This window comes from Pelecanus crispus, chromosome Z, assembly GCF_030463565.1.
Source record: "Pelecanus crispus isolate bPelCri1 chromosome Z, bPelCri1.pri, whole genome shotgun sequence".
Lineage (NCBI taxonomy): Eukaryota > Metazoa > Chordata > Aves > Pelecaniformes > Pelecanidae > Pelecanus > Pelecanus crispus.
Window position 1 is genome coordinate 43,427,200 of NC_134676.1, and position 144,179 is coordinate 43,571,378.

Here is a 144,179-nt window from a genome sequence, read left to right on the forward strand (position 1 = left end):
TTCAGCACAAGTCCAAAACATAGCCCCATACTAGCTACTATGAAGAAAATTAACTCTACCCCAGCCAAAACCAGCACAAAGTGGAATAATGAAGACAAGGAAGACAGTCTCTCTTCTCTCAAAGAGTCCTAGAGAGAAAGAACAGCCCACAAATCATTCTGCCCTTTATTTCTGCCTGTCAGGACAGTGCACAGCAATCTGGACTGCATAGCCAAAGGAGAAGAGGCAGCAGTCCTTATTCTGACTGGATTAAAAAAAAAAAAAGTCATAATGAGAATAGTCAGGCACTGAAACGTGTTGTCCAGAAAACCTGTGGTATCTCCATTCTTGGAGTTATGCAAAACTCAGCTGGACACATCCTAATCAACCCAACTTTGAACCTGGCCCTGTCTGAGCCGATGTTGCGCAAGAAATACAGATATCCCTTCTGACCTAAGTTTTATTCAATTCAAATTCAGACAGACAGACTGCCTGAGAGTTTCCAAGCTAAATCAGTAACTTTGGTAAGAACTGGCTTTGTGGGAAAAGAAGCTAGCAGGAGGTCAGAAGCCTGTATGACAAACATCAATGTAAGGATTATGTTTCCTCCTTGGTTTTACTGAAGTGGTCATGAATGGAGACTAGGAAGCAAGAACAAGAAGATACGAAGCTAGAGGCCTACAATAAATAAATGTGGTAGTTTCATGTGACAAATACAAAAGAAGTAGCTGAAAAATAACTAAGTTTTAGCAAAGGTTGGCATAGATGTATAATTGAGACCTATGGTGGATGTGCATGTGTCATACTCCTGTGGGAGAGCAAGTAGGTCTACTACCCTAAGAGAAACGCTTTTTTTCCACTTGGTTGTTGGTTTTGGTTTGGTTTTTTTTTTACCCAATAGATTTCCCGCTGGATGCCTGAAATGGTAGTTATAAGACCACCTCCCTCCACCCGCAGCAGGAAATCAAGCACATATTGATTGCACAACATGACATTCATTGCAAAGCTAACAGAAATAACAAAACAGCTCCTTCTTCCAGTACAACAAGATACTAAACACTGTAGCCTCCTAAGCTGCCAAAGCCCAACAGATTGGGATTTAATACCATTTCTAACTAGTTTCATCTAAAGACATCAGTCCTGATTTACCAATTCATGCAGAATAGTCCATCAGCCCAACCCACTCATCACACTGGCTCCTCAGGACTGTATAAGAGAGAAATGCATATTTTGCTTGTGTGCAATCCCAAGACAAACAAAAATCAAGGGGAAAAAAGAGCAGAAGAGTTACAGATGTTAGGCAGGCCTTTCAAATCCTCCCCATCTCTGATTAGAGACATTCAAAAAGGAAATGCTTCCTTTAAAAAGCTCAAAACTGCAACAGAAAATAAATCAGTGAAAGTAAGATCAAATTTAAGTTCTTCTTCTAGAAGGGGAAACTTGATTGCTGTGGGATACTCAGACAATTGCTCAGAGCTGAAGCTGTTCTTATTGTTTAATTTCTGTTTTCTTTCATTTCGCTTTTGTAACATGAGTTTCTTCACACTGGTGTAGCAGCAAGCTACCTCCCAAGGAGCTGGAGAGACAGTCAAATAACTGGCAATGTTTTACTTTTGATTGAACGTCTTGCTTGAGGCATATTTTCAGGCTCTGGATGAAAGCATAGGAAATTGCTATGATAAGCCTCAGACTTTAAAGTAGTAGTGTAGTGGGAAAGACACTTTGCTATAGCACATATTGTGGAACATTTCAAATCAACACAGCAGAACACTATTCTGTTCCTGACAGAAGAAGATTCTGTCACTATATATGAGATTAACAGAACCCACACAAATATAAACCCCACTTTTAAAGATTTCTATAGTACCAGCCCTAGAAAAGCAACAGTGATTTTGAATGATACCTGCAATTTTCTGTACTATTTGCCAGTTTGCGAAGATTAGAGAACAAAGAATTTTCAGTAGGATTGCCAAAGGATTTTTTTTTTTTTTTTTTTTTTTTTGAGGTAAATGCCACGCAATGGTCAGCACTTTGTGACACTGGCCTGTATTAGTTCTAAAATAGGAGCTATTAATGCCACATTATAGTTGCTGCAAAAGGCAGAGGCTTCACCTAGGCAAATACCTCATCTGTTTCCTGCCCTATATCCAGGTTCCAAAGTCTCCAGCATGACTGATCAACAGTTAATCATCAACATGTTTGCACTGGGAATTTTCAGTCTTTTCTCGATACTGAGTTCCTTAACAGGAAGGTGAAATTCCGTACAAGCAAGATGTTTTCCTGGGAACAGAGAGGTAGACCTCTGATGGTACCTATATATAGCCTTATATTAATTAGAACAATTCCAAGCAAGCTGGCACAAACCAGAACGTTGAGGCCTGTGCCAAAAGCACATTACACTTTAACCACAGTGGTTAGCCATCACCTGGTTGGATAAGACCATTTCTCAGGAACTTATCAAACATGCAGATAAACATTTGCTTGGATATTTGCTCTTCCACTGCCTTCTTTCCTGAGGGTACTCAGAAAAAATCAGAACAACCAACAGCATGTCCTGGCTTCGCTGTATTTGGTTCAATAACACAAATGTAATATTCCACCCAGATCTCTTCAATCAGGTATGAAGTCTTGGCTTACCTTTCTGGTGTTATATCTTCATTGCTGCTCAAGTGTGCTATTTCTAACGTATCTCCATTTCCTCTGTAAATGGAAAAGTCTTCCCTGCTGGCAGAAAAATAATGTTCCTTTCCAATCCAATCCACAGTCACCTTCCTTTCCAGTAAACAAGCCCCTGATAAAGCAGTTCTTCGCCCTGGCTGGAGAGAGGCAGCAGAGCCAGGGTGTGCAATTCCTTCCCCTCAGGTGCTTCAAATCTGCTGCAGAGCAGCTTGCTGCAGGGAGGTGAGGGAGATGACAAGTTTGCTGTTAATTTAGTGGACACCCCACAAGTGGAAGCAGCCACAACAAGCCAAACACTTGATGCCACCCCACAAACCACTTTCCTTCCAGGTCTTTTTCTTCACTTGCCCCTGGACCACCTTGGACAAGCCTGGACCCCAAACACCACTTAGTGATAAGGCTGTAAATTATTTATTCGTAAATTTGTTACCTTACCCTCATCCACAAGAAATGTATTTATACTGCATCTTTTGACCCCAATTTCCCACTGCCCACACCCTCCTCCCCTAAATTTCCCCCAGCAACCCTTCTCCCAGCAGGCCCCAAATGCCAGTCCCCTTCCCTCAGCTCCCCATCCCTCAGCTCCTTGCCCAGCACCCCAACCCCTTCCCCAGTAGCACTGGGGCTGGCTGGGCAAGCTGGAGGCCATACTATACCCCACCACCTTGTGTGCACGCCTTTGGTACCCCCTCCTCATTACTGGGGGTCCACCTGAACATGGCGCCTGGGTCACTCCAAACCCTTGCTGGCCCTGTCCTTGAGGCCACACACTTTACCAGCCTCTCCCACCTCATGGCCAAGCACTAATGAATAAAACCAGGTCAAAAGGGAGGCTTTGCTTTTCATCCCCCTCTCCCCCCTGCCATTTCAGTGTGCCCCCTACCCCATCCTGGTACTGAAAGCCTTAAGAAGAGCTGTGGTCATGCTACATGCCTGCTTAGTGCCTTTTTATAAGCAGAAAGTGAAACCTTTTATTAGAGTATAAAGAAAAGCCTTGGGATATTTCATAGAAAAATAAGCTCTTTGGCTAACTGGACCAAGCACTATAGGACTTTGTCTCACAGTGTTGGGTTCTTAAGAGCAAATGGTGGGGACTGGGTTGGTTTACTCTCAGCTGGAGTATCAGAAAGGTATGGTGCAGGAGAAAGGATATTTTGGTAGAGCCCAGGAAATGCTCAGATCAACTATTTCATAAAAATTAAACATCCAGTGGAAGCCATTGATAGAGAACTTGGTAAAAAAATTGTGAATTGTTTCAATGAATGACCTTGAACATGGTTCTGGGTACAATGAACTATTCATAGTTAAAAATTTTTTGCTGGAGCTAGGAAAAATGACACCAGCAAAACATTTGATATTCAATAGGATACTGCTGTAAATTAGAAGCATTTTATGACATTTGGAATATTAGAAATTCAAACAAAGACAGGCAAAATAAGTTGTATTTTCCTACTGTGGCAAGTGAGAAGTGTTACACAGGAAAGCATCATTAAAAAAAAAAAAGTCAGGCTGATTAAAGAACTCAGATTTTGTTTTTCTGATACGTTATTTGCTGTATTTATGCAATATGAAAAACATGGCCTGACCAAACTCAGACTGACCAGAGCTTAGATTGACAACAAACTCTTTTTGAACCAATTACAGAAAAAGAAAGCAAGCACAGCTTAGTGTCCTGTCTTTTGCTGGAGATCATAAGCTGTTACAGGATGAAGGGTGCTACTTATGGCTTGCACATCTTTTCCAGTCATTAAGTGTTGGCTAAGAACTGGTTTGTCTGAGTTGTTTTTTCCCCACCAACCCTCTCTTAAACCAGCCAACTATCCAGAGCAGTATTTGGTGCACTCCAAATCCCTCACAGCCCAGTCTGAATTTTTGTTCTTTCCGTAACAAAGCAAGAGCTTGCAATTTTGAATTTATGACAAGAAGCTTCTACTTTTTGGACAAGAATGATTTGTTACCTCCTTGCTCTGTGCAGAATAATGGGCTTGGCCTCATTAAAACCAGAGTAGGCATGCAGGTAACAGTGTTCAAAATCCCATCAGGCAGGAGAAATGAATTTCTGGATACTGTATCACTCAATTTGTTTTGTTTGTTTATTACAAGAGAAGGCAAATTCAGTGATTAGCCAGGGCAGATTTTACATGTCCTCTAAACAGGGCAGATTTTGTGTGTCCCTTAAATGTTCTTTGCTCATTCCAATGTAGGTATTGCACTATACAAAAAAGCCATGTTTGTTACTAAATGGCAAGGTTTATTTTGAGAATGCAGTTAGTATGTAATACCTTGGAAGATGAACAGCTATTGTAAATACAGAATAAAGGCTCAAGCACCATAGCTCTTCTGTTCCTGTATTTGTGTTTTACAAGAAAAGACACACAGCACTAAACTGCATAACTTCCATAAAAGGTGCTATAACTAATTTAGAAAGACAATGCCTCAACAAATTAGCATTTCAGATCAACATATGTGTGCATGCATGATCATAAGAATTCAAAATAGGGGCCCAGAGAGCCCTGTAACATGAGGTGCTCTTGATCCCCTTCAGCTGTGCTTTGAACTACAAAGCAGTACCTGTTTTGTCATGCTGCCCTATGCTCAGCTCCTCTGCCTCAGCTCCATAAGGCAGGCCACTAATTTTCTCTAATTGGTTCTGTGACTGTTAGTAAGCCTTGTCAGCTCATTTACATCAGTGGACACTAATACAATAGGAAATGAACATATTGATTTCACTCAGATCCCTGGGCAGCCGCCAGTTACCAACAGATCTCAGCTGAGTTTGAAAACAGCAATGCTCTTGATTGCAAAATTACTTTTTCCCTGCTGCTGCCCTCCCCACGCTCACTTTGATCAATACATCATTCTGATTCACACACACATCTTCCTCAGGAGGCTTTGAGCCAACTAACTACAATTGCAAGCTCAAAGAAAATGTTGGTATTTATTTTTTATGTTGCAAACTAATTCTACATATCCCTTCTCGCAGGATTCATGGAAAAGTCGACTCTTTTATTGAAAGGCCCTATAAAACTGAGGTAAAGTACAAGATTAGAAAGGTAGCTCTAGTAGAAATGACAGAGGATGAAACTTACTGCATATCACACCATAAAGAACACATGGGAATTTGTTTAAACAACACAGAGGTGAGTTTCCTAGCGTTGAGGATTTTAATGCTAAAATCTATCAGAACTAATGTGTGTCCCATGACTTTTACACTCAGCAGTTAAAGCATAAATCAGCTCCATTTCACTGTAACTGCTCCAAAAAGCAAATGTTTATTATGGATATACACACAGAATGAAATAGCCAAAAAGTTGTTCTTACTCTGACCAAGCCTATACCAAACAGAGGCAACTACCAGTATTTTTGAGGTTAGCTTCATAAATTATCTTTCAGTTCTGTCACTAAACCATTGAATTTCATATGTACTAATATAATTTAAATACATGGTGGCTTTTGCCCATCTGTACAATGAAATTTCTGGATAAGGCTCTAACATCTCATCTCCCACCTTCCAATAGGGAGGAGTGGGGGGCAGCAAAACCTATCACTAATGCTTAAGCTTCCTGGAGCAGGCTGGCTACAAGCATAGAGAGGATAATAATTTGTACCCTCCTTCAACCACACATAATACAGTCTTTATTCAGCAAATAGCAAAGTCATTTCACACCATGCCAAAGGTCAGCTTTTGCTGTATTAATAGCTGCTCTGGAAGGATCAGTGTTGTGCTATCCTGCATTTTTTCCAGGGCCTGGAGATGCAATTTCCTACAATCTGCAGGCAATTTCCCACCAATTTTCTTGGGGAGCTAATAGGCTGTGACAGGAGATGGAGCTAGCAAGCAGCAGGCAGCTTCAGAAAAGACAAATTGCATCTTTGCCACCTAACTGGGCAATCTAGAAAGACAGAGTTTATAGCTTTGTAGTGTTATTGGGCCCCATGCTAACAGCAAATCATTCAAGCTGCTATCTGAATTTCATATTCCTTTCCTTCTGAATTTGTTATCACCACATATCACTCTGTAGCACTTTTTCTACAAATGACAGTTAAACACAGATCATGTATGATTACTAGTTTAACTGCCTTTTAACTAAACAAGCCTTGCTAAATGCTATTCACACTCAGAGAAATACACAGTCTCACTGTCAAACACAGTGATATTTTTGATTATGATCATACTTGTCAAGGTATAAAGCAGATGCCTACAGAAAAGGATTGATTTGTAAGCTAAATTCAAATTAATCGCACAGTGCAAACTATGGGAACATTTAAAAAGCCACTACAGTGAGCACTCCTATTAGGTTAGAAAGTCTCACTGATTGTATATACTACAAAATGAAAGGATAAAAAAAAAAAGCCAAATATAACCAGTAAGTTCTCCCTCTACTCTAGCAGTGCTTAAAACCTAAAAAGTTAAACTGAACGGTCTACGATCAGTTCAAAACCATCCTTACAACCATTTACCTTAAAGATTTAAAATTATTTAAAGTTAGTAGAACTAGTAAAGCTCTAAGAATGTATCACCATATCCACTCTAATAGAAATGAAACGGATTTAAAGCTGCTAACCCTCACCTAAGATATAAAAAAAATTAATGAATTAAAGAAAATGATTCAAAGGCACATAACACTAGCAACTATTGCAAGTTATATCTGTCACTGTACTTCCCCCTACTATTACAGCAAACCCAGGGGATAAATACTGTAAACACATTCTATTACAGAACCCTGTATATCTGTATGTTTTTCTTCAAAATATAGAAGAACAAGTTTCTGAAGGCATGGAGATTATTAAAAACAATGAACAATATTAATGAAATTATTATAATTAGCAAAATGTGAAAGGTTAATACTCCCCCCCCCCCCCCAAGAATAAATTAGGTAGAGTAAAAACAATCCCATCTAAATTATTGCTGTCCACTGGGAGACAAAATTAGTACTGAGATGTATAAAATTTTACTATAATTCAACCCTAAGGATTTTTTTTTAATTACTTAAGTAATGAAAAAATGTAAAATTACAGTGAACAAAGTGTTGAAATATTCTAACATGCATTTTGAAACTCTCACATTTAAACCACTTGTCATTAATATCCCCATTTCATATTTGTGGTTTTTAATAAGTTACAGCTAGATAAAATACTGAAGAACCAGGCAGAATTATAAATAGCGTACCAGGTCAATAACTTGCACTCAACAAAGAAGAATGTCTACCTAAACAAATAAAAAAGCTATGAAAACCATTCAAGAACCAGAAGTACTTCCTTAAACAGATTCACTGATAAAACCACAAGAGTATCAGGACTTGAGAATCTTGAATGTAACAAATGAAAATTAGTGATTTCTCTATACAAGTCTATAAAGTTCTTGAAGTACACATTAAAAAATTCAATTTTACCATAGATTAGCGAATATTCACTCAACTGCTGTCAGAAATACACATCTCACATAATTAACAATCAGAAAGACAGAGAAAGGTAGAAGCTTTACGTATGTATAACTCATTAAAACATCTCTAGAGGACTAATACATATTCAGGAGGAAACAAAGGGGACCACAGTAGTAAACTGGTCCCTATATGAAAAACAAACTTATTCCAGGAAGTAAATTTAATGTGGCCACAAAAGTTGAATCACTTCAAAATTTTGTTGCATGCGTGGCATGCTAAGCAAATACCAAACTGACATTAAGGTCATTTACATACTTAACAGCAGTGTTTGTCTGATTCATCAACAATCAAAAATATTTTGTATATGCAAAGCCATCAGATTGTATATTTACTTGAAACCCAAGAAAATACTCAGGTCCAACTGCAAAAAAAACCCAATAGCTCATTATTTTTTAAGAATAAAGGGAAGCTTCATTGCTCTCCAAAATATCTTGCTACAGCAAACCACAAAACAAGAGTTATTAGCTTATCATAATTGCAGACAATTTTTTAAAGTAATGGGGTAATCCACTGTGGATTGCTTTAAGGAAGTGGGACAAAGACTGTGAAATGAACAGATGGGTTTTATTTTAAACAAATTAGGCTCACTATCGGGAAAGTAACAAGTGATTTCTAAGTTTCCAAATTCTATGGGTTAACTTCCATTTATGACCCCTTCATTCTGCTTGTTAACTTTTTTAAACTGCCATTAAAATCAGTCCTTGAAGGAAAACCAGTATTTTTTATTTGCAGTTACAAGCTAGCATCTCCACTTTCTATGCTAATGACAGAGTATACAAAAGGGATAATGACAACAATACGTTTGACTACTTAATCTCTAAACTATGCATTATCTTTGCCTCTAACTCATTCTTGGCAGGCAACAGAGCTAGAAATGAGGTTCAAGAGATACTACTATACCTTTGTACTGTGAACATAGCAAAGGCAATCCTTGCCAAGCTCTACACAATAGCAACTGTATAGTGCTCCTTGCAGCATCTCTTCTATGAATCAACATAACCTTACTGTGGGCAAACTCATGCTAAATTTTTGGAGAGGAAAGATCTCAAAATTTAAGTTTTACCTCACAAGCCACCACAGAATTTTTCTATGGTGAGTCAACTACATAGACCAGCAATTCTACAAACAATGAGAGGATGAGTATGGAACAGTGACGTTATCTTATCTCTGGGTGCTTGCTTTACTTAAGGGAAATTATTACAACATACACTGGCAGTTATTATCTATGCAGCTATCCACTAAAAGATTCAATCAATTTTCAATTCAATTCAATTTTCCTGTAGTCTACATATCACCAACAGACATGTTCACAACAAAATTCTTAGTAAATGCATGAGCTAGAAAGGGCACAGCCTGTTGTTCAGCTTCTAGGATCCAACTGTGGGACCTGGCAATAAGTAATATGGGGGAAGCCCTCCCCAGAAAACCTCTGCTCAGATTTGAAAAGGATAACTAACATTGGTCCCCACACCACCATTGTTTGGTATTCAGTTTTCTGAGAATAGCTCTTCAGTTCCAAGAAAACACAAATCCAGCGCTCTCAAGAATGAATACAAAATAGAAGCAGGTTCTTTTGTTTTGAGATATAGCACCTTTAAGAATATTCTGTCCTCTGAAAAAATTTATTCATTCTTATTTCTCTTCATGTTTTCTTGTTGTATTCATACTTGTTTTTAAAGTATATAAGAAAAAAATGAAATAAATCAACACAAAAAAGAAAAAAAAACCCCACACCCATATGCTTAAAGTGTGTTCAAAGCACAGTTTTGCTGGTTTAGAAAATGTTTGAGTGTTTGAGCTCTCCTATATAGTTGAACAGAGATTCTGAGTGAACTTGTCAGAAATGTCAGTAAGCTAGACCCATAGGGCAGATTTTAAAGCACCCAGTTCCTACATGTCTGGTTTCCCTAGCAAAATCTACCACACTGCACTAAGCACTTAAGCTGCAATGGGACATCTGGGAGCATGTTGCTGAAAATGGGATTATCAATTGCTGGAAAGCTGATCTTGAGCTACAAAAATATTAGGTAATGGGAAATGTTGAGAACTGGCTGTGATTTAACTCTCTTTCCTCTTAGGATTAGATGACTGCTTATGGATGTCAAAGAAATGCCCACTTCCAGTTCCAATGCACAGCTCAGGTGTCCTTGAATTACTATGCAGAAACATCTGAACAACTTCACAGAGAAATAGAAGTCAGTGAAATTGCATACTGGAATCTCATTCTAGGCGAATTTTGTAGATTACACGTTAGACTACCACTAAAATGTATGTGTGTGTATATTCCCATTCTCTCTCATTCCTCCATTTATTCCCAGCCATGAACTCTTTCTTTCATTCTGCCGTTGATCGGGTCCTACTCTGAGCTGCTTCACCTTTCCCATTCCGTAAAAGATATCTCTCTGGCAGGACACCATGACTCAGGTCTTGTATAGACCTACATTCTCACATTCTTTCTATGCACTTGTGGTAGGGGGGAAAAAAGAAAATCCTTCAAAGAGACAGCACAGTTGGACCCAGTCAGCTTCTCCAGTAAAGTGGCTTAAGGGGTAAACACTTTCAGTAGTGCCAAATCTGGATTCAGTACTCTTCCTTAGCCTGAAAACATTAAAATCCACCTTTCTTAATCACTAGAATGGTGGAACTTCCCCATTGACTCAAAATTGCACCAATATAATAGAAAATATGAAGGACTACTCTAACTAGATTACATGATCCCACAGGGCTTATAAGTGGGGCAGTCTTTCCACAGAAAAAAAACCAAACCCAAACAGAAACAAACCAAACAAATACACACACAAAAAACCCCCATCAATTTGTCAATCTGCGTTTAAGTTACTTAAGTGACTTAGACACTTCTTAAAATTCTACCTACATCACTAATGCAAAGATGTGACAGAAAAATTATGGTCAATTATTTAAATCATTTATACACAAAAATATGCATGTGACTATATGATAGATTCTACTTTGATGTTTATATTAAAAAATAACACTATTATTTTAACAATATATGAACTTCTATTCATTTGGTGGTCCCTCTTCCCTTTAAAGGAACAAAAGCTTTTGAAATGCCAAACAAATTTAAAAGAATTAATGCGAATGAAAATTCTCTCTCAAGGACCAGAGGCTTATGGGTTGATGTGGGGAACTATCTTTACTTGGAACTATAATCAAAAAGAGGTACTCCAACACACTGACAAATGCATTGTGTGGAATAATGTCACGATTTTCTGCACAATTGATTTATAAAAGGTTATGCCTAGTGCACATATACAAAATATACATACTAGCACTGGCAAAGGATTTTGTTCAGTTGAATTGATATTACCACAAATCTCCTCTTCATCAGTTATTGTTTGTACTGACATCCAACATGTCATTTGTAAGGACTCCCTGCTTCTATCTGGCACTAGCGTTTGCCAGAGTGGCATTCAGACATCTCTGAATACTGAGGGCCACCCAGCAAACAAAGACTGTCCCAGAAAGGGGCTAATCAAAGGAATCTTTTAGGATTGTAAATAAATTGACAAAAAAATATTAATTACCTACACCACAGTTACTGCTGTACCTCTTTTTCCATGTGTTTTCCAAGTGCCTTTTCTGTTACTGCTGGTCTGGGTTGGTCTGTTTCTTCACTCAATATGCAATTATTTCCACCCAGTACTTTACGCAGGGCTATAAGAACTTACAGAAGTTTTAAGCTCTAGAAATTTTAAATCTTGTAGGTAATAGCGTAGACAAATATGCCAAGATTTCACCAAATGTATCTCTTCATTAAAAATAACATCTGCTGGTGGAATAGGCTTTACTATTTGACAAATGGAAAAAAAAGTTTCACAAACCCTAAGTGAAACCTGAAACAAAAAATTGAGAGGACTACTGTATGATGCATCCCCAAGTTTTCAGACCCAAGTCTTAAAGTAGGTCTGATTGGGGAAAAAAAAGAAGTAATTTCTTAATTACAACCAAGAAACATATGGTACATATGATTAAATTCATTCACATGTGTAAATAACATCCAATTCCATAACTGCTCTGACTCACTGTGTGTTCTAGAAGCTAACAAGAAAAGGCAAGGTATTTCATGATTTTCCTGACACTATGATTTTGAACCTCCTGATTGCCAAGAATGTGGTCTTACTAACAACCACTATGTCGCAATTTAGAGCGGATCCATTATATACATGTGTATATTTTTTTAAAAGTTACATGAATGTTAGAATACTTGCATTCTTGGTTCCTCTGATATCAACTTTTAACACAGACAAAAGAACACTAAAGTAAAAGCCAAGGTTATAGAAGTTTGGAAGAAATCAAAATTTTCCTAACTACTGCAAATTTGGCAGTGCTGCTCAAAAAAGTCAATAATCATTGGTAGAGTCAACATTCGGAAAAACTTCAATATGACACCAGGGTCAGCATAAAAATCAAGTAACCTAGTACATACTCTTTTTTGAAGTTTCCCTTTTTAAAATGGCATAGCATTTCAAAGAAATAATCATATTTGCTACATGAAAATACTGTGAAAAGCCTGGTGATTCTGCTTTTTGCCTTGCTATGTGTGAAAGGAACATGACCATCACCTAAGCTGGTCTGTCATTTTCATACAGACAGATATTCACAACACAGCAATAGACAAAGATATATATGCATATGGATAGAACACTCATTTTAAATGTCTAGGAAACCAGATTATCCTGAATGGTTAACATTTTACATCCCAAATGCAAAGTTAATGTATTAAGGCTATTACAATTCCACATGCTATAAAATGGTTTCAGTAGAATGGTCATGTAAATTGAAAAGAAAACAGATGTCTCTTCAGACTGGAAATTGAGAGAAAATTTGCCTCCAGATGAGAAATTCCTTACCCAGTCAATGCATCTGTCAGTCAAACTTGTTTCTTCCTAGTTATGTGTCTTTCAAAGAGCAGGGATACAAGTCATTGTCAAATGCTAGCAAAATGAGAAAGCAGCTCTTCACAGACGAGTCTTAACCTGTCTGCCAGTTTGTGTAATCTGGATTATTTGTTTGAAGATATCCTTCTGTTCATCTGTACTCTCCATTAGCAACAGAAATTCTAATTAAATTAATCTAGGAAAGGTATGGCCCTCACTGGTGCAGTAGCTAGGTTTGTCTAGCACACAGTGGCAGAACTCGTTAACCTGAAAAAACATAGAATAAAATGTACACATTCTCTCCTCATCCATTTCTCTTGAGTACACCAAGAAAACTTAATCTGAAGATGCACAGCTTTGGTAACTGGCTGCTTAGGATGGCTATTCACAGATGTCACAGACTGATCTGACAGTGGAAAGGACTCAGATTGCTCAGTATGAATACATAGAGCCTATAGGCCTGCGTAAAATGGGACACTCAGGAAAATTAATTCTAATTAATCTGTACAGTGGATTAGTTAAAAATCAAAATATTCCTTTGTCAATATTCTCACAAGAAATTAAGAAGCGAGTTCAACTTAGTTTAGGTTAAGTCACTTCACTTGCAGCCCTGCAAGTATTTAACATTGTTTAAGTGATCCCCTGTAAAACTCACACTTTTGGTAATTTAATTAAATTTACCTGAGTATCTAAGTAGAGACAAGACATTAAAAAGGAAATGGTCATTAACTACCACTTCTCTGTCAAATACAAAGGATGCAACTTATCTAGCTCTGTTTAATCATAGACACCCTCAGTTAATGAATAAAGGCTCTGATATACTTAGTTGAAATGTAGTCTCGCAAGAATTCTGTTCAGCGGGGGAAGAAAAGAAAGGGAAGTCACCTCTTCTTCTAGAGTAACAACCAAATGAATTATGATCAGGCACATATTACTGTATCTGCCAAAAAACATATACATGGGACATCAGAATAAACTTAAACTGCACAACTTTATGAAATGTTCAATTTTTATATTTACACTATAATTAGTACAAAATTGCTTTTTAAGTTTTCTGTAGCACAAGACAGTATCTACTAGACTTGATACCCTAATATGTCAAAACAACTACTTCGAAGTATGATAAAGGAATCTAGGAAGAGTTATAAAGAATAAGACACCATTTTCAAACTATACATAGTGTTTGCTTTTGCTTCTAAAAAGGTACTTATATCCCCAAAAGGTTTTTACTTTTAAATAAGCAGGGCGGGCAGGGAAGGGGCAGGGGGGGAAGACTGGTTGTTGGTACTAAAGCCTTTACTGTAATAAACTAAATATATTTACAATTTATACAAATGTTTGACCTTCAACAAAAATACAAAAACATATCACAAGATGCAAAACCAGGAAACAAGTTCATCTGAGACACCACTGCTCTACACAGGACAGAATGCAACTTGAACTGCAAGGAACAGAAAGGTATTTATCCCCCATATTTAGGCAATGAGAACAATGTGCATGAGGTCACAAAGAAAGAAAAAAAATAAAAGGCTCCAACATTCTTCAGTAGACTCGGCTTTTAAAAACTATGTCAAAAACCTAGGCTACATCTGTCCATCTTGCCTCTGTGTTCGGTTTGGTCCACGTAGCCAATATTTAGTTGCTGGATGTTGCCTTCTATTTTGAAAAATCGGAGTAGTTTCATGGCAAGGTCTGGAACCTCAATACTTTTTGTTCCTTTTTAAAAGGCAAAACCCTTCTACTTCTACAATTAAGAACAATTTTGGCCCAGTTCAACTTCTAAAAGTTATATCCCCATCATATTTTTCAGTAGATAACTTCATAGACTGTAGCCTTTTTGTCTCCAGAGCCAGTGACTATGTACTTATCATCCACAGAGATGTCACAGCTAAGCACTGATGAAGATTCTTTGGACTAGAAGAAAAATAGAAATATATTACATCATTTAAAAAAAAAGTCTGTCACCCTCATCTCAGCATCCCATTTTGGGTAGATCACATAGGTGAAGATATTTGAGTCCACTCTTGGGACTCTGGGTGTTCTATTTTTTCTTTAAAAGCATCATTATCCTCACCTGGAAGATACTGGCTCCATAAGGAGTTCTCCATGCATTAAGAAGGTTATCTTTCCCAGTACTCACAAACCATTTACCTACAATATAAAACAGAAGGAGTGTGAAAACATATGAAAAAGACATCTGATGGATTTTGGGTTTTCAACTCACATCTATGAAATCTGTTAACTAATTACTATTATAAAAGCTCTCACCACTAATCAACATAGTCCTTTTGCTTACAATCAATGTGGACACATGCTTTTGCAGTGTGTTACATACTAGGAAATCCTTAGACTCTGCAAGCAGAAATAGCTTTTCACATACAAACCAAGCCTCACAGGAGCCTTTAGACAAATGCATGGTTGTTTGTAGATAAGTACGTTTGAATTCATAAAGCAGAGATATTTATTCATAACTTAAGAAATGTGAGATACTAAGCAAGTTTTGATTATCATATGTGCTATGACTATGTAATAACTAATCAGCAAAACATGAATTAGAGCCCTGACCTCCAGTTCTGTGTTCAGGGCAACTTACCACAGTAAGCAAACTTGAGTGATAATACACAACTCTCATGAAGGTGCAGCTGATATTTGTCTGGTTTATTTACATGTAGCACTTCTACATTGCTGCTCTCCATTCCCACAGCTAGCCATTCACCAGTAGGACAATAACCAAGGGAAAATATCTGAAAATTAAACCACATTTACACTTTTTTTTTTTTTTTTTGTACAGTGGTTAAATCAATTGGGAGAGGGAGGGAAAGAGAAGGGCCAAAGAAAATTTACGTAGTTCAATAGCAAGACTGCTGTTCAAAATTCAAGTGACTAAATAACCCCTGTTCTTACCTATTAACTTAGAAAAATAGGAAAAGAGAGTAGTGTCAGGCTATCATCTTATTCTGGAAGCTAATCATATGAAAGCTCAAAAATATTGTGTTGTGAGCAGCCAAAAAGGGAAAGAGGAAATAATCTGCCAGTGGCACTGGGCTCAGTCTCAGCTTTCATACTAAATGTTTCCCTCCCACCACACTCTCCCCACCAAGCTGTAGGAAAATCCAGTTACCTGTGATGTGAAGTCATGCTGTTGTAGCTGTCTCCCCTCTCTTAAGTCCCAGGATCTGACAGTGTTATCCAAACCTCCTGTCCAGAGTTTGGTACCATCATTAGAAATGTCAATACAGCTGGCTCCATCTGTGTGGCCCTGGAATTGCCTGATAAAACAAACCAGATTGAATAATGATTTCCTGCCAGAGCTCAAGGTAAACACTGTCGTGGTGTTAGTTTTGGACTCTGTATGTGCGTGTCATCTCTTCTGTGTCTGCTGATGGGCAAAAATCAGCCCCTCCCTCTTACTGAGCATGAAATACAACAGTATTACAAAAACATTTTCCAGGTGCTAGAGAAATTAATTGCATCATGGCTAGCTAAACAAAGTCAAATATTTCCTATCAGGTTATGAAAAGCAAAAACAAAGCTTGTGAGAACATTAAAGTACAGTGACTACAGTTAAAAGCACTAAGGACAACTCAGATTAAAACAAGTGCTGAGGGAACAGAACTCCTCCAGTTTCAGAAAACAGCTTCTGTATTTTTCTTTGGCTGCAAGTCAAGACGATAAATAATAAGCAGAGATATTAATAGGAAGGGATCCAGATAGAGATCCAGACAGTTAAACACAAGCATTGCTGAGTCAGCAAAGTTGCATTCTCTGTGTCAGGAGATCACAAAAATCTAAGCAGTGCCGTTTGTTTTAAAATCTTCTCTTTAGTAATTCTCAGCTTTGAACAACCAGAAGGTCAGCTCAGGTTTTCCTTAATCCTTTGGCAAAAGCCTTCTGAGACTCCTGCATTTTTCACCAGCAATTAGCTTTAGGAAAGTCCTATGCCTCAATGTGAAAGGTGGAGGGCAGGGGGGAAAAGACAACTAGCTTGGGAATGAAGGGTATGAATCACTAAGAGCTGCCACAGAAAGGTCATGTGGCACATTTTGTTTTGTAGCTTTGGTCTCAAAATTCCACATGTTATCAATTAGCAAGATCAGCCAGCAAGTGGTGGAAACACCTACAGCAAACATTCAAAAGGCAGGACAGGCATAGATGGAGAGAGTGCACCTTTACGGAGACTAAGCATGTATAGGGCAAACTGAAGATTTTACGTAACTAAAATCTTCTTTGTTGACCTGGAAGTTCAACAGAAAGTAAAATTTGCCTGCACATTAATATAACTCTCTGCACATAAGTTTAGGCTAATTACTGATATACAGGAAATTTAATTGAAACACAGCAGACTAAGCAGATTCTTCAGTGTTTGTGTTTGGAACTTTTAAAATATGATGGCCTTTCCCAATTTGGGCTCTCTCTTCTCAATATTGTAAACCACAACTACTTTGGTAAGCATAAACCAAAATTTAATTTCTAGGAAACCACACCGCTAGTTGCTAAGAGCCATTTCACACATGTCCCTATCTTTCTTTCTCTGTCATAGCACTAATGCTGAATATTAACCTGCCACTTTAATCTTCTAATATATTTATTAATCAAAGGTCTAACAAAAGATGTCAAAAGTAACTACATGGCAACCCCTTCATTATAGTTTTTGCAACCCATTCTAAAAGCTTTAGAAATCAAATTCCCCCCAAATACCTTTCTCTAGTGAATGACCAAACATCAGTCCTTTACACTTTCCTGAAGAACTGAGGGGATCCACACTCTCAACAGCTTTTGTAACATTAATTTTATTACTTATCATCACTAAATAAGAACTGAAAATTCTCTTTACTACTTAACAAGGCTTAAGACAAAGAACAAACCTCAAAGAGTTCCCTAAAAGGCATGTTCAGTCTACATCAATCACACACTAGCAAAATGCTGCCTGTAGAAACCTGCAGACAAATCCCGACTAACTGAAACCAACAGGAACTTTCACACTGACTGCAGCAGGTGATGGACCAACCACATCTTCCAAGACTAGGTTGAAGCTACCAAAACTAGTTTCTGCCCAAATCGGGTGCAAACTGCATTCTTTGGATAAGAAATACTATTTACTTTGCTGTCTTGAACCACTCTTCAGGGAGATAAATATCTATGTAGCCATCCAAAGAGTAACTTCTATTAAAGTTTTCTGTAAACAAGTAATGACTCACCTGACCAATGTCTGATTGTGCAGATCCCACACTGCGATGTTCCCATCACTGCAGCAGGAAAAGCACACCTTGGAATCAGGGCTGATAGCCAGAGCATAGCAGGCAGGGGCTGAGGATGTCAGCTCTGCTTTTATACGAGGAGTTGGTGCTGCCAAGTCCCATATGGATAATGTGCTGGCTTCCCCGCCAACTATTAGGGTGCATCCATCAGGCAGCAATTTACAAGAGCGGATGTAGTTATCTCTGTTCTGTACAACACAAATCACCTCAGTTATGTTAATACATGTCTGCCAATAATGACCACTAATATGATTCTGATGGCATCCAAGTTTTAAACAATATGCTATTTTTTTCCATTACCAAAGTACTGAAGAGGAACCAGCAGATCATAAAAGGTTTGTAACGCCTACTTCTCATCACTAACCAGAGGCTGCAGCTGCAGAAATTAAACTGCAGACTCCTGTTGCCACAGTCTACTCTGTTTTAAACCTGATGAATGGCAAGTCTTCCATCTGATTACACAAAAAACAGAGCCAAAGTAAGCCTGCGTTTCTGCAAGTGCAGTCCATCAGCTAAGGTCACCAACAATAGAAATATTAAAGCAAATGACCTTTCATTTGGCATTTAGGCAACTCTACATGAAAATGCAGTTCAAATCTCATGCCTCTCAGGCTTCAGAGTTTTCTTTCAAATATTATTTTGCATTCACCATTTTAAAGTTAAAATACTAAGTATTGCCATACTCAACCTGGATTTATGTTGGTCCTTTGTTCAACATGATTCTTACCGTACTTATATATTTTAGTTTCACATTTTTGATACTATTGCTGATTGAGAGGTACTACAGGAGATTTAGAGGTGGAAAATGTTTTAACCTTCACTTATTACAAGTTTGACTCCTTAAGTGTATTGGATGTCCATTTCTCTGTAACAGCTGCCAAATGAACATGTTAACAATTCTTTAGGAAATGGGGGGTTAAGATCTGTAACTCAAAACTTAGAAAAAAACACTGCAGGAAGTAGTCAACAGCATTCCTACTACAACTTCTTTTTTTTTTTATTCACTGCAAAGAAGCAGTAAGTAGTACAGTATAAATGTTGGCTTAGTTAGTCAGCCATTACTGCTCAATAACTAAAATGAAAGCAGCTAGGACTGTGCATCCAGACACATACCTGCCACAGAAAAGAATACATATTCAACCATACTTTTACTACTAGACAGCTAACATAAGGGTAGCAGTAAATAAGGGGTAAAGGCTAAAAAAAAAAAAACAACCCAAAAAAACCCCACTACATTTAGCTGGATCAACACTGAAGCTAGAATTTTCATTCAGAATATATTTTACTGTGCTTTACGACATTAAGTCTTCTCAGTCAATATTTCACAAATGTCTATGCTGCTTCTAATATGAGAAGCATCTTTTATCGAGCTGTTAACTTTTCTGAGTTAGCTTTTCAGCTACCTGTACTACTGCACTCAGTCCCTTCTGTAGCTGCAGATGTGAAAACAACCAACCAAAATGTGTAACTTGTCGAGCACCAACAAAAGCATCACAAGACTTAAAGTGACCTTGGTACCTTGTCACATTATTTCATTATGTGGTTGCTACCCTCTCACAAAAAAAAAGATGTTGTCACTCCTGGTGTGAGTGAAACACCTAGGAAAGTTCTCTGCAGCCCTGCATAAGCCAGGCTACATTCCATTTAAACTCATGCACAAAAAATCATCAGCATCACTAGAAGGAAAAAGAAACCCTTACTGACAATGTTTATCCCTGAACAAACCAGCACTCTTCTCTGTACCTCCACCTGTTACATGTTAAAAAAAAAAAAAAAGACAGCTAAATACATAAAGCAGGAAACAGGACTGCCTGCTATTTCCTTGTAATATGAACAAAATCCAGACAAGGACAGCTATTTCCTTATTGAGTCTCCAAGGAGAAGCTACCCTTGTGCACAAGTTCCTGTCCACCTACCAGGCAGTCCAGCTGAGAGACAGGGCTCTTGTTGCCAGGCTGGCTGATGTCCCAGACTTTGACGCACCCCTTCCCACCCGTGTACACGTGTCTCGTGGGGTTGCTGATGGTAACTGCACACACAACTTCCCCGTGGTTCAGAGTGTTGATCTGACGGGCATGGCGAGGGATTCCTGGACCAATGAGGGCATCAGGAGGGAAAGGAACCGGCTGCATCTGACCATCTGCAGTAACATGAAAGGAGTAGGCTCTTTCGGGGAAGGGAAAGAAGAGAGAAGACAAAAAAAAAAAAAAATCAGCCAGTTCCAGTGCTATAATGCAATAAAAACACAGTATTTTTTATTTGATTTCTTTGCCAGTCTTTTTCTCATCAAAATCAGAGCTACAGTGCCAAGTAATACAGGCACATGAAACCTCAGAGGGAGGCAAGGATTCACAATAGGTATTTCCAGCTTGCCTCACCTAAAGTATTCATGCAGTGGGGGAAGCATGTTAAATTCTACCCTTAACTCTACGGGCCAAGGCGATGGCTGCTATTCCTCAGCCACCTGGATAATCAAAAGATCTTTCAGCCCCTGGTTTCTAGCCAGCAGTTCCAAGTCTCAGCACCACAAGTCCAGCAGCAGCAATCCCTCACCAGGCACTACTCTTTCAGCCTTCTTCCACGAGGCTTGCACCTGTTGCCTTGCAGTAGCACTAGACAAGGTTCAACTTTTGCTCCGTTTCTGAACATCATCTTTAACATCAGCACCAGCTGTGCTCACATGCCTCTCTTTCCAGCTGGTAACTAGTGCTTTAAACAGAAAATAGAAACATGCAGAGTGGTTGCACACACCTTTCATCAGAAAGCTGATACCATCTTCTCATAATTATGTTTTCTTGAACAACTATTTTGGAAAAGCTGAAAGGCTCAGTTTCCCAGGCAGTTTTGGCACTTCTGTGACACCTTTTATTTGTATTCAGTGCATGATTTCAAGTATATGGAAACTGAGGGTTGAGGAAGTGAAGCCAGCACTGAATAAAAACACTCCTCCTTGGGGAAAGTACACAAAATTATTTCTTCGTGTGCACTGTAATGTTAAAGTCAGCTCCACTCAAGGATCAGGGCACAAATAGCAGCTAATAAAGGTTTCAGGTGCAGGGGGATTTGTTTGTTTGTTTTAAATAATAATGAAAATACTACTGTAAAAGGCTGCTTTTTGTTATACTGGTGAGCACCTTTTTTGCCTTTTCTCTTTTAAGCGTATCCATAGCTCATGGTTTTGATGCTGCTGTTACATTAACAGCATTCTTCAAGAGGCCAAAGTGGATAAAAAATGGTGAGATACGAGTACCTTTTTTTTTTTTTTTACTAATGAGCTACCGTCTCCCTAGTGATACCTTTATATTTCTAATATATTTTTGTGTTCAGAATTGCCCTTTCTTTTCCTAATGTACCTTCTTCCTCATAAATCTTCAGCCACTGTAGCTGAAGTATTAGTATTGCATCCCTCTTCCAAGGATCCAACAATACATAATTCAATTTAATCTTCTGTTCTGAGCTCTGAGCTAGTATTTTCAAAGTATTTTATTGCATGTTTCCAAGTATTGCACAGTTGGAAAGGAAAGAACAAGCAAGATGCCTGGATCTGTAACAGACATCACAAAGCAACTGAACATGCCCAGGAGCAGAGAAGAAAATAGTCCTTTAAAAAAGAATGAGAAGTGGAGAGGTGAAAGAACTCTACAGTTCTTTCATATGGAAGGAAGGTAACAGTGGAAACAGTCACCCCATGCAATATCACAACTTTCTCAGAAGGGAAGGGTAAAACTGGTTAACAGTAACTGCTATTAAACAAAGTAGTAGTTAATTGTGTATATATGTGCAATTCCTGTACCTCATTCATGTTTCATGGTTGGACACGCGAGTTGAAAGCCTGCTCAGAGAATACACAGAAATGGAGGATAAGCAAGTGCAAAAGATGACAACTCTTTTGTCATGGAAATGCCAGGAATGGGAAATGCAAGATAAGAAAGGAAGTGCAAAGCTCACTGTCTTACATATATACAATAAGCACGGTATATCAAATGTATTCCCATGGGACCCTTTCTCTTTTTTTGTATGAAGAATTACAGCAATGATAAAGGCTTAACTAGAAATCTGTATCATTTCTGTGAAGAGGAGTAGACACACGACTGTCCCAAAGTAGTTATTCACTACACAAATGAGACACAGGATGGGAGAGGAAGAAGAAGAGGAGTGGCAACAAGACTGCTTGAGGCTGAACAACTGCTCAGGTTCAGGTACAGAATCCAACTAAAGAGTCATAGCACTGAAGAAGCTGAAAAGTTGGGCCCCATCCTGGGCTCCAGATCAAAGTCAGTTGCAGCACATTTGTTAGCAGTAAGAGTACACAGAACTGCACAACTTTGAAGTCTCAGCCTGCCCTTGTTTTTATCATGGACAGAAGAAAAACAATTAAGCAAGTATTAAGCAATTTTTTCCAGCATGTTTAAGATGAATAATCCACTTGTACATGATTTTTTTTTTTTTAATGGAAGGTTACAGCATAAATGTTCTGTTCAATTCAAAATACCTAAATAATTGGTGTTTTGAAATGCTTTTGTGCATACACACAGCTTCTTGGTTCTTGCTGAGATAGGGTAAGAGGAAGACAATAGGAATATTTTTCAAGTGTTTCATGCATACTGTAGAATTATGATGACTCTTCTGCTCTGAAATGCCAGAAACTTATCCAGTGTACTTTTAATCATGTAGAATTTTACCGGGATTCCCATGTTTAAAGTGCAGCTATATAGAACATAAGAGTAGTCTCTCTTTTTTTATCATGAGCAGGCATTTGCTTCGAAGACTGGTTGGTCAGAACTCAGGCTAACAAAAAGACCAGTGATAGTTTTGAACAAGCCAAGACAGCTTTTTCTACAAGTGCAAGTTACCAGCAATCCACTGTGTAAAGAAATGAACACACGTTGACCATTCCCTGTGCCCCTGCAAAAACAAGCACGCACAAGAGCAAATTTTCCTGTTTGCCTGAAGGTGTGTGGCATGTCATGCTAATATCACCACTGTCACCATACCTACATGGTCTAGTAACTTGTATCTACTAGGTCTTATGGTATAACTTTTCATTACACATGTCTTTTAGTTTGAAAAAACTTTTATCATTTGCAAGATTTCCTTACCTAGGGATTGTCAAGCTTCTGTCTCCAGAAGAACACAAGTACTGGAGACAGCAGACAACAACTATTTGCAGCTCAACTGCTGTTGTCCTTGGCTACCTCTCCATCAGGTCACCATGATAGAGGGCCTACTCTGCTACTTCTGGAGAGGACTGTACTTCCAGTGCTACACCTACAAAGCTGTAAGTATACTTACATACGACTGAGAAATGACTCAATTTTTAATGCACTAGATATACTCACAGGCCTGAATTCTCAAAACTGACAAATATTTTGGTTGTCCAACCTTAAAAGAGTCAACAGTAAAATCTGGTAAATTCCTGAATTCTCTAAAGCTCAAGGTATTTCTTGACAGGCAACCCTTGCCCACCCATCTTTCTCCTCAACAAACTGCTATTGATACCTGAATTCCACAACACTGCAAAAGTGTAACATGCATTTTTGTCCTTTTACTATAATCTTTTAGAACTGACAGTGTACGCCAGAAACTGCTGTTCAGCCTCATGATGACCAGAGATTTCTGTCTCACTCACAGCATTCTGCCTCTATGAAATGACTGGGTTCCATGATTATCCATTTTTGGTCTAATGACTGTTAGCATTAAGACAGCCCTTCCTCATGTTGGGCTAATAACTAAAGCAAATGAAGAAGAAGCTCTTATACAATGCAATTACAATTAACATAAAACAAGCTAAGTACAGATCAATTAATATGTAAATATACCATTTTCATTAATTGTATATTAGGAAAAGAACAGTTACAAGACAAACCTGCATGCCTTTTCTTTAGGAAGGAGTTCTGAGAAACAGTATATTGTCACTTATGATTATATTCTTTCTGAACAGCAGAAATAGTCTTCTGATCTATTGCAGCCAAAGACTTCATATTTATATTGATATAATGCATCCAAGTCCTGCCTACTTAAAGTATCATGCCTTAAAAGGCGGGCGGGCGGGGGGGGGAGCTTCCACTTCATCCCTCCAATTCAAACAGAATTCCTTTAACTAGCACAAAAATACCCCAACTGCAAAACACAAAACCAGACAGTTCCTTCTACTGATGCGTGCATTTTACTTTCAGCTCTTCTTTGTACTCCAGCTTATTTTTAGTTGTAGTTACCACAGCAAACAGTGAGTATGGTGTTTCATTATATAGGACAAAATGCCAAGAAATAAGGATAAAGGTATTTGTACAGAAATAACAAAATCTTTAACTCCATACATGTAATCAAATAATTCTGTCCAGAGATACAAGGGGGAAAAAACCAAACCTGTTATTCTAGCATATAATAAAATTAGCCTTCCTTTAAAATATTCCTCATTGTACATTCACTGAACAAGTATGAAAATCAGAATTGAAATATTTTTATTTTTTGCCTTGAGCAATTCCAGAACAGTATACTATTCCTTTCCAAAAACACAAAGAAAAGTCAACTTATAACTAGAAGTTGAAAGAATTAACATTTACCACACAAAATTTCCCTTTCCTACTAAAATGAGAAATGTGTATTTTCAGCTCTTTCTGGTGTCTAACACCTTGTGCTTCAATTAAAACCACATTTGAAAAAAATACTGAGAAATACATTTGTCCTCAATGCTACCATTAATTCACAATTTTAGACACCAGGGAAGCAATACTGTGGACATAAATCTTACCACTGAGCTTGAAAATCTGTGTTCAGTGCACAATCCAGCTATTAGAAGGTGCAGTTCACATCAAGGAGAAATCCACAAGAACATTAATTTGGCAACTACAGAAAACTAAAAGCTAAGTAAGTACCTCGCTAGCAAGGCTATGCAAAGCAAAAAATATGATTACAGCAACACACCAAGAACTTATAGTCCAGGGCATAGTTAAATGTATAAAAATGACAGAGTGCAAGACTCAGACACCACATGTCCATGTCCAAAACTAGTACTAATTTCCCTCCCCCAACCTAAGACAGAGATAATTATTAATTAGGTGATGGCTCAAGGCAATCTGGAAGAAAAAAACATGCTGCCCCTCCTCCCCCCAAAACACCCACCAAACCAAAAGAGCTGCTAAGAAAAAAATAATCTACTGATGGGAATCAACTCTGAAACCAAGAATATGAAAACTTATTTTATGGATATTCATACACACATAAAGATACCAAGTTCTTGTTCATAAAATTAATTACTGAACTACAAACAGCTGAAGAGAGAAAACAACTAGTATGAGATCACATGTGTGCACACCAAAATACCACAGTAATATGAAAAATCTGAAAAGCCTCATAGGACATAATTTAAAAAAAAAAAAAAACAAAACAAAACAAAAAAAACCCAAACAAACAAAAAAACCCACCAAACCACAAAACCTGGTACCAAATGCAAAGACTAACTCATTTGTATAATTAAGAAATTGCTGAAGACACTTTGACTTTCTAGATTGCTACCCAATTTTCCGAATACATCTGTACCCACTGCTAACAAGGTTAGACTCTGCAAAGAGCAAAACTGAAAGATTCACATTCAGGAACATAAAAAGATGGTAGTAAAGACCTACATTTAATCAAGTTACAAAGCAAGGCAAGTAAAACACAAGCTTTCCAGACAACAGTCCCTTGATAAAAGCAGAAAGACAAGTAGGAGTTGGTTCTTAAGAGGCTACTGATTTTTCTAGCAAGCTAGTCATTAACAGATCTCAGAATACACAGGGGTTAAAAAAACCTGGGTGCTATCAGAAATGTCATTCCTATGGAAAGAAAAGAACTTAATTTTCTCTTGGAAGCAGGGCTGGGTGAAAAAAACAGTCCCAGTATAACCATTGTTAAAGTGAGCATACACATATGGCTGGGGATTCAATAGTTCAATCTGAAAATTCTCTGTACCACTTGCAACCAAGACTTAGACTAAAACTCCATATCTCATAAAACAAATTCAATGTGGCATCTTAATTACACTCCAGGAAAAGGCAGATTTTGAAAATAAACCAGGAGTACTCCACTAGTTTCCATGATTATATAACCTGTGTACTTTGTACAGAAAATATAGGAGACTTGCCTAATGTAGGTAAGAGATACTGAAAGGTGCTGCAGGTAGCAGACAGCATCAAGCTAGCTCTAGCCAATCAAGACTAAAACAAGTGATCATTCTAAAGCTGTGAATGGAAAGATAACAGATCAGTTTATGGAATTTTAGGTTTGCCTCACTTAGAATAACGATAAGCAAAGAAGTCACCTTAGAGGAAATGACTGACTCAGCCCAAGTAACATGACCACAAAAAAAAATTACAGAACACATCAAATCGAGTGGAGAGTAGGGAGTATGTATCAAAGTAGGCGATCTACAAAGCAATGTGAATAAAGTGCTGAAAACACTAAATAAAGATATTTAAAAAAAAAAAACCCAAACCTGACAAAAACCACACAGACTGCAATTTAGCTATGAAATACCAGGATACAAAGTATAGCAGCATACACACACTGCTTTTGTGCCTTGAATAGTGCAACAACTACAACTCAGCCACAGAAAATTTCTGACTGAACAAAAATAGGTTTTCATATCTTGTAATATAAAATATTGCCAGGCATTACTAATGGAATAAGTCATTGAAAGCTTATGGATATACCTGTTTAAAAGTAAAAACTTACAGCCACTGGTTTATGTGATGTCCAAAAATATTTTCTGTAAGTGTGCCAGGTTCTAGTAAAGTCAGCAAGAATGAGTCTGACCCTTAATAAAAGAATGTTTTGAGAACAAAGCTTGTTCCTTACTGTACTAAATTTAAATACACCACCATCTGATAGATAACACCAACTCACTGAGCCCTCACTTCAGTAATCTTGTCAACATACCACCAACTTTTCTTTAAGTAAATCCAAGATTCAACAGGTTTCTCACACTGCCACCAGACAGCCAAGTGTGTGGGTCAGAAGCACGGTGGGTAACAACAAAAACATTCAGGATGGCTCTCCTAATCTAAGTCTGCTGTTTTCCTACTGCTATGGAAAAAGAGTGGAAAAGACACTTTTTTGCCTGTAATCTGGTGTGCTTTTAAGGATGTTTGCATGACTGACATTACAACGTATCACCAGCTATTAACAGGAATTCAAAATGAAGGCAAACAGAAATGTGTATGTAACTTTCACACTGTCTTATAACTTAGACAGTATCCTAAAAGTAAGAGTTTCTGATTTTTCCCTGAAGCTGCAAAAGGAAAAATTAAGCCATGATAGATTGGTAAAGAAGACAGTACGTAACATGAACACCCAGCACAGAAGTGCGAAGCGTTACGTGAGTTTCAAAATTATGTAAGTACCTAGACAGACAGAAACTACTCTAACTGCAACTTTCTTTTGAAAGAGAAGACAGAACTGAATGCCAAGTGTGAAGGGATGAAGAACAGGTTCTAACAAAGTGTTGAAAAACCTGTTATAATTCTCGCTGCCCCACTCTCTCCAAGAAAACAGATTAGTCAAATTTGCAGTCTATGCTCTGTTTGTATCTGCATAAACTAGTTGTCCAGAAATACATAAAAAATAATGACATTTTAAAGAGATTATACATGCCCATGACTCTACTGCACATGGATAAGCTCAATCTCAACAGTCTACCAAAGCCAAATTACTGAAAAATTTGATGTATGCTGTTTTGGTGAATTTATTTCATTGTAACATCAATAAGCCACAGCATCACAGAACTATTTTATTTAACCACCTCTTCATCAATAATTAAAACTTTTAGATAAAAAGAACCTGTTGTGAAAGTTATCCTACATCTATGCACCACCTGGTGCACAACTGTTTCATCATCTTTTTGCTCTCCAGCTGCACATTTACACAAACGTTTTAAAGAGCTTTCTCCATTAAGCAAGGTGTGCATCAGTTGCTAAAGTAACTGCTTCCAGTACCCACTGTGATCAACAGTTGCAGACTCTAGTGCCTGATAAAACACATGCCAGACAAGGAGTCTGTGAGTTTGCACTACTCATTTATGCCCAGTAAAGTACAAAGTTTAGTTTCAGTATATTTTTATCTTACACGTTTTACCATTGTCTACCAGTTTGTAGTCCCCTTAACTTTGCCCAGAAAGGAGGAAATAAAAAACCTTAAAGTATACCTTCAACAGCTTTTCCTTGGAAATAGGTATATGCACACCTGTTTTGGGATGTGACAACTACCATTTGAGAATTTATATGCTGCCCCTCTTACTAGGAGAAGTCTAAAACAATCCCTTGGGAACAACCAGACACTACCCCCTTTGGAATTCTTGTTCACTGACACCAGATAACTTTACTCTCTCTAGATATTGCAGATGTTATCAAAATGTTAAAAGTTACTTACGGTTTTCCCCCAGGAATCCCTGCTAGATTTGGAGGGATTCCAGGTACTCTCATGTGAGGAGGAGGATCAAACCCAACCTGGCAATGAAAAATAAATTAATCTCACATTTGCAATTTCTCATTCAGCAAGCCCCTTTTCTTCACCTCCAAGATATACATTTAACCAAAATGTGGCTTCTACCCACAGTACTAGCTAGGTGCATGTCCCTTCATAGCAGGGGAAAACCAAGACACTTTCCATAGGCACGCTTCTGCTAGAAGTGTTCATATATGAATAAAAAAAACCAATAACACATATCATGCATTCACATGACTGAGTGTAACACAAATACCCTCATGTTAGCACAGAGCTAGCCCTGGAATTAGAGTCCTTGATGTGTCAGCATGTAGCCATGCCAGCGCTCTGTAGCTCTGTGACAGCTAGTGCATACCCATGGAGGCACAGCGTGGTGCTGGAAAGCAGCTTCAGGCCCCAGCTAGAAGCCCTGCATGGCTCCACACTGCACTGTGTGGGCACATCAGCCGAGAGATCTCTCACAGAGCTACACTGCAGAGTGCAGACAAGTTTGTCTACAGCTTAAATAGACTATACTCTCTTTACATACTGCAATTCCACTAAACTTTTATATCCTGAATAAATATGTACATCAAATAATCCAAACAGAAATTCTGGACCAAAGAGACTTAGTTTTCCTTCTGAACACTGTACCCAAGTTAAAATTCTTATTGCTTTAAGGAGCGCATATGCTATTTAGAATTTCCACATTTTCACATAAAAGCCCTGTTTACCAGTTTGAAAAAAGTAGCCATATCTACAACAATGAGAAGATGACAAGCTTAAGTCCAATCTTGCAAATTTACAAGTAGGTAAGTTTGTCTATGCATAAAGCTGACATCAAGCTCATGTTTGCAGAAACAGGCCTGGAGGTTATTCTGCTCAACAGCAGCTGTAACTACTATACTCCATTTTACTTACTACACTCACAACAGCAACTATTCTTAACACACCTTATCACAGAGCTCCATGATATGTACTGATCAACTTCTCATGTTGATTTCCACAAAAAACAAAATACAAAGACAGAGACATTGATAAAAAGACTTCTACATGCTTCAAGATTAATTTGGTATATCTGTATGGAACACAAATCTGGTTCAGCAAGAGAAAAGCAGATGACCACAGCACTAATTAAATACTTTGTGGCTACCAAAACTACCTTTTAATTTGAAGCATAAAATAATTTTTTGGCATTTATTAATCAGCCAAAGCACTGATGAAGGCGAAGAAAAAAGGAAACATACATAAATACACTGAGATTCTTTGTTTTCAAGGTGCAAATTTGTTTCTTCAGCCACGCAGCAAAGTGGAACACACAGCGAAGCTGTCAAGCCTTAGGCACTGCTATAACTTGGGAATTCGACTGCTAAATGAAGCATGTAGCTCTTCTCAGTGAACCGCAACTCACATGACTGAGATTGTATGCAACGTATGGCCTACCATAGGAGATCTTCCATAGGCAACCACAGCAGCTGCAGCAGCAGCAGCACTCATCTGGGGTGACATATTGTGCAGACTGGCATAGGCTGCCCCTGGACTGGTTAACTCTCCATTCATGCCAGCATGAGGTACCATTCCAAATGGAGCAGGGTACGGTCCTGGTACTGCCAGCGGTGTCCGCAAACCTGCAGCTACGGAATAATGAAATCAAGTTGTTTTATTTATATATTTCTGCATACATGGAAGAAAACAGCCCTTTTTTTCCCCCATAATACCTCACCTTCCCCTCTTACATACACACACTGCCAAGAAACATTGCCATAATCTATCAGTACCACCACTTCTTTTCACCCAGTGCAAATATCTACTGAAGTCTGAACTTGCTGATTATTTCTAACAATCTCTTCTAGCATTACCTATTTCCATTTCTGTAATATTTCCCTGTTTACATTAATCTCTCCTTTGCCAAATTAAGCAGTAAAGCTGACAGACATGGTTTACACAGTTCATGGCTGAAGTAACTGTGCTGTACCAGCCTGAATAGCAAAAGTAAACTTCCCCCTGCATTTGTCAAGATTTACACTGCAGCAAATATTAGTAGACTCAGACAAAGAGCTAGAGAACAGATTGCATTCAGAATAAGTACCAGAAACTTCTGAGAAGTCTTTTTATATTGCATTCAGTCTCTGGATTATTTGCAAAAAAGATAAAGACAAAAGTAAACAAAGAAGGATAACAGATAGAAAGATATTCAAACTCCTGATAATCCAAACATCTGCTTCTCATCAAGCCCTCTCTTGATATCAAGAGCAAAGCAATACATTTAGTTAACATTCACACAGAACTACATGCGTAAAAAAAAGATTAATTTTGGAACCATAAAAACACGTGAGGTAATGCATTACCAGCTTGGTTAACCAGAGGGTCCATTGTTGGAGGCTTGCCAAGGCCTGGACGAAGTCCTGGAGTTGCACTAGTGCCTGGGGTTGGCACATCACTTCGAGGAGTTGGTGTGCTGGATTTCAGAACAGGCGTGCTGGCTTTTTCATGCTGGTATCATTAAACAAATTAAATGAGTATTATTTTTAATCCAGGCCATATTATACAATTTATCACAACAGCAGCTGGGATGCTGGGCACCTACTACCTAGTCCCTCAGCCAATTTTCATAAATCCATGCAATGCTGACAACATTAACTTGTGAGAGAGAAATGCTGACCTTTTTGATTGCTGCCAAAATTAAAATAAGAAAAGAAACATAGAAAGTTATTTTTCCTTCTTCCATTGGCATGAATAAAAAAATGCCTGAGCTAATTTTTTTTTCAGGACAATAGAGCATGCATCACCAAATTATTTTAGCTTGAAATCATTACTGTCTCAATTATTATTGGACACAGCAAATCTAAGTACAAAAACAAAATACCACCGTAGTTGATAGTATCAAATTGTGACACAAAAGCTACAGAGAATCTGATCAAATTATTAGTGATACTGCAGGCAAAGTTTTCAAAGACTAACAGCTTATTTAGAAGAGTTTAACAAAAGCCTGGAGAACTTCTTAGTGTCTATATACAGACTATGTTAAACCATAAACTATTGCTCAAGAAAAAATAAACAATGCTTAAGCAACTCTTGTACTTTGTAATAAATTTGCAACTCATTTGACAAAAATGTAGGAAATACAAAAAAGTCAAAATGAAGCAGAAAATATTGCTGAGGAGGAAAGCTTGTAATACTATAAAGGTCTGGAAAACAGTAGTCTATTTCTGCTTCTTATGTTTAAAGCCATGTACTTTCTGTCACAAGTAGTTGAGGAGAATGGAGAGTTAAGACTTTACAAAAAAGAACATTTATCGGGACAACAGACTGCTACCCACCAGACTCATTTCTTTGGATTTGAGGGAAGTGGAACTTCCTGAAGAGGCCGTAGATGCTGGACTGCTAGAGGCGTCTTTCTTCAGCAGGCGGGTTTTATCTATACCGTTTTCACGTGGTGAATGAGTGGGACTTGCCCTTGGGGAAGAAGGATCCTGAAACAATTGGAAGGGAAGAACAGCACAGAACTGTGTCACCGGTTGGTACACAAACAACACTAAGAAGTCTATAGGGAAAAAAAAAACTAGAAGAATTTAAGCAGTAGCTTCAAATGACAAGACATTTTGTTATCCCTATAGAAAAAAAGCTGAAACCCCTTTATCAATTTAGAGACATAGGTAAGTTCATATAGTAAGCAATCTGGTTTTATGTTACACTACATGTAATCATAAACTGTTTCCAAGCACAGAGCTTGCAATCTAAGTATACCTAACTACAAGCTAAGGCAAGTGTGCACAACACATAAGAGCAAGAAAGACCAGCAGTATGTAACTGCAGTTAAGTTTACACTGTTTTTCCCATGTACATTCTCCACACACTGCTAGTGACAACAAATATTTCAATGATCTCTTTTCGGCCATACAAACCTTGCTCCTCTCTATCTTCAGAAGAAGAAATAAAGAGGCATGCTTTATATGCCATAATATCTGTCACTTCTTTCCAAATACCATCTCCAATCACCTTGCTACTTAAATGTACAGGAAAAACTGAAATCGCCTCTCAGGTGATTATCTATCCCTCTTCCAGTGGAACTTTCTGCATTTACTTTAACCTGAAATAGCCAGCCCAGCAAGCTACAATGCCATCAGAGCTCTACAGGTTCTCCATGCTCCTTTGGCTCTTGAGAATAGCAGCAGGAAGGAAGCAGTTCTCACAAGAGAGCACTAAGTCTACTGATTGATTATTGGGCAGTTTCATTGTAAGTAGGGCTTCTAAAAGGATTACTAAAATCCCTAGTTGGACACCCAGTTTTCTACTTGGCTGACATCATTTGGGCACTTAGAGCTGCTGAAGACACTTCTTCTCTGTCAGCTTTTCTCCCTGTCCTTTTCACAGAGCAGAACCACCTTGCTATCATATTCCGGCTTCCTAAATCTCATTGTTGTATGAAATAAAAGATCAAGAAAAGGGAAGGCCCATCCCTTCACCTTGATGCCACTGCCAAATCTCTGCGCTGGAGAAAAAAGTGGCTACAACCTCTGGCAAATTTTATGAACTGACTTCTTTCTGACTTCAGCTGATTTCATTCTAAAAAACCAAACATTTCTGGAAAATGCTATCTTTAACGTACTAGTAATTAAATGACTAGTAATTAAAATACTAGTAATTTTTAAGGTACCAAACTGTTTTTAATAATACTCCTACTATTAAATACAAGGTTAGGTATTGTCTTCCTTTTTCATTTGAAGATAGTAGTTTGAAAACCTCAGCCCTCCACCTGCATCTCACCACAACTCTCTCCACAACAGAGCAGCTGTGAAGCATCAGAACATAACTGCAGAGGGAACAGACCTGGGCAGAGCAGCAGAAGGAAAAGCCAACAGGACAACCAGATAAAGCTCAGAGGGAGACATAGTAACTGCAGTACTAACAAAAAGAAGTTGTGAATATTTTAACATATCCACACAGAGGATTCTTTTTCTTCTAACATCTAAATGCACTTTTCCTTTAACCTTTGGGCAAATGTCAAGACTACAAAAATGAAAAAAGTTACCTCATTGGATACATCTACAACCAAGTTATCGTCACTCTTGTCCCCATCACTGTCCTATTAAAAATAAATAAATATAGTGTTCATTTCAATTAGTACATTAAAAGCCCAGAAAGAAAGACTACACATCTACTCAGACATTTTTTGTTTTTCCTAAACAAAAAGCAAACAACCTTTCATTAACTTATTAGCAGTAGGGAGACAATGAAAACAGAAATAACACCTTATTTCTGCTTCAATAGTAAAACCCAAATAAGGTGGAACTAGTTGAAACGTGGTGGTCTCACCATCGGTGCAAGATGGTCCAAACCCCCTCCTTATTACCATCATAAACAGTGTTATCACTGCTCCTAAAAGAGAAACTCATTCTGTTCATATGCTAATCTTATGGAAATTACTGCTCATGCATACCTAAAAAAACCAACAGATCTCAGAAAACTGGAGCTTTTTGGCATTTGTTTGATGAATCAACTTCCTCAAAGTGATAGGACAATTTTTCACCTTTTCCAGAAAGGCAAGTTTTGAAATTGAAAGTTCTGGGGAAGAAAAAGCTTCAGAAATGCCAAGGCATTTCACCATTTCTGCCTAAAACAACCAAAATACTTCCACATTCCTAAATGGAAATGTTTTATTGTGGCTTGCCAAGCTGCATTTTGACTGTTTCACATAAACCTGTGTTCACCTGTGCTGCTCTAGTGCCTCACGATAGCTGTTACTCAAGTTCCTCCTGGTCCTTATCTCCAAAATGGGCTGGGATGCCCCAGTAGACACATTCTATGATACACGGTGGTCTAGTGATCTCCACAGTGCACCAAGTGACTGACAGAACTACAAATTTTCATGTGGACAAGTTTGACATTTCCAACAACAATACTTGTAGTTTAAAAGTTTCTAGGCAAACAAATCAGACATAGAAGATTGCTCAAACTGTCCCCTATCTCTTGCTTTCAAAGTGTCTGGGCTATCACACTTCACACTGGCGGACAGAAAGTAAAACACCAGTTCCTTCCTCTCACTTCAGACCATAAATTAAAAAAAAAAAACAAAAAAACACAACCCCCCCCAAAAACCCAACCAAAACCCAAAAAACCCCAACAGGTAGTTTCAACCCTTCCCTTCTGCTTTAGCAGCTGAATATCGGTCCAAGAAATACCACAAACATACTGGGGACCCAAGAGTGCCACTGAAGACAGAATGGTGGCTCTATTTGCCACTCAGGAAGCTGTCCAACCAAAGGGTGCAAAAGGAAAAGGAACAGGAAAGCTTTAGCCCTGGTTATCTGCCACCTCTTGAAAAGTATGAAGAACCCAGAAGGCAAGAATAGTTTAGAACACATTTGAGCATGTGGGAGCACAGTAGGGGGGACACTTGTTCACCAGAAATACTGCCCTTGAGGAGGGCAAAAATAGCTGCCAAGCAATGATTAAGTGCACTCCACTGACTTTGTCATACTGAGAAATAGAAATTTACTGGGACTATCAAAGGCATCTCCTATAGGTATTGTTGATATCAGAAGATTTTCCTCACTAATAAACCCACAGGTTGAAACTATACGGCTCCTAACATGAAAATTAGTCACAAGTCAAAAAGGAAAAAAAAAAAAGAAGAAAATTGCATTTTGTATCTTATTTCCAAAAGCAACAACTCCTACAACTCGTTTATCTCCATTCTGACAAAAGCAGTACTTCCTTGTCCCTATACGGGCCTATCTAAAATGAGCTCAAAATCAGCAGCTCTGTGTTTGCAGAATTGGGAAACCTTTAGAAAGATCTTCTTCCAGATTAGAATAAATCTGGAACTTTCAAATATCATTGTTTTGCTCAATTCTTTATTTTGATGCTGCCTTTATCTGTAAAATCCATTTCAAGTTAACAGCAAACAGAACCACACACTTAAAATGTGGATTAAAACAAACTGCCTCAACAGTGCAATAATACCCTTTCCATTTCTTTCCAGCAGAAATACAAGTAAAACAAGCAAGTTAAGCTTTTTCTTTTTTTTTTCTTTTTTATCAAATGTAGCTTAAGAATGCTTAATCTTCAAATATTTAAAATGAAAAATGCCCATAGAATAGCAAACCCTCAAAGTTGAGGGAGTAACATGGGGAAGTTTGTGAAATCCTTCTGTAATCAAGATTATTAGAAAGTGGTGGAAATACAACTTGCAAAATCTAACAGTACAATACCACCACAATGTGCAGAAAGGGGAAAGTAACCCCATCTACTGTCAGTAGCTCCAGGGATATCCAACAGCTGCTCAGAGATACTCTGGGTCCAAGTGGAATTACCCTATCAAATACTGAGGAAATAAAGTGGCACCTGATTTTCTCTTGGGTTTCAGTGACCAGGAAGTAATTAGTGATTGCAATCATATAAACTAGACAGTTTGCCACATTATTACTATGTCAAAGAGTAATATCTTCTGTTAGATTTAAGTTCTGCTTTTCAGTACTCTTCCATATCAGTCCTAGTTTCTAATGCCTGTTCAAGTATCATCCTGTGATTTGGCTGAGCACTTAGACTTGAAGTTGAAAGCCTATGTGAACCTCTTGAGATTCATGTATGCCACACTGTTGTACTGAAGTGGCTTCGAAAGCAAGCAACAAGCAAGCTAGTCAAAAATGCAGAACACCGTGAACGTTTTATATTTCAAACTGCTTCCTGCTGAAACTGCCATATTGACCAAAAGCAAACGTTAGTAAGCTGGTACAGCCTCATAACATATGCACTTTGCAACAGTAATTATTATTATTACTCAACGTAGTAATACCTAGTATCAGAAAAACATACTAACACCCCCCCCCCCCCCCAATCAACAAAATCCTCTATTTCAAACAAACCTGCAGGTTTTAGAGCAGTCTAGAAAGGACCTCTTGCTTGAACTCTGAGCAAGTTCCTGAACACTTGTGAATCCCAAACAGCTACTCCTGGCTCGTTATTCCCTTTTGAGGAGTATTACTTGACAATAGCCCAAACTATTGAGTCCCTACTCTTCCCACAATATGAATGGTCTCTCTGGCACATACATTCATGTACTACATCAGCCATAGGAAACACATTGCCTCGTTCTTCACAGCTCTTTACTCCTCATACAAGAACAGTATGTGCAAATAAATTAATCATTTCTTTGATACAGATTTGCTTACATAGTGGCTGGAATCCTTATCATCCACCTTTCTCTTTTTGATGTCATTGGTATATTCAGGGCCATTCCTGCGTTTATCTGTGCTTCGCAGACTGTCTGGGACCAACAGAGAATTACTCTGTAAAGACAAAAAACAAGGTCAATCAAAAATTCCTTTCAAGATTCCTTCATATATGCTTAAAAACTCAAATTGGATGTGATAGATGCTTTAGAAATGTGATACCGACATAGTCTTTCATTCCATTTAATTCAACTCAAAGTCCTCCAGGCAAACATGTACAGCTTCATGCATTCTAAGAAGCTTGGCTTTTCATTGTTCAACTTATCAAAAGTTTAGTTCACTTGTCAGTCACCATCTATTTAACTAATTAATTCAACTGAATTTATTCAGGAGAAGCAGGCTTGCTGTTTATTCATGAGCAGGTAACAATGATTTTTTAATTTATTTTTTTAATATACAGATCGCATATAATAAGAGACTTACTAAATACAATCTGATTGATTGCTCACTTCTAGATCATCATAAATAGATGAGGCTTTGGTATGTCTACACCTGCAGGCATGGATAGATATACGGCAACTTGCCTTTAATTCTTAAAATAACAAATATTTACCAAATAAGGTTATGCAGTAATCATTTGCTAGCTGCAGTAAACTCCAATTGGATGCCTTCAACAAATGTATTGCAAACAAAGATCAAATATTTTTACTTCCAGCATAACATTCACTACTAGTGTGAAATTAAGGCTAAAGTGTTGTTTAATCAGATTTGATCTGAAAAACTGAGGCCAACGCACACACACAAAAGACAAAAGCCAAGACTAATCTTTTCCTCCAACTACACGGACTGCTTTCATTCATGCTAAGTTATGCTAAGTACAAACTGTTGACCCAAAGAGAAAGGCATTTTAGACATTTTTCAGTCACATGACAGCTTGACATGCCTGCGATTCCCATCTCCATCTCTGTTCCAGCTACAGCATTAAAACGTGTTACAATGAGTTCTTTTAAGTGCAGGATTAGCATATGCAAGAGGGCAATTTGTTCAGTGATGTGTTAATGCTGTGAACAATACTGAATGAGTTGAGAAAAAAATCTCCTTTCACAAAGACCTGGTAAGCCTAGTCCCTAAAAGCCAAGTACGTGCTTACATAAATAAATATATGCTCACATAAATATCTAAGTAAAGGCGTATTTACATGCATACACGTATCTCTCACAAGAGAAAAGCCTAATACCGACATATTTAAGTGGAAGCCCTCGAAGGAAATACTTAGATTTACCCAAGAACCAGAGATACTTACTCATAACTTATCATAAACATACACTAATAGCTGATGAACTATGCACAGAATGGCTTCCCCTTTAAAACCTGAGGACACCACGGTAGTTTTGCTCAGGCATTAATGTCCCAAGGAGAAGGAAAACAAAACAGGGTACATAAGGCAATCTGAATCCTTTTTCCTACTTCAGAAGCTGCATTTTAAAGCCAACTCTAAGCTCTTTTATTCATGACTATTCAAGCTAAACAAATGCCAAGGAGCTTACATAAAGCATATAGGAGGGTCTAATGAAATTCGGTATAAAGCAGCTCAAAAATAATGTCTTTACTGCAATGTTTTGTGGCTAGAAAGTGGACTTGTTGGATCACTGAACTAATTGCCTTGACAAATACAGTCTGAATTTAACCTCTCATCTCCTCCCAGATGCACACAAACCCAGGGATTCACTAGTCTGAAAAACATTAAAAGCCATCTTCAACATTTTAATATTGAATCCAATCCATCATGTCTGTAGCAGTAGAAACATCTTAAGAAGCAAGCTGTCAATTCAAACTTGACCACAGATTTGAGTACTGCAAATGTCTCTTCTTAAGGAGGGAAGTCTTTTAGTCAAGAGATACTTCCCTTCACCAAAATCCTTAAAAAAACCCAACCCACTAGTTTACTACTGAAGAGCTTAGAATAAAACAATGAAGGCAAAGGTAGTAAAGTGAATAAACTCAGTTTCTCATTTTAAATTGCCAAAATTAAGCATGAGTAATGGAAAGGTGGCAAAGGGGCAGCAGGTGGGAAAAATGTAGCAACCTGCTATTTGAAGTTGCCATACAGAAGTGTAGGGAACAGCTTGCAAATTTTGGCATCAAATGTGTGTAACTACAACAGCTGATATTTTCTTCTGGTTTAATGTAAAGTCTACCTAGACAATGCTGACAATATTCTGTACAGCTTGTCTTGTAGAATTTCAATACAGGTATACCTAGCTCCCACTGTGTCCTAAATGCCAAACAAAGATTACTGGATTTTATTTTTCCTCAAAAGACTGATGGCTTACTTATCACATATAATTATAACAATAATCTACAGTCCTCACAAGCTTATTCTGCAAAACATCTCCGCTCTGGTCATATTTACACTGCCTTTCTCTTAACTTACCACATTCATTTAAAGCACTGTTCTCTCGAATCAGAGCATCCATGCTAGAAGCTGTTGTAGAGCAGCTTATTTCACAATAGCTATACTGGCAGTTGCAAGTAAGATCGTACTGTTACTCTGGCAAAATTTACCAGTAAACTCAATAATTAAAAAGTTACTGTTTTGTTTCCTTTAGGAGTACAAGGAAGTTCTAACTGTGACTAAAATCAGGTAAAGTATAACTTGCTGCTGTAACCTACTACCATAATTCAAACACCAATTCTGTAAGATTTCATTCAACAATATGAAAATATGCATCTTTTTAAGTAGTGCATATGGTAGATCCAGAACAATAAATTAACAAAGAAAATAAATGAAAATACAAACAAGAACTGGGGAAGAGATGAACATATAAGCCTTGGGCTACTGACGTCTCTTACCACCGTAATGTTAAGGTTCAGGGAAGAGTGAGGACAGCTTAGTAAAAGCCACCTGTCCTCGTTTCAGCTCTGATAGAGTTATATTTGATACATGTTTACTATCAAGCTTAGGGCCAGCTAGGAGCCAGCAGCAACAGCTTCACAATGATAAGAGTTCTCCTTACCTTCTCTTAAAAAAAAAAAAACACAAAACTTGTTTAGCTCTTCTACCAGGCCTACTAACATCTGACTTATTTTCAAAAGTAGGACAAGCATTTTTCTTATAGCTATAGTATTTGTATAATTTTTTAAATAATACTACAGAAGTTTTCAGGTGGGACTGATCTTCAATAATAATCAGTTTGTACAAAAAGGGTAAAAAGATATATACGTGCATAGTCGATTTCCTAAAGAGAAACTGCATGACACCAGTATTCGTTTTGTCTTAATTCCAACAGACTAGACCCATGACTGAGGATAACCCTTGCTTTCATACTAGGAGTTCAACATCTGTAAATCATGAATCTCAGACCACAATAAATGGTCGAAATCAATTTTATGTAAGTGTTTTCCTTTTCTTCTGAGAATTCAAAATTTATTCACATGAATCCCTTTTCTTCAAATAAGTCCTGAAAGACAGAGAAAAGCCTAATGTAGCACCACTTGCTGTCAGAGTTACCAGACTGCGTAAGGGCCGTATAACGGGCAACTTGGGATCCTAAAGCAACTTTGCTGCCAGAAAAGTTGAACACTGAAATCACCAGCAGCAAATATGAAACGAAAACCTAGTCATGATGCACAGAAGAAAGGCAGGCTCCCTATTAGGAATATAATGCACATTATTCAAATGCACTTCTTTGACTGCCATGCCATTCCCCATAGGAACTACTTCCAAACCACAAGTATATGTGCCAGAGGTACAGGCTGAGAGCCCACAGTATCTCATTTAGCTGCAGTTATAATACAGCACAGACAACTCACTAGAACATACAGAACTGACAATCAAATTTATGCTGATCATTACAGCAATTAAGTAACTGCATTTACATCACATCCATGCTTATGGTTCAACTACACCTGGTCCCCATTAAGATCTCCTCTACTGCTGGGCTCCTTATCCCTCCCACTCCCTTTTCCCCCAAAGACACACAAGACACTTGCTCTGTGCTCAGCCATTCACTGACTCGCTGTACATCCAAACCAACTGCACCCACCTGCCATTACGGCCAGTTAATACAGCTGCCAACTTGCACTTGCCTGTATCACCAAGCAGGGCTGCTCTGTTTATTTAACTACTGCACTGGACCCGTGCTGCTGCACCACACACAAGTGCTATCTACAGATATCCATATGTAGATGGGAACAAATGCAGTCCCTTGTTGAGCAGGCAAAACAAGATCAAGTCTAACATCTGCAACCAAAGCATCACTTGCTCAGCAGTCCCACTGCTCATTGTCCGGACTCACTGATAGGAATATAGCGGACACTGGAAGAGGGACTAGCACTTAACTACCCCCTAGCAAGGCACAAGAAGATTGCACTCAAAGTTATTCAACTCAAGAATCATTAACTTCCATTTGTTGAATATGCTTCTTGCAAACACACGTCAACAGCCCAAAAGATGACTTACAAAGTCAGTAGGTTTCGTTTTAAATTACCAGTGATGGAAAGCTACTGACTTCACCTTCTTTACACCCACCATGTTATGTTATATTTAGACTAGTATGTTCATATTAGGAACAAGGATATCTAAAAGCCTAAATAGATTGGAATCACTCTCTACATTGATTCAATAATCGGGAGACATTAACAGAGAATAAGGCTTCTGTTGATTTCAGTATTTTCTAGCTAATGTTTGTCTGAATCAGGGTATCCATAAAAATTTATACCAGACCACCCCAATCCTCTTGTCCTTCGTCATCAGCCTCATGCTGCTTTGCATCAGCTACAAACTAAACTGCAACACAGCATCCCACAGCTCTTCTGTGTGAGCAACTCCTGCTGAAACTAATTTGCAGTTTGCATCCATAAAGACTGTAAGATTTGACTTACTTTTAAGCTGACAGATCCAATAAAAATACAAGATAGAACTGATTAAAGTAATTCAAGTTTTGTGATTACAAGCTATATAATAGAAAATAATACTTTCTTCACAAAGGCCAAGAAGCATACATGTGCTACACTGAAGAGTATCCTGCATTTTCATGTAACTCCTTTTATGACCTCTCCCTCAATTTAAAAGAATTAAAACACAAAACAAAACCAGCTTGCATATAATACCAACCAAAAAGTAGCATTCAATTGTGAATGCCCCTTTCCTCCAAGACTGGGAGGGGAAGACTAGGACAGAGAGCTAAGGACACAGAATATTTTTCTGCTGCAAGAAAAGAGCATTGGCTTTACAAAACAATAGCAACATTTAAGCTTAACAATGAAGGCAAGAAAATTTCTTAGAAAATTTATGAGTACTTCCTAAGTCTTAGAAAACAAGCTCAACATTTTTCATGAGGACAAAAGATAAACACCAACCTTAATGTAAATCTCAAGCACATAATGAAGTCAGATTTCACTGTCTACAAATTATTATTATTATTTTGTGATTCTATTACTGATACAATAGAGCACTTCAGAACATCTGCATTTCTATGCTGTCCAAACAGGATACTAGAACAGTGGGAAGACAAGTGATAAATGAACACCTAAGATGAGTTTGAAAAACATTGCCAGTATGTTCCCTAGAGAAAAAAATGTGGACATCAACATACTTTCATATTGATGTCTCCCAAAACTTTATTAAGCTTCAGTTGCAAAACTTGCTTACTTTGCCTGGCTTCATTAGCTGCAGCCAGACTGTGTCACAATAGTAGGGATGCCTGCATTCACACAATAACATGACCCAGTTTTGAACAGTTAGAGCTACATCAGCCAAAACCCACCTGCCATTATCCATGTAGTCCTATAATTTAACTTTGACCAAATAATTTTAGCAGTTCATGTATGAAGTATACTATTATTACTAACTTAAATATTACATACTTCACAAACAGGCATTTACAAAAACTTCCTTTTATTTTACATCCTGGAACTTTTAAGTAATATAAAGAAGAAAAGGGCAGCCCTTGACATTTAGATATTGCAAAAGCAGGTAAAGTGGACACTGATCACAATCAAGAATAATGAAATCACTACATCTTTAATTCCATTATAAATACATGAATCTCACTGCATTATGAAGGGTTTCTAAACATACAGTACCTAAAAGTTCGTGACTGCTTATTTGCCTGAGTCTTTAAAAAATAAAGCCAGATCTCATTTTAACATGAATATGCTCAAATAATATGTCAGAATATGCTTTAACACAACGTTATGTCAAAAAACCTCCATGTAAAACCAAATAGACAGGCGCTAAATTGTAATCTTTCAACCTTGCACATTTAAAGCTGTCAGCTTCTACTGATGATGCTGGAAGGTCACACTAGACATATTTGATAGAAATCACACTGTAGAACTGCACAGTAATACCAAATATCATGGTTAATTTAGGTAACTAACAGACAGCATGGTAGGTTTTGGTGTCTTGGATGATGAAAGCAAGCCTTTGTCAGGATTTCTGGCAGCACCATTACACTTAAAATGTTAATCTGAAAATCAAATTGATCTTATCTTGGTGACCCAGATGTTATAAAGTAATTTCCAAATTAAGGCCTACTGCTCAGTTGGAACCACATGTAATAATTAAACAGACCTGCTGGTATGCCTTGTGTACTTGTGACCAATTTTATACTATTCTTAAAAATAAATTTTAAATTAAGAAGAAATCCAAGAGAATTAGAGAAGTTCAAAAAGCAAATCATTCTCAGCTGATCATTTTAGCCACAGATCTGAACTCAACTATCACTTGAATTATGATTCTTTTATTGAAAATATCATTTACTGTTAAGCCAAGATTCTAATGCAACACTGTATTTAAACAATTTTAAGTTCAAGTTTAAGTCACCTGTATTCAGCAATTAAAGTTTAATTTAATTATGAAGTCCTATTCTCCACAGGGACCAAAAAGTAACTATGGCCACCACAGAGTAGTAACCTGAACTCAGTATATCCATACAGCAAGGTTCTTTTATGAAATAAAGCCTCAGATTGTTTAAAGGTTACTTAGTGGTAAATCCAGCATGAAAAAGCCTACTACAGACAATAATCAAGCAATCATGAGTTACACATACGGAGACATAAGTAACTGCAGCGGCAATTTTATGTACTTTAATTAAATAAAATTTACATGCATAGTAAACTAAGCAAGTGATATTGCAAATCTCCCACAACACAAAAGGCGGGTTTAATTTTTGACAGTTCTTCCATAGGCAGGGACTATTCTCAGCTACAACATGAATTCAGAGTCCAAATTTCGCAACACTGTGAAGCATCTGATTTTAAACTCAAAAACCCTTTAGTAAGGTACAAGATAGACAGGGCAGGGGAGGATGGGAAGAGAGCAAGGACAGGAAACGTAACCAGAGCAAAACACGAAGCCATCTTTCCCACACATGCATACGGACACGGACACAGACACACACTGCAAACCTCCTTCCTTAGCTCTTACGAAACGTTGTTGAGAATCCTGCACTTGACTAACATCAAAGAAATATATTCCACTCAACAAAATATGTCCTTAAAGTCTGAGGCTTCAGGAAAACTCAGATTAAAGCTATTTCCAGTTACACTGTCATGAATAACATCAAGCAAGCTGAAATGAATACTTCTTGCTTAGTAATCTAGAAACAAAAAAGACTGCCCCAAAAAGATATGCAGGTAGTTTCCAGTAAATAATTGTCAAGCCCTAGTATAATTAAAAAAAAAGGCAGCAATAAAAATCAGAAGTTTAGTACTGTAAAGATATCTGTCAGATAACTTCTCCTAGTTCCTGCCTTTTCTAATTGAGAAAAAGAAATAAAATAGAGCCCAAATTCACCTATGACATCAACAAGCAGAATTAGCTTTGTTACTTGAAATGATGTGAAAGTTGCACATGCCCATCTCCAACAGATTAATATAGCAATATCACTCAAAACACAACAGTATAAAAAGTTGTAACAAAGTAGTTCTTTGGCTGGTTTTCGGATAAGCTTGTCTTAGATCAATTCTATTACAGCTTACGTCTAAAGGGAAAAAAAGTATTGCTATGGAAGTTATACCTCAAGCACAAATTAAGCAGTGAAGATATTAGTACGGCTTAAACAGATTCAGTTAAAGAAAATCCTAGGGCCAAACACCACCATGACACATGAATTTTAAATTTCTCACCTATTCTGCAACTCTAATTCCTGAAAATCCTACAGGAAAAATATTAACTCTGACTCATAATGTTTAGTTTGCAGTGAACATTCTCCTTGATTTGCAGCTTCCTCCCTACCCCCAATAAGCAAAATAAAGTTCAAGCTTCCCCAAAGTCATTCTGCTCAGAAACAAACCTGTCCTCCAAACAAATGACTTGGTGTTCCGCATAAACCAAGACATAACTTAACAGAAAACACATACGCCTGGTATAATGAAACTGACTAAAAGGAAGACAAAACAGACAAACAGTGCAAGGTCTGATTATTATATTATGTAGAAGTGAAAACATTAGCAGGAATGTTGGTACTTACTGTGCCCGGCTCTCTGTCTGCTCCCGCAGTAACCAAGAAATGCAGACATGCCCGTTCAGACACAGAGGCAAGAACAGAAATAAAAAAGGGGGGAAAAAAATTAGAACACAAGCCGCGAACAGTTTTAAAATGGCTTTTATTTATATAAGTCATTGCACATTCCTAATACAGTGATTTCCTGAAAATTACAGTATTTTGTAAACATGATTTACAGTTTAACCATACACAAAGCCTAGTTTTATTTCATGACAGAATAAATTATTTTCTTTTCAAAATTAGTCAAGTGCAATTTTGCCCAATATTTAATTGTGAACTAGAATTTAAGCCTATGAAACTAAAGTAACAGATGCAATTATCTAAATCTTTTGTTGAACACATTCACTTCAAAATTTAACTTCTTGTTCCCCCTACCTACCCACCCACCCATTTAACAACATTACTTTCTTTGAAAAAATTACCCATTATGCAGGTTAACAGTTTTCCACGATATGGTGCAGGCCACTGGTTTTACAACTAAGCATTTACCAGGATGTCAAAATGCCCTGCAAACTATAGAGCAGGTGACACCTAGCGATCCCCTTTTAAAATACTGAAAAATTCCAAGCTGAATTATGCTTCAGTGGTATATATGCAGACATTTTTAAGTTTGCCAACAGTTTTTTCTCATTCTATATAACTTGAATTCTTTAGAGTTGCACATAATTTGCAGCAATGCGCAAATTTGACAATGTCCTAATCAGGCCTGCCATGCCTCTCACCTCTGTGGTGTTCTGCATCGTGATGCTTCTTGTCATCTTTTATTGCCAAGTGAGACTGCCCACCCAAAGCACTAGAAAGGGCAAGAAGGCCAGCACTGCTTCCAAGTGGAGGGATTCCTGGAGGCTGAAGTCCTGACGGATGTGGTGTTAGAGGCACTGGAGGTCCATGGCCATGGGAGAGATGTTGAGCCTGCAATTGCTGCTGCTGTTCCCAGCAGTATCGTCGTCCCCAGAAGAACAACGTATAGCACATAGTTTGGGAAGGAGAAGGGAAAAGTTTGGTTAATTATTGAGAATCAACAGTAGATTTTTTTCATTTGTTTGTTTTAAATCTAGCCTCTCCTCTTTGTCCCACCGCACTATACATACTGCATTATATCATGCTGTCTGTGGACAGCTCTGCTCATGTCCCATAAACCAAAAAAGGCTATCTGGATACTTGTTCTACAGCCCAAGGAATAGGTTCAGCTACTGCAGGTTGTTTTGGGCAGCTACTGCCTGCCACAGTGTCACCAGTGGCAAACAAACAGCAGCAGCAGAAGGCCCAAATACCTCTCCCTTTCTATAGAAAGGAATATCACTGCTCTGGTGGGAAAAAAGTTTCACTGGCAAGGCTGATTTAAACTCACCCCCATCTCTCCCCCCAGTTTGGAAACAGTAAGTAGGTTTCTATTTTGAATATTAAAAAACCTAAAACACACTGCTCAACTTCATATTTAGTGTAGTTAAACTTATATTTTATTCTAGCCAAACTTTTTTTGGAAAAAAAAAAATATTCATGAACTAACACTGTGTTCAGGAACCAACTTTGAGCTTAAAATCCAGGTATCCCAGATAGCATCAATAAGAACATGGAATTCCCAACAAGAAATATAGTATTAATGAATTCAAATCCCTCTATCTATTTCAAAAGGAGCTTGCAAGATCAGTATCATAATGAGTGAACATACAGCCCTGTAACCAATACGGCAAAATAACCCGTAAGCAATTTTAGAAACAGAGTCCTTACAATGGAATGACTTCCCCATAGTTTAAATACTAAGGTATTTTCTAGTTAAAGCTGTTAGGGTTTTATCAATATTTTCCAAGTTCAGCTAACCATTTAATTTGTCCAAAATGCTCATCACAGATTTATTTAAAAAATTAATCTTTAGCTTAGTCATAGCTTCCCTTTAGCCTGCTACAGGTAAACTGATTTTCTGCCTCTTTCCTGCTTCCTATGAAGCACAAAGAATATGAACAGAAGACAGAACAAACCTCTCCACCTTGGCCACGCTCCGCCATCCCTCCACTGAAGGTAGAGACCATGAAAAAAGCTAGAGTGCCACCCAATTCATGGGATCAAAGAGAAGACAGACAAGGAAATGTCTGAACAGGATGAGCTCAGCTAGAAATGAAAGTTTGACCTGGTGAATGCTAGTGGTCCTGTAGGAGCAGGCAAAATTGTTACAGTACTACTGACAGCTACCGAAATCATACCTAGATTAAAGCTCAGAATATTTCACAAGGTACTCCAAAGTAACTCAACTCAAACTAATCCAAAAATATTTTATCTGCTTCCATAGCCGAGCCCAGAGAGTAGTGGTGAATGGAGTTAAGTCCAGCTGGCAGCCGGTCACGAGCGGTGTTCCCCAGGGCTCTGTTTTGGGGCCAGCCTTGTTCAATATTTTTATCAACGATCCGGATGAGGGGATTGAGTGTGCCCTCAGTAAGTTTGCAGACGACACCAAACTGGGTGGGAGGGTCAATCTGCTCAAGGGTAGGATGGCCCTGCAGAGGGACTTGGACAGGCTGGATCGATGGGCCAAGGCCAACTGTATGAGGTTCAACAAGGCCAAGTGTCGGGTCCTGCACTTCGGTCACAACAACGCCATGCAACGCTACAGGCTTGGGGAAGAGTGGCTGGAAAGCTGCCTGGCCGAAAAGGACCTGGGGGTGTTGGTAGACATCTGGCTGAACATGAGGCAGCAGTGTGCCCAGGTGGCCAAGAAGGCCAAGAGCATCCTGGCTTGGATCAGGAATGCTGTGGCCAGCAGGAGCAGGGAGGTGATTGTTCCCCTGTACTCAGTGCTGGTGAGGCCGCACCTGGAATATTGTGTCCAGTTTTGGGCCCCTCAATACAAGAAAGACACTGAGGTGCTGGAGCGTGTCCAGAGAAGGGCAACAAAGCTGGTGAAGGGTCTGGAGCACAGGCCTTATGAGGAGCGGCTGAGGGAACTGGGGTTGTTTAGCCTAGAGAAGAGGAGGCTGAGGGGAGACCTTATCGCTCTCTACAACTGCCTGAGAGGAGGTTGTAGTGAGGTGGGTGTTGGTCTCTTCTCCCAAGTGGATAACAATAGAACACGAGGAAATGGGCTCAAGTTGCACCAGGGGAGGTTTAGATTGGATATTAGGAAAAAATTCTTCATGGAAAGAGTGGTGAAGAATTGGAACAGGCTGCCCAGAGAGGTGGTGGAGTCACCATCCCTGGAAGTGTTCAGAAAAGGGGTAGACATAGCACTTGGGGACATGGTTTAGTGGGCATGGTGGTGTTGGGTTGATGATTGGAATGATGATCTTAGAGGTCCTTCCCAACCTTAATGATTTCTAGTTTTTACTTTCATTATAAATGATCCAGCCACCAAGCCATGAGGCATAGGGTTGCTACTCTACGCTTAATTGGTTCAGTGGTGGACTTGGTAATGTTAGGTTAATGGTTGGACTGGATGATCTTAAAGGTCTTTTCCAACTTAAATGATTCTATGATTCCGTAGGTCCCAAGACTCTTCAAGACAAACTGTCAACAATACCTGTATAACATCTACTAGCATATGAATGACTTAATGTATTACTATTTAGATAAAAGTGTAGGGGCACGGTAGTTATTCCTCATAACTCCATCCCAAGACATGCCTTGAGCTGTTTATAAATTTATGTAGACACAAAGGACTGACAGCAAAGAACTCTGGACTGGACCTGCTGATCTTTTTCACTTTTCTGCTGTCCAAACTGCAATGCAGCCATCACTTACTTATTTCTGATATACAAGACAAATCTTAAAATTTACCACAATCCCTTTAGTCAATTCTATAAAGCCACAAGTTTACCAAATCTTTCTCACACCATTTATCAGGAATTTCTTTTCACATGCTGCATAAAAAGCCCCACTAATCTTCACTGTAATACATACATCTGATTACTATCCTTGCCAACTTTTCAGTATGTTTAAAAAGCAAGGTAAGAGAGACATAGTTCTTATTCTTCTATTTTAATGTGTTTACAGCAACCCAAAAAGTAACATTTTGAAGGAAGCACTAAGAATTATTTTTATTTGAAGTAGTCAAAACAGTAGACCACCTTCTACAAAATCAAGCACTTATTGCTGATGAAACTTCATTTAACTGAAGAGGTATCAGTAAAGAGCACCGTGAAGTCTGACAGGACTGCAGGGTTTTATTTGGTTTTTGACCCAGCCTCTAAAGAACAAAGTTCTCACAGACCTTATCAAGACATTAGAGATGGTATCTTAATTATTCCCTTCCTCATTGACCATTTAAGCCAGGTCAGTCATCTGTACTCTAGCCATGAGACAACATGCATCAGCAGTTCTGTACTGCATTCATGGCATTGGTCTTACTTGTCCCCAGCTGCACTATCACACTGGATCACCTAGCTGTGGTGTGCAATTGGCTAAGAACAAAAAGTGATTTATCTCTTCCAAATTGGTTTAATGGAGAAAATCCTCTTCCCTTCTTCAACAGTGAGCTCAAATTAGCTTCTTTTGCTGTGTGGGTATGGGAAGGTCAAAACAGGGAAATGAAGTTAAATTGCTTCTATTCCTCTCCCTATCCCTTCAGGAAGCCTGTGAAGATTCCCTTTGTTCATGCCTCTCTTGCTTGGTTTAACTGGCAAACAAGTTAACCCATGTGATTTCAGGAAGCATAGCTTAACGTCTTAGAAATCAAACTGTTAGGGACATGTTACCTACAGTTTCCCTGGCTCTGCTTTGCAGCCTACATACAGAATATTTCAAAAGTCCCAGAAATGAGGAACGGATCAATCCCCTCTAACAGGTTCTGAAGCTGAAAGCATGTGACAAGAAGGGCTGTGTCGTTTCTCTGGTGGGACTGCACACGAATGGTGGGGAGCAATGCCCACTGTAAGGTGTGGAATGGAATAGAGAGCTGTAAGTGGAAATGCATCACTCTGCATAACATCTTAGCAGCTTTGCAAAATGGTTGCTGAGGGTAGCAGAGGAAAATGGTACCCAAAGATGCTTAAATATCCAACTATGTTAAACAGACTTAAGACTGAAAACCTGATCATGGTCTCTTAAGCCAACAAAGGTATATTGTGATTTAGTGTTTATTATCTGAGGCTCACTACTGTTTAAGACTGAAGTATATTGATTTATTGTTTCTATATTACCTATTCATAATAAGTTTCAAGTTCTGGAAAGGATCATCTTTATATGTTAGGGAGAAGTTCATACTCATTTGAAAAACTTGAGTTGTTAAAAGTATATTGTATTCTCCTTCTAGAAGGGGAAAAGGGAATACGTACTGCACACAAAGGAAGAAACTAAAGACCAGGGAGATGGATAACAGCAGCACTCACCAGATGTATTTAGTAACTAGGCATTTGCCATAGCAGATCCTAGAAACAATTATGTTATGCATATAATCACTTCCCTGTCACTTCAAAGACACTAATGCCTGCTCTGTCACCTTTTAAGAGCTTAGCAGCAGTGAGATATAAAACCGAGTAAGTTGGCAGCAGTATCATGGTCTACTAGGCATGTTCATTAGCAGTTAATTAAAAACTAGACACCTGCCATAAGAAATGTGTTCAAAAAACGGATGAGTAACAGGTCTGTCTTACTACCAATTATCATCATTACTTGCAGAGCAAGGGCTGTGTCCACTTTCAGAGGGAAGTGGGAAGGTACAGTGCAATGATGCATACAGAAGTGACTGCACTGAGATAATTAGCCATAGCAGCGATTTTAAAAGCATCAGTAGTTCACCCACCATTTTGTTGCAAAAACAGAAGTTCTTCATATTTGCCAAGGGAGAAAAGGAATGGCAAGTTCAGCTTACTGTACTGTTTAGATGTAGGTTTTATTGCCTTGAATTTTTTTCCCAGTATCATCCTAACCAGACCGAAAAGACCCAAATGTTGACATATCAAAAACACAGCACTTGCTTCTCTGAGCAAACGCGTCCCAACATTTTTAAAGGCAGTACACTTTTTCACCTCCAACATCCTAGGCAAGTTCCAGCTATAAAGAGCTCTTTACCTAGGACTTAAAATTTGGAATTAATTTTCAATCTCTGCCAGAGACTTCCAGAGACAGAGTTAGTAAGTCTTTGTGAAACAGACCTCCTATAAATAAACAATGACACATCTCCTTTAGGCTCCTTGCTTACCAAGATAAGCTCCCACAATCCCACTTTCCACCTTGAAGTAACTCCGTTGAGGTCACAAACATCTATGGCTTACTTAAAAAATCTAGTTTTGAATTCCTAGCGTTAAACAGTTAGAGGATTCTTGTGTTCTTAAAGAGATGTGTGATGTACTATTCTGTATCTATTGAAAAGCACTGAATTAAAAATTCAGACATGATTGTACATGAGCAATGGAGAAAAAGGTTATACCTGGTCCCAAACTACAATACCTGTCTTCTCTTGTGCCCTTCTAAATAAACACCTGAGAGTAGAAAAAGTTTTCAAAAACCTTATCGGCACTAGCACCAGTAATACTATCAACAGATTCCCCCAAGCTCCATAGAGGTGTTCTGAAAAAATATTTGGCAAGCACAAAAGTCATTTAGAAACCTACAATGTAAAGGGCACCACTTCATGTCAACTTCTGTAAAACTGAAGAAATGTGATTTTGTTAAACTCAAGCAGGCAGAAAGACATCAGAGAAAAACATGTATTACTGTGTTCAATTTCATTGCCATATTCTCTCCCTTCCCAAAGGGAAATCTTCAGGTTTTTTATTTGCTTGCTTAAGTAGCAGATGGACCTGAGAGCCTGTATCAAATGTCTATGGCCAATGAACACATGAGGGCTAATGTCTGAGCACATACAGCTAGCCAATTAAGCAATAATCTTCTCGCTGACTGTTTGACTTCTTAAAATCAACATTGCAAATGTAACCTTCCAAAAAAGGAAACAACTCAAGATTATGCTCCTGTGAGATCCAGTCTTCTCCCTCATTCTAAAAAAACCCACCTGCACACACCACCCATGCTACCAACAGTCAAATCTAGCAGGAGGAAACTCATTAGACAGTCTAAGCCATTACTTAATACCTACATTTAAGTTTCTGTAGGTACTTTCAGAAGAGTACTTCAGCTACAGGGAAGAACATATCACAGGATGACAGACAACCTCCCTTAAGAATATATCCACGTTCTTGTATAATGGAGTGACTGTATCAGTGGACAAGGGAAGAGCTATAGATATCATCTACCTAGACTTCTGGAAGGCCTTTGATACAGTCCCTCACAACATTCTTGCCACTCAATTGGAGAGATACACGATTGATGGATGGATTGTAGACGGATGAGGACCTGGTTGGATGACCACATCCAAAAAGTCAGTGAGACTCAGTCCAAAGAGTCAATGGCTCAACATCCCTGTGGATGCCAGTAACTAGTGGTGTCCCTCAAGGGTCCATAATGGGAACAACACTATTCAATATCTTCATCAACTCCACAGCTAATGGGATTGAGTGCACCCTCAGCAAGTTTGCAGATGACAGCAAGCTGAGTGGTGCAGCTGATTCGCTAGAGGGAAGGGACACCATGCAGAGGGACCTTGACAGGCTTGAGGAGTGGGTGCATGCAAACCTCATGAGGTTCAACAAGCCAAGTAGAAGGTCCTGCACCTGGGTCAGGGCAATCCCCAGTATCAGTACAGTCTGGGGCATGAACGAATTGAGAGCAGCCCTGCAGAAAAGTACTTGGGATACTGGTGGATAAAAAATTGGACATGCACCAGCAATGTGCACTTGCAACCCAGAAAGCCCATCACATCCTGGGCTATATCAAAAGCAGCTATATCAAAAGCAGCATGGCCAGCAGGTTGAGGGAGGTGATTCTGCCCTTCTACTCCACTGTCGTGATACGTCCACTTGGAGTACTGCAACCAGTTCCAGGGTCCACAGTGCAAGAAAGACATAGACCTGTTAAAGCACGTCCAGAGGAGGGCTGGAACACCTCTCCTATGACAAAAGGCCGAGACAATTGGGGTTGTTCAGCCTGGAGAAGAGAAGGCTCCGGGAAAACCTTACTGTGGCCTTGCAATACATAAAGTGGGCCTATAAGATAAAGACTTTTTCCCAGAGCCTGTAGCGACAAGAGAAGGGGCAACAGTTTTAAACTGAAAGAGGGTAGCTTTGGATTCGATATAAGGTAAATTTTTTTTACAATGTGGGTGGTGAGACACTGGAACAGGTTGCCCAGAGAAGTTGTGGATGCCCCATCCCTGGAAGTGTTCAACATCAGGCTGGACAGGGCTTTGCGCAACCTTAGCTAGTGAAAGATGTCCCTGCCCATGGCAGGGGCATTGGACTTGATCTTTGAAGGTCTCTTCCAGTCCAATTTATTCCAATTCCAGTCCAATTCCATCCATTCTATGATAGGTAAACAGACTGATATATGAGCTACCCAATAGGGATCCCTTACTGCTCCATTTTCTAACTTTGCTTCAGCAGCAGAAGCTGTGTTTCCTCTTCACTGCTTTTGGATGTTTCAGTTTCCTTCATAATACCACCATTAGACTAACTAATCACAAAGTGTGTTAGCAGTCTCTGCAAGACACTTCCTTCTGACCTATTTGAACCCTAATCTTCAGTACCATAGCAGCAATCTGCAAAACTAAGCTCAGAGTTTGCTTTCTTTTGCCAATGACACAAAACTGGGAGGAGTGGCTGACACACCAGATACATTCACAGGGACCTTAACAGGCTGGGAAAATAGACTGACAAGAATCTCATGAAGTTCAACAAGGGGAATTGCAAAGTTCTGCACCAGGAGGAACAATCTGATGCACCACTACATGCTGTGGACTGCCCAGCTGGAAAGCAGCTTTTCAGAAAAGGACCTGGGAGTCCTGGCAGACACCAAGTTGAACATGAGCCAGCAATGTGCCCTTGTGGCATAGCAGATGAATGGCATCCTGGGCTGCATTAGACAAAGTATTGCCAGCAGGTCAAGGAAGATGATCCTTCCCCTCTACTCATCACTGTTGAGGGCACACCTGGAATGCTGAGTCCAGTTCTGGGCTTCCCAGTACAAGAGAGACATGGACATAGTGGAGAGCATCCAACAACGGGCCTAGAGAAAACTAAACAGTCCGAGCTCTCTCAGCCTGTCCTCATATGCAAGATGCTCCAGTCCCCTAATCATCTTTGTGGTCCGTCGCTGGATGGCCCAACAACAGGGCAAGAGGCAATGGGCACAAACTGAAACATGGGAGGTTCCTCCTGAACATCAGAAAACACTTTTTTTACTGTGATGGTGACTGAACACTGGGACAGGTTGCCCAGGGTGGTTGTGGAGTCTCCACCCTTAGAGATACTCAAAAGCCATACAGACATGGTCCTGCACAACTGGCTCTAGGTAGTCCTGCTTGAGCAGGGCGGGTGGACCAGATGACCTCCAGAGATCCCTTAACCTCAGGCATTCTGTGATTCTTCAGTTCTTATTGCTTACTGTTTTCTCCCTGTCTACATGTCTTAGAAAAATGAGAGTCAGCTACTACTATCATTGCTTAATTTTCTACTTAATTCCTTTGAAACTTCTGTGTTTATTTTGGTTCATTTGGTTTCCTTACTTCCTCTTCTTCTAAATGCTCAGATTTTATTCTGACAGATCAGAAGCTACACTGTACTACAGTAAACAAACTTGAAAGTGCCCACCACTGCATCTCTAGCTAGTGAGCCGAGAATGGAGCCTTTGTAGTTTTATAGAAGTTATTTGAAAACTATCCATTATGTGAACAAGCCACAGCACCTTGGGTGCAGGAAGAGAATGTCCCTTCAGAACAAAGGAACAGGGTCTTCAGCAAGCCTCTTCCATCTATAAACCATGTGAAATGTCATTGTACTACAGAGATTTAAGTCCACAGAAGGACAGTATTGGCAAAAGCTATCCAAAGCCATATATTTCATATATATAAAATTTCTGTGGCAGTGGCATGATTATTTAAAGACCCAACTGTCTCATGGGAAAAAATCCTGTTACTTTTTAATGCTTTGTTACAGAAGATGCATAGGATAGTGTCTTTGGGTCTTACCATTTATTTTCCATTCCCACAAAAAAACTAAAAAAAAAAAAAACCACCACAAAACTCAACCTTTTTACTGTGTAGAGAATTGATGTGAGAAAGAAGATGAAAAAGTTACCTTAAGTTTGTCTTTGTTATTATTTTCTACTACAGGACTCTGCTTTAAAACTAACACTAGATTTCTGAACAGAAGGCTCTTCGAAGTTTTTAACAGTTCCTGTTTACACTTGTTCAAACAACACAAACCACACTAATAAGTCTCAATTGCACATGAGGTTTTCTTGAAGCAGTAAGGGGTTGCATAAATTGCCTCACATATACGAGAAAAATGATGCTATACTGGGATAAAGGCAGCTTCCCCCTCTACACACTCCCCAAGCAGTCCTTTTCTCACAAATTAACTTCATCTCTAAGGTAACTGAAATAAGGCTGAGAAGTTGTATTTCACTGCTCTGCTGATACAGCAACTGTAAGAACACTAACAAACTAAGCCCTTCTGCCACCTTATCTTTTAAAAAAAACCCACAGATACAAGACCCTCAGCATGTCCAAAGTACTCCATGAAGCTGCTGCAAAACAACATGAAGTTTATTGTTCTCAATTAGAGTCTTTTATCTGTTTTCCTGTCTTAACTCCTTTTCTACTTGGTCACTTGATTCCTTCCTCCCTGTATTATTTCCCTCCTTTTCAGAATTCACTTTCAGTCTTCTGCTATGTGATTCTCCTTTAGGAATCAAGTCTTGTCTCCTCTGTGTTCTTCAGAAAACTCAAAATAGGAAAAGCAAGGCTCATGTGAAATGGCTCATGAAGATTAAAGAGACCACTTCGTGCTCTGATGCTCTTACTACACTTGTACACTGATGCATACCTGTTTCACTATAAAATGTACTTATTCTACAGATTTATGCTACACAGTTCTGCTATAGAATAGTAAACCTGGCCAGCTCTAGAGTCTGAGGGTTTTTTTCCTCCTTGCATTAGAGATTAAACCACATTCTTTAATCTTGCTCAAGTAAGGAAAGTTAGCATAACCACAAGCATAATTCCCCATATACTTGCTCTATAAGGCTAAAAGTTCTTCTCTATCTGAAGAGGGAAAACTAGTTGCAGTCATGAAGCTGGCACACTAACTCCTCTGAAACATAAATATGTATTTATTGATTGGCAGTGTAGTTCAAGAGAAAAACTATTCCATAGAAAAATTACAACACAGGAAGAGAACACAGATTCTAATGTGGGGTCAGCAAACCACTGGTGTACATGGGCCACCTCCAAAGAGCCCACAGAAGGCAACTGAGATAGCCAACAAGGGTCAAAGCAGTTATACCAAAGCCTGCATATATACCTAGCAAAACTCTAAATTCTGTTTTTCACTACTACAACAGGAAAAATCTTTGAGAGCTCCTTAAAATCCTTATATAAGGAATATAAATACTAAATATGTTCTTTAGCTTGTTTTTAGAGTATGTTCTGTATTTCATGAGGAATTTTTTTTTTTCTTTTGAAATGAGGAAAATGAAGTCACTTAACACAAGGCAGGCTTGGGCTGCTATCAATTTGAATTACATGACCAGTACCAGCCTACCTACAAGTACACACAGGGTACTTTTGTTGAATCACAAGATCCCATTTTTAAATTTTAATACTGTAGTTAGCTTTACACTCACAGAACTGAGAAACAGGTCTTCAATGCTCCCCAATACAATGCAAATATAAAAATAATTTCCAAAGGTAGCTTATTAACCATTGGTTAGTTCCCACATCACCATTATAGATGGCAGACATATAGACTACAAGGGAGAAAGGAGCACTATCTTTTCCTTAGCAGCATGCTGAGCAGCAACTCTAATCTTTGCTGTGCCTTTCTGTCTCACTTTGAACAGCTAGGTTACTCTGCCCTTCCTTCTGGCATTTTGGAGGGCAAGCCCAGGCACCAGAATTAGAAAGATATATTACACTTCGGGGCTCTTCAAAAAGATCACTCTGGTAAACAGTAATGACAGATGTGGGTGACCCCACCCAAATGATTTGTCACCACACCCAGTGAATGAGCACATCAGCTGTTTTTCCACTAAAGTGATCAGCAATTAACTATTTAACAAAAGTTTAGTGATAATTGTTAAATGGCAAGATTTTTAACATCCCATTGACATAGAGGGAATAATTACATAGTACTGCCAGCATGACTGGCACTGCCACAAGAATAGATCTGCACTAGCAGCCGAGCTAAGCTGTGGAGCCTCTGTGGATCGTCCCACACTGGCAGAGCCCTGCAGCGAGGACACAGGATATTGCCAGCAGATGGAATTCTTCCAGTTCAGCAACATCTTCTCCCCAAGGTGCATTAGCACGCCACTGGTGTAGCTGCATCCACATAAGGGCTTTTGTCAACAGAAAAGAAGGGTTTTCTTCCCTCCTCCATGCTTTTAGGCACTGCAAGTCAACCTAAAACTTAGTAGCTTGTACCAAGTGCAGACCCATTGAAGCATGGCTAGTGCTTGTACCAGCAGCTATGCTGGCAACAAAACAAGCAGCCCACAAACTAAAGAAGCCCTTTTGCCAGCATAACTTTATATGTATACGCACACATATATAAGGTGTTATATATACACAATGATGTATTTCGTATCTTATTATTATATACTACATATACTATACATTATATACTAGACATACTATTTTGTATATATTACATATATATTGATTGTTTATACTTTTATATAACAGTATAGAAGTTCTTGTGTATGTTTGTATATATAGCTTTTTCATTGATAGCTATTTCTTCTAAAAATGTGTATTACAGGGCTGGCTTAAGAACAGTTCCTGTCTCAAACAGTTTACAGCAAAAAAAGGAAATAGAAACAAGTCAGAAGAGCAAGTTCTAAAGGTCCTTGTATTAATAATGGTATTCTTTTTTCCTTAGGTTAAATAATGTTGGGTTTTTTTTCTTAGGCTAAATTCTGAAGAAACAAGGGACAAACAGCAAAGCTGAAGTTGCACTGGGGGAAGACAACTGCAACAATGGAGGAACCAGAGGAGCCTTTATAAAGGACACATGCCACAGGGCAAGAGGGAGTGGAGGGGTAGAGTCACAGTGAAAATGGAAAAAATGATCCTTGCGCAGGAAAACTTGTCTTCACCAAAGGACTTCCCTAAAAGAAAGTAACAAATTCAAAACCACATTCTAAAAACCACAGAAGACGACCTTAAGTTCTCTTGGTCCAGAAAAGACAGAGGCTGGTTTTCTGAAACAAGTTACATTCTTTCTCATCACTGTCAGTGTAAGTCAGTTCAAGAACAAAGCTCTTCTTTAATTTTAGACGACTACATACTGCTTTCTCTTGAAGACTCAGATGCAAACCTTAAGTCTCTAGAATGAAGCTGTCAGCACACATTGCTTCTGGTTTGCAGAAACTGCCAGCACATATTTTTTTTTTCTGGGGCAACCATAAATTCCTCATCTTCTAACCTCAAATCTATGTATTTGCCTTTTTAGCTACTGTTAGCATGCCACTACCATCCGGTGACACTTCAAAAGCATGTTCCTGCTGCCACAGCAGCCAAAAACAACTAGTTCAAGCGCTCACCAATTTGGAAATGACTTAAATATATTATTCTAGGGGGTTTTATTACTGATGTATGATTGTCTTAAAAAGTATTTATTTTCCTTCCAGGCTCTCTTAGTCTCCAGAAATTTAAATCTTGCTGAACATGAATATAGTAATGATGGATAGAAAGGCTTTTTGGTAAATTATAATCCGGAAGTTAAATACAGTATTTTAAATTATGCTCATCACCCTTTTGTCCCAGCTACTACCAACTACAAAAACATTTCAGACATATCAAAGAATGAAAAATATGACAGTCATGACAAAAGCATTACATTGATTTTTATTTCCTATTCCAAGACACAGACGAAATTCTTGGAAATTTCCTGTATATTCCTATAATGACTTCTACTACCAAGTGACAATCACTTCTGAACATGCATTTGAGCAATCCACTTTTGCTAATCCTTGCTTTTACTACCACAATACTACTGCTTGTAAGTATTCAATTTAAAGAGCTGCAGTTTAGCCAGCACCTTTAAAAACAGTATTGATATTCTCAGGAAATTAAGCATTACACAAGACAGCAACCTTGGTAGTTTAGCAAGTACTCTGGAAAAAATAAAAAAATAAATGCAGTTACCAGATACCAGGAATCCTGCAGTTGATACAAACTCTTCAGCACATTGAAGAGCAAGACAAGGAAAGCAAGCTTCTCTCCCATCTCTTCCAGTCCTCCTCCACAGCACTCCATCTCAACAGTTTGCCTCGTTCTTCCCCCATGAAAAACATAGTGGGTTGCTGTTTTCTTGCACATTTCTCATGTTTAATATTTACAGTACTTGTGTCCCCCGGTATCTTCCTCTGGCTCCTCTGCACCTATCTCTCTGCACTTTCCTAGTCCCACTGACTCCATCTTTGTCACAGTCACCCATTTACAGGTATATTTTGCCTGTGTGGTCCATGGTAAAATATACCACTCCCATCAGCACTGACAATTAGTTCACCTCAGTGTATCAGTGTTTGCTTCTCAAAACTAGACCTTAGTTCCGTTCAGATCTGTATGCTCCATTCCTTGCACCTCTCTCTCCCCTACCACAAAGTAGTCCAACTTACAGGCCTACATCATTCAATATGTAAACTCCCAACACCTTTCTCTATTCCTACTCATGCTGCAGGACAACTCCACGGCCATGCTTTGCTTCATCTTTACTCAACTAATTTCTTTGCACTTGATTTCACCTTATGTGCGGTCCCAGCTGAGTTTCCCTGTTGTCTGGGCCAACCAATTCATTCTTCCCATCCAACTCCTTCCTCCTCCAAACCTACCATATCTCAGACTTCTTTCAACAGAAGCACTGACGGTCACATCACATTTTTATCTCAGTCTACTGACTCTTCACCTACTCCAATTCCCCCACTTGTCTCACTTCAAGTAAGAATGCAAAGCAGACATTTGTAAGAGAGAATAAGGTATGTTCATCTCTTCAGTTTGTCTCCTTCTACTTCCTTGATAACTTCAGGAAAGAGTGGATAATATTCACAAAAACTGTCTTCAAACATGGAAAGCTATTCTGCCTGCATATGCTTTAATCAAGAAAGGTACTCTGAATCACTCTCTAGAGGAAGTAATCCTCTCTGGGATTAAATAACCTGCCCCTTTTGTGCCAATGACTTTTTATATACATATATTGACACTCCTCTGCCTCAACCACCTTCAAAAACAAACCTATCCCTAACCCCCATTTTGTCTTTCTGGTAGCCCTTCAATATTGTCTTTATTAAAGCTCACTGCACACACGTGCTATAAATCCTTGCCTCGAACTGCACTATTCCAGCATTTTGACCCAACTTTAGTCCTTTCCACTCTACTGAAACTACTCCTTCCAAATCAGTCTAACAGAACCATTTGGAGCCAAGTTCACAAAGAAAAAAAAAGGAATCATCTCTTTCAGCATATCAATCTCCTCTGCTTCCGTCTACCTAACCCTTCCTGAAACCACATTCTCCATTGACTTTTCTGGTCTTCTGTTTACTATTGCCACATATACCAGTTTTTCTAATCCTACCAGTCCCCTGTGCACCTCTCTCCTGCTGCAAAACAGACCAGCTTACAGCTCTACACCATTCAACATGTACATGCCATATTCCCAACATCTGCTCAGCAGACAGCAATCTAGCAAGTGGTACCAACTCACTGTTAGCACCTCATGTGCTCATCTCATCAGAATCTACCTTCTCTCTGCATTCGCACCTGCATACCTTCACATTTGAGGTCTACCTAACCACATATTTTTCCAAACATCTTCCTTTCACTCCTTTCTTGACAGCTGTTTAGCTTCGCAAGTTTGTAACAATATACTTGGTCTCACCTTTGACTTGTAGCTTAGGTACTAGATCTAGGTGAGAGAGCTACCTAAAGATCTTTTGGTTTTCATTTTGGACAAGATCCAAGATGGTTCTTCTAACCACCCACACATGAAACCTTGCAAGATAAGGGAGGGCTGGCCTGCAACTCCATTACATTTGGCTTTTTGGATGCAACTTTGCCCTCTTCAGAACAACTGAGAATAAACTAGACAATTCTTGGAGAAGATAGACACTACCCTCCTCTGTATTGCTGCTCCAAGGTCCTCTGTTTCCCTATCAGTCCAGAGTGCACAGAGTGTGGTGGGGAGAGGCGCACCAAGTGGAAACCAAGTTTGATTAACACTATCTATTCATTCACTTTTTACACTTTTTTGTTTGTTTGTTTGAGTAGGACAAACTACCAATACACATCAATAATGTGTTCTCATTTTTCCTCAAAACTTAGTGGCACTAACACTAAAAATCTGACCATTGTTTGAGGACTGGTATTTTGAGAATACCAATTGTCATGCTGACAAATACCATCTTCCTTTGCTACCTATTTTAAACTTAGTTTACAAGTCTGGAGCCTTTGTATTCTAAAAGCATGTACCATGACAGAATCCTAGCATGCAATTAAGGTTTCTACATATTTTAAAAAAGCAAAATATGAAGAATAACACAGGATGTTGTCACACAATAGAGTTCCTATTGCCAGAGGTTAGTTATTTAGACTCAGAGTTAGCTAATTTATGTTAAAAGTGAGGACATAGTGTCTTGTGCTCACTAGATCTCATTTTATTCAATTTAAAAGAACTAGGCAATTTCCCCTCCCTCAGCACGTAATGCAGATCATGGCTGAGGAGGATCTAAAGTAATGCTACAGCTGCTTAGCTCTTCCCTTGCACTAAGTTCTGCATTCATTTCTGCTCTAGCCTGTATTTCTATTTTATAATGAAACACACAGCCTAGTTATTTATAGGCTTTCTAAGGATTAACTACACACTCGTAAGAATAAACCCTCAAGAGGTTAACCTCATCCTCTTAAGCTTCACACACTACAATCCCAGAGATAACTGGCAACCACAGCCAAGAGAGAAAAAATAATCCCACATCTTGCTAATCCTTTAGCCAATCACCTCATGCAACAGTAGAGAGGCCTCTCAGAGGCCTACAACTCAATCTGTCTCAAGAGTACTGTCAATCTAAAAGATACATATTTCACAGAACCATTAGCATCCCACCTCAAAAGGCAAAATAAGACCTACCTGGCTACTCAGTGGTACACTGAAATTGTGCATCTAAAATGCAATGCTAAAAAAAGATTCCAGTTTGCTGCTTGTATTTCCTATTCAGATATTTGCATACTCTACTCATAAAACTACCTATTTATTAATTTAAAAGTAAATCTAACAAATTTTGCATTGTTTACATCTAGATAGACCAATTTAACTGTCCCTTATACTTCTTAGCATGAACTTTAGAGTGCCTTTGATTTTCCAGCCAGATCATATCTCTCAGAAAAGAAACCCACCTTCAACTTAAAGCATGATAATCTAATTCTTTCATACCATGACCTCCATTCTTCCTTAACCCCAAATGGGGACACTGCCTGCAGTTGCAGCAGTGCCAAGGAGTTAACAGATGCACTTATCTTTTAAGTCAAAGGTTCCTGTTTTGCTTTTTTTATCTAGCAAAATTGCTACTTCATTCAACTTTAATATAGCAAATATTGAATGGTGGCATTTAAAAAAATGGCAAGGAGGTTGTTTAGCCCCACTGCTACCCCATGGCTGGAAGTTAAAGCCTTCAAGAACATGCAGGCAAAGTGTAAGGCCAGAGGTATGACTGTTAATAACCAAATATCATCCACAGTTCTTACCTGAAGTAAGAATTTTTAATCAACACAGAGGATTAGCACTGCTTACAAGCTCATTGAGTCCAACTATATTAATTTTTTTTTTTTAAAAAAAAGGGTCAATTCATTCATTCTCTTTTGTGCATGCTTAACATACAGATTCCAAAGCCTGGCTTTTGACTTTGTGGGTAAATTCTCTGAAAAATCTCAGTCCCAAGAGACTACAAGTCCCCATCGTCAAGTGTGTTCTCTAATAGGCTTCCACCTTTTCATCTGGAAATTAAAAAAGTGTGAAATAAAGATAGTTCAAAATCATCTTGTATTTCAAAAAGTTGTTCCCACTAATTAAAGGCTTTGTTCCCTTCCAGAATTCATATATGGCTCAGTAACAACAGGAATTGCTTTAACTCAGGCAAGCCAATTGGGAAATTCTTGAATCATCTAGTGTCAGGAAACAATGGCCCATAAACAGGGAAAGGAAGGAGGGGGAAAAAGGCAAACCCCAACAAAAATGCAGATTTTACCTAATCAAGAGAAACTACACAAGTGAACATCAGCTAGGAAAAATAAACTTTCCCCCTATCCTCAAAATTTAGTGTACATAAGTATCCTCGGTAGTATGATGCCAGAGACTACTCGACTGCAACTTCTACTGTTACAGATTGATCCAGCCTATTTGCATTCTGAAAAGAAGTTTCATGATCTTTCACGCTCATAATAGATGTCTAAACCGTTAAATTACTATTTCTTTTCTTATCTTGAAAGACACTGCACTTTAACAGCATGGCCCTTCCATTGTTCTTTACACTAAGTCGGATCCCTGAACAATACTGACAGCTGCTATCAAACTGCGCCATGCTCACTCTTGGTGCAGCTGCTGCTTGTAGGAACAGACAGGCTTCTGATGTCTCCTCCCCTCTGGGGAGAGGGCTTGACATGCTGCGTGCTCAGTGAGGGGGGAGCAAAGGTCCACTGAATTGTCAACCCAATTTTATGCTATTCAGATTTTCCAGGATGCACACTGTCCCTTTCAAACAAAATCAAGCATATGTCAGAGCATGAAACTTATTGTTACACAAGATAATTATCGATCATGTAAGACTGTAAAACGTCACTGTGACATACATCTAATTTTAGCATTATGTATATGCATACATCTACATGGTCAAAGAAATTTTGTACCCAACGTGTTCATTTCTTCATTCATAATTTTGGATTTGTACAGCATCATTCAGAAGCGTTTCAGAAGACACAGGTGAATCTTCTGGTGAGTCTCTTCTGGTGAATCTTAGATAGTTTGAAAATGAAGAAGGTGGAGGCTTCTATTCCTGCTTCCAAAGAGCTTTCCCCCCTCCAAAGAAAAGTTCTTAATTGCATGTGATACTTTTAAATCCTATTGCTTTTAAAAGACTATATTGTGTAGACTTTAAAAAGAGGTACATGACATGCTTGAGACAGCAAAATTTGGTTTGGCTAAGGAGCACTACCCTAAGTCCAGCAAGAATGTTTTTAAATATATTTTAATACATATTTCCATTTACTGCATAAAATATTCTTTAAAACTACTTCATTAAAAAAGGTTTTTCCATTCCATTTTCATCCTAAAGAAGTAATTCGTTTTAAAAAAATGCAAAAAAGTACAGTTCTCTAATCTTTGTTAATCAAATACCACAAATGTGTGGTATTTCAAAGATCAAATCAGGTTTTCATAAAGTAATTCATTACACAAGCAAAGCATAGAGGAGATTGTGACAAATACAGATGTAATTGTGTGGGTTTCTAAGATGTGATTAGCAAATCAACTAAGTAACAGTCAAAATTTGATACGAAGGGAAAAAACAGCGCAGTTTTGAAGGGGGGGTATGTTTATGCAAAGCTAATCTGTCAAGTGTAATAAAGCAGCTTGAATAAAATTTAAGCTGAAAATCCACTGAAGCTCCCCATTTCAGGGAGGAAAAGCTATTAAAAGGAAATGAAGGTCACCCTCCCAGTTTATTTCACCTAATTGACTGCCAATAGCTTACCACAGGCAAACCGACTGCAGATCTGCAATTGAGAAACTGATGAAAGGAGAGTTTTCAAGCTGAGGCTCATTCTTTTAATCCTCCCTCACTTCTATTTTTTTTTTTTTCCATCTCCAGTTGGGATGTAATTTTAAGCACAGATGGATTAACTGGTTCCATTGTCTGTAGACGTCATTGGACTATGGCACTGTTAATCCGTACAGCAGCATGTCTAATTATCATTACAAAGTGTCTGAGGGAACTATAAAGACCAGCAGGGCATCTTCTCACAAGCAATTAACATAAATTGATAAATGAGTAATTTGAATCCGCTCAAGGCGCTCACATATGAATAAAATCAGAAAGGACGGGTTCTTGTTTCAGCTACTTCTTTCACTTAGTCTGGAAGGGCAGAAAACATGAGAAATATTCTAGACTTAGTGGCGGGGGAAATGAACTCATGCAGTGGAAGGAATGTATGGTTCAGAAAGTTCATTAATACAAAGCAAATGACTTGTGATTGACAACCAGTCACAAGCAAGTACTATTAACTTATTTCAGCATATTTAGAAGCACATAGCTGGTGGAAGGCTATTAGAACACTGTGTCAGACAATTAATACTACTTCAAAAGCAAGTGAAGTTTCTTTTCAGTAGCTTGCTAATTTAAAATTCATGAAAGATTCACAAGAAAGGGAAAGAAAGAAGAATGAATAGTTGTACAGGCTCCAAGAACTCAAGTGTCACAAAAAGCATGAGGCAAAGGTAACTAAATCAACTGACATACAATACCTTCAAATAAACAAGCAAATCTCCTAATCATTATATTTCTTGCAGGAAAAGTTGTTCCACACAGCATTGCTCCACAAAATGATGTTCTGACAAAGTAAACTATAAATTTTATCCCTGCTAAAATCCATGTAAAGCAAGGCAAACACTTCAGCAATACTGGGCATCAAAACAGTGTTAGATATCAAAACATTAAGCTTATTTTAAAAATAGCAAAGCAGTAAGATATGAAAGCAAGTTATACACACTGTAGGAGGTAGACCTGGAAGGCCACGTACCCCGATGATGGCATTCAGTTCAGCCATGGTCACTTGTTTGGCACGTTCTACAGCTTGGGCCACTTGCTGCTGATGCTATTAAAAGAAGAAGGGGTATAGGGAGGAATTTTAGTTAAGGTATTGACCACACCATATCAAACCAGGATCAAACACCTGAATATCTGGTTTGTCTGGAGAAGCCCAGGCTACCTATTGCAAGACGTCTTATGCAGGTAAAAGGTAGCAGTGCCCTATTTCTCACCTGCTCAAAAGCAAACAAGAGAGCCTTGAAGGCAACCAACTCACCTCTTCCCCCATGCCATTTCAATATTAATTTTCTTGCAAACGAATAATCAGTTTCTAATTCCGTTGAAGGGACAATAATGTCAACTTCACACTAGTGTCAATTTTAACACTTACATACTCTGTGCCCACACAGCAAAACCTACTGACATTTCAAACAGGGAAAAGAAGTGCTTTACTGAACTCATCAAGAATTACAAATACTCTTTGTAAACTGCGGAGTTTGAAAAGGCATATCCAAAATTACAGGTTTCCAAGTGTAACAGCAGCTGCCCACAACATGCTACAATCGCAGTCATTCAGACCAGATGTAAGTTTGTAACCTTAAACAGTGTTTTGAATCTGAGCTAACTACTCACCTTTTACACTAAAATGTGACACAAATTATGTAGACAAGATAAGCATGCTTATTTCACTAGATTCACATTTGACAACTGAGTATCAAATAAGCAATCAACATGATGAGAAATGAAAGCATTTTGTTGCATTGGTAATATTTTACAGACTCACACTCTCCTCAGGCAATGAATGAGGCTGAGCCATTGTCACTAGTTTGAACTCAGATTTGTTAGACGAAATTAGCAGGGGGTTTGCACACTTCAGCTATAACAGATGTTCCTTACACTTGTGTATTGTGATAAAATTAACATCTTAAAACTAGCTAATTTGCAAACAGAAAAGCAACATAATTGCACTTTAACAGCTGAACAGTTTTACTTACTTCCTGAGACAAAAATGGGATGACTTGTGCACAAATTGTATTCAATCTCTTGGCGATTTCTGTCTATAGAGGAAAAGTATTTGATTAAAACTGTGTTTTAGGTTTATTGCCATGTATTAACTAGTATACAGGATTATATTAAGTTCACATGGTGAAGAAAGTAACAAAAATCCGCATCTTCATACTACTGCAAATATAAATAGTTAATATTAAGCCCGGATGAGGACAGAGATTTAGTTAGCTACTCTGGGACATCTGCCATGTCTAGAGCACCTAATCTGTATACACATTTAGGCACAAATCTGGTCCTTGTACATAGCTCATTAACAAGTAAGCATTTTTGAAATCCATTAAGTCCAAGATAAAGCCTTTTAAAAGGTAGATGTACTATTACTCAAATTATCAAGCAGCATACCATGAAGGTGACAGGCATGGGAGAAAAATGTTTCTTTCATGATCAATTTTATCTGCCTATTAGAAGGTAAAATGAGTTTTGCTGACAGAAACACACCATCAGAAGTACAAAAGAAATACCAAAACAGAAGCAAGGCAGAATGGAGACAAAAGGTACAGGCTTCTAAAACATCCATATTGAGGGAGAATTAAAATAATGCAGACAAGAAAAAGAATCAGATCAGAAAATGTGATAGTCAATAACAGCAAATTAGTGAAACTGTAACAGAATAACAATAAGCCTGGGAACCAGCAGAGAACAGAACAATCCTTCACTGAAAGTAGCAGAGAAGGCAGCAGGACTAAGTGTTTGAGTCCCACTTTGACAGGTTTACGTGTCTCCCACTTTTTTATCTCCCACTTTTGGCATGTCAACTTGAACGCAGTATTTCTGCTGGAGTACAGGGATCTTTTTCTCTCATACTCAGTCTTACCTATGCTTACAGCTTTTCAGACCTATACATCTGTCCACCATTCAGAACTACCATTATAATTAACCCTCAAGGTACTTGCACAACTCCTACCGTTTTCCTTAAAAACATTTCCTGCAGTCACTGTAGCATAGATGCACAAAACCAAAATTAGCATCCAGATGTGAACACAGCCTACATACAAGACACTCTGAACAGTTCTTGCCAGTCTGTCATATCATTAATCCATATAGATATTTCTTGGTGTTTTTAAGACACAAGAAACAAGAGATTCCTGCTCAGAATTGTTAGGCCTTCCATGAAATGATATGCATAAAACTGAGCAAAGACAAACTCTTTCAAAGAAGTCAGATGAAAACATTGCTAACTCATCTGCTGAGCCTTCTCATCATACCAAGTTTTTTAGAAAGACACTGCAATGTGCTGATCCTTATGTATCAGTCAAGTAGTAATTAGGATACAAAAGCCACCCTCCACTTCTGTGTCTCAGCAGACAGGTGATTTGGGATCTAAATACAACTAGCAAGCTTTAACACCTCTTTCCCCACCTCTAACAGACACAGGGAAAATATTTGGCAGCATTGAGACTTGTAAACCACCACGTCTCTCTGACACAAGCTGAAGTACTGCCCCCGACCAAACTCTGGCATTTGACACATCCACTCTAAAGTTTTGTGGAGACAAGAGTCTCCGAAGCAGTTCTGGGATGGTTTCTTGCTAGGACAAAAAGGTTCCCCTTAAGTAAGGGCAATGAAGTGACAGTTGCTTTACAGCAAACCTTCTTTTCCCTGCAACAAGGGGAACTGATCTCTGTTCTCAATAGAAACAGCTACCATTTCACACAATACCACAGCAGTCTGTTTCTGTTTTGTTTGGGCCATGACCATAAAATATCCATCATTCTGTGTGTGGCCTTTATGATACCAGCAAAGGCAATACCAGGAAGTTACCAGCTTAACTATTATCAGCTATCGGACTGAACTATTACCAAATCTGTTGGTACTTTCAGTGTCTGTTAACAAGAGAGGAAAAAAACACCCCACAACACAAAAACACACGATTGTGAGAATCTATGTACTCAAGGGCGTTTTTCCACATACTTGGTATGTTTCTCCAGAAAATAAGGTATGAAAGCTATGGAAAGAAAGTCTATTACATAGCAATCTGTTTGGCTGATGTTTAGCTAAGATGTTTAGCTAAGATGTTTAGGGTCCAAGAAGTTAATTGCCCTAGACGAATGGGATTACCTTTGTTTTCAGGACAGAAGCCAGGATGAATCATAGCAGGTGATAAGAGAGGAAAGAAAAAAGTAAAATAAGAAACCAATTTGGTTTCTACTGAAAAGTTCTTTGGCCTGTATAGCCTAGACAAAAGTCTCCCTATTCTGTAATATTGAGATAAGTACCCTTATTGTAGCCGCAAGAAAAGAAAGTATATTTTCAGTAGTCTATAAAACATGCAAGTTCTCTGCATTACTGGGTTTTCCTGCACAGGTCCCAAATAGCTGAGCTTCACAGTAATAACATAGCATATAGGACAGCACACAGTAAGACAAGAGAACGCAACATCATGCAATAATTACCAGTCCCAACACAGGTCAATTATATTTTTAAATATTTATTTATTTAAAAAAAAAAAAAGGGTGCATAATCAACTTTCCCCCTATCCCAGACAATCTTACTTTAAAATTATTGTCTCAGTACTATCATACCTGACTCAATATCAGAACTGAAAAAAAAAAAATGTACTCTGAGTTTGTCTTTACCAAAGCAGTGTATCATTGATGATCACATATGAACAACATCCTTAATATTCATCCACAGTGCTAGGTAAACTTGAAGGTACATGCCATAAGTTTATTTTGATATTTCTTGCTGCTGTTAAGCACCAGTTAAGAAATATTTACACTGAAAGGAAACTGAAAAGACTATTCTACATTTCATAACAAAAGTCTGCTTACATTTAAAGGCAGTCTGCCTGCAAGCACTATTTCCTACACACAATTAAATAAAGTACTTACAATTATTTACCCACTATGAGATTTCATACATCTGTTTGCTGCCCTCAAATGTTTAGTAAAAACTATTCTTATTCACAAACATGTTAAGTATTTTTGTTCTCTAGTGAGTTGTGAAAGTTAGGTTTTAATGCACCATTCTCCTAATCTTGCCCATCAGGAGCTGCAAGAGGTTATTTTCAGAATTGAGATAAAGGAACTTTCGTGACTTTAAATACAAATCTAGCAGTTCAAAAGGTAATATACGTTCACCTTTCAGGGTGAAATATCTTTGAGTATATATGCACACGTGTGTGTGTATATATATTATATATATTCATTCTTGAAAGCAAAAACCTTTCTTGAAGGACTGTAGGAGAGCTTGTTAATCAAGACTAGACATCAGCAATTGGTGGCATTAGAGTAAGCTATATATTCCAGATTTGGGGCTCAAGCATTTGAAAGTCTTAAAAGAAAGGTACTTATCAGTTACTTCTAGAGGCCTCCCAATGTAACATAGCTATTACCTAACTGCTGATCTTGAGACATGTGGGGCAGTCTGAAGAATGAGTAAACAAAGAAAATTTTGCAGAAAGCTGCTCGAGCATAGACAAGCATGACTAATTACCCATGTTCTTTGGCTCCTTGGTAAAGCAGACTGTAGAAGAGTCTGCATCTCTCATGAAAGCCCTTCTAGCTCTATGGCAGCTCTTAGCAAAGCATCTCAAGTGCCCTTAATTGTTTGTGTTCTTAATGCAGAGCCTCTTGAATACATTCATTTTTAATAGACGACTTGAGCGTGGGGCCCATCAAAGAATGACAAAACTACATCATTCACTGGTTCTTGCTGTTGTAATGATTGTCTTTTGATTTATTTGCAAATGACAAGCTTGTCAGACCCCTGACTGAAGTGCTACCCTCCTTTCTGAAGCATCATTAAAAATTAACATGAAGGAATTCAGCTGCATTTTGTAAAATTAAGTTGAGCCAATGGATTTTTTTTTTTCTTCTCTCATGTAATTTTTTTGCCTCCATGCTATCTAATTAAGGACTTAAATGTTTTGACCTAACCATTGCCAAACTCAAGTGTTTGTACTTAAGTTTGTCTCTTGCTAAAGTGAATTCTTAACATAATGACAAAGAGCAAGCAGCCAACTAGTTACTAAATATAATATTAATTTACATAAGTCATTTTACTAAGCAGTTATGAAAGAGCTTGTATATACAATTGTAATTTTTTTCCTTCCATTGTTAAAAAAAAAGGTATTGAAGTGTTTTCCTCTACAGTAGTTATTCCAGATCATTTTGCATTTTGACAGCCTGTACTTTCCAAAGCACCATGTAAGATATTATATTTAAATAAACATGATTTCTTAAACAACTACAGATTTTTGCACTGGAATGAAAAGAAAGAAGTATAATACAAGTATCCAAACTCTTGTCTTTCTTGCCACAGCTAACACCCATATGTATTTTATCACTAATGCTGGAAGCCCTAGCCTACGGGAGCCACAACTCTCACTTCTGAGTGGAATACAACCTTCCTCTGAGGAGAATTAGTTAATCACCTTTCAGCTTCAGAGGTTTCAACAATAACAATTTTGGTTTTGCTCCAATCAGTGTCTACCATACATGTCCCAGTAGTGACTTTAGCTATAGCATCCATGGTGATCTAAAGCAAAAATTAAATCTTACAACACGTTATTTTCAACAATCAGTTTTATTGTGACAGCTGCTCTATTATTAGTACTCAGACTCCTCAAAGCTGTCCAGACCTACAACAACGCTGAGCTAAAAGTGTCCACTGTATGTCAGAAGCTTGTTATTCTTTCTTGCAAACTGCAATTCCCACATCACAAAGTTAGATCAGTATTTGAAACCACTCTATCACGACTTCTTAAGGATGGGCTTACGTACTACATTTTTACTTACTTCACTTATTTCAACCCAATTTTGAGAATCACATTTGTCATTAGATTGGGAAGAACATAGCTTAGGAACAACAAGAAAACCTGAAGTTCTGATGATACCAAAAAAAAGCATGTCCTAATCCATTCCTTTAAGCAAAAGAATCAGAAAATCAGCCTTTAATGCACAGAAAAGAATATACTGTCAAATAACATTCACAAAAGCTTTAGAAGGTAATTCTTAAGTACACTGCCTCCACTTACACTTTCAACATGTAGAAAGCCAAGTACAACACTGAACTTCTGGAAGAACAAAATGGACTTCCTGCCATTTACAGCATGTAACACTAATCCACTACGGAGTAAAGGTCAATGTTGCACTTTTGGTCATTACTGAATCATTTGATATTATCTGTGTTTGGGGATGAGAAAAAAAATCGAAGGCTATGAGAATGCTGCAAATGGCTTGACCTCAGACCAATTTTCATCTCCATCTGTCTAACAGACACATGGATAAAAGCCCTCTTTATGGGACATGCTTGACCATTTTTTTAATCCCTATTGCAAGCTAGAAATCAGTTAAATACTACATTTCAAAGGTCCTTGGGTAAGAATGTGTATATTTTAGTCTTGAGCTAAAGTTTAGTACCCATTTCATATTTTCATTTTTCCCAGCAGAATCACTGAAACAAGCAGCACACTTAAATGATGCAGCCTTTATTCTTTTTGTGATTGAGATCTTTGAAGACAATAAAAAGTACATATACTCACAGAGCAATTACAAAAAAGAAACATTCCACGGTGCTTAGCTCTCTGCATGCTTTGTTACAACTTTGCTACAGAAAGACTCAAGCATTTAAAAAAATTTTTTGCTAAAAATTTGGGAGGTGAGGGGATGTTGAAGGTATAATTAAATCTCCAAACTTAAATATTCAAAAGCCTCAAATGATTAAGGCTAGCATTCTGTGAACTTTGCTGTTCAGGAGTTACTGAATCCATGTTGATCACTGAGATATCCATATATTATTAATGCCCTTTTATTTAAAACTGATACACTACAATCTGTTTTGGCAATGGCTGCAAAATGTAAAAAAAAAAAAAAAAACATAAAGGCAACACGTTATTTAAAAGTTTAGGCCCCCATAGTATATCAATGTCAAACAACAGCATGTCAAACTAAGATTCAATTCAGGTAAGTGCCACTGCCAAATTTTCTTGTTCCCAGACGTGCTTTAAGATTATTTTATTGCTTAAAATTTAATTTGTTCCAACTCGCGTCTCCATGACAACGTTGGCTAACCCTGCAAATCATTTGGGTAATTGGATATCTTATCTTTCTATTGCTCTCAAATCGAATGATTCTGCTAGAACTGCAGCAGCCAATCAAATTTACAGGCCTCCTGAGAAATAGACTCGCACAAGTAGCCACATTCATCTCCCCTTTACCGCCATATTAACCACCCTGTGACAAACTGTGGAAGTTGGCCTTCAAACTCTATTTTAAATTATAAACACTGTCATTACTAATATTCTCACCAATAGGAGGGGGTAGGAAGGTTTATTCTCAACAGATACTTGAAATTCAATCTGACAAGCAGCAATGGGTAGTGCTCATTTCAGCGACAGGAACAATCTCTGCATTTTGGGCGTAAGCTGTCAGTTTAACATGACATATCATTAACAAATACAGCTTCCCCTCTGCCCCACATTTGTACTACTCATTTTAATTGCGAGATCAGCCACCCACAAGATGATGATATTAAAGCCCCCAGAAGACTGGCATGAAAAATCTTTAGCTATAAAAAAAAAAATGAACCAAAACATCACCATATTGCAAGTGGGAGTGGGGAGAGGAGTAAGTAACAGAAATATTAACAGAATAAAAAACTCAAAATGACAAAGCTACAGTATGCTAGATAGCTTCCAAAGTGAAATTAGTATTTTTTAATTCCATACCTAAACTACATTTATCTGAATCCTCTTAGATGCCAGTTTAAATTACAGAAAGGTCATGTTAATTTAAACATAAGGTACATATGATGCACAAGTCAACAGCTACACTTGCCAAACATCTACTACAGGTTTGGACTTCGTTCAACCGTAAAGTGAAGTGACTGGATATATTTCAGATGTCTAATTTCAATGCTTTCTATAATAATAGAGAGAGGTTACTGTGTAGCTCTGAATGAACCACTGTACACAACTGCCCATCCCATTTGGAGCTATAAATCCTGTTGAACCCAAGCCAACTGGCAACAAAGAAGCTGTTGTCAGGATGTTAAAGTGCTCGTTTCACACATCTTCACTATGTCAAGACTCTTCTTAAACTTGACTAAACAGGACAGTTATCACATTTCTCCCTTAATCCAACTTTTGCCCATCTTGCTCAACCACTCATAACTACAAAAGGTGTGTTTATCCAAATTTTAGTTCCACAGCTTAGTTTCCATGCCTAAGCTAACCTTCAATACACACAGTATTTAAATCTCAAAGTGAGCACACAGCTTTATTCTCCTTTCAGGTTGTTTTCCAGCACAGTTCCCTCTTTTATTTAGATTCCATGAGATGCTGAGTAAGGCAGAGGCTGACTCCAATCCACAGGAGGTCTTGCTACCTTTGCTTCCAGACACACACCTTCTTCAAACCACATTGGAGACATTTGGAATTGTCCAACATCTCAACTACCTAGTCAACCAGAATACATCACTATAGGCGGAGGGAAAGGGCCAGCTTAGTAGACCACCACATCAGCAAGTTAAATAGGGTCACAGGAGGCATGCATAAGTTAGCAGAGCAACCCAAAGTACCAGGAGAACTGAGCTGGGAGCAGAGATTTTTTGGGGGAACAGTAAGCCATCAGATCAGCGCCCCCTTCCTCCCAGAGGGCTGCACTCTGATGTGCTCTTATGGTGCTCTAGAAGAACATCTCCAAAGTTATCCAGCACACTTTGCATTATTACCCTTAAGGTCATTAAGAACTTACTTTACTCTGGACAACTGAGCAACAATACACTATACAAAAACAAGGAGGAGACAAGAAAAGAAAAAGAAAGGAGGCACAGAAAAGCAGTGTATCTGTAACTGCTACACCCCTATCGGCAAAGAGCCCGAGGCTTTTCATTTAGTTTCATTCTGTTAAAACTACTTCCTATTTTGCTCTCACTCCCACAAGCAACACCCAACTTTCTGCATACATCCTTGCAGCACTTGCCACACTGAGCCACTTCATTGGGATGGCAATAGAAAGTCAGAGCTCTTGTATACCTGGAGAAGTGCCCAGAACCACACAGCTTCTAAAAATTAGAGCATAAAGTTCCTCAAACCAAGCATACTGACTTGCATACTGTAAACATATAACAAAACTCCCAGTCAGGATTCAGTCCTTATCAACATTCAAGTCAGACTATAATAGTGCTAGAATCTAGACTTGACTCGAACAATAAGCATGCCATCTGACAATAAACACGACACATTGAGACAAGGGTCTGAAATATGGGGGAAGAAAATCAATGCACTACATTCACCAGGACTTTAGAAATAACTACCCAAATTAAACTCGCTAAATAAGTTACATGCACTTTCATAGATTAAATGTAATTTCACCATTTACAATACTTAGTATATTCAGAGCTCAGTTTCAAATATCTGTCAAGTCAGAGAAAAAATTTAAGGCCTTAAAAAGGTGTTCATATCAATGCTTCAGGTGCCATCAGGTGACTCACTAACAAATAACAAGTTAAGAAGATTGGCAACTCCTTTGTTAGCAAGTAGCAGAATTATCCACCACACAGGATTTGGAAGGAAGGTGAAAACAGTGGAGATTTTCACTATGTGGGAGAAAGGTTGGGAAATCTTGCAGCAAAACCTTGGGACCATGTCAATAAGTTTTTTTCCCACTTTTATTATTTTTTTTAATATATAATCTTTTGTTCACAGAATAGAAAAAATAGTAAAGATACCATCTAGATTACATTCCAATACAGAAGAACTGACTAAAACTGTCCAAATAGAAACTAATTTGATTGAGACTGACAATCATTGCAGAGTTTATAATCATCAGGACAGGAAGGAAGAATGAAAAAGACAGTAAGACTTCAGGAAAGCAAAGGCCAACTGGTAGGATCAGCTATATAGGACCTGTTACTGAGCAGGGAGATAAAATGGCATTATGGAGAGCTGACATTTTCTTTATGAAACAATATTAAGGACATGGATGACAGTTAATACACCTAAGAATGGAAGAAGAAGGGACAGAGGAAAAAGGGGAGGGATGGAATTGTGGCAAGAGACTAAATCCCAAATTCTTAACTGACTTCATACAAACAGGAAAGCGTACAGGAAGTGGAAACTAGGTCAGGTGAGGCAGTATAAACATATACAGCACAAGCACATATTTTTGTGACTATGTGCCACTAGTAAGCAACAGCTAAAGTAAAGCTAGTGCTCTACAGGTTGGAATAATCAGAGGAGAACAAAAAAATGGTTCGATCCCCTCAATTAGAAAAGGAAAGATATAGTCAAGGGACACCGAAAAGGCCAAAAAGCCTTTACTTTTTCGCATCTGTCTTAACTATACCAACCACATAATTTATATTAATTATGGGTTACATAAGGTCAACACTGCAGCTTATAAACAGGAAAGGAACAGTTCAGAGCGTTCCAAGTAAAATGTCTTCAAATTGACCAGGCCTGATGAAATAAAACCAGCACATTAGTGAAGACTGAGCAGCTAGTACACACCTTGCAGAACCTGCAAATGTCAAGTGGATTTGAAACTATGGAAGGACAGTGCCTAACAGACAGAAAACAGCAAATGAAGGAGCAAAGACACTGCAGCTTAATTATTATTCCTTAAGTTTGGGGCATTAAAAAGCCTCTTATCCATAAACATCTAGGTGAAACAGGGATATAAATCACAAGTTAGAAGTACTTTTCAGCAGTAAACATCAGAATTATGCAAATGTCCAAAAAGGTATAGTAATTATGGCTGAGAGGCAGATGATGTTAACATCCTCGATAAGAATTTGACACTTGTAGCACTCTTAGGAGCAACACAAGCAGCCCAGCTAGAACTTCATGGGAACAAGTACAAAACTGCTTGATGATTACACTATCTATGAATACATCCTTCTCTTCTGCAAATTAAGAAGGTCTGCATGCATGATAGGCCCAGTATTTTTCACTATTTCCCACTAACAAGCACGAAGATCTCTTCATTTGCCCTAATCCTTAATTTGCAGAGAGCTTCAAGCTGAGAAAGAATATGCCAGAGAATAGCTTCAGAACTCACTTTGCAGTGAATGGAAAAATGGACTACAAAGGAAAAAGAAGGATAGGGATAAATAGGGATAAAGAACCATAGCATGCCTAGACAGGAACATAAAGGAAAAGGAAATAATGGGCCAGGAAGGAATCTCTCGGTCACAGCGGATCAGAAGTTGAATATAAGTCAATAGCGTGCTGTTGCAAAAAAGGCTGCCACCACAGTAAGCTGCACGCTAAGTAAACCTTCTATGCTACTCAGCACGGCACTTCCTCCCCTAGAGTACTGCACTTATTTTGGGTACTGTACTTCAGCTGGGCAACAACATTCAGAGAATGAACATTAGACTGTAGAGGTATACAAAATGGTTCTGGAAGGCAGGGGAATGATCTGCTCTCCCTATCCACGGTGAAGAAAATGCACGGTAAAGAGCTGAAGCTGCAACAGAAAAGATTGAAGTTGTAACTCAAGAAGTACTTCAACAGCAAGGATACAAAATCACTCTGCTACCTAGAGAGCTTCCGAGTCACCACTACTGTTAAGTCTTTGCTAACAGGACAAGCACCCTGTTAGGAATGACACTGGTATAGCCAGTCCTGCTAGGACACAGAGAGGCACTAGATCCTTTCTAGTGCTGTGATTCCACAGTTCATATTTCAGTTTAAAGAAACAACCTAAGACCTTCCCATAGGTCTTGTTAATTAAAGATTTTGTGTTTGCTTAACCAGCAGTTTATGTCCATCATTTGAGGCTACAGACAGCTAGCTGTGTGCAAAGTAACAGCTGGAAGCCTTATAACCAGTTACAAAACTAGAAATTCAAAATGACCTTACACCCAAACTCACACATGAAGAACAGCGATAAACGTTTTGGCTTTTTTTTTTTTAACAAAACAAAAAAATTTGTTGTAAATGGAAACTTTTGTGAAAACACTGCAAAAGAATGATCTTTCTATTAGTTACTTTTCCCAAGAAATTGTGGGGTTTTCATCCCCCCCCCCCCCCCCAGAGATTTAATTCAAACTTCTACATTGAAAAAAGTTAAGCTCATCATACCATGAAGCAGAGACCACAGCAATTCGGGGGTTTTAGAACACTTTAAAAGATTTTCATAAATAGGCAGATTTCCACAGATGATAAAAACCACCCACTTTCAGATGTCCTTTCCTTTTCTTGACCTAAGAAAAGCAGGTTTCCTCATAGACTTAATACCTAATCAAGATGCAGCTGAACAAGCATACCAATTCTTGTTCCCCTTCTCCAAAACCGAAAGCTATCTTTTTGGTTTTGCTTGCTAATCCATAGAAGCCTTTAAAATGGCACAAATAGAGGCGGCAGCATTTTGTTCTCAAAATCAATTTTATCCTCAGCCATCAACTAGATGTTCCAGCACAGAGAAAGAACAGTCCTTCCCTTCTAATTCAAAAATCCATACTACCATTGCCCTTGCAAACTGCTAAACAAGCAGTATCGGCAATTCACTTGTGTTCTGTAATATATTTACTGCAAATCCCAACGGCTTGCCTCCTAATGCAGTTTTCTATTGTGTCTGTTCTTGTCAATACACTGACTGGTCACCTTACAAGTAAGTTGCTTTGACCACCTGTTTACACAAACATCAAAAAGCTTCAAGAGGAATCAAAAAAAGGACTGAACAGAAAAAGAATATCCATGCTGCTGCGGGAGGGGGACAAACAAAACAAGAAACCCACAACCCTACACCAAAACACAAATTAACCTCAGTTTTCTGTTTTGTTATCACATAGCCAAAAAGGCTAGTTAGCTCTTCAGATCATCTGAGAAGCACAAAATACTTCCAGATAAGCAGCCCTGACATAAAGCTTACCCAAACACCTCTCAAAGAACTTTAATTTGTAATTTAATCACTTGTGCTAATTTATTAACACATCTAAAGAACAAAGAAAAGGTGAGAGCAACTCAGCCAATCCCCAGTTAGAGATTAGAGTGTTCTTAATCACTGTGCAAGCCACAGAATACTATTATTATAAAAAGTTCAGTGAAAGCTACCAAACTGATTAGTTTCCTGAACTGCTTTCCCCACACTACAAAGTATATAACTAGGCTTCCTAACAACTAAAATAACCCTCAACACTTACAAACTTAAAATACTACTACCCTATGAAATAATGCTATAAACCTCTTTCTATTCGAGTTTCACTTGAACGTACTGTGATTATGGTTCCAAGCTAGAGAATTCAACATTGTTTCCATTTCTTTATATGAATCTTGACACAGCAACAGAACAGGGTGGTTTTTTAAGTACCAAAAAAGTGCATCACTAAGCCTTCTTTTTAAAAAAGAGACAACCTCAGAAAATAACAGATTTTTAAACCTATTCAGATTTAAACTAGAGTTCAGTTAAGAATAAACTCAATTTCAGCAAGCTCTAATCTACTCTTCAATCATCTCCAGCACTATGCCATAAACAGGTCACCGGTGGAGTTTCACAGCGGCCTTTACTGCTATCTGTTTTATGAATATGTTCAGCAGCGCAGCCTGGAAAAGACAGCAAGCACTAAGTAAGAAAGCTTGCTCCATAAGAGAATTCATTCAAAGTAAAAACAATGGCTGAAGAACTGCAGAGACACCTTACAAGTCTAAGTAGGCAACAAAAAGAACTGTATACAAACAAAACTTATGCACACTGGAGTAGCCACCCCTAGCCTCAATGTAAGGTGATGGCTGCTGAGCTTACAATCACCATTCATGAGCAGAAACTCAAGTGGGAAAGGTGATTCCAGCAGTTCAGCATTTCATGGCAGCCACAAGAGAAATCCGATATTGGGAACTTTAGTAAAAGAAAAAAAAAAAAAACCCACACAACAAACAAACAAAACAAAAAAAACCATAAACAAAACCACCCAGAAAGCAGAATTAGTGATAATATAAATCTCTGGTTCACCTGCACCCTGAGAACAGCATGTCGTTCTAGTCCCCTCATTTCAATAGGCTAAGATAAAGATAAAAAATGTTGAGGGAAAAGCAAGGAAGATGATCAAAGCAAGCTACACAACTGTGTAGGCTGGGACTGCCCAACCTGAAAAGGACTCAACACAGATGGGTTACAACAGAGATGTAAAATTCTGAGTGCACTAAAAAAGCAGCTAGGCATCAACCACTTGTCTATTCTGAGAACTAGGTGCCATCAAATAAAGATAGTGGAAACCAGGTTCAAAGCAAACAAAGGCTGGTTTTTGTCCTGCGACTGGGACAACCTCCTCCCCCCAAACAGCACAGCCAGAAAGCAGTTTTGCAGAAGAGGGCACAGGTGTCCTGGAGGACAAGTTGAATACACATCAGCCCCACACCCTTGTGTTGGTGAAGCTACACCTCATACTAGGATGCAATAGTATCACTGTAACCAGCTGGTTGATTAAAATAAATTGTTCCCCTTTTTGTTTCCCTTGTTTGGCAAGAAGGAAGATGTTGCCAAACTGGAGCAAGTCACTAAGTGACACCAGTAAGTTGATCAGGGAATGAGAGCACACAACGTACCAGGAAGAAGTTAGATTTGTTTAGTTTCAAGAAAAGGCGGATTAATAGGAGAGGAGATCTGATTGCTGACAAAGAGGTGATTATGGACAACACTAAGCCAGACTCTTCTCAGAGGTGCACAGCAGAACAAAAGGCAGGCAGTGGTCACCAGTGCAGAAAGGCAAAGTCCCAGTTAGTGAAGGAAAAAATTCTTCACAATGAGGGTGGGTCAAACACTGTAAAATGTTGCCCAGAGATGTCACACACACAAGATTACCTCCACAAAATACTTAAGATGGAAATTTGAAACTTCCAAAGGCACAGGTTGCAAGTTCAGCTTGAACATGGGACCAACTTGCAAGTACTTTACAAGCAAACATAAGGACTGACCTGCTAAACTAGCTGTTTTGATAAATACATGCTGAAAAATCAAGAATTCTCCCTGAAAAATCAGGAATTCTCTCTGTCAGCCATTGGTTTTCCCCTTTCTGAAAGGAACTATGTCAGCAACTACTATTGCTCAAATAGCTACATCCAGAGTACAACTAAGTGTGATGGAAAATACAAAAATAGTAGTGTTTGACATAATTGCCATTAGATATCCCTAAATCTTACTTCACGTAGAAAGATAACCTCATTAGTTCTACTCAAAGCTGTTATGATCTTTAAAATAACAGTACCATGCAGTCTTCTGATAACCAGTTAACCTAAAATTCTTTTTAAAGGCTTTTACTGTATGCCAAAGGTGACCTACTGTCAAACTTAGACGATCCTATCTTCCATTTTGCACAGACACAATGCAATTTTACTGCTTTGCTATATAGACTTAAATGCTGGAGTAGGGTGGGAGGAACGGCAATTCAAATGCTCAGCTTGATTTGGTATAACAACTAGCAGAAGGAGAAAAAGCATCAAGCTTTTTTCCTGGAATCTGTTGTGACAGAAGGGGTACTGTATATTCACAAAGCATCTTCTCTCTTACTCCTCTCCCTGCCCCCAAAAGTACCAGGAAATTTTTTTTGTCCACTTGAACCAATCCATAAAGTACATCAACAGACATTGGGCAACCTAAGTTCCAGCAATGCAAGGGAAGTTTAACAATGTAGCTGGTAGGAATGTTTTCTCTCTCACTCCAGGGTTCTGTGAGGAACCTGAAATCTGGTAGACAAAGTCTAAAATGCAAGATGATCAGGCAGTATTTAACATATGTACAGTGTTTACACTGTGACATACTTTCAGATTAAGTTGTATATGGAGTTGACATAATAGATGGTATCTGACAATATGGTTATCTAAAAGCCGCATGGAGACGTATTTCACACAGTGTCCTGAATCTGTCAGATAACTCTTTAACAATAATGCTGGTCTCGAGCTTGAATGTGGTTCAAAAGTCGAGAAAATTGAGGTCATTACTCTAGCCTTTCCTCCCCGTTCAAACTGGCAACTCTAGCTGTGGTTGAAATGGCTGCACTGGTTACACAACTGTACTCATTTAGAAACCAAGTATTTGTAGAATAAGTAAAATTTTTGGAGTGAAAAATACTATGTCCCAATCAACCTTACCATTTTCTCTTTTAAATAAAGCCAGGTTTTGCATGTCTTTTGTGGCAGTGCCGATGGTAAAATGCTCTTGAAACACCCACAGCACACCACCAAAACCCTAAGGATTCCTGAAGTTTTTCATTCCAATAACTAAAATGCAAGTAGGAAAAAAAAAATTAATTTTTCTTTAAATCCGTTTCAACAGCACAGCCATCCTACTCAGGAGCTGTAGAGAGCTAACTAAGCTCGTTAATTCTCTTCTATTTAACCCACTCTTGAAGACTGATATTCTAATGAATCCATAGAAGATTCTGTCCTTTGCTGTAGAGCATTAGAAATGATTCCACAAAACAGTCCAGGCTAAAACAGACATTTAACGCTTTGTCGTGGTTTAGCCCCAGCCAGCAACTAAGCACCACGCAGCCACTCACTCACTTCCCCTACCCCGATGGGATGGGGGAGAGAATCGGAGGAGTAAGAGTGAGAAACACTCCTGGGGTGAGATAAGAACAGTTTAATAATTCAAATAAAGTAAAATAGTAATGATAATAATAACAATGTAATAATGATAATAACAATAATAATATACAAAGCAAGTGATACACAATGCAATTGCTCACCACCCACTGACTGATATCCAGAGAGTTCCTGAGCAGCGATCGCTGCTCCCTGGCCAACCCCACCCAGTTTCTATCCTGAGCGTGATGTCATATGGTATGGAATAGCCCCTTGGTCAGTTTGGATCAACTGTTCTGCCTGTGCCCCCTCCCAGTTTCTTGTGCACCTGGCAAAGCATGGGAAGCTGAAAAGTCCTTGACTAGCATAAGCAGTACTTAGCAACAACTAAAACATCGGTGTGTTATCAACATTCTTCTCCTACTAAATCCAAAACACAGCACTATGCCAGCTACTAGGAAGAAAATTCACTCTATCCCAGCTGAAACCAGGACACACTTGTACAATTGGTTAACATAATGCAGTTTGGGAGTTTTATACTCTTCTACAAGAAGCAAGGTACTGAATGACAGGTCTGCCTCCAGGCAGGTCACAGAGATCACAATAACCCACCCAAAGAGAGGGAAACCTAGCTGTCACTGTTGGGATAGCAGAAACCCACATACTGTAGTAGTTTATATAGTCTTGTCAGTTGGTTCAGCAGTGATGAATTTTTCTTTCTTTGGCTGCCTGCCACTGAACAAAAGCTAATCTTGCACCTAAACAATCTAGGCATTAAAAACACAGGAAGCCTTATCTTCTGACTTATGACAGAAGATGACAGACAGAGCTGGTGAAAATAAAGAGGTGCTGCCCGAATAGCCAAGGGCAGCAACCCTTTAAGTACAGTGTGATTTTTAACACCCAACCAACTCTACATCTTGGCACTAACAGTTGATGCATCTGCTTTGCCAGCCAAGGATGTCACAGTGGGAAAAATCTGACCTGGACCATATAACACAGAAGAGAAACTTAAGACCACACAAAACATCCTTATTCAATCTGTCTTCTTGACACATATGAAAATGATATCTGAATCAAGTGCATCTACCCTAAACAAATCCTCAGGTGCTTGTTTCTGTTTCAGGTTTGCAAACCTTAGTAACTATTCACCTTAAACTAATTACCTCTGAAAACTGTGTAAGAATCCACACACAACATCCTCCTAAAAAAAAAAAAAAAAAACACACAGAAACAAAACAAAACAAAAAAAAAACCCGAACCCACACACAGCCACAAATATGCCAAAAAGATTTTCTGACCGCTGTTTAGCCAGCAGGATGAAATGCAGCAGCAGTACCTGGATTTAAGCACACAGTTACACAATTAAACACTGCAAACTGCCAAAGCTAAAGTTGTGAAGGAAGCCTTATCGTGGCCATTTCTGGACTCAAACACAACATATTCAAGTGGAAAGCTCTGCAGTACAGCTGTTTGTGTGTGGAAAGTTCACCTCAATTAAGTCTGTTTATAGCAACATTCACATCCTGACTAACTTTGGTTTAGTCAAATTGTAATAGATTACCAAGTCAAATGAAGAGGGAACTGCTGATGCAACTGTATCCGTACAAGAAATCAACCGTTTCATATGCAGGCAAACTGCAACTACTTCATTTTATCAAAGTGACTCTACCTTAACAGCGATGTATGCACCACATCGCATAAAGAAACACTGCTGCACTGTAATTTTTTTGGTTTTCAATCAGCAGCCCAAGCTCTCTGAAGGGCTTCACATAGACTGAATGCAGCATCCACATAGGAGGCAGGCCTTAAAAACGTTAAAGCTTGTTCAGTGGAAAGTTTCCCCATCACTGCATTTTTCAGTAACAAAGATGTTGTCAGAAATGACAATTTTTTGTGTCCCCTGATGATGCCTTGCTAGCATTTGGTTATAAGCCATGAAGCAGGAATAATTTCAGCCTGTCAGGAGTCTAGCTAATGCCCAGTTTCCCCCTAGAGAGAATTCCTGTCAAACGTAATGAGAGCTCCAAAGGCCCTCTCTACAACATAATGAGCACTTAGGCCATGCTGGTGATCAGCCAGCAAAAAGCATCAATTTGAGCTTGGCTACACCCTTGGGGCTAGACGTCACCAGTTTTAATAAGAATTATGATTATTATCTGCCAAAAGCCTCCTCAGAACTTATCGTTAGCAGCAGAAATTCAGAAGAATGTCATTGGTAGATTACAGGAAACAAAAAAACTAAGACCACCTACATTCTGAACTGCAACACCATTTGGCATCTTCATTGCAGGCATCTAAATCAAGAGTCTTTAACAAGAAGGTGCTACTTTTATTGGAAATTAGAATTACTTAACCTGTAAAAGCATAGTATCTGAGACTTACCCAGGGAAATGTATTTATGCCTTCAAAAGCTTACTCTTTTCCTAACAGCGTACACAGAGCAAGTGTGCTATACTCTACCCAGCTAGAACCAACAGACGTATAATGCTCTGCTATAAATCTTAAAAGCTTCCGAAGTATCACTGCCTACTGGGTACGTAATTATAGTTGCCATACATACAGAACATTAAACCTCGCAATACACAGATGTTAAGGTCAAAGTGAAAACCTCAGTTCTGACACTCTTTAATCTTGTGGGCTTAATTGATTTTATCTAAAGTTAATTCCTAGTGCATTTACTAAGTCCCATGTTCTCTTCAAAGATTTTCTGAAAACAACATCCATTTTGCACCAAATGAGGCTCCTATATAAATGCTGGCTTCCTCACAGGTTACAGTATGCCAAAAAGGTGTTTAGGAGAAGGAAAAAAAAAATCCAAGAAAGAAGTCTCCAAATCACAAAGCCTGGAAATGTCACCTCACAGAAAAAACTGATGTTGTTCTAAAACACAAGACACAAGAAGACTGGACAGAACCAAGTCAAACACTACTCTAGCTGTTCTGTCTACCTATTCAGTGCATTGCTTAAAAAAAATCAGGTTGTCATAATATTTCTTCTTTTACTGGCATTTTGGATTCAAACAAGCGTTTGAAAAACCAAGACAATACCTACCCGCTTTGCAGACAGAAAGTTATAATGGAATTACAATACTACCTTATCAAATGCAATATTTTTAGGGGAAAACAAAACAAAAATCAAAGACTTCAGAGTTACAAAAGCAAAATTCAACTCTGCGATTCACTTGCTTAATGAAAGTCTTTGAATATACTGAAGATCCAAAGCCTGAACTAATCAATTGCTTCGCTGTGCCCTAGCCGGTCAGCCATGCTCTTTAATTTAATGAAACAAGAGTTTCAGATGAAATAGCACATACACATGACGAAAGAATTGTATTGTTGCACTTTGAAATGTGTCCAACTGTGCAACTTCATCTAATGATAATTTTTTTTAAGAGGCCATCGATTTCTGAAAGACTTATTGTACCAGCATCTTGATGAAAAAGTGAATGTCAGCATATCTACAGAATACTTACACCCTGCCATTAATGCTTTATTTGGCAGACAATGACCACTCAATTGAGGGTCCTCTGGGCTGAGCAATCATTTAGCTTTTCTTCTCTTATGAGGTCCTTAGTGTCTTGTTCCAGTTCAATACTCTTTTTATTCACCATTATAGTGGCCATAAGTGTGAATTTTATGGGAACTTGCAAACTTATAGTCATAACTAGAGCTTTCCAAGTCACTAATCTTTTCATACCTTTAAATGGCAAGGATTTGAGCAACTATCACTACATATGCTACACACGCATAAGACCAGTCCTACATATCAAAGGCTCTATCACCAACAAAAAAAAACCCATGTAAAGCACTGAATTATATTTTTGAAACCACAGACACAAGACCTGTCCTATTTTTGCCAATGTCTTTCAGGACCAATACCAAGAAAGTCTTGTTGCTCAACCTAATCTATACCTCATTTGACAGCAGGTAGGCAAAGGTTTACTAACCATGGCTACAAATCAGCCTATTGATTCAGACACATGATACACTCATCTGAACATAAACAGAACACCTACATTTAAATGCACTAGACAGACTGCAGATTTTGTGGCTTAGAAAACAAAATGCCTTACCTGTTTGTGCATTTCAATGTTTAATCCATACGACATTTCATAATACTGCAAATAAAGGAGCATACATTATTTTCTTAGGCTGGCTTACATTGTATTAGGAGATATTTATTGAAATAAAGAAAAAAACCAAATATACTTACCATCACATAGTGCCTCTGCATTTCTGTCTTTTCACTTGCCAGTTTCTCACATTCCAATTTAAGGCTACAAAATAGATCACACTTTAAGGTAAGTGTTATGTCATTCATTTTGACATCTACCCACTTTATTTGTATTTTGACAGAAGCAACTAATTAAAAAAACCCTCATAAACTAACATGCAAACACAGAAAGACTTAATTCATAGTTTAAATACAAAGGCTGAACAGGAAATTTAAAAGGTATTTCATGGGTGCTGTATGAGACCCAAACTGTCTCCAGAACCCAAATATATCCAATCTTCATGCTTTGACAAAGAGCTACTATGAAGTGCTACAACTTTCAAACTATCACAAGGACCTGAATGTCTCCAAAATACTTCTCAGTAGTAAGAGAGAGGCATTTCTTTGTATATGACATTTAGTAAATTACTGCCGAATAACACCACTCACGTTTACAACTTGTCTATAATTCTTAACCTTAAGTACACTCTAGCTAGTGTTATCTTGCCCACAGCTTGAAAATCACTAACTTTGACCATCATTTAGTAGCACATTTGTTTTCTATTTTTGTTTTCGTGAATGCAGTTTCATTTGACACTTGCATATCTCATCACTAACAATGGTGTAATTCTGACTACTTTCACTGAGGGTAAATGCCTCAACATTCCCTTTGTTCTCTGGCAAACCGATTTTCTTTTTTTTTTTTAATTACACTAGTAAGCATCCTAGGCAAGAGTTAGTGTGTAAGTCAGCATTTTTCACTTACAGCTGTTATACTGAATGTTTATAGTTTACACTGCATTTCTGAAGTAATAGATGGCTTAAACAAGTTGATGATTTTAGATACAACTAAGACTACGTATCATAGGTAAGAAAGAGGAAGCTGATCAAAACCAAGCGATTTCTAACTGGGAAACCTGCAAAGCTTTTATTCCTGTGCAGATCTTGCAGGTGCATGTAAGTACAAAATTAAGGAAGACTAATGCCCCTTAACACCAGTTGTCCTGTGTACGCAAGAGTCCATACCCTAAATCTCTGTAGGGACCCCAGCAGCAAGCACAAACGCAACAAGAACATCTGAAGGACAGCACAGCACTCAGAAACGCATGTCACGGCTTCCGTGGAGTCACATCAACTTCGTGTTAGTACTCCAGTACTTGTGTGCTTTAACCATCCTTCCTGCCTCCTTAAGCACCGCATGCTGGAATTTTTTTCATCTTTGCATTAACACCACACACAAATGAGCAAACATGAGAATTAGCCTCCTTAATGCTCTGTGCCGCAGAATTACCGCAGGTCTTCTCTCGATATACTTAAAATTAAGTCCTCCAAGTTAGGCTCCATAACATTTTTTTTTTTTTTTTTTTTTTTTTTTTTTTTTTTTGTAAATGCGTACGAGCGCCGAACCGCTCCAGCTTCCACATTACCACCCTTTCGCGGGTGCCCGGGCAGCGCATCGGCAGGAGCAGCCGCGCAGGGCAGCGCTGCCTCCCCCTCGGACGCCCCGTCCCCCCGGGCACCCCCTGCCGCCGCTGGGGACCGGGGCACCCCGCGCCGCCCCTTCCCAAGGCGTCCGGCAAAGGCCGGCGGTGCCGGGGAGGCTCAGCCGCGACGCCGCACGCCACCGCCTGGACGCGGCCGCTCAGTGCAGCCCCCCGCGCCCGGCCGGGGACGGGGCACCGACCCCGGCCGCCCCCGAGGCGGCCCGCCGGCGCTCACCTGTGGTACTGCGCCTGGAGGAACTGGAACTCCTCCTTGATGCGGTCCAGCGACTCCGGGATGGTGAATTTGAAAGGCTGGCCCGCAGCCTGGTGCGGGGTCTGGCGCGGCGGCGGCCGGCACGGGAGAGAGAGGCACGTTCAGACACGGCGCGGTGGCCCCCGGGGGGGGGGGGGGGGGGGAGGGCGGCGCTGCCCGCCGCGGCCGGAGGGATGGAGGGAAGCAGGGAGGGGGAGCCCGGCCCGCCCCGCCCGCCGCCGCCCCGGGGCGCTGCGCACTTGTTACCCACCTTCCCGTCCCTCATCTGCGGGGGGGCGAGGCTGACGGCGCTCCGGGAGCCGCTCCGGCCCCGACCCACCCGCTCCTGCCGCCGCCGTCTACCCGAAAGCGGGGCGTGCCGGCTCCTCCCCGCCGACCCCCGCCGCGGGGGCACGGCCGGCCCCGGGCCGGGCGCCGCGCTCGGCGGGGAGGGGGACGCCGGCCGGCCCGGCGGCGACCCCCCGCCGTCATTCCCCAGGCCAATAAGTTGCCCACGAAACAAAAGGGGTCGGGGGAGGGGAGAGGAGGGGGCGCGTCCCCTCCCCGGCCGCGCCGGCAGGCAGGATGCACCGCTCCTCCCAGGAGAGGACAAACTTGGGAGGGCGCCCGCCCGCTCCCCGCATCCCCCCCCCCCCCCCTCCGCCGGGCGGGGGAGCCGGGGATGCGCCCCGGGGCGGCGGCGCCGGCAGCGGTACCGCCGCCCGGCCCCCGCCCCGCTCCCGGCCGCCCCCACCCCCGCGCAGCGGCGGGCCCGGTCCGTACTTACGGGGTGCCGGCTCTGGGGGAACATGGCTCCGGCCGCGGCGGGGCTCCCTCGCAGCGCGGTTCTCGCGGCGAGCCCCCCGCCCTGCCCCGGCTTCGCACCCGGGGCGCCGAGGGGGCAGGAGCGGCGACAGCGGCCGGCCGCCTTCCCTCCGCCGCCGCCGCGGGCAGGAGCGGGGCGAGGCGCCGCTCAGTGCTCCCGCCGCGGGGACATCCTCCGGCCGCCGCCTCCTTTGTTGCTGTTGTTCCGGGGAGGGCTGGGGGTGCCCGGGGGCGGCGGCGGGGCCGCGCTCGGGACGGTCACCGCCGCTCCGCGCTCCTCCGGCGGCGCCTCGGCCGGCGCCCACAGCGCCCGGGCGCGGCGGGATGGGACGGGACCCGACGGGGCTGGGGCGGGGTGTTGGGGGGGTGGGGGGGGCTGTCCGCGGCCGCCCCGCTGCTCTGCGCCGCGGGAGCGAATAATCCCCCTCTCGGGCTCGCAAGTTGCCGATGCAATTGTAAGGCCGGAAACCCCGGGCGGAGGCGACTCCTCTCCCCACTTCTGCCTCTTGCCAAGAGGGGAAAATCCAGCCGGAGGAAGCGGGACGCGGTGTCAGCGGCGGGACCGTCGCAAGCCGGGGGGGCGAGAGAAAGTCTCCAGGGAGGGCCGCGCTGCTCCCGGGCGTCGGCGGAGGGGCCAGGTCATCGGCAAGACACGGAGCGATGAACAAGGGAGGAAGGCGGGAGGAGGAGGAAGGGGGCGGGGGGGGGCTCTGCACAGCCGGCCCCGATCGGAGCAGCTCCAGTAGCACATGCACGAAACGCAGGAGGGCAGAGGAGGGGGAACCACACACGCAGCGGAGACTCTTCCGTTAGTTGCAGAGAGGTCCCTAGGACAAAAGAAAAACCAAAACCCCTCAAAATGCCCGCTGGCCCGACCGGCCAAGCCGCCCGCCCCGTCTAGGGGGTGGGTGGGAAAAAGAAAAAAAAAAAAAAACACAAAAAAAGGAGAAGAAAAAAAAAAACCCAGATAAAAGCGTCCGTATCGGGACTAAATCAGACGGGAAGCTCCTTCGTGCAACGGCACCGCTGCAGCCTCCTCCGGGCGGGCGCGCATCGGGGAGCTGCGCGTCTCACCAGAGCCCCCCGAGCGCGGTACATCGCGGCGGCATCATCATCATCATCACCATCAGCAGCAGCAGCATCCTCCTCATCCTCCCCCTCCTGCGCGCTGCCCCACCGCTCCTCGCCGGCCCGGGATAAAGTTCTCCCCGGGCTGAAACGATCCGGACCCGAGCGGCCGGAAACGCCGCCGGCCTGCTTTCCCCCTCCCCTCCGCGGCGGCCGGGAGGGAGAGGGGCGGCTGGGGCGGCCCCGCGGGAGGCGCTCGGCGGGACGGGTGCGCGGCCGTGGCCGAGCGGGACGCGCTGTGCTCGCCCGCGCCGCTTACATTAGCACGCGGTTTCACACTCCGCCAGCTAACCCGCCGCCCGGCCCCGCCCACGCCGCCGCGCGGCGCCGGGGGGGGGACGCGACGCCGCCGCCGCCGCCCAATCGCCGGCCCCGGCACCAACGTGGGGCCGTGACGCGTCCCGGCCCCGCCGACCAATGGCGGCAGCCCCAGCCCCGCCGCCTCTCAGCCTTTCGCTGGGAACCGTTTCTGGCCGAGCGGCAGGAGCGCTCCGAGCCGGCCAATAGGAGGGCGCGGAGCCGCGGGGAGCGGCGGGGGAAGGTCGGTGGGGAGGAGAGCGGCGAGGCTGAGCTGTCAATCAAAGTAACGTGGGGCTGGCGGGCGGGGCTAGGAAGGGGCGGGGCCGACGGCGCGGCCTGCGCCCGGCGCCTGCGCGTGCCCGCCGCCGGGGCGGAGTGGGGCGGCTCTGCAGCCCTCGCCGCTGCCCGCCGCCCGCGCGCGGCTGTTGCCGTTGGCGGCCTGCGCCGTCCCCGTTGGAACCTGCCCCGGAGCGGCCCGGCCCGGTCCGTCCCGGCGCTGCGCCTCCAGCCCGCCACAGAGGCTTCTCTTCAGAGGGGCTCCGTGGATGGGGGCGGCTCGCCCGCCGGCGGGGGAGCTTCTCCGTGCGTTGCGCGCACATGCTGACGGGCGTCGGCGGTGCGCGGACCCGCGTCCGCCATCTCTTGCGATCAACTACGGGGATGCGCAACCCGGCCGCCGCTGCGGCCCTGCGAAGGAGCGGGTCCCGCACCCAGGGCAGTGCCCGCGCCGAGCCTGGCCCAGAGTGCTCAGGGAAGAGGCGAAGCGTCTCTGTCCCCAGGATCGGCTCTGCGGCGCGGGCAGGCAGGCGCGGCACCCGTCCCCCTCTTAATTTGTGTAGTGGTACGGGTGCGTGCCGTAGCACCTGCTACAGTCCTGTCGGCTGTACAGAAAATACCGTCAGGAAGGATAAAACCTCGCGCTTGTTTGCATCACTCAAATATACCGACTGAAGCGTTGGTTAGAGCGACCCTCTGGTCAGGCAGAAGTTGTCCTTTGGGGAAAACTGGCTTTTGTGTAAGAGGGGTCTGCTGGAGGAAAGCTGTCAAGAACTTTGCTGTTGTAAATGGTTTATAGGCCCACTTGAGGTAGATGAGGGTCAAACAAACTCCACGCTCTGTGTGTGACTACTGAGATGACAAACGGTGACACAGCTTGCAGTGGGAAGTAAACTTCAAAACGTACCCTCTATTAACAACCACATTACTCATAGCAGAATTACACGATGAAGTGTGAAATGCTGGTACCTTCAGACTTACAACAATGCCTTGAGACGTATTTATGCTGTTATACCTGTATGCTACCTAAAAAGAGGCCTTAAAGTGTTTTAGCGCATCATTGAAACACACTAAGGGTAATTTTGTAACTTTCTCACAATCCGCCATTAATATATACTAGATATACTTATTTAGAATTGTAATTACACTTCATTTTGTATCCTAAAGAAAGAGCCGTCTGTGTTTAAAATTTGATATGAAATTTGATATGTTGCAATATCAAGATACAGCTTTACTTATTCAGAGTGCTAATTTCCATACTACATTATTCCTAGTGTTACATAGAACGGACCAAAGGCAAAGGAAAATCAAACTCCCTCAGTCTTCTGCCTTGAAGTTTGGACTTCATTCTGGGACTACAGAGTTTTGACACTGGAAACAGATGCATGTATGTCTCTGTGCTGGTGTCTGTGTGCATGTGTATGTGTATATGTAATAGTGTCTGTACCTACACATATGTATGTGTGTGTGTGTTCATATTTATATACATAATATATATGTGCATACGTCTTTGTGAATACATAACTAAATGTGAGGACTTTTAATGTTTTTTAAGACATTAATGAGGCAAAATACCCTTGACAGTGACCTTTGATAGATTGTTCCCAGGACGGGAATGTAAACTTGTCTGGTGTTTGGCGTGCATAAGTAAAGCTAAAAATCTTGCATTCTGTTCCCAGCTCTTCCCTTGTAGTCTCAGACAAACCAACTCACTGCTCTGTTCATGGCATTAGAAAGCTTAATTAATTAATGCTTATAAAGTACTCAGAACTTCAGATGAAAGATGCCATAAAAATGCAAGCTATTATTATATACTTTGTGTGTGTACCTAGTAGCTATGGAGTCAGTAATAACGTAACACTTACCTAACTTTGGTTGTACTTTGCTTAACCTGCTGGCACAAGTTGTTAATAAGATATTAACAGATATGACATTAAAACAACACTATGTTTTGGAACATAAACAAAAGCTTTTTTTTTTTTAATTGCTCGCCTACATGAAAGTTGAAATGTCTTGTAACCTTTATTTGTCATCATTAAAATGTCCAAGGCATGTTTTAACAGAAACAGAAAAGCTCTATTTTCCTGATTTTTTTTAACAAGTGCTTTTAAACCACTTAGATTCTGGAATCAGACACTTAAGGCCATTTTGAATCTTCTCCATTACAATCGAGATAGAAGAGCTGTAAAAACAGTAGTAGAATCAAGTGTGATGATCTTTATTCTTTTTTTTTTTCAAAGAGAGCCACTGACATTATACAGTATGAACAATAACCAACATGATCTGATGTCTAACTGACTTACAATGCATAAACATTAATAATTGGCTGATTAGAGCATAGACATTTCCTTTTTGATAGATGGGTATAAATCTGGATTAATCCCAGAAAACTGAACATCCTCATTCCATGGCAATACTCACTATTTACACCACTGAAAGACAGGCCAAAATATGGCTAAGCATGTTGTAAACAGCTGTATTCCACTCAAGGTAGTATTTTATACCAGATAGTTATGCCACAACACTGTACATACTCTACACAATTCTCAAACTGGATTAAAAATAATTGTGTTTAAACCTTTGTGTCGTGTTTTAAAAATACAATAAAAAGATTGCCTTTGGTGTTAACCCCCCTAAACCATTCTGTTTAATCATCCATTCGACTCTGCTGTTTGAAAACAATTGGTTTTCACTGTAAGCATTTTAATGTAGTGTTCCTACCTTGTATAGCAGAAGGCCTAATCCTTCATTTGCTATATACTGAAACCTTACACTGGAAGCAGTTGAAGCTCTGAGTCGACAAATCAGTATTGGGTCCAAAATGTAGTTTGAATATACTGAAAGGGTTTCAGATGTAGCATCTGTTCTTCAGGGAAATGACGTATTGTATGATGTTCTGTTTACCATACTGTTTATATTTTTTTCCTTTACTGTTAACAGTACTATTTGCAAGCAGTATTTTTTAGCTTCCCACAAACTGGCACATATAATAAAAATGTTGATGATGTTAATCACTAGGAGTTTGCTGCAAGTGGGTGGGAAACAATTTAGCAAATTTCTGATTTATCCCACTGTTCTGCTACCTATGTAGTGAGAGCAAACCAGTGGAGCAAGCAATTACAGAATTCAATAGATTTTATACTTTCAAAGTTTTAGATCGAGAGATCATTGGATTTTCAACTGAAAGAGAAACAGTACATTTAAAAAGTAGCTATATGTGCAGGAGGGGGTTCTATTTTTTTTTTTTTTAAATGGCAGGACAGCACGGTGGAATAGAGAAAAAACAATATCTAAGTCATACAGTGCATGTGGTATAGTAGTGACTACCTATACAGCTGCAAGAATAATAATTATTATGAGGGCATGCAAAACAATATCACTTTTAAAATATTTCTTTATTTACGAAGTGCAAATTATGTGAGCAGGGTAAAGCAATTACATTTCTAATTATTCACTATCTTTTGGCTAATAGCCATTGCATACCCTCTCTGTAATTTGATTTCTTTTTAATTAGTAGCTTTCCTTGTAGGCAAGAATGTTCAAAAAGTTGCACTAGGTCATTTTACCATCATGTCTGTATTCCCTTCCCCCATTCTTTCACCCTTAAAAATTCCCTGAGTTGAATTAAAAAAAAAGTCAGTAGCAGATCGTGCAGCAGTAAAACCTCCAATAAAATCAGATCCAAAGAATCCCTTGTGGTTTCACACAATATGGTAAAATTAGAGATTGCAGGAAACCAACAAAATTAAACTGGGAACATTTGAAGAGAAATGACCAGGCTTTATGAAAATGACACATTGACTGGCCAGTGTGTTTTTTTTATCGACAATTTCTTTGTTGAGGCATAGATCAAAGAAACCTGCATATGTTTTCGTTTTGTTCTAAGTCTAACTAGAAAATTACATCCAGATGTTTAATAGGCATTCTGTTGGTTTTTCTGCATTGATTAGATATGTTGGTACTGTTTGCTTACAAGTGTAGCCGGATCATTAGCTAATGCAAAGAAATGTTTGCAGCGAGTTGCTAATTAGGTCTTTTGGAAACTCTCCATACTCAGGAACAATTTGTACAGTGGCCAGAAAAACTTGCGGTACTTGAGAAGTAGCTTTCCCTTCTGTGTCTGGGAAAAAACAGTCAGTCGCTTTCCCTAATCTTCTTTTGCCTACAGGGATTGCAGCTTGATCCCAATGGGTTGAAGTGCAAATAAATTAGGAAGAGACCACACACACGCACGCGCGCGCACACACACACACGCGCCCCCCGCCCCCCATCTGCTCTTTCAGTGAAACTGCAGTTGTACAATCTTACAAAAAGCTAACCAAAATGGAGTGTTTAAAACTAAAACGTGTTAAATTCTCAACCTTCATGTTATCAAATACACAGCATTTTTGAGCATACTTTAGAGACAGATGGGGAAGCCCTTTATGATAAATGAGTGTACTTGAATTCATTACTGTGGTACTTATAATTAAAGCAGCTCTTTCACAACTTCACTACTTCTGCAGGGTACTTCAAGACAAAGCTTAGGGGAAGTGTATACATGGATGATGGAGGGGTGAAAGAGGCACAGAAGAACTTTAATTTCCTGTCTTTTGTTAAGTCTAAAAAGGGGTCAGAGATATTACCTGTTTACGATATTGTCAGAGAAATTGTTGTAGACTTCATGGCTCTGGCCTGATAACCTTCTAGGTGCAATGTCACTTTTCAAAAGATGCTTGACAATGTCAATGACCTTTCTAACAAAGACCACCTGCCAGTATATCACACTTCAGTCTGTTGCAGAATGAGGTTTCCACCACAGGAGGTGACAGCAAAAGGAGCAATGTGTGTCTATTTTGCACAGTAAATGGCGACACATGCTCATACCAGCTCCCTGATCCTGTCCTTACACACACGACTAAGTTTACTCCTGGAAATAGTCCCTCTGAAGTCAATGACAATACTTGCATGAAAAAGGATATCTCTGTGTCAGACTTCAGCCAGATCAGGGCCACGCATACAGAATGCCTAGGTTGTGTGTGACATACATATGCAAAACACATGTGTTCTACTAATGAGGTTACATCTCTACAGAACTGGGTTTTATTCCCTTTTTTGGGTGTTACCTAAAAGGGAAGAGTGTCACAGAAGTACAGTTAACCATTTCACTTCAGTGGACTAGTTGTGGTACACTATTTTTCCTTGACTTGCAAAATCCTAAAACTTTTCCAGCCTGTTTTGGTTCCCTGTATATTGTCTTTTGAAATGAATAGTAAAATTTTGATTTTTTTTTTCCTAAGTTTTTTCCTAAGTTTTTTTCCTAAGTAACATCTTAGAGTCTACCGATCACCAAAGATCCTTAGACTTAAAACCACAGGGGAAATAGCATTGAAACAAATGGTCTTGTGGAAATGTTGCTTTGACAACATTTGTTGAAATGAGTGAAGGAAGTTTCATCTTAGAAAGAAAGGGATTTTCTGAGGGAGAGGAGGCTCCAAGTGCACTGGCATTACAGGGTTAGGAACAAAAACTGCTTGCTGCTGCAAAGGTACATGAAGCCCTGTCCTTTACCCTGATATCTGTTCTCCATGTGTGAAAGCAACAGCCTTGAGGAATCTTTTAAGTACAGATGTGATACAGAAATATTGTGTGCAAAATCATGACACTGTCAGCCAATAGGAATTAGGTTCAACTGGAAGTTGGCTGGAGTTTGGCAGCTTTTTCGCTAATACTTCTGCCTCTCAATTCTTCAGAACTTGAGTTCTTGCCTACACTGAGGTTATAAACCCCATATGAGCTGCTCTCACACCAACCTTCTACTCCAGACCTCAGATTTCATTCTGGTGGAGTCTAGATGAGAGCAGATTGTGCTGTCCTGCTGTCTCTTCATAATGTGGATGCTGTAATGCGCTGGCATGCTACGGCTGCAACATCTGCGAAGATGCTCTTCCAGCACTGGTGGCACAGAGGCACTAGGTCTGTTTCCAACTTTCCCCATGCCATAAAAGCTCTGGGCTCCCATATTCTTGAGGGAATGGATTTACCAATATATCTTTTAGGATCCAATGGGAAGTGGAGACATTATGAGAAAGAAGTTCCTGGACAGGGATAGTGATGGGGAGGAGAACTGGGGAGAAGGAAAGGAATTATAGAGAGATGGAACATTTCAGTACCAATGTGATGCAATTCGTAACAAATATGGAAATTTCCTTAGAAAAATAGCATTGAACTTCAGGCAAGATTGTAAACTGTTACGGTTGCTGACAGTATAAAAAGCAAATAATTAAATGTGTCAGTCATCCAGCACTGTCCACTTCTCTGTTTTTCTTCTCACTTTGAACTTACTGCCCTTCCACTACTTTCAATGCAGGTGTCTCAGTTTATATCCTGAAGTGCTAATATGTAATGACAACTGTAATTATTATTATAAAACATATCCATCCTCCAAAATATGAAATCACAAATTCCATGGTTTGACATACATGTAGAACTATCACTAATATGGATGATTTACTCAGCCCTCAAGTGAATGCTCCAGTGAAGGAAGCATCCCATCAAAAAGACATCTTGCAACTACTGATCTTTTCTGATACACTGGTATGTTTGTAATCAGTGGCATCAGCCAGTATAAAATTGGTATAAAGAAGAGGAAAAAAAGATTGACCCCATGTAATTCCACTTATATGTCACTGCCTCTAAAGTACCAATAAACTTTCTACCGCAGAAAACCACGATATGATTACACAGGCAGTAGAATAACCATGCACAAGTAATCCAAATATCTGAATATTTAGCAGTTAGAAAGCATGATAAAAGAGTTAAGATTAATACTGGTTGTTGAGGAAAGAACAGCCAAAGTCACTGAAAGGATATTTTTTTGTGAAAACAGAGGCCTACCAAGTACAGTATAAATAAGATGTTGTACACTGAATTGCTTGGGTGGGGAGGGGATGGTTGCATGGCAGTTTCTTTCTTTTTTTTTTTTTTCTTTTTTTTTTTTTTTTTTGCGGTTTGCACAAGAATGGTTTGCCATCTATCCACCTGAGCTCAAAAGCAATGAAAAATATGCACATATCCATAGTTTACCATTATAAATTCAACAGTTGGTAGTAAGATATTTTCTATCCAGCCTTTCACATTTTCTGCTGTAGCTTTACGGTCTATTAATGCGCTTACGCATACTCAGGTGCTCAGCTGTCTGAGTTAAGTAGTGTCCATGCAGGAGAAAATCTTGATATTACATGACCTCAGAGTATAGCTCAGGAGAATGTCTATGCCCTAAAACTGGCAGAAGGTTGTACTTTGGGAACAAACTGGATCATGTAAGTGAAATCATTATATCTTCATTAATTTTGCAATAAAATAGTTTGCAAATCTCACCAGTTCAAACCATGAAAAGCAGGGAATAAGCAGCATAAGGCATACAGATGTGTGTATATAGCATTTAGCATAATTATACATTGGATTAAATGTTCTCATATTGTCCCTATGGACAGATAACAGTTAAGTGTCAGTATTTTGCTTTTGAATTAAGGTCTTTCACTTAAATGAAAGAGAAATTTGATTAGTCTTTTGAAGGTGGTTCAAAACAAGAGCACTTTTACCAGTGGTCTTCACATCTGCAAGTGAGATGTCCTTGAAAGACAAGAACAGCATTTGGGTATTTGTAGAAAGCCACCAGTTGTGCAGACCATTATTAATGAGGTCCTATGAAGTCAGGCACCTTTTCTGAAAACATTCTAGTGCATCATAACATACCGACAATACTTTACTTTTTTTTTTTTTTCCCCAGATTTTGCTTTTAGCTCAACAAAGCTGGGGAATATTTGTCTAACAAAAGGAAGAGGTGGGTAAGCATTTAGGGATATTTTCTACATGCATTTTGCATGGCAAATTCTGCAGTCTTGCAGAACAATTCAGCATATGGCATTTAATTTTCAAGACAAATGTACTACCTGCAGTGAAGGGCAGTTACTTCAATGCAACATCTCTAAGAGAGTGGAGATATTTCATTCATTTAATTAATCTGGTACAGCTTCATACATTTAGCTGTTATTTACATCTTTAGGAGCTTGATTTTGCCTGTGTTTCATATAAATTGTGGTATGTCTGAATGTAGATAGACACCTGAACATCTATCACAATTTGCCATTTAAGTAAGTAGATATTTTTATTTTGAAACCAGATACTCTAGTTTGAATTAGAGGGTTATATAGTTTCTTTTCTTATACTCTCAATTCAACTGAAAAAAAAAAGCAAATAAATGTGGGGAGAAAAAACAAATCACAGGTCATTGTTCAACTTTGCATCTGTCATAGGCTGAGGTGCTATGGAAAGCAAAAAGTCTGTGCTCTAAACCAGATTTCTTTAAGTGGTTCACATAGGACTCCTGTTGAATTGGCCAAATGGTGCAGACAAGGTCACACATGTTTTTAAATAATTTTTGAATATTGGTTGGTTCTGTCCAAACTAACCAGCCAAACCACAAGACAACTTCTGAATCCTCAATTGAGCAAAACTCCCACAAGCAAATTGCTCAACAAAGCCTGGCATATTTTGCCCCTGTGTTTGAAAACAATAGGAATGGGAAGCATATTTCCCGACTTACTTCTGTCCCAAGCTGTGAGACACCTCACAGAAGGCCCTAGGAGGGTAACCGGCCATGTACAGAAGAAGGGGTATAGCACCAGGATGATTGTCTTCTGATGGTTTCCCTTGAATGTGGGCTGCCAGTTGCATCACAGCCATAAACTTGGTCTCTTTTTCGCTGCCCCACACATCAACCTACCTTGTTTAATATCATAAATCAAGCTGATGTGTATCCCTGTCTCCTGAGTCATAAAGCATGAGAGACTTTCAATGCATGAGGTACAGGGCTCACTGTAGGAATACCAACTGTGTAGGTATCTTGCTCTATGCATTCAACAGGTCCCATTCACTTCAACTGGGGTGAGATTTCATCCCAGGTACCTGACATGTCTAGTAAAATACACTGAATGTCCTAAGATATACTGAGAGTTTTCCTGCTTGGGATATGTAAGGAGAGACAAAAGCAACCACCCAGAATCACTTATCTTAACCTAATTGTCAAGCATAGTTTTCTTCTCAGGAAACCTGTGCAACTGCAGAAATGTTGCTGGGTGTAGTTTGCAGAATTTTACTGTAGGGAATATTTGTCCCTCTTTGTCCACTCTTTCTTATTTTAAGGTCTTTCATAATTTTGCTGCCCTGCATGAAAGCTGCCTTCTTTTGCCTGCAAAGGACATCTGGGACTTGTTACTTACTTACACAGAGAAGTGCTAGAATATAGTTCATCTGGAATACAGTACTAGAAAATATTTTATCAGCAGCTGTTGAGTTCAGAAAAAATTATGTCTTTCTCTAGATAGCTTTCTGTCATTTACTTTTGGGGCTTTTTTTCTTTATTCCACAGAATTTTTAACTTCTAATGGGAATGTAGTGGAACTTTAAAAATAGAAATCTTCAAATCAATCAGCTTATTATGTTGGCAGTCCCCTGGAACATTGTTATATCATTGCAAGAAGTCAAAACTCTGCAGTAAATCTCCAGCAAAAGCGAAGAACACATTTATCTGGATAATAAGTATTTGAAAAGCATGAGAGAGTGGAAAATAAAGTTTAATTTATTTTTAAGTGCTACTTTAGATATTTGCTTTGCTGGATTATTATTTTTTTCATTGAAAACATTTGAGAAACTATTACATGAAATCTTGGGCCTAATTAGATATTTTCTTAATGAGTGGAAGACTATTAGAAAAAAAGCTAGACTACTAGCATCTTGCCCAAGCCAGAAAGATTACTCTTTTATAGAAGGTATACTGTACTGCCTTAAGCCTCTGATCAAACTCCATTTTCTGTCTAGTATGTGACTATTAGTTACCCACTCATGAATAAGATGTATCACTATTAAAGTGTTACTTGAATGAAAAAGTGAGTGTTATGCTTCCCCAGATTTTCTGGAAAAGCACAATTTTGTAAGCATCCTGTAGAGATAAAGTAATAGCAAAAATGTATAAATGTTATTCCCATCTTTCTCTTACATCAGCTAAGAAGAAAGGGAGACTCAGGCACTATTTAGGGCACTAAGTGTGGTATATACTAAGTGATGGATATAATACAAATGCTTGCATGATACAGGGTATAATTCTGTTTTTCTTGATTGTTTTGGGAAAAAAAAGAGATGTTCTTCAGTAAACCAGGAAGGTATTTATGCATACATGTGTATTGGTAATATCCATACATGTATACATATACAACAGCATGAGGTAGCAGCTGATCCATTCAATTCCCAGGCAGGGAATTCAGTGAACCTGAAGGGTTGGGAAGAAAGAACCTGATCCAGAGGTGTAAAACTTTCAGTTCATGTTGTGATTAACTGAAAGTCAAACCAAAGTAACCTTGCTTTTTTTTTTCCTTATCCCTGTTCCAAAGATTATTCAAAATGACAGAATGCTTAAAAATGTCCCTGTTACTGTGTCAGATGCCAGGGAATGCTGTTGTCTTCTGCTTTCACCATTTTATACCTTCTGTTCCTCAGTATAAATGGCAAACTGCAACTGGCACCTGAGAAAGTGTTAAAACACACTAGAAGTATTGGAGTAATGTTGATAAATGCAAACAGCCTGCCTGAAGGAATACCACCTTCATTTAGATCATCTGTTTTCAAATGTGTATATCTGTGAAAACAGACATATTAATGTAGCTTTTACCACCAAACCAGTACTTGGAGAATAATTTAAATGAAATCGTAAATATCTGTTCATATCTTAAGAAGAAAAAAAAGCTCCTTAAGATAATTCTGTAATTAAGAGACCAAAAGACCTTAACTTTTTTTGTCATATGATAAAAAATAGTGCAACATTCTTCTCGCAGTGTAAGAGTTCCTGTATCTTTTTTTCCCAAAGTTTTATACAAACATAAGACAAAGTATATTTCTTCCTTTTCAGTAAAGAATCTGATTTTATTAAATGCAAACTCAGCTGTAAAAGTGCCACTATATTAACTGATTCAAAGTTGTGCTTTAGACTATTTTGTTTTATTGTCACACTTTCCTTTCAAGCCAGTCTGTCCTTTTCTGGGGCAATATGCTTCATTCTGACAGGATTTAACAGTCACTGTTTTAAATATGAGAATGTGTTCAACTTTTTCTCTCCCTTCTTATGCACATGTGTACACACTCGCACACATTCATATATTCACATGAGCAAATACAATGCTAATCAAAAGATGTTTCATGATTGTGGAGATGGAAAGCCACTGGGATTTGTGATCAATTTATGCAGAATAGAAGAAATTATAAAAAGTATTTGTTTGAGTACTGGTGGAAAGGATATTCTAGCTGATATATGTGCTTGGTCCTTTAGCTTATTAGACAAAGACTGACATGACATTTTACATTTATAGACAGGAAGCAAACAAGCTGTGAACTTACCTTCATCCTTAAGTCTGGTTAAAGGAGAGCATGAGAATAGATGTGCCATTCACCTGCATACAAAGGGTAAACTGTGAGACCATGTAGCTAGCTTATGTATGGTTCACACTGGGTCTGGCAGGCAAGAGCAAGGTGACTGTCTGCTGTACTCAGTACCAGACTGAGATTTTTGTCCAACCATTAACCTACACTACCAAGCCCACCTAAACCAATCAAGGGTAGACTAGACTAAACCATATCCCGAAGTGCCACATCTACCCGTTTTTTGAACACTTCCAGGGATGGGGACTCCACCACCTCTCTGGGCAGCCTGTTCCAATGCTTGACCACCCTTTCCGTAAGGAAATTTTTCCTAATATCCAACCTAAACCTCCCATGGCGCAGCTTGAGCCCATTTCCTCTCTTCCTATCGCTAGCTACTTGGGAGAAGAGACCAACACCCACCTCACTACTACCTCCTTTCAGGTAGTTGTAGAGTGCGATAAGGTCTCCCCTCAGCCTCCTCTTCTCCAGACTAAACAACCCCAGCTCCCTCAGCCGCTCCTCATAAGACTTGTTCTCCAGACCCTTCACCAGCCTTGTTGCCCTTCTCTGGACACGCTCCAGCACCTCAATGTCTTTCTTGTATTGAGGGGCCCAAAACTGGACACAGCATTCCAGGTGCGGCCTCACCAGCGCCGAGTACAGGGGGACAATCACCTCCCTGCTCCTGCTGGCCACAGCATTCCTGATCCAAGCCAGGATGCTGTTGGCCTTCTTGGCCACCTGGGCACACTGCTGGCTCATGTTCAGCCAGATGTCTACCAACACCCCCAGGTCCTTTTCGGCCAGGCAGCTTTCCAGCCACTCTTCCCCAAGCCTGTAGTGTTGCATGGGGTTGTTGTGCCCGAAGTGCAGTACCTGGCACTTGGCCTTGTTGAACCTCAACTTGGCCTTGTTGAACCTCAACTTGGCCTTGTTGAACCTCAAAAGAACCCGCTCCGTCCCTGGGTGGGCTCGAACCACCAACCTTTCGGTTAACAGCCGAACGCGCTAACCGATTGCGCCACAGAGACCGCGCAATATATATAGCGCAATATATATAGCGCAATATGTATAGCGAGGAATGACACATTAGAGGTCATATGAGATGGTGATATGTCTATATTTCCTCTGTTGATTTCAAACTCTCAGATATTGTTTTTAGAATACATGATGCTTTTTCTGAAATGATACTTTTTCTGTTCCACACGCAATTCCCTCATTTCCCATTTGCATCTCTCCTGCTGACTACTGGTGAGAGGAGAAAAAGAGGTTTCTTGCAAGACTGCAGAGCGTTACAACAAGACATGCTCAAAAGTTGCACCTTGCTCTCTGGCTGCTCTAGAACAACATGAAAGGGTCAGTGGTTCGTTAGGGGAATCCAGCATCTTCCACTGTGGCGTACTCCTCTGTTTTTATGAAAGAACACTAGAGCCAGTCAATTAAGAGATTCCTGCTGTACTTGATATATATAGTTGTGTTGGTTTGGTCCCACAAAAGCACCACTAGGTGGCTTTTTTTTTTTTTTTTAACATGCCAAGTAACACCCCCAGGATTCAGGGTAAAAACAGCTCCAATTATGAAACCCTGTTTCATCCAGTCTTGTAATTCCAGACTGGAAAAAATGTTTGGCTTGATGTCTAACCCATTTACTTTAAAGAGAAGTGAGAATGTTTCTGTCAAGCAAGAAAAAAATTAGTCAAATTTTTTTTCATCATATTAAAAATATTCTAATTCAAAATTTTGTTTTTGTTAGCCTTGATCAAAGAGTCTGTTGTTGTGTTACCACTTAAACCTTATCTTTTACTTAAATCTGCTGAATAGTCATGTGCCAGAGGTATTTAAGAAAGAGGACTTAGTCAAATGGAGTTATTAATCATTTTGTTGCAAGTAGGTTGGGCCCAGTGATTTCCTGGCTTCTTGTACACCCAGCCTTTTATCTATGGGTGGTTGAACTGAGGGGTTTCTGTTGCTGGGGATAGGGCTGGTTATGTGTCTAGTGATTGTTTTCAGTTCAGTAAGGACTTACATGTCCAGCTACAGCTCACTGCTAAAAGACCTCTCCTTTTAGTTGAAAAGGAAGAAGTCTGTAGTTTGGAAATGAAGTACCAGGGTTCCAGTTACAACATCTGTAGGTGTTGAAGGTTATAAAGGGAAGCAATCACATAACCAAGATTGGGTTTTATCCCTTCTGATTTTTCTTTTTACCAAAAAGAAATCACATAGAATTTAAATTTAGGGCTATACCTCTGGCAACTAGAATACATTGAAAATGTTGGCTAAAAAAGTAAGTACTTCTTTTAAAGTGTTTTTTAATAGCTGCTTTGGAGTATTTTGCAAAGTGCCTAGGTTTTACCTTCACCTATCTCGTTATTGTGCCATCTTTGTAGGAACTGAGGGTAGGGTTAAGAACACTAAAAAATAAGTAATGCATATTTAATTTTTTTCTTTCATGTCATCAGAGGTGAGTTTTAATGGGTGGAAACAGAGATTCATGTGACCAAACTGTTCTTCACAAACCCTATTTAAGATTCTGCTTCAAAATATGTGGGTCTTGCTCATAGCAGCTGTGGAAAAGAAGATTCAAAATGGAATAGGAATCATGCTAAAATATGGTAAAGATGCACAGTTCAGAACCTGCTTTGCAATTAGTGGTCACAGCTAGATCACTTCCAGTGTCCACGCTACCTCATTTAGAGCTCATTATCAACTATGTACTGCGTAGTTTGGTGGAAACTAGTCCTTGGAGCATTGCTGCAAGGAAAAAAGCTTTTGTGATGGGATGCAGTTTTGCAGTACACTGACTTACCTTGTGGAGTAAGGGTGAGGTTGTTCAACACGTTGCAATGGGGAACTAGCTGGAAAAACCACAAAATAACCTTGAAGAAATGAGGAAATGTGACTGGGTGCTAATGTTATATATTAAAATCATTTCCAAAGATCACACTTGGGCCTCCACTAACAACAGGCAAAACATTGAATTTTTTGTTCAGCAATTTACAGTTGCTGACATACAGGAACAGCAGCCCTACTTTACTGATTAATGCAAACTACTGGAATTACATCAGCACAACATGATAATGTGCCAACATGAGAGGAGCAACAGCAGCCATCATGGACCCTGTCTTACCTTTCCACAGGATATCAGGATAGCCAGTAGGTACATCAGCAAGAGGAGAAGCAGCTTGCTTTTTCAAAGCAGAATAGCATCTATGTTCCTTTTCAAGGAACACTTCCCATGGTTCCCTTCTCCTTGTGTCACAGAGGGTACTATTATCAGGTACTTGGACTTAATAGCTGCATAACAGTGCTTTCTGATGTGGAAAGGGCCTATGCAGGTCCTCCTGTACTGCCACAATTTCCTTCTACTTCTTGAAAAATTTTGGGTGCATAGTCAGGTATGATCACGAAGATACTTCACTTCTTTTCCTTTGGTTTTTATTTGTTTGTTTGTTTTCATCAAATATTTGCTTTGACGTTTTAGACAGAAATTCCAGATAGAAAAAAGATGCCACTGAAGAAATAGTAAAAGACAGCTGATGTACCCAGAGATACAGCAACAAAGCCAATATGAGAAGAAATCCAGGTGTCATGGATCACAGCTTTGTGCTCTTATATGTCTACAACTACTAGAGCTGCAGTAACTGCAAAGGAAAGGAGCCACATCAGCAGACACACAGATTTCATGCGAGCAACCCTGTGCTACATTGATAATCTGTGGTCTTAAGCCATGTTTTCTTTCCGGTGGAGTTTCTCCCAATCTTTAGCCAAAAAGAACTTTAAAACAATTTTTTGTGGGAAGTCATAGCAATTTGGGGAATGCAAGCAGATGTTTTTATACAGAGTGCATGTCTTGGTTTATGTATACTAAAAAGCTGTCTTTTAAGTATACTTAAATGATAAAAATTATGGAAAGTATGAAAAAATCAATTGATCTAGCTCTTAAATCAAATATATGTTGAACTTTCCAGCAAGTCGCAGGCATTCCTACATGTTTATATGTATGTTTGAAATAATAAAACTCATTTAATGTGAGTATGACTCTATTTATGCTGTTGTTCAGGTCCTTCATTATTTAACAAGGGGAACTTCTGGAATTTTTTTTTTTCATATTATCCATTTTACAAACATTGACTCAGGTTTCTCAAACCTGTGAATGAAGCTTAATGGGAATTGATAAGCCTTGCTTAAATAAGAAAGGAACCTAATGGCTGTGAGTTGCTGTTATTTTGTAGAAGTAAAACTCAGTTATCTTTTAGTTCTACAATTCTGTATCTACCAAGACATTGTTTTGAACCTCTACCAGGTGTCCTTCTTCATTTAGATTCTCACATCTGAAATCCAGGATAGTGAGGAAAAGCAGAGAGCTAGGCTGGCCCCAAAGAAGTCTAACTCTTTCTAATGGGAAAAAATACCTCTCCATGAATCATGGATGTTATTTGATCAGGACTAAGACCTACATTTTCAGAGTACTCTCAGGTGGAATTAGTAAATTGATCAATGACCTTGACTGCACTTCCTGGCATATTATTGCTATTACCTTAAATTTACTTCCTTGTCCTTCAGAAATGAACTATTTTGGTTCTTTTTATGAAAAAAACAATGGCTTGTTATAGAAATGCAGGTGCATCCAAATTGCTTGAAAGAAGAGACATTCAATTTCTGCATCTTGTAGTCATTACTTCTTGACAACATATTCCCACTATACCTATCAGCAGATTTGCATGTTACGGGGTTAAAACCACTTACAATTTAAAACTTATATTTAAAAATATCACTTTTCCTAAAGGAAAAGAATTTTTTATTAAAATGATCTAGTAAACTTTTCAGAATTTTTTATGTTCCCTTGAGTCATCTGCTGTTCATTGCATGCAAGCATGATTGCTACACATCAATATGTAGAAATACCCAGGAAGGACTTACTAGCACTGCAAAGTCACAATTTTTGGTGTGCAGTAGCCCAAGCAGGACATTAACTTTTGAAAGATCTACAGTCCTTCATGGACTAAGTCTTCTGGAAATAAATATTTTGTTTGGAAACATAGGTTACTTCCGTATTTTCTGTATCTCCCTGAAGGATTTTTTTGCCACTGTTCAAGGTTTCTAGTTGAAAAGAAGATCCCCTTGCTCTGAACTTGAAAAAAAGGTTTTTGGGGGTTTTCCTTCTTCCCTCTCTCCCTCTCCCTCCCTCCCTCCCTCCCTTCCTTCCTTCCTTCCTTCCTTCCTTCCTTCCTTCCTTCCTTCCTTCCTTCCTTCCTTCCTTCCTTCCTTCCTTCCTTCCTTCCTTCCTTCTTCCCTCCCTGCCTCTTTCTTTCCTCTCTTTCTTTCTTTCTTTCCTTCTTTCTTTCTTTCTTTCCTTCTTTCCTTCTTTCCTTCTTTCTCTTTCTTTCTTTCTTTCTTTCTTTCTTTCTTTCTTTCTTTCTTTCTTTCTTTCTTTCTTTCTTTCTTTCTTTCTTTCTTTCTTTCTTTCTTTCTTTCTTTCTTTCCTTCCTTCTTTCTTTCTTTCCTTCTTTCTTTCCTTCTTTCCTTCTTTCTTTCCTTCTTTCCTTCTTTCCTTCTTTCTCTTTCTTTTTCTTTCTTTCTCTTTCTTTCTCTCTCTTTCTTTTCTTTCTTTCTTTCTTTCTTTCTTTCTTTCTTTCTTTCTTTCTTTCTTTCTTTCTTTCTTTCTTTCTTTCTTTCTTTCTTTCTTTCTTTCTTTCTTTCTTTCTTTCTTTCTTTCTTTCTTATTATGAGACAGATATTTGGTTGCTGACTGGGCAAGGTGAGCCACATGGCTTCCATTTCTGTAGGTGTTGCCAGTTAGATGGAACCACCCCCTTAAGAAGACTTAGAAGGGTTTGTGCAGAGAAGACAGACAAGTCTCAAAGACAGACTGTGTGGACACGCCTCAAAAAGTAGAAATGCAACAGGAAAATTTCTGGTCCCACATCAAAATACAAAGTAATGGAGAAACTACTCGTATTTCTGGGGAATATTTAGGAGCAGCATAAAGCCACAGAGCCTGTGCTCAGGCATATGGCCAGCAGAAAAATAGCCTTGGTTTCTTGTGGTAGATCTGTGAGATTAGAACTACTGCCTTTAGAGCTCACTAGAAGACTTGCAGTGGAACAGCATTTCATCTCAAAATGCTGATTCTGCATAATAAAAAAATTCTGTGAGAACATGTTGCCTCTGTTGTAAGGCTGAGTGGATACCAGGCAGACAGGTAGTCCAGGATTACTACTGGGTGGGGCAAAATGTTATGCAGAAGTTCAAGCTAGGTGAAAAGCAGAATTTCCATTTTGTGGCTAAGATTCCTTGATCTATGGAGCTTAAGGTGCATCTTTCCCTTGAAACAAAAATGTCTTGCACACTTGTGCCAAAATATTCCACAAAATACTTCCTAAGACACACAAAAAAAGGTGAGAACAAAATTTATGTTCTGTTGAATACTGATTGCTCTTGGTCAATGATTAACAAAATCTCTGTAAAAGGCTTCCAGTGGAATTTCTTCTTGCAGAGTCTCCTATTGTGGGTATCTCCATGGAAAGAAAACCTATCCATTTTCCCATATGGATTAATCCCATGCCTGCAACAGTTAATGACAAAATGTTGTATTAGGTAAGTGATGAGGAATCAGGCCTTCAATAGGTTAAAGCAGATACAGTACATGTAAGGTAGTTTTCAAACATTGACAGATAAGCTAAAAGAATAAACTTTAATTCTACATATTATGGACTAATGTTAACATATTCCATATTATATATCAGTGCTAGTTTGACTGATAAACAAGCACAAATTTCTGATAGCCTGGTTCAACTGATTTCAACAATTAATAAATCATATCATAGTGAGTTTAAATTGCAAAATAGCTTCTTAGGCGGTTTAGTGCCTGAAAATTCTGGCCCAAAGTCTTGGTTAGTGCAAGGGAAATGATTGTTTTTCACTTAAAAGAGAAATACCTGCCAGTAGGCAAGCAGGCAGATGTACGCCATTGCAAAACCAGGAGCATGGACTCTATTCCTTTTCAGCCTGTAACTTGGCTGTAAGAATCTGTTTTATTAGCTAGAATATCACCTTTTATCCTTTGTTCGTGGAATGTGTAATGCACTGTTTAAATAGTGTATTCATTCTCTTTCAGATTTTCAGGTAGTGATAACTAGGGTATAATTTGTCTTATTAATCCTCTCAGTTTCCCTTGTTTACATGACTAATGTTGCTGTGTCGTGCATGTCCGATGCCAACACATGGCTCTGTTGTCTCTTTATCTTCTCTGCTAAGCTTAAAATCAACAACCAACTTTTCTATCTTTTGAATCTTGGATTTCACTTTACATGCCATTTGGTTTTTAGAAGGTGCATGAAACTCCTTTGGAAACAAAATAGTAATTCATGTTTACCACTGAAAGAAACAATTACCTGTCTCTCATTTCCAGTAATCCACTTCTGTGAGTAAACACTGTTTTTAAAAAAAAACACCTTCATAGAAAATGAATTAACTTCCTTACTGCTCAAATCCTTTTATTAGTAATAACACATCTCTGTTTATATTCTTTGTATCTATGTTATCTTGTACTTCTGAAAAATACAGATATAATACATATTCTGGACTGTGTAAAAGCAGGTGGTTAATGATATTTTCCTAAAGTCTTACTGTCTGGCAGGCTAGTAACCAGACTGCCAGAACAAAAGATTAAGGGCACATTTATTCTCTGCCTGTGCTCTACACCACTAAAACAGCTGTGCTGAGACTCACCCCAAGGGAGAGGAGGGGAAGAAAGGAGAGGAGAGGAGAGGAGAGGAGAGGAGAGGAGAGGAGAGGAGAGGAGAGGAGAGGAGAGGAGAGGAGAGGAGAGGAGAGGAGAGGAGAGGAGAGGAGAGGAGAGGAGAGGAGAGGAGAGGAGAGGAGAGGAGAGGAGAGGAGAGGAGAGGAGAGGAGAGGAGAGGAGAGACTTCTGCTGGTGCTAACAGGAATGAGAAAGGTTGGTAGGTGAATATGGCAGAAACAGACTGAGTCCAGTTCCCTGCTGCCATGTGTGCCACATCATAAAAAAATCCTTGCATGAATTGTAAGATTAAACTGTCTGCCTTGAGAATTCTGTATTTAATAGTTAAACAAACAAAAATGCCCACATGCGTCTTTTAGTTCTGAGTATCACTCTCATAGTATGGGACTTCATTATGCTATATTACAATTGAGTTTTGATTGATCCTTAAATTAAATTCAATTTACTTAAAGAAAAAGAAAGTCTTTGAGACTGGAAGATGATTCAATTTAGAGTACAAATTTAATAACTAAAAAAATGCTTATGAGCCTTGTATTTACCTTAAATATTTTTTCCTATTTATATTCTTCAAAATACTTTTCTTTTAAATATTGCAACTCAGTTTTGGCTTCTGTTTGGAGATAATTTCTAGAGCACCACATTTGCCATTTCCATTACATGGAACCCATTTTTCATGGGTTTGCAATTGCTTATATTGATTTATATTGGAATTATTCATATTTTAATTCACAGAGGTTGTGAGAATTTTTTAGGCATTACTATGTTCCTGGATTATTGGCTTCTTTTGTTGTTTTCTAAAACCAGAAATTGTTTAATGCTGTAAAAAAATGCATTCTTACATGTATGATAGACATTTTATGCTGCAAAATCTATGCTCATATGACTGTGCTTCTATGTGCCTTTCACAGAAAATCTTTAACGTCTCCTTATTGTAGCAACCCCAGGTGAGGCTTGGAATCCCTTTGTGAAACACACAACACAAAGAAAATCAAGATACTTCCTGCCTCAGAGACTCATAATCTGAAATTAGACTTTACATTCATCCCTCCTGGAAGATGTTTTCTCTTCTAACAGATAAACAAAATCTGATCTACCTTCTTTGCAGACTGAGTCATCATGAAAGATGCAATGCAGGAAGAGGAAAGGGAAAGGTGGGCTCTCCTTAAGTGTCTTGCCATGAACCGCACAAAACAAATGCATGCCAAAGCTCTGCATCCTGTTGTCATGGACAATTCAGAAATGCACATAATGAATAAATGCTGGGTAAGCTCTTTAATTAAATTGACAGCACAAGTGATGTCCAGACGTACCAATATTATGAAATCCGGTGGCAAAACCTACAAGTGTGTAGTCATCATCTAATTAGTAGATTATCTTTAAAAAACTTTATGGAGGAGTAGAATTATTTCTAGATGGAAAAAAAGTAGGAGAGGAAAAGAGCTTCTGAATTACTCTTATGTCTATTCTTCTTATGTCTATTCTGACTTTGCCTTTTGCTGATTATACAAAGCTGGTCAGCTACTGCATGGAGACTAAAGTTCTGCCCAACTCAAGGTCATTGCTTTTTCACACTAGCTTTTACTGTAGCAGATGCTGTGTCAGAAGTTCAAGGCCTATACAGTCAAACATCTGAAGCATAGTATACTGTTTGATGAATACATCCTAAATTATTATTTCTATCACTCCTTTTTATCAGCCCAGGTATACTTTTGCATTATTTGGCCTACAAGAATTAGTTTAAGACTGTTAAGGAGATTTTTTTTTGTTTAGTTTTGATATGAGTCAGCATATGGAAGGGAAGTAGATTCCTAATTTTAATCCTGCTTCTTCAGGGTTTAAAACAACTTTTGAAAGTCACTTTATGTTAGAGAAAATGTGATGGTAGTCTTATGCAAGACTTACAGAGCAAACACCCACTTTCAATAGTAAACACTCATTCTGAATAGTATCATTATAAGGGCATTCAGGCAATGAGCGGGAGACTGAACATCATAATTTTCATTTCTGTTTGTATGTCAGCCTATCAGGGTCATGTCAGCAGCAGTGCTTGCCTTGCTGTGTGACATGTTCAGAAGAGGAGTGGCAAATGGAAATACTGCTCTGAGGCAGAAAGCTGACACCTGGGATTGAATTGCTGGCAGATACTAGATATTTTTTATAATTTTCTGCAGGCAAGGAGACTTTTGAACAGAGGGACAAAATTTAAATTTTGTTGCACACACCCCTCCAATTTTGTCACCATCCACTTTCATATAGAAAAATGTCATTGATCCTCCCAGGGAAAGTGACAGCAATTAAAGTCCCTTTTAAACACAATAACAGTATTACATATGAAACCCATTGTTCATAATTAAAATGAGCTGTTTCTTTTCAAAGTACTACACTGTTACACTGTACCAGGACTGCCAGATGGTTATTTTTCACTATGACAAGGCTAATCTTGGTTCTGTGCAATGTTGTACTTGGTATTACGATGAAGGCCACAGTCATAGGGATTTTGAAGATTGTAGGAAGGAGAATGATTTAACGAGCCTTCTGGGCCAAAAAAACTTTCCAATATTTTTTAGTTACACTTTCCCCCATTTCAGGTAAAACTGAAGCCTTATTTGTAGCGCAGCTTGATCCTTTGCTGACTTGGGTAAGGATATGGTCAGGCCATGAGCTGAGGTCCTGGTCCATGTGGGGATTTAGGACTTTTGACAACCCTTGTTTTAGGCACTTGTCCCTTGTATTCCATGATGAATGTGCAGTTTCATGTTACACATTCAGGCTACTGGTACAATGCATGTGAAAGGTGAGGTCCCATGAGAGCCTTGGATAGAAAACAGAGCTGCTTGCACCAGGATGTAGGGAAATTTCAGGACAGTTGATGTCTTAATTTCTATCTCAGTCCATCATTTAGGCTTGGGACTGTGCAGGGATATTTCTCACATGGAGCACCTACACCCACAGCCCAGGGCATTAGCCTTTTCTTTTGACAGTTGGGCAAGGCAGAGTCTCTTAAGTGCTTTGAAGGAATAGAGGGGAGAGGGAAAGAGGGGAACTTCACTCCCTTTTTTCCAGCATAGCACCGTGTTTCAGTTGAGTGCCAGCCACCAGAGTACTCCCCTGGGAAAGGGTTCAGCCTGAAGAATACAAAGCTATTCTCATGTGAGGATACGTTCATTTTTTCCATCTTTACTCCAGCATACCCAAAAGGCCTGTGTGACACACTGCTCAGCAAGTTATAGGGTAGGAACAACACATTCTTTTCCTTGTCAACCATTAAGTTATGATAATTCACTCTGTGTGTATATTAGGCAATTATAAGTAATGAAAACAGTCATGAACTTCAGAAGTGATGAGGGACACCATCACGCTTACAATGAGAAAACTGGCTTGGAGCTTCTTCACTTTTTGGACAACCAGAATTTCCACTTTAATGTTGCTATAATGTTGCTTTCAAGTATAATTTTTATATGTATATTTTTACCTTGCCTTCCTTGGTGTGGATTAAAAAAAAATCCTAGCTACAGTTCAACCTCCCAAAGTATTTCTGCATCTTCTGGTGAAATACTATTTCATAACCACAACAGCATTTCTCAGAAGATGTCTCTTACCCTTCCACAAATACAAATATATTTCAGAGGACTTTTCCAGTTCCCATAGCATCTGATCAAGGAAACAAACCGTTGTAACAAAACTGCTGGACTGTTCCTGTCTACCACATTACTAGTAAACTGTTATTTTGAAAATGCATTTTGTTATGAGCCTCCAGATAAAACTTTGACGAGGAAACCCATCTAATGTACACATTTCCTGGGTACAAAATGGTGCCTCAAGTCTTCCAGTATTTCAGTAACAATAACTGTGGAGGCCCAATTACAAAGGTAATGACAAAAATACTCTCCTTCAAAAAATATCCTTTAACTTTCTTAATATGCTTGGGGTTTCTTTTGTTTGTTTGTTTGTTTGTTTTATGACTGTAGTACCAATCAAGCAGCAGGTTTAGTTATTAAAACAAGTATGCACATACTAAAATCAAACCTGGTGTAAGAGGTATAATGTCACTGACTTCTGTGGGGTTGTATTAGGGCTGCATTTGACCTGAATATGTAAGCTTCACATGAATCATTAGCTCCTAAGGTGCTGAAGGACTGTGATAGTTTTAAAATCAACTATGTCCTACATACTGCATATGAGTAATAGCATTTCAATTAGTGGAAAATAGTTCCTCCCTTTTCCTCTTGAAAGCATATTGCCAGCATTATAAAAATCAGTTTTGTGAGCTTTTACCCCCTCTGAGTATTTTATAGTCTTTTCTCAGAACAAGAAACTGAAATGCCATCTGTTTTTAGCCAGTCTAGGCTAAATTTCAATGACTTAGAGGTTTTGTGACATCTCTTTATAAATGATATACTGATAAAATACTTTCACAGAAGTAGTCACATAGGACTTCTGATCCCATGACTGTCTTTGTCCACACTTGAACCAGCAATCTTTAAACTGGTGGTGTATGTGTCCTATTGCCCGTGAACCATGCAGTCCCTTAGAACTGAGATATCTTTATTTGCCACTTGTCAATGCATTTCAGTATTTGATAAAATTTAGCTCTTGGCAATGGCATAACAGTATGGTAGACAATAATTAAAAATACTGAGTCAGTTTTGTTACCCTTCCTTGTGTTGAATTAAGCTGTTATTTTTAAATAGCTGCTCTAATTTTAGTGGGATTATCTGTAAAGTAGAAAAAACATGTAAAAAAGGGGCAGGGAAAAAAAAAGTATTCATCTTGAAGTAGACCCTAGTACTAGGGTCATCTAGTTTAGGATTGTCACATATAATGAAAAATAGAGATTACAGTTTAAGAATATAGTGCCTTTTTTCCCTCCCCAACATTTGTGTTTATTAATTGCCGTCTAGGGATACTTGCTGGTTATCTGAAGTGCTTCATCATATGTGTTCTTTTTTTATACTCCAGAATCTTTGTTAAAATCCACAGGTAAAGGCTGCTCTTTGTATATAGGAACTGCCCAATGTAGCTAAGTAGAAAACATAGGGAAATACCAACACTGATCTGAAAGGAAAAAACTGTAGGCAACTATATGAGTACAGCTGGGAAATGAATCTGACTGCCAACCTGGCAAAATAGCAATAATCATCCTCCTTCTTCTTACAACCAAAAACTATAGAATCATAGAATTGTTTAGGTTGGAAAAGACCTTTAAGATCATCCAGTCCAACCATTAACCTACACTACCAAGTCCACTCTAAACCAATCAAGGGTAGACTAGACTAAACCATGTCCCGAAGTGCCACGTCTACCCGTTTTTTGAACACTTCCAGGGATGGGGACTCCACCACCTCTCTGGGCAGCCTGTTCCAATTCTTGACTACCCTTTCCGTGAAGAAATTTTTCCTAATTTCCAACCTAAACCTCCCCTGACGCAGCTTAAGTCCATTTCCTCTCGTCCTATCGCTAACTACATGGGAGAAGAGATCAACACCCACCTCACTACAACCTCCTTTCAGGTAGTTGTAGAGAGCAATAACGTCTCCCCTCAGCCTCCTCTTCTCCAGACTAAAAAATCCCAGTTCCCGCAGCCACTCCTCATAAGGCCTGGGCTCTAAACTCTTCACCAGCCTTGTTGCCCTTCTCTGAACACGCTCCAGCACCTCAATGTCTTTCTTGTATTGAGGGTCCCAAAACTGGACACAGTATTCCAGGTGCGGCCTCACCAGTGCTGAGTACAGGGGAACAATCACCTCCCTGCTCCTGCTGGCCACACTATTCCTGATAGAAGCCAGGATGCTCTTGGCCTTCTTGGCCACCTGGGCACACTGCTGCCTCATGTTCAGCCGGCTGTCAACCAACACCCCCAGGTCCTTTTCCTCCAGGCAACTTTCCAGTCACTCTTCCCCAAGCCTGTAGCGTTGCATGGGGTTGTTGTGACCCAAGTGCAAGACGCAGCACTTGGCCTTGTTCAGCCTCATACAGTTGGCCTCGGCCCATCGGTCCAGCCTGTCCAGGTCCCTCTGCAGGGCCATCCTACCCTCCAGCAGATCGACACTCCTACCCAACTTGGTGTCATCTGCAAACTTACTGAGCGTGCCCTCAATCCCCTCATCCGGATCGTTGATAAAAATATTGAACAAGGCTGGCCCCAAAACAGAGCCCTGGGGAACACCACTCGTGACCGGCCACCAACTGGACTTAACTCCATTTACCACTACTCTCTGGGCTCGGCCACCCAACCAGTTTTTTACCCAGCGAAGACTACGCCCATCTAAGCCATGAGCTGCCAGCTTCCCAAGGAGAATATTATGGGAGACTGTGTCAAAAGCTTTGCTAAAGTCCAGGTAAAGGACATCCACAGCCTTTCCTTCATCCACCAGGCGGGTCACCAGGTCATAGAAAGAGATCAAGTTGGTCAAGCAGGACCTGCCTTTTGTGAACCCATGCTGGCTGGGCCTGATCCCCTGGTTGACCTGCACTTGCCTGTTAGATCTTTCTAAGTAACTACTTTCTTAAATTCCATCAAGTGTTTATGCCACTTGCATCTTTTTATGTGTAAAATGGCATTGACTCAATGAAGGGCAAAGATTTTTCTCTTAAAGAACTTCCTGAAGTCTTTTTCTGTATTTCTAGGAAAGATGAATGCAAAATTCTATATTTGTGAAGCAAAGTCAAAGAGCAACTCTGAAAGAACTGTTCCAGGGGACAAACAAGAAAAATCTGTAAGCATAGCAGAGTGAATCAATAGCAAAATATAATCTGAAGATACAGTTTCATTTAACACTATGACATTAAATTTTATTCAAATTAGAGGTAAGAATAGCCTTGGTGATAGAGTTTCAAGCACAACCATCAGGAAATAAGCTACAAGCTTTTTTTGCTGTAAAAAGTTTTAACTGCAGTTTTTCAAACCTGTGTGTGCATATGAGGATGTGGTCAGATTCCCTCTAAACCTCTTAAGAGTAAGCTCAGAAGTATGATACCTTCTGCCGAGGTGCATAACTGCCAACATGGCCTTAGGGAAACAGGATATATGGAAGTTTTAATCTTTAAGAGGGAAAGATGCTGGCCTCTTACCTAAGCTGTAGCTAAAGTTTGCAGAAGTGTGTGAAAAGATGGACAAGTAAATTTAGCTGTATAGTGCATGGGTGGGCAAAAGTGCTGACCCTATGGACTGCATGCAAAAATCTGCCTGTGCCTGAGAGCCACAGAAACAGACTACATACTTTGCCGACCTAGGGAGAGAGGAGCTGTGGCAGCTGCCTATGGACAAGAGATGTATCTCTCTTCCTGTGAGGGGTGGGGAAGGGCATGGATTCCTCTCAGCAGTATCAGGGATGTAGCTGATTGTGAGAAGACTAAGCGAGAATGAAGAATTGCTCCTGGAAATTTCCATTCATAAGGCAACCTCCTCAGAAGCTGGTAAATTCAGGTTGCATGCCACTTTATGCCACAGGGGTGCCAGAACTGGTGTGACTTTTTCCATTGCTGGTTTGCAAGTGCAGGCCTGAGAGCAAGAATTCAAAGATGTAATAAAAAAAAAAAAAGAACCTTGATGAAGGCTAACACCCCCATTGTTTCCAACAAAATTCAAGATAATTCCATGAAATAATAAAGATTTTTATTCTGAGGCAGCTAAACTGCCAGTGAGCTCCTAGCTAAAATCCAGAGAGAAATGCAATCAGCATCGACCCTGGATCAGAAGATTAACTTTAATGGCAAACTATTGTTCTGAATTTGGTGCTTTTACTGGTCAATCCCATTAAAAAGCATTATATTATAACATCTGTGTTTGCTTAGACCAGTATCAGTTATTATGTGGGATGTGCCTATTTTTTTTTTCTTAGATAAATTTTAGAGGCCAATCTTTTTAACTAGAGTTAGTATCTGTGGTTGTATAGAATCCATGAGCAGTATACATTTCTAATTATGACCTACTTTACAAGTTGCTTAAACTTAATGCTAAATTTCAGGGTCTTTTGAAATGGAGATCCTACTTCTTTGGTTATCACTATAAAGTCTAGAGCGTACATAATGGTGTTAGGACAAAGAGAAGGAATTTTAGTAGTTTTTAAAAATAATACTCTTAGTTATGCTTTCTGGCATCTCTCCTGTTTTATATGCAAATTTTTGCTTAATTTATTTAATACTATGACAGTTTCTTCCCACCCCCCATCTCCTTAGGTCACAAGGTGCTGAAAGGAACACCAGGTCCATTTTCAAATAACTGATCTAGGAGGCACCTCCCAGACTACACAGACATCTGAAAAACATTTTTAGTATTCCAGAAGTCTGAACTGAACAAGTTCTTTTAAATGCTTCATTACAGTTATTCTGGCAATCATTCACCAGAATGCCATATGTTGCCAATAAATAAGCCTTCTTCACTAGATAGCCATTGTCCCCTGCAATAGACGTAAATACTTGTTAATTAAACCTAATTAAGCCAATAGCATACATATTGGAAACACATGCTGACCAATTTGCTAACCAAAGTTGCCCTGGCCAAGTCTTCAGCTTTTGGCAGATTGCTGACATCTCAAAGCCATGTGCATTAAGAAAAAAGTCAGGCTATTTGGGAAGATGGACATGAAAAAGGTTTGTATACACAGACACAACCCTTATGCCTGTACAGATGTAAGGATAATTTTTTCTGTGGCCTGAGAGTCAGCAACGCTTCCAGTTCAGAGAATTCAGTCATAGAAAGTGTCCCAGAGAAAAAAGAAATCACATACAACTTCTTTGTCACTTTGTCGATGGCTATGGACAGGAAATGCCGGTGCTTGTATGGCCAGAAAAAGTATCGTGCCATTGCAAACTCAGACAGCTGCATTGCACCTCCCACTGCAGATGCCAAAGGTTGGTTTCCCAAAAGTACCTACCCACCAAATACTGCGACCCGTTCATAGGACACTGTTTTTATAAAACCAAGAGCTCTTGGTTACAGATGTCTGTGTACTTTCAAGTTCAGTAGCCCTTCATTTTCAGATTTTTTCATAATTACATTAATACTGTGCAAACTCCATCACCCTTTTATACATTAGCAGGCTACTGTGATGTACAAAACAGTAGGGGAACAATACATAAAGCTATGTCACAGCTGTCATTCTCCTTTAGAGTTAGCACCCTATTGGCAAAAATACTACTGCACTTTATAATCCCCAACCCCCCCCCGCCCCCCCCCCCGTTAACCATTTCAGCAGTCTGGTTAATGATATTTCAGCTAGTACTTTTGGGGAAAGTCTGCCTGACCTGGGCTCTATCACCTGGGGCCTTCAGTGCGGAGAAGGACACAGGCAGTTACCCGTGACACAGCCTGTAGGCAATGGTGAAAAGGCTGCCTGAAATCTTAGTGCACATTTAGTGTTTAGGGTGTTGCTTTTTTAGCTTAGTGGTAAAGCTGCCTGATGTTTGCCATGCAAGCATACAGTATAAAAAAGAGTGCAGTGGGCTTACATTTTCATGAGGTTATATTCCTATTTTGGCTAGCAAATTTACTAGTCCCATGTCACACCTGCTACCTTTCAGAAGCTGTAAGCAGCAACATACCACGAGCAAGCTGGGGACATAACTTTCAATACAACAGATATACACTGAAATAGAGATATTTTTAGGAATGTTGACAGGAGAAACATGACTGTGTTTTGCCTCTTACTACCAACCATTGCAGTTTCTTTTCCAGAGATTTTTTTTAATAGTATAAATTGTTAATAAGACTGAAGAAGAGCAATATGATTATGCATGTTCTGATATTCATAGTTGCCTTAATCTTGCTGTGCAAATTCATTCACTTTTCCAATGTCTAGTACATTTTAAGCCTAATGCAATAAAATGAAAGCACCTTTAGTTTTTATTTAATTTAAATCAAAATTTAATTCAGATGTCTCATATGCAACCAAATATTTGTGTGATATATCCTGGGTTTATGAATATTATATTAAGAACATTTATTAGTTGGCAATTTCAATTAACCTATATTTACATATGCACTATTAAGCCACAAAATTACATAAGTTTCCAATTACTATGAAAGAGCTGAAATTATTTACAATGTTTAAAGTAACAGCAGGGAAGTTATTGCATTGGAATAATGGGACAAGAACAGGATTTTAAAACACTGCAATATCTATGGATTCCTTAGAGGGCTGATTTACACATAGTTGCCTTCACTTAGGAATCAAAAGAAGTATTGCAGTCATGTAAAGTTTTGAACATGGTGCCAAGAGATGATGAAGTTATGACCAGATGATGAATTAGATCATAATACCACCACATACGGAGTGATGGGAGTTTGCAGGAAAATGTGCAAGCAATTCTTCATACTAGAAGTCATTTGAATTATTTCCCCTCCACATACAAAGGGGTGATAACAGCAAGTCCAAGTGTTTCTGCTAGTTTTCTAGTTGTCTAGGACTACATGAGAGCCACTAAATGCATGGATATACTTCAGGAAAAATCAATTTATTACCAATATTGCTTTACTTCTGATTTGTGAGAAACAGCAAATAAAATAAAAAAACTTTTCCAAACTATATTTTTTTTCCTTTGTTAGAATGTGAGTAGAGGCAAGGACAAGATTAAGATGTCAGATTGTGCGTTCAGGGTTATAGGGAAAACATTCTTGTTGCTTTCTGAACAAAATATTTTTTTCTCCTCAAAATGGTAACTGCAAAATAAATCCTTAACTTCAGCTGTGATATTTTCTATGGATTAAAGTAAACTAGCAATTGACATGGACAACCTAAAATAGACACTTTTTTATAGAATTAGTAACTAGTTAGAGAAGTTTGTAGTTTGTAATGTTCTGGAAACAGAGGCATTCAAGCCAGCTATGTCCATCATTTTTTGTAATCAATCTTCATTGGAAAGCTATTTGATTTACTTAATTACTTAACTGTGCATTGTATGTTTACAGAGATTACTTTCAAATTAAATTTCTTAATTTTAATGTATTTTTAAAACATGTGGCATTAGTTTACATGAAGGTTCTGAGTGTCTTGTGCAAAGTATGTGCATGGCTAAGTTTGTGAATCCCAGAAACTGTGCCTACAAGAGAACAGTTTTGTTTATGGGGTTTGCAGATACAATAGAATCATAGAATCGTTTAGGTTGGAAAAGACCTTTAAGATTATCCAGTCCAACCATTAGCCTAACATTACCAAGTCCACACTAAACCAATTAAAGGTAGACTAGACTAAACCATGTCCTGAAGTGCTACATCTACCCATAAAATATGCTACAACTGTATGAATTTTACTAAACTCTGAAGAACTTTTATAATCTGTGATCACAGAAAATAGTGTCTTGTGAACAGGTGCAGGTAAAATGCAGCAGGCTTCATCATGCCATTGATGAAATGTCCATTGCAAATCTCTGGTGGACAAAATTGGATTTGTATTTAAATACAGGATTTTTCGTCCTCACTGTATCATTTTCATTTTGAATCTGAAGATTCTTCATAGAAACTTGACCACAGATTTCCTCAGAAAATATTCTGAATTTCAGGTCAAAATGACCATTTGATGATAAACCATCATAAACACAATACACAGAAACACGTGGATGGATAACCAGAGAAATAGAGTCTAATTTTAAAGTTTTAATAGATCAGATCCCAATCTTTTTTCTTCAGATTTTGGTTCATAAATGTTTACATAATTTCTATTTTTCATTCCAAGATGAAGGCAAAAAACCCTTTAAAATTCTTGTGGGAATTTTGTTCCCAGCACTATGCAGAAATTATACTATTCTCCACAAGCTTTTTCATCACTTTTCGTGAGAAAGACATGAGAGATGTTCCTCAGATTGATTATTACATTTCTTCAGGTTTTCATACACAAGAATGCTATACTGGCCTTTTATCATAATAGTCTGGCTGAGGATGGTAAAATGTTCACCGCCATACCATTAAATTTAACTTGAGTAAACCAGCCTGATCTCCCTGGTTGTCAGCAGTTTCATCCATAAAATAGGGTAGAGTCTTTATTTCATAGATGCTTGTAAAGATTAGTGTGTTTTGGCCACTAGGTCTTTGAAGATTTTTAAGCATTGCTGATAGATCTTTCTACTGTGCATGTAAACCCTATTCACCTAGAAATGCCTGGTCTTCCAAATTCTTGCCTATGAAAGCTTATTGAGTTCAGTAAGAATACTCTTATGAGAAGTTTAAAAGGGCTAGTTATAGAATCAAGAAAAATGACTTGAAAAGTACACTCAGTCTTTAATTATTTCTTTCCCAAACTGAAAATGTAATCACCCGTGAAGTCTGTGATTTCTAAATAGTTAAGTCAGTATACAAAAAGACAGCATGCGTGTATTAGGTTTGGGGCGGAGGCATGAAATGTCCAATAAAATTAATTTTGTTTATCAAAGCTATTTTATCATCAGTTTGTTACTGGACCTGTGATGATACATAAAACTATGCAAAGATAATCAAGAACCTGATTTGACAGGGCAACCTTGACTACTGTGGCTAGAACAGCAAATAGCTTTCTGAAGCCAATTATGTTAAGCATAGACTCTCTGTAACCAGTCACTTTCAACAAATCTGTTAACCGTTTTAACACCTTGCTTAGGTAGGAAGATCAGCTATCTGACTGCCAGGAATAGGAGTTTTACAAAGAGGTGAATAATGAGATCTGTTTCCTCTCCAAATGAGGACAATGTTAGTCTTAATGTGTTTCTGAGGCAGACTAAGGAAAGACAGATACAGTACTTAATGTAATACATTCTTTTATTCATTACAGTTTAGGTAATCGACAGAAACCCTTCAACCAGACTGATAAAGGCTTGCGTATCATAAAGCAGTATTTTGAATAAGTTTTTTCTAGGATTGAAGCTGTAGAGAAAATGCACTGAAGAAAACCAGAGTCCTTTTGAGTGAAGCATATTGTATGACACATAGTAATGATTGCTGATAAAAGCAATGCAACTGGATATAATTATTATAGAGACAAATTATTTGAATGCATTATACATTCTGCCATTTAACTGTTTCAATGTTTGTACTGGGTCTGGCTAGGATGGAGTTAACTTTCTTGTTAGCAGACAGTATGGTGCTGTATTTTGGATTTGTGACTAAAACAGTGTTGATAACACACCAGTGTTTTGTCTGTTACTAAATAGTCCTTGCAGAGTGTCAAGGCTTTCTCTTTTTCTGACTCTGTCCAACCCTACAGTGAGTAGGCTGAGGTCAGGCAAGAAATTGGAAAGGGACACAGCCAGGACAGCTGACCCAAACTGGCCAAAGGGATATTCCATACCATCTAACATCATGCTCAGCAATAAAGCTGGTGTAGCAGAAGAAAGTGTTGTTTTGGGGGTTTTATGTTTTCCAGGGTGGCTGTTGCTCAGAGACTGGCTGAGCATCAGTCTGCTTGTGGGAGGTGGTGATTGATTACCTTGCAATCACTTGTTTTTTATCTTTCCTTCATTTACTAAACTGTCTTTTTCTCAACCCATGAGTTTTCTTGCTTTTGCTCTTCCTGTTGTCTCCCTTGTCCTGCTAGGCAGAGGGGAGTGAGTGAGCAGTTGTGTGGGTGCTTGGCTGCTGGCCAGGGTCAACCCACCACAGTTTTATATCTATAAAATAGTTTTCTTGCACTCCCACTTCCATGTGTTTGTATTGGAGAAATAGCAAATGCTTGTCTTTTGAAAACATACAATGTACTTCTGTTATAGGTCATGGCACATGAAGATTACCTGACTCCTTTCTCAAGTTTGAGCCTATGTGGCTTCTCCTCAAACCTTACACATGTTATATGTATATTCACACAAACTATTCAGTTGTACAGCTCATAATTCCTACATCCCTACCTGCAAGTTTCATCAGAAACAATAGAGGTTCTGGGCCCGCTATAGTAACACTTAATCCCTATGTACCTTGGCTGATGCAAATTTACCCACTAAAAATATACTAACCTGGATAAAGAATTACCTGGCCTTTCTTTTTTTCTAGCTTGAATTTGGACTTTTTTTTTTTAGTGAATAGATTGACACCAAAAGACTTCCCCATATCTGAGCAAATTCATATGTATTTTCCCTGACATCAGGAAGTGTTCTAAGCATGAAGAACATTCATTTGATTTAGAGATTTTATTGAGCATAACTAGTCTTGATATGTTTTGTTTGGCACAACATTCTTGGTGTAGTGGCTTCGTGGTTGAATTCTACAGACTTTGTGCAACACAATCCCCATTTAATGGTTTAGTCTGGCCGTATTTCAAAAACAGACAAAACATGATGCACTTTTATTTTATAGGCTTCTTTTCCAATTTGTGGCTTTCATTTAGGAATTTTTTTTTTTTAATAACACAGTATGCCCTTTTACATATGAATGGCAGTGGCCTGCTAAGAAAGAATGCTTTTTGCAATATTTGATATCAAGAATGTGTTTACATGTTGCTGTAATAATTTTTAAACCTTGAATATCACTGCACTAATTCAGATAGTAATCTAACTGGGGAAGCTGGAGGGTAGCAACAATTTTTGCTAAGTACATGAAAAGCCAGAATTTAAGAATCTGTAAAGACAGTGGGATGATCTGTAGATTTTCTTTTACATTGCGAGATGCAAGCAGGCACCAAGGGTGAGATGTAGTTCACCTAGGTATCTTACAGTGTGAACATCTATGTCTTAGCTAGGAACCTCTGAGGGTCAATGGAGTGAAATCAGCACTTCTAGAACATGAATCATCTAAGTTACTGCAAAAAAATTGCCTTAGGGTGAGAGGAATGACAACCTAGAATTGCCTTTCTGTGCTGACTGTAAGGAAAGCCCAGAAAACAGGCTTATATGTAGACATGTTGATTTGGACAGAGTAATCCCATCACCAGTTGCATTTTAAAAGACTGCAGGATCCCTATAGATTTACCTTATTTCTGTCATATTTTTAGCCATCCATACACCTTTAAAAAAATCTGCCCTACAGCTCCCAAGAAACTTGCTTAGATAACTGCACAGGCATTAGACTAGCACCCAAGCACCTTGATTCCTGTCCTTGCAAAGACTAAAGAACTTGGGACTTACTGATCAGGTAAGTGCCTCAATTCAGAACATTGGATCTCATTGACCTCAGTAGCAGAAATATAGTTAATAAAAAAGAAAATATAATCTAACCTAACGTAGTACTCTGGGTGTTCAAGGTTGACTTGGAGAAAAATACTTGAAAAGCAGTGGCATAGTTCATGATCTTCTCAATTGCTCAGCTTTAAGTCCTGAGTACAGTTCACTACTATTTCTGATATAAACAGAGGTGCTTGCTTTGAATTTAGGTTTTAGTTACTCGTTGCATAATTACTGTGTGTGCTCTTTGAAACTGGTGACCTTGAAATGAGAAAGTTTCTTACAATGCTGGTGCTGTATTTTTAAAACTAAAACACTTGACAAAACCTGGTATTCTGAAGAGAGAGACTGTTTTCCAAAGCTTTCAGGATACTTTCATTTTAAAAATGTATTTTTACTACTACAGAACATGAAATCATTTTTGGATTTTATACCATACCACTCTCATATGGAGGTTCATAGGACAGAGGAAGAGTCAGATGTTCTGCCTTGTAATTTATATGTTAAAGTTTTGGTAGGTATGCAGTTCAGACACAATAATCAGTATAGTTTGTAGGAAGTCTCCATATTTCAGTGACTGGAAAGTAAACAAGTGAAGCATAGAAAAAACCAGAAACATAAGTACCGGTTTTATACTTTTCAGGCAAAAAGTCTCTGGTATCTTGTAATCTTTAAATAGCAAGGCATGCAAGGAGAGCCTGTGCTGTATTTCAAGATCTGTTGTGCCAACATAGCACAATGTGGTACCTTGCAAGATACTTGCATAGCCACAGGCACTTGAAGCAGGCTGCACTGCTTCAATTCCCTTTCAGCTATAGTATCTCTGCATGTCACTGCTTCATACTTTGCAGGCCCACCCAATCAGTGTGTCACTGAGAAAACACGTTCATTACCTACCTCACAATTAGACCTCTGTGAAATACAGTTTGCCCTACCCATTGCAATATACCAGTGGGCAGCCATAGGTGGAGGGCAGAAATGTAGTTTCTGGATAAAGTCAGTATAGCTGGATAAATGACCTAACACTTCTGCACTGAGTTCTTATACCTTTCTCATCCTTAGGTATCGGAATTGCCTTCAGCTGGGCATTAAACAACCATGACTAATATCTGCCACAAGTGGTTTGCTCTTACCCTTCATCTTACATACAAAATGCAGTACTTCACTTTGTTAGGGTTCTATTTATTTTTACTATAATGTTATAAACGTGTAGTGTTAGTGCAATCAAAGCACTTGGTCTTGGAAGTAGGAGTAGAAAATGCTAAAAATTGTGAAGACCTTTACTTTACTTTCATATTCTTGCAATACTTCATACAAAAAACTTTTCTGTAATGACTAATGGTATTTGAAGTTGCATTGTTCCAGAGATACTGGCTGTCAGTCATGGTCTTTATACTAGCTTATGTTTTTAGATATAGTGAGACTGAGCAATGAGCATGATGAATTAGAAATGTCTAAACCTTTAGCCTGTCTCCACATTCTCTGATAAACTAGCTTTATGAGTACAGTGTGTTTGTTATCTTTATGTCAGCCTGTGCAGGTAAGGACAGTCACTGGTGAAGCTCTCTTTTTAGGACAGATTTCCCCAGAGACTGATGTCTTTAGCCTTGCTGTAGTTTCAAAGTGTAAGGCTCCAAGTAACATTTGGCCCTCACATGAAGGCAGAATTCTGGATCTTCCTTCATCCCATTTGTAATAAGCCAAGAGGGAAACTAGCTATAGGCAAGCATCCATTCCCATTATTGTCCTGCATGGGAATACCAAACAAGATCTGAGTGCTATGATTCTGAAAGGCACCAAAATGACATAACCATGCAGTCATGCTGGATCCAACAGCTACAAGCATAGTGTCAAAAATCAGCATTTCTATTTTGCTGGAAAATTTGGAAAACAAAAACTAAACCCCAGAACAACAACAACCCAGAGTTCAATTTTTGGAATGTAAAATAGAGGTTTAAAAAAAAATGGATGGGAAAGTCACCCATAAAAATTATACTAGTTCAAAGTATTCTGTGTAGAAAACATGAAAGCAGGAGAGGTTTGGTGTTCAGCTCTGCGAGGAAGCACAGAAGTCATGTGAACATCAGTTCAAGCCCTCATTCTTGAGGTCTCCAAGCTTCCTGCTGAGCTGTTGGGTTTTCTCAGGCTTCCAGACTCTGGTTTCACAATACTATGAGGTTCACAAATCAAGCTGTCTAGAGCCACAGTCCAGCGCCTTAGGGGCAAATTGTACAACAGGTATGCTACTGAAACTTGTTGGGTTTTAGGCTTTAGAGAAGCACAACAGGTGAGATGGCAGGAGAAGAAATAGCTTTGCAAAGGAATGCTGACTGTGTTTCATCAAAAGTTCATAAATATGAGCTTTTGTGCCTCCTGTGACACAACAAGGCTTAATCAACCAAGTGTTCTGAAAAAACTGTTTTGTTGGAAAATTCTCAGCCAGTGTCATGAAAACCCCAAACTGTCAGTCATACAACAATAATTTCCAGAATTATTTTCCAAGTTTAGTGGCTTTTTTGTGGTTATTTGGATGAGGAGGGATAGTGAAAAAAGTTTCTCATATGTCCACTTACACAAGTCAGTTGTGTTAATTTGGTGACTTTTGAAAAACACAGTCACCAAATGGAACATTTCTGGAAAATCTTTAGGTGTAAATGCTATAAATCAACATCAAATCACAGTGGACTCAAAGCACAACAGCAACAGAAATAATCCCCCTGTTGGAGCATCTACATAGTATATTAATTCTATAAATATTGCTTCATTGCTGGGAAAATATGTCCATCTAAATTAATTTAAGAAGGTATGTTGTGTTTGTTTTCTTCCTTGGACTGGCTTCTAGTAATCATCCACGATCAGCACATAATATTTTTGAATTACTGTGGTTGATTTTGAAATGATGAACACATCATAACTCTCAGCAAAATTTTCCATGGCTTTGCTATCATCACTGGTTAATATCAAAGTCAAGTAAATACAGAATAAAGAAGTTTCTGGTGGCTAATGATTGCTACTGAGCAAGAAAGAGCAGTTAAAGGTGTGTTGCATGGTGGCCCCATGACGTGAACCAGACAAAAAGCATTGTTCATAATTGGAAGGCAAACCTATGTATGGAAGAAGACTCCATTTATAGATTTGGCCATTTCTTGCCATCATTTTAAAGATTCAGATTACTTCAACAATACATACATAGCCTTCAAGCTATCCTTCAAGACTTTCTTAATGCCTCTTGATTGAACTATAGATCAAAAGAATTTGCTATTGACCTTAAATCCTTTATGGAGATACTTTCAGTACTCTTTATAAGGGAGTAGTAAGACAATCATTGAATTGTATTTGAATTTCATAACTGTATTTGAATTTAAAAGTTGAATTTCAAAAATGTATTTGAAAATGAACAGCAGCTTCAATAATTTTAGAAGTTCCCATTGATCTAAGATCTCAGCAAGATGAAATACCTTTACACTACCGTGGCTAGGCATCCCTTCTCAGTTACAAGCCACACCATAGAGTAACCTCTGAGTGTAAGGAATCCAGCAAGGAACTTTCTGACAGTAGATAACTGCTTTCCAAAGCAAGTGCTAAATTAATAGCTAGATTTAGAATTGGTATTATTTAGAACCTGTATGACAAAGCCAGGCTTCATAACTTGATGAATATGTTGGCAGCAAAACCAATAATCAAACATCTTTCATGTCTCCTTAAAACTAACAAAACTTTGTTAAGATCAGGTTCACAAATAGATGAACCTATGCTGATATGTACATTTGCATTGTTAATACTATTTCTTGACACTCTTAAGAGTCTTCACAACTGTGTGAAAGGACTTGGAGAGTTTAATTTTGAGATGTTGGATACCTTTTTGACTTGTTCATTGGCATTGGACACGTGATATGGCTATGTAGTAAAACTGCCAGGTTTTGTAATGCTTCCTCGTCTGTCTAAAAAGCCTGGCTCCCATCTCTAACATTTATTGAACCTTTTCTCAAGGGTAATGTTCTGTGTTGAATTACCCCATTTCTTTCCTTAGCTCCTACACGGACTCAGATATCTGTCTGGTTGTTTGGAGGTGATAGCCAGACAGAGCCTAAATGTCAAAGGCTTTGATTCTTCTTCTGTTACTTGGAAAGTGGAAATAAAACTCAATTTCTCTGGAGGGCTGTGACATGGGAAGGTCTAAGGATTAAACAAATCTCACACTAGGTCCATTCTGAAGATGTTACTGCTCTTGAATTAAAAAAAAGTAACCTTCATTCTCCTGTCAGCATCAAGGCATCCCTTCTGTTCATCCATTCATGGTTAGTAGGTACATGCAATGGGAAGTTAAAATAGCTTGCCACTCCATGTCACATGTTGCCTGCCTAATTGCATGCCACCAGCAAACTCAAGGGTTGTTACAGGGACAAAAATAACATGATTGCTGTAGAAACCACATGTTTTCTATCATACAGGGGAAAAAAATAAGGTCAGTGTGGGCTTGAAGGGTTGTAAAGCTTTAGTCTGCCTGAATTATTTTATGCTTGTGAAAGTTAAGCAGATGAGAAACACATTAAATAAGATGACAGAATTTAGATTATACTTCCTCCCCTCCTCATGCCCCTTCCTGGTCTTTAGCTCAGTGGATGAATTCCTCCCCCTATTCCTTTTTTTTTTTTTTTTTTTTTCAATTTGTTAAGATGCTGAAATCTGCTTTGTGTGATTTATGAAGGAACTTGAAGCGATTAGTTTCACAGTGCATGAAAATTCCTCAGGTTCAGAGGGATGTCCAATCTGTTACACCGTGAGCTGTTGACTGGATGAGAACATGAGCAGCTCGGAGCCATAAGGAGATTGTGTTGAGTTATTAAACACTTGTGGTAAAGCTGCTTATTGTTAATTCCCCAATGTCCTGCTGAAGCGATCGGATAAGATCAGATCGGATTAGATCAAAGAGCCTGGGAACCAGCCTTTCGAGCAGATTCATTTAATCAATAAAGAAGGCCTCCAAAGAGAGAGAGAAGCAGTACCAGGATCACAAGAGATTAGAGTAGGGAAAATAAGAAACAACAGATTATTTTCCTCTTATTTTTAAAACGTAATTCTGTAATCCAAAGCATGATTTTCTGTGTGTATGTGTATGTGTGTGTGCACAAATTCTTGTAACTAAACCAGCCGAAAAGGATATAAATGGTCCCTTAAAACTTCATTACCAAGCAGACAGTTTAAACCCAAGTATTTTGTAATACAGTAATACTTTATAAGTCAAGAGACTGTAAAAGTATTATTAAAGCAATCAGTACCATGAAATACCTACTGTGAAAAAAAGAACTCCTATTAAGAGTGTTTCAGCAGAAGCAGTTTTTGCTTTAATGATTCCCTAAGAATAGGGGATTCTGGGTGGGTTAATCTGCACGATTTCCAACCTTTCTTTCGTCTAAAAGAATAAATGAGAGCAAAACCCAAAAACAACAACAAATACCTCCCCCCCAATCACATCAAGATCTGAATGTATTAAATTAATAACACTGGCAGATGTTACAGAATGTGCGTTGTTATAATACATGTAATTACAGTACCACTGTGCTGTTAATGCTTGTACACTGAATAGACTCGTGTATAAGTACTTACAGAACCTTGCTAAATCTGTACTAAAAGCTAGAAGCTGTCGGTAAATATTAGAAAGTTAACTCACAGAAGAAGAAAAAAAGGAAAATACGAAGAACAAAGAATCAATTGCTGGTTCTTATGAAGCCATGGTATAACTCCTTTCCATTTCTAGAGGAGCAGAATTTGGCCCAAAATAATTTGGAGAGAGGGACACACTTCGTTCAATGATTATTGAAGGCCAGGTTGGATGGGGCTTTGAGCAGCCTGGTCTAGTGGAAGGTGTCCCTGCCCGTGGCAGGGGGGTTGGAACAAGATGGTCTTTAAGGTCCGTTCCAACCCAAACCATTCTATAATTCTATGATTATTAGCCCTAATAGCATCATTAAAAAATTACATCTGCTTTTACAGGTTATAATTTATATTCAGAGTAATGTAAGGATGCATATCTATAAATCCCTTCTATAAAATGTAATTTTCCATCTAGATAGGCTGATGACTTCAGGCCCTGCACACCTTTACCAATTGTTAATTACTATGGGACAGTTTAACACTATTTTCCAAATCAGCATGCATGCATAAAATGACTGCAATCTAATTTGACATATTATTAGTGATGATTATTGTCACAGATAAATTAGATTGAACAGAAAATAACCTTCATCCTTAGCATGTTTTAGCTCTCAGAATTAATGTGATTTGGTGAACACATATAAATAAAAGTCTGATGAGTCCCTGCTGACTGCAGGGCCTGCTGGTGCTGAAGTGTATCAATTTCATGCAGATGATGAATTCCTTAAGCATTCAATGATAATCATGCTTGATTTGACAAGACTTTCTCATGCTATTTTAGGGCCTTAATTTTCTGTGAAGTTCTGTCAAGTGTTCATCAAGCACCCACTTATCTCCCTATCTTAACCTGGCAGCCAATCCAAAGGTTGCCTACCAGTGCCGCTACCGGTCCCAGCCCATTAATATTCTCACCACGTGACTGTCCACAGAGAGAAGCCAATCAATGGCTGATTAACATTCAGGTCACATGATGCCCAAGGAGAGTAAATGAGTTACACAGTAAGACATCAAACAAATTTTCATCTTGAAAGAGTGATTGCTTTTTCTGCTGCTGTGATGTTTGTCAAATTCGCTCTAGCCTTGTCCAATTAAGCTCCATGAGCTGAATGACTAATGAAGAGATGGGAGCGCTGTGCCAGCGTGACAGCTATGAGAAGTACCACTGAATAAGAACTCCTGAAAAAATTTTTTAAAAATTAAAAAAAAACTCACAATGATTGAAAAATCACATCTGGATAACTGGCGTAATTGCTTTCAAATTTTATATGCTGTTTAGAAGTCTCTAGTGAAAAATACAAATTGCAACCTGCTGTATAGGACATTTGCTTTCTGTCTAACTTACCATTGGAAAAGGAGTTTACATTTTCTCATAATAAAATTATTTTTGAGATTTTAAACAAATGTACATTAACTGGATTATTGCCAGTAAATGTGCTAATGAACTTTCACAGGCTGCTAGAGACACACTGGTGGCAGAAGATCCAATCTTAAAGCATCAGCCAGCATGGATAAAACAACTCTTCACTTTATGAAACTGAGTGAAAAAAAGGGAAAAAGGAAGATATTTAACAGATGAAGTGGGGGAGGGAAGCACATTTATGCAGTGGACTTTAGAAGGAAGCAGCTTTACATGACATTGATTTAAATACTGGGTGAGATTCTTAAATAATATAATTTGGCACAACTCCATTTCCATCATTTGAGGAGCTGATCCAGTATGGATTGATTATTTTATTTTCTTTTCTTTTATCTTATGTCACTACTATGTATTTGTTGCTAAATTAAAATTGCTCAAAGAAACAAAAATGAGTGTTTGAATAAAATTATAATTCTGTTTAGCAGAAAGCTTTTAAAGTGGATATCGAAAACTACATTCTGCGATATCGTTGAAAGTCTGTTTAGTCAGAAAGTCAGTTTGCATTTTAGTGCTGATACTGTACTAAATTCTGGTGACATGTTTAGAGTAGAGAACCTATGACTAATAAAGCTTTCATCCAGTCACTGAAAGGAGTTCCAGTCACCTAATGGATTACTGAAGATATGAAAGTGTCGGATCCTACTTATTAAGTTCTAGCATGAAATTAGTTAAATTCCCAAAGGCATTCTGAAGCAATATTTTCAAGCTGGCTTAATAAGGGTGTTAGACCACGCCAATTAACTGGCAGCCTGAAATAAACAGTAGTTGGAGGCATAAGACAGTGTTTATATCTGCAAAGTTAATAACATTTTAAATGGGACTTCTTGGTACGATGGCTCAAGGTACTGTAAGGAGGCACAGTGTGGAACATACTGTATTCAAAAGACTGTAAGTCAATTCTCGGCACTGCTAGTCAAGGATGGAGACTGCAAATAGAGAAGCAATGAATTTCTGAGAGTCAGTGAGAAGGGAGACAAGAAGGTAGGGGGCTAACAGTTCAGTGAAAGAAGAAGGGCTTGTCAAGTGGATCCTGTTGAAGCAACCTGTGGTGAGTGATTTGGCCAAGTGCCTGCCTTTAAGGCATCACGACAAAGGCACATGATAGAAGAGACTGTGTAAAGGGGGCAGGGCACAAAAGGGAAGAATACATTTAAATAAGCGACATGGCGTACTGCTTGCGTAAAGCATTGTTCATAGTAAAGTAACACAGTAAAATTCAGAGCTCGGCACTGCCTCGACATGAAATATTAGCTCATTAGATTACTGTTTTACTTGTTCCTGCTGCAGCCATGCCACAGAGAATTCACAGGCTTTAAAACCATTAGCCGCTCAAATGTTAACAAAACAAAAAATGGTGAATATTATTATAAGTGACACCACTTGCTGACACCTTTAAATCAACAGTGGAGAAGGTGTCTAACTTTCTTTCAGTCACATTAGGCAGTTATGAATAAAAGACTATTCTACTTTCTGCATAACTTTGCATAATTAATAGTTTTCCATGCAAACTATTGTTTGCCTTAATTGTTGTTTCAACAGCTGTTTTCATTAAATTGTAAAGCTCTTTGTGTCTAATCCTTTGAGCTGCACTATTGATAACAAGAACGAGCTGGAGCTAGCTTTAGAGGAAGAGAGTCCCTGCCAAGCTGGAAAGCAGTCATGAAGTTACTTGAGAAATAAGGCCCTACAGTGGGACTGGTTGTGTAGCTAATCCATTAGTCTTTTCAAAAGGACCTTGCTCTGCACCCTTATGGCTAAATTGACCCAACAACCTATCAATGCCTTTATTTGCTGAGTGGCTGTCCATGAAAGGTCTCCGTGCTGGATCCAAGCTGTAATCAAAGCCTCCATCAGTACCAGGGCCCTGATGACACAAATGGCCAAACTTTCGACGAGGCTGGCTGGCTTCCAGCCACACCATTTTGAAGATACAAAGAGGCTGTGTTGTGCTGTGGAATTCATTTTCTTGTTTACTTCCTACAGAAACAAGAGCATAATCAGCACTCAGTGCATCGGATCAGACCGCTGAGTTGTTGACAGAAGCTTGGAGAGGCTTGCCAGCTTTCCACATGAAACGCTGGCTTTCTTCTAATACACCCCCCACCGTCTGTGGCCCTGCCAATTGTAGCACATCAGAGCGGCCATTGAGATAATGACCGTGAAGTCTCATGATACACTTTGATGAAGTGTAACGTTTTTTAAAGGATTTTTTTCTGTGCCAAAATGATAGAGACAGCTGACTAAAAATCACCCCATCAAAATCAAGGCTGATGAACAGCAGGCAAAGACATGTGCTTCCACAGAGAAAGGGGAGGAGAATTTACAGCCAAAGACTCTCAATGACTATGTGCACCACAGATTCCTTTATTTTGCCTTTAAATGATCCTTTGTTTCAAATGAATGTATGTAACTTTGCCAAGAGAGCAATTTCCCCAAATATTTTTTTATTTTGCATCAAAAAATGATTCAGCATTTAGCTTTTATAATGCTAAATAAATACCTTTACTACATAAGCTAATTTTATTTCTTAACATTAATTTTTGCACCCTTGCAGGGTAATGTTTTGGAATAGCTGGGACTTAAAAATCTCCTCAACCACTTTTAAATTATCTAGTGGCAACTGGTTGAGCCAACTTAGCTTATGATAAAACAATTGGAGATATGTTTTCCACACAAAACACAGGGAAACGAAAGAGCAAGGCAGTCACTTAAACTTTTACCTTGCTTGCATCAGGAATGCAATATTTTTCCTAACAGGAAATTCATTACTAGCAATGGATTCATTGATACACACCAGTGCTAAGGAGCCTGGTTTTGGAGGTTAGAGAAAGCCTGCAGAATTTCTTGAACTGGCCATTTACTATGGATCTAGACCACCCCACAGTGCTGATGGAAGTGTGGTTAGGAGATCTTTGAGCTCAATCAATTTGAGTTGGAATTTTCCCAGTGTATCACAGTTACATAAACACCTGTGCAAAATATCTTTGAGCTGAATTAATGGCATAGGGGTGCAGGGGGGAAGGAAGGAGAGAAATGGAGCGGGAAAGGGAAAGCTGTTTTCAGTAGCTTTCAACATTTCCTGCCTGTAGAAAGTTGGTCTGGGGCACTGTATTTTAGAATGTCTCTACTGTAACCAGTACAAGAGCTCATGTATTTCTTTTTTTTGTCTCCTCAGTACTGTAAACCTAGAATGATTCTCTTTAAAATCTCCTTTGCTGTATTCATATTAAAATATATTTTTGCCAAGCTCAAATTTACAAAGCATGCTGGAGATCTACAGTAGCAAAGAATGATGGTAGTCTTCTGGAACAGAGCAAAAATACTGGCAGGAGAACAAAGGCACAAACTTCACTTTGAACCCAGGTACATAGCATGTTGCAACCAACGGTATTGTAAGAGTGCAGAATGCAGAGCTTTCCACAAGATAGATGTAGAATACACATAGCTTTTTTTTTTCCAGTTTACACCTTGTGTTTTACTTTGAATAAAATTGGAAAAAAGAAAAAAAAAGGGGGGGGGGGGGGGAAGTCTTTTGCAGTGGGGATGCATGGATGTTTCAGCAGTCTCGTCTATCTTCCCAGAAAGGCTTTTTTAAAGAGACAGGCACTACTTCAGTGCAAGAGCATTCTTCTTTCTATTACGACACAGTCATGGTAGTAAAGTAAAAGGCATGCTGGCATTTCGTTTTCACTAGAGACTGCCTCTTTGCTCTACTGTCTTGATATAAAATAAGTTACTTCAGCCTGAGAGTATGCTGTTGCTTTTCATATCTGGAAAAAAAAAAAAAGGATCAAAAATGACCAGATTTCATGTGGTTTCTGCACAACAAAAACAGGCAAAACTTCTGACAGGTTGTTAGCTTCCCTCCTAACAAATACAAAGCACCTCAGATTTGCTAAGTAGTGGCACAGGCTTGATTGACAGACTTGCAGGTTTGAGCATGTCTTTCAGTGAGTTTCAATAAACCAGGCTTTCACACCTCCATCTCCATTTCTAAGAAGGGCTTACGTTGTGCCTTGCATAAGGCATGTGCTATGCTCTTCCATGAACACACACAATCATAGAATCATAGCATATTTTGGGTTGGAAGGGACCTTTAAAAGTCATCTAGTCTGACCCCCCTGCAATGAGCAGGGACATCTTCAGCTAGGTGAGGTTGCTCAGAGCCCCATCCAAGCTGACCTTGACTCTTCCCAGGGATGGGGCATCTACCACCTCTCTGGGCAAGCTGTTCCAGTGTTTCACCACCCTCACTGTAAAAAACAGTCTTCTTTATGTCTGGTCTGGATCTACCCTCTTTTAGTTTAAAACCATTACCCCTTGTCCTATATCAACAGGCCCTACTAGAAAGTCTGCACCCACCTTTCTTATAAGCCTCATTTAAGTGTTAAAAGGCTGCAAGCAGGTCTCCCCAGAGCCTTCTCTTCTCTAGACTGAACAACCCCAACTCTCTCAGCCATTCCTCATAGGAGAGGTGTTCCAGCCCTCTGATCATCTTCATGGCCCTCCTCTGGACCTGCTCCAACATGTCCATATCTTGCTTGTATTGGGGGCCCCCAGAGCTGGACGCAGTACTCCAGGTGAGGTCTCATGAGAGTGGAGTAGAGGGGCAGAATCATCTCCCCCACCCTGCTGGCCACGCTTCTTTTGAGGCAGCCCAGGAAACAACTGGCTTTCTGGGCTGCGAGCACACGTTGCCAGCTCCTGTGCAGCTTTTAATCCACTAGTACCCCCAAGTCCTTCCTGGCAGGGCTGCTCTCAATGCATTCATCCCCCCCAGCCTGTATTTTTATACAGCCCAGGTGCAGGACCTTGCACTTGGCCTTGCTGGACTTTGTGAGCTTCGCACAGACCCACTCCTCAAGGTCCCTCTGGATGGCATCCCATCCCTCTAGCAAATCAACTGTACCACTCAGCTTGGTGTCGTCTGCAAACTTGCTGAGGGTGCACTCAATCCTGCTAGCTATGTCATTGATGAGATACAGTATTTGCCCCAGTACAGACCCCTGAGGGACACCACTCAGTACTGGTTTCCACTTGGACATTGAGCCATTGACTGTACGTCTTTGGACACGGGCATCCAGCCAATTCCTTATCCACCAAACAGTCCATCCATCAGTCCCATACTGAGCAGCAAGAATGTTGTGGGGGACCATATCAAAAGCCTTACATCAGTGGATGCACACTGGAAGCTGGTCCCTGAAGCCCTTTCCAGTCATTGGTGGTTTAGGGTGATTAACTGGTTAAGGAGTCCGTCGTAGTCATGTTTGCTGCTAACTTGATGAATGTCCTGTACACTTAATGCAGACATCCTAGCACAAACAGCAGTCATAAAAGAGCCAAGAGTACAAAGGTACCTCCACCTTCTTGCCTTCTCAGAGGCCGAAGTAATGTGCAAGCATTCACCAGCACATATCCCAGGCACCTTGCCATCTGTTAATGGCAACAGGTCTATTGACATTAGTACCACATTTGAAATGCTGTGTCTGTGGAAGTGATGGTCAAATTTTTAATAATGTGCTTTAGTTGTGGTAAAGCAGAAGAGCTTTCCTATCTTACAGAAAAAGCTAGGGGAGGCAAAGAACTGAATGCATCATTAGAGAAAGTGCTGGCATTGCACCGTGTGTGTGTGTGAACATGAGTGAACCAGGAACTATTCATACAGGTTGAGAGTGTTATTTCCCATCTCCTTCCTTTTTTTGAAAGAATGTCCTGAGAGTATTAATTTTGGAAAGCAGTTCAAACAAAGAGGTTATTCAAGCTGGCCTTATTTTTGCTGGCTGGTGGATGCCAGCGCACATGGAATAGGTACATTTCCAGCAGCCTGGATGGGAATCAGAATAATTAGAACACTTAAAATGTTCGTACCTTAGAGGCAAAAGTTGTTGTCCCCCCACCTCCATTTTTATTCACATATCGCAAAACTGGGTAGGAAAGTGAAGACTGAGTTAGGCAGTTTTGCATCTCTGAGTGGGCATCTGTCACTGATAAGCAATTTTGATGGAACTTTGCCGCAGGGAATATTCAACAGTAATATATTCCTAGCTGTACCAGTGAATTTATTCATTATGGATGCCAGCACCAGAAAGCTGAATGAAGTCAAGGGAAATGAAGAAAAGGTTGTGGGGAGAAGATAATGAAAGGAAGAGGTGAGGCGGGGAGGGGGAAGACGGTTAGCAATGTAGACACATATGTTTCAAAGCTTCTCAGATTTCCTGAAACTGAGCCTAACTGAAATGAGTAATAGTTAGAATTCAAACGCAGTATCATGACAATCCAGGCATTTTGGAAACCACTTCCCCACAGAGTCTTTAAGGACTACTTGATGTTGTGGATTATGGTTGGAGGAACTAACATCTGTTGTATTCACCCAAAGCCATGTATATGATTCCATTTTTTCCCCGTCTTTCAATGACGAAGATTTTCCTTCTTTTTTTTGTTTTGATTTATTGAATCAGAGTATATAAAGTAAAAAAAAATGAATGCATTTGTTTATTTCTGGTTTTCTTTTTTGAGAGGAAAATAATGAACCAAGTAAAGTGCTTGTAATTCCTACAAAAAAGACTCACATTTCAACATATGGTATAAAGTTAATTGGGAAGCCTATTGTGTTATGTGCCTGTGAGTATGCAACCAAACCACGAAGATTTTAACATTTAATGAAACAGAATATTCATGTGAAAATTGTTAGGTTTTTCACATGTACTGTTATTTATATTTTTTTAAATGATCAATTTTTATGCATGGCAGTAATGAGTAATGTGGAAACAATTCAAAGTCAACACCAATTCAAGCAGCAAATTCATGTTTATTGTATGAAAATAAAAATTATTTTAAAAAAATCACAAAAATCTGTGCTACCATGTTCAAAGGGGGCAACAAAATTTATTTTCTTCTATCTTCCCCATCCCATTTTGCATGAAACTATTTCCTGAATAAAACACTGGGCTATTAAAAGATACAGTATTGTAGAAAACAGTATGGTTTTCATGCCAAGTTGATTGTATTTACCTTGCTGTGGGCTCAAAACCTATGCAAAATACAGCCAACATAGAGTAATGAAAAAAACTTTAATGTTTTTTTCTGCCTTAGAGGCAGAACCTGGTAGATAAAAGATGTAGTAACCCAACCTTGTTTTAGACTCTAACCTATTATAAAGTATATTGAACATTTTAAAACTAAGTAATGAATGACATTATGTCATTAATATAAAAAACACTTGAGGGCTGCAAGATCAACTTGTTTTTATCACAGATTAAAAACTGGGAGAGGGATGTGGCTGCTCCACTTCTTTCCCTTTCATACAACAGGCACGTACATGCACATTTAAGCAATGCTACCAGTTTGTACAATGCTTCGTCTATTCAAGTTCTGTCACTCCAGATATACAGTCAGACACTTTATATGTGCATACAAGTCATGGGGCTATAGACAGATACTTTCTGATTAGGCACAAATGAACGTGTATATATATATGTATATATACATGACAGAAATGGTTGTTGGCTTTACAAGTAATGTAATGCATCTGATTCCAGTACTTCTGATCCTTATCAAAGAGTTTTGAATCTTTAGGAGAATGAGGTCCCTTCCCCCTTGCTTTTTTTCAGATGTTGTATTGCTATTTCAGGATGAATGAGGAGCAATTATTTATTATTTTGAATTAACTGTATTTGCATACCAAAAATATAAATAGAAGAATGACACTAAAGCCCCAACGGGCCAATCCTTTACGCATTATCTGAAAGTAAAAATTTTGCCGGGATGTAGGTTCATACTCCCTTCTCCAGACTATCAGGACCTATAACCTGTCTAAACAACTACCATGGGACTTGCTAGAGACTGTCAGTGCCTTGGGTCTCAAATACCTGGGGTTAATGACAGTGGGAGTGAATTTACACAATGAGCTGTTAAGCTTAATGGTGTTTTTTTTAACTTGTTCATTTATTCTTACACTATTACTGGGTTTTTTTGTTTGTTTGTTTGTTTAGTTAAAGTGGAGATATTAACAAAAGGCAAATGCACTTTCACTAAGAGAAAACCAAAAACCTTCATCTCCCTGGTTAGGTGAAGCTTCACTGGTGGTAAGTGGAGCTATCAGCAGCATCAAACTCCAAGACAACACTTATTACAGATCATCCAATTGCATACATAGGAGTAGTGGCTCTCACCCAAATGCAACAAACAGGTTGTTGTGATCCAATGGGAGATTACACCTCATATACACTATAAATCCCTTAAATATGGTGAGAAAGATTATTTGCTCTTGTACTCATTGCAAGGAAAGATTTTTAGCTGCTAGGAAAGCAATGTGGTTTTTCTCTCTTGTTCTATTTTTTAAGAATTATTTATCTCTGAAGGACTGTATGCCTCTGGCAAATTCTGAGTTCTATAATACAGAGGCACTAAATGAAATCCTGAGCCCAGTGAAGTCAGCTGAGTTTTGCCATTGAAATCTGCAGAGGCAGGATTTTGCCTACTCTTTGGAAAACATTGCTTGCAGTGATCAGATAGCAACCATTGCTGACATCTAGCAGAGAAAACACTAACTACTCAGCTATCGGTAAGCACTCAACTGTTTCTTTTTCTCTTTGTGCAGACACTAGGGTTATGTGACCAAAACCGGGTAAGTCCTTAGAAATAATTAGTGCTCAAGCTAGCAGAAATCATAGGCCTAAGCCCTTTCTCCACATAAGTTCCTGTAAAGTAAAGAGCACTTGCCACCTTATATTTTTTCCTTCAGTCAGCTTTCTTAAGATGGCCAATGGCAGAATCTGTTCAATACAGGAGAGTAGGGCTTAAAAGTCTCAGGAGAGACTTCAAATATCTACTGGTGTGTTGACAAGCATGAACATTCTTGTGCAAAGTTACGTAGACACAGTCCTTGCTTTGGGACACACAATTAGATAGAACAGCTTTGATGGGATAGCTCGTGCCTTTATCTTATGAGAAATCTATTTTTGTGAGATTCCTCTGTTGCCATAAAAGGAAAAAACACAAAAGCCAGATCACTTCACTTCCCTTTATAGCACCACAGCTTGAAAGTACAGGGAGTTGTTCATCAGAGATTCACTCAGGGAGGCATGAAAACTGAGGCTTCTTTGTGATGCGTTTTGCCTTCTTGCTTTGAACTATGCCTGCTCTTGCTTAGACAAAACATCTAGACTCTGTTTCTACTGTAATATGGCCTCAAGGGGCTCATAAGGTTTTTTAGAGTATGTTCCATGAAAGTGTTTTGTGAGAGAATTATTGAGAAAGTTTAGTGAGAGGTCTTTTAGATAGTTGCCTGAATTTGGGAATCCTTATCCATAACCCTCAAATTAACAATGCTGCTGTTCTTTACATCATTTGTCCTTGAGAAATCCTATACACAGTTTGGTGCTGTGAGAGGTAAAGATGCACAGAAACACCACTGCAATGAAAATAGGCCTGTTTTTAAGAGGCAGGCCTCATTTTTAAAGGGTACTACAATGTGTTACATGAAGTGATTATTTAGAGATTTCTGTGAGCCCTGAAATGAAACAGTGGAAACTAGATTCTCCTTCAGTAAATTATTTTAAATCTCAATGACTTCATGTGAAACTGGGACCTTCTAGAAAACTGGATATTGTTTCAGTGAAAGAGCAATAATAATCTAAGTTTTAAATCAATACTTAAACTTGATTTAGACGTGTTCTGAAAATACATTTTTCTTCCCAGCTCTGGGAGCCTGACCCTACTGTGAGGTGTTCCTTTTTTTTTCAATTTATTTTTTAGTTAAAGACCTTACAGAATTAAGAAAAGGTATGTTAGTCCATGTGTACAAATGAGTATCTGTGTGAGTGTAGGGAACAGGTAAATAACTTTGGCAACAGACACTGCTTTACAATAAAGAGACTTTTGAAGGAATCAAGCTGTGGAAGTTCTGAATCTTCAGCTTATAGTTAAGTTGATAATTAATGGAGATTTAATGCTTCAGTATGGACTGCTCTGTCTGTATGAACTGTGCAAGAGACATCTGTGTCTGTGAACCAACATTTTCAGTCACCTCTCAGGTTAGATCCTCACTGGATTTAATTTATTTAGGTGAGTTAGACTGATCTTTTCAGCTGTGGATTTGACTCTACAGCTGTGCAGTATACTTAAATTCAGTAAAGACATCCCTGTCACTGCCATCGAAGTTAATGGCAAAACTGTGACTTGTTTCCAAAGGAACTGGCCAATAATTTTACCATATGTATTGCAATTTGTCTAATGTTAGGTACTGAGTTCTGAGAAAAATCCACTATTTATATACCTTAGAGTTAATGTTCCAGTATTTCATAACCTTTCATTAAACTGCAGGCATCTTTCTCATCTTTTGCCTTGTTCTGATCACATCTAAATTGGTACAGTGTGGCATTTGTCTTGCTACCTGCTACTCGCTCAACAGATATTAAGTGATTGCTTTCCTTCGTGATTTGTAAGCTCTTCCAGGCATAATTTTGCTTTCTGCCAGCCACCCATATTCATTTGTTAACATAGCTCCTTTCATAGAATGAATATTGATTTAGAAATTCCCAATTAGAAAATGTGTGTCCCACTTTATTTTATCTTGCATATGAATATGGAGTGACTAATGTGCTGAAATCATAAAGTCAGGTCATAATTTATTAATCTATAATGACATGACTCATCTAGATCAGGAGAGAGGTAGAGAATATTTCTGTTGACTCAGACCTCCGACCGCTGGCAAACAGAAGTATCCCATGGATTGTTTTCTGTCAAAGCATCACATTTAGCAATGTGGCTCAGCATGCTGTCTCTCCAAATTTAATGTGGCATTTTTTTGCCAGAGGCCCAGCAAGTCCTATTCTTTCCCTGAATATGTACTGTACTGAAGGCTTGCCATTTAGCAGAAAAATGTTGGAGGGGCATTTATTAACAGCCTATGAATACATGCCTGTAGTGTGCTGTCAGGCAGGATAGAATGAAAGCCAATTGGCTTAAACCGTCAAGAGGAATACTAATAGGTCATTAATCCACACCCTAGAGTACCTCTCATTTAACATGTTAGAAAGTTTTTTTTTTCCCTTTTACACAGTCATTTTTAAAAGTAATTTTCTGTATAAACAAATTCTGAAGAAGGCAGAATATAAAGAATATGTATCATTTGTTTGGCAGGATGGAATGGGACAGAGGGAAGGGGGAAACCATTAAATATGGGGAAAAACAGCAGGCAAAATGCATATAAGAAGGAATACATCAAATATTAGGAAATTATGTTGCAAAAAAATTATGAAGTAAGGTAATTTTTCATGAGAAGTTGGGAGGCAATATTGTTGAAGAAAGTCAATGCTACATTAGATATCCATTTACAGTGCTTGATGAGAAATATTGAAATAAATCCTGATAAAATACATGAGTATTGAAGTGGCTTCCAGGTTTATTATAACATTACAATACTTTGTTAGTAGTATATGACAAAGATCTAGGGAGCATACAGAAAGTCACAGACTGTTAGAACAGATAAAAAAATCCATAAATAAAATCCTGTAATTTAGTAATCTCTTTTCAGTCTCCATTACTGAAACTTGGCCCATGATACTGTCTGTGTAAA

General features: G+C 39.2%; 1 protein-coding gene and 1 non-coding gene across 20 annotated transcripts; both read right to left on the reverse strand.

The window, feature by feature from the left end:
- Positions 1–14,809: 14,809 nt before the first annotated feature.
- LOC104037211 (TLE family member 1, transcriptional corepressor) lies at positions 14,810–89,538 on the reverse strand. Of its 19 annotated transcripts, none has more exons than XM_075726666.1 (21): positions 89,515–89,538; positions 88,710–88,810; positions 86,991–87,054; positions 86,851–86,895; positions 67,234–67,296; positions 66,231–66,305; positions 46,129–46,330; positions 43,151–43,175; positions 41,213–41,229; positions 36,894–36,988; positions 33,752–33,805; positions 32,040–32,192; positions 31,068–31,212; positions 30,163–30,353; positions 28,666–28,742; positions 20,178–20,427; positions 18,202–18,449; positions 16,125–16,272; positions 15,597–15,747; positions 15,078–15,154; positions 14,810–14,917 (listed from the first exon to the last, which is right to left on the reverse strand). In XM_075726666.1, exons 1-21 carry the CDS (start codon positions 89,536–89,538, stop codon positions 14,810–14,812), a joined length of 2,313 nt encoding a protein of 770 aa, XP_075582781.1. The 19 variants fall into 19 exon arrangements, with proteins under 19 accessions (XP_075582781.1, XP_075582780.1, XP_075582784.1 ...); XM_075726665.1 differs by having other exon boundaries at positions 46,129–46,333; XM_075726669.1 differs by lacking the exons at positions 41,213–41,229; positions 43,151–43,175 and adding exons at positions 29,846–29,849; positions 42,547–42,555 and having other exon boundaries at positions 30,152–30,353; positions 31,113–31,212; positions 36,894–37,008; positions 46,122–46,333.
- Positions 89,539–103,667: 14,129 nt separating this feature from the next.
- Positions 103,668–103,741, reverse strand: TRNAN-GUU (transfer RNA asparagine (anticodon GUU)). The gene has a single exon. It is a non-coding gene; the product is annotated as a tRNA-Asn (tRNA).
- Between the last annotated feature and the right edge of the window lie 40,438 nt (positions 103,742–144,179).

Coding starts and splice junctions, on each gene's coding strand:
- LOC104037211 (XM_075726660.1), bottom strand. CDS start 89,538: ATGTTCCCCCAGAGCCGGCACCCC. Junction 88,811..89,514: donor TCCCCCAGAGCCGGCACCCC/GTAAGTACGGAC, acceptor CCGCCGCGCCAG/ACCCCGCACCAGGCTGCGGG. Junction 18,450..20,177: donor TCTCTCAGCTGGACTGCCTG/GTAGGTGGACAG, acceptor TGTGTTGTACAG/AACAGAGATAACTACATCCG.